Source organism: Brachyistius frenatus, unplaced genomic scaffold (assembly GCF_029030835.1).
Source record: "Brachyistius frenatus isolate BFR_SWC_R1_liver_20210118 unplaced genomic scaffold, ASM2903083v1 Contig_69, whole genome shotgun sequence".
Lineage (NCBI taxonomy): Eukaryota > Metazoa > Chordata > Actinopteri > Embiotocidae > Brachyistius > Brachyistius frenatus.
Genome location: NW_027210668.1, coordinates 815,515 through 959,693, shown reverse-complemented (window position 1 = coordinate 959,693; position 144,179 = coordinate 815,515). Strand labels below are relative to the sequence as shown.

At 39.8% G+C, this 144,179-nt stretch overlaps 1 protein-coding gene across 1 annotated transcript; it reads left to right on the top strand.

Moving 5' to 3' along the window:
* Positions 1–47,562: 47,562 nt before the first annotated feature.
* On the top strand, positions 47,563–102,501 carry LOC138626072 (urotensin-2 receptor). Its single transcript, XM_069707494.1, has 4 exons — positions 47,563–48,072; positions 49,401–50,116; positions 53,479–53,857; positions 101,139–102,501. The coding sequence occupies exons 2-3, from the start codon at positions 49,403–49,405 to the stop codon at positions 53,854–53,856; spliced, it is 1,092 nt and encodes a 363-aa protein (XP_069563595.1). The 5' UTR covers positions 47,563–48,072; positions 49,401–49,402; the 3' UTR covers position 53,857; positions 101,139–102,501.
* The last annotated feature ends 41,678 nt before the right edge of the window (positions 102,502–144,179 follow it).

The window sequence follows — 144,179 nt, the reverse complement described above, 5'->3', positions numbered from 1 at the left end:
CAAATCATGTGAGCAGCTTTAAGGAGCAGTAATGACAAATATCTTTTAAAGGAGCTCCTGCTGCTAAATACCTTTAAAGATAATCCATCTAAGATGTAAGACTTGTAAGCAGCTGGTTACTAAATTAAGATGCTGCTATATTTGTTTTAACTGATAAAGGCAGATGAAAGAAACATGAACACTATGAGTCCTGGTTGAAACTCAGCAAATCAAAAGGCTGCCATCAGACATAAGAAGTATCTGGAATTATTTTGTCTTCTTTTATTACCTTTGTATACAGTAGGCCTATGTTTTGTCTATGTTGTTACATGTACTCATCAGGTTTGTGTTTTACCATTAAATTTGAGTCACGCCTCTGATTACCTGAATAATAGCTGAATAACCAATACAAAATCTTAATAACCAGTTTTATTAGTATATTAAATGTACTAAGGTTCCAATACAATAGTTTATATATATGTTTACAAAATTACACATTCTTATTTTGTGTGTCTTTCACAAAAGGAGCAAGGACTGATGTCACTTCTCACCTGGAGCGTCATAAATTACTAAAAGAATGCAATATGAAGTAACGATAGTTGAGTTAAATTACAGTTTTTCCTGGTTCAATGCTCTTATTTTGATGAGCTTTAAGATAATTCTTTAAAGTATGTACCGGCAGCCATGTATATATACAGTACGTTTTTGTATCAAAGTCCAAATTTAGTCTGGGGTCCCACAAGAACCAATCCATGGGCCCCTACTTTTTAATCTAATTAATTTGCAGACTATTTACTTCTCTTTTCCTCGATGGCTTTAGCCCAACTGGCAACCTGATAATCTCTATGTGAAATCCAGATGTTTTTTGAGTTTTTCAATGATACCCTTCATTGGGTTCCAGTTCAACACAGAATTCACTTTAACATTATTCTTTTAGTTTTTTGGGAACTACATGGCCTCTCAGTGGGTTTCAGGTTTACACACAGAACAAAAAAGCAGTAAAGGCGCGGGAACGGGAGGACACCATGCCCCGCCCACCTATAGCAGAAACCTGTCAATCAAACAGACACGCACCCAAATATACCGCTTTTGAGGCCTAATGTCTAATTAATAAAATTATTATTTTAAGACGGACCACCAGAAAAATAATAAAAACGGATTTTTATTGCATTTGTATTTGATGAAAGAAATTGAATGGGAGTCTACGGAGCGAGAGGCTTTTTGGAGCCAACCCCGAGTGGCCTTCGGTGGTATTGTAGTTTAAGGCACTTCCGCTTTGGCCTCACGTTTCAGACCCTGAAGCTGCGTTCACTTTTATACACAGTCTATGGACCAAACCTGGCGATAACTTTACCCACGATGCAACTCTAAAGTTTCTAAAATATATATATGTCTTCGAGTCACTTGTACAAAATCTGCTAAGATCTTAGAAAGTATCCACCTGTTTGTGTACGAGCTGAAATGACATAATAAGGGCTGACACATCTTCCCAGGTATCTACATTCAAACTAGTCTTTAAAATGCATAGAAACGTGAAATAACTTTTTCTTTGCATATGAATGAGCAGCAGCAAACACTCAGATGCCAGCTGATGCTGTACACTGACAGCTCAGACTGTGAAGAGGTTTGTCTGGGAAATATCATGAGACAATTTGCCGTGGTTTTTTTTTTTTTTTTTTCAAGCTGGCTTTGAAAGTGAGAAAGCAAGAGGAGTTTTTAGATAGAAAACAACGTTTTCCTTTGCAATTACTGATGCTTTTTAAATGACCTCTCCAGGTGAAAAAATAAGGCATAACAAGTTATAGCTATATTCTCTCCAATCATTTTTGGGTGAATGCCAGTGTTGCTTCATATGAGTTTAAAGAGGTTGGATTTAAACACATTTTAAAGTTGTTTATTTTGCAGAAGTTTGAAATCCACTGTTGGGGAAAAACTTTACATGTAACAGTCATGCAATTTAATTACAAAATGAATGATTGAGAAGAAATTGGCAATTAAATCAGAAGGGTTACATTGGAATATGATGTTTTCTGTAAAAAAAAAAAAATTGTATGTAGAATATAATATTTATTCTGTTGCTTTGCATCTTTTTGTCTCCTGTCTACATTTAGACACGAGACAGGCTCCATTCATTGGACAGTATGCACTCAAATATTAAGCACCGTCTTTGATTGTCTCACTTGTTTGAATTTGCCACGCCTCCTGTCTGCCAATCAAGCAGCCAAGGAGGTTGACCATGTGATCGGATAAGATGAAGAGATATTTAAAAAGACTCATTCAGGAACCTGAAAGCTGTCGGTCTGACAGTAACCGGTGTTGAGTTCTGTTGGGAGGTTTACAAGTTTACATCATTTTTTTTTGGACATTTTCAGATTTAATCACCAGTGCAAATCATTTGTTTAAAGGTAATTAAAATGATTCAAATATAAGTTACATTACTTTAATGACATAATTAAAATAATAAAAGAGGGTAACTAGCAATCTGTAACTTAATACATTTTAATAGTAACTTTCAACACTGCAGAAATCTGTATATGTGTAAACAATCCCAGTCAACATCAGCATTACTGAAAATATTAAATAATGGTGGAGACAATCCCTGAAGAAATCTTTTGTGTACTTTGACACAATGATTCTCCAACATGCCCCGACTTCACCACTTCTTCCACTCTGTTTTTTTTTTTTTTTTTGTATCGCCCAGTAAACCAAATGAAGAAGGCTTGGTGTCCTCTAAATAACAACCCTTGTCCGGATGGCTGGAAATTAGTGATGCAGTAGAACAACACATGGAAAAACAAAACTCTGAAGGGAATTAACAGAAAGCCTTGTTTACCAGCGCTAGTCTGTGTTTGGTGGAGGTCTTCTGGGACATCAGCTACAACAACAGAGGAGAAAGATCTGAGGCTGTGTTACTGTGTCTCAAGGCAAACTGAATTTATAGAAACTCCTTCCCACACAAGAATGATGCCTGAAGCCCTGCTCGTATATATGTGCGTATGAGATTCTAAAATATCTCAGTTTAATATGAATGTCAAATATGGGTTGATTGACTTCCTCAGTGAAGGTTTGTGCAAAGAGTTAATATGTCACTTCCTCCTCTGCTGTCTGTAGTTTGAAGGAAAGAACTGACCGTGCAGAAGGAAACACCTTTAAAACTATTTGCATTTATCATTTTGCATGAGAGCTGCAATTTCAGGTGGAGCACTGCAAGGAGTTGAAGCGTTAGTTAATATAGCCACAATAGTCATCTAAGGGAATTGATGTGTCTGTTGAGATGTTAGAGCTGAAAGCAGCTGTAGAATAATTACTGAAACGTGCGTGATATGTCATCTTACGCTTTTAGAGGACGTTTTGTAGTTGGTTCCGATTGAAAGAAAGCGGTTCCACTGTCGGCTGAAGTACGTGAAATTAAAGCAGCTGAAGTGTTGGTTACCATTCAAGCCAGGAAAGGAATTGTGTCAACTGATGTTTAAGCGCTGAAAGCATTTGAATCGGCAGTTGAAGTGTGATGAGATGAGAGCAGTTGTATCCAGTCTGTTGATGAGCACGAGACGGAAGCTGAAACAGCATAATTTAAATTATAAAAGATGAAATCAACGGTAATTACTGTTGAAGTGCAATTGAAGTTGAATGGCTCTATTTTCATCTATTGGGGCACAGACACTCACCCCAGCGGAGGACGGAGCAGCATCAACAGGCTCAGCTGTGAGCGTCGAGGGCGTTTGAGGGCGTCAAGGTCATATCATTGGAAATGTGGATAATCTAGCTCAAAACTTGATTTGGTATTTCATTGATTAAACATCAAATTGAACAAGGAACACTCATCCAATATACTGAAATCAGGTGCAGAAGTGAATAACGCACACTTAAAAGCTCTCTATGCAATTAAATTATTAACAAAACTGATGAGGAGCAACATGCTCCTAACGTCACTGGTGTTGGTTTGAGTTTTGAATAATTTACTTTCCAATGTATAATGATATGGCCAAAATTGCTGTGCGTAACTTGTAAGCTTTTGTGCTTAAATGAGCAGTGTCACAGTCTGCAGCCTTACACGGCTGGCTAGATTTAATTGTCATCTCTTTATGTGTAATGTAATTGCATGTTATTTGTAGTCAACCTGAGTTGCCTCTTTTATTATATGGCTGAGATTGATATGACGAGCGCCAACTGCCTGATTCACGTACAATTCAATAGACAAGAATCAACTTCGTAATTAACTGAATCAGAATGTTGCATTTAAAAAAATCTCGTTTTAAGTGGGATGAAATATGTAGTGCCCGAAGTGTGAAAGCAGATAAAATAGGTTCAGGTGTAATTGCCGAAAGCTCGTAAAGGTTCAGCTTAATGAAGTTGACTGGGAAGTTTTTATGTTCTGTGAAGAATAGGAGCTGAAAGCAATTCAAGTGTTAGTTGAAGAATAAGATAGTAAAAGACACTGACTGTAAACAATGAAAGAAGCTGATGTTTTTGATGAACTGCTGATGAAAGGTGACGTGTCGCTCTGCAAGTATTGGACTTTTCAGGAGTTGAAGTGTCACTTCATGTGTGCACACTGAAAGGAGATATCAAAGAGTAAACAATGTAAACACATCAACCAAAGTACAATGATACTGTACTATATGAATGAAAATACCTTTTAAATCCACAGTATAGTTGCAATATAGCCTCAGGCCACCAGTGGCAGCACTAAGCACAATCTTGCCTTTTGAGTTCTGATTCAAGATTTAGTTGAAGAGTTGCAGTGGTTCCCAATTTGTGCTTGTAACTCACTGGAGAGCATCGTTGCAAGTCTGTAACATTCGAAAGAGAAGATATTTTCTCACTGCTGGGAGAGAAGAGTTGCCTGACTGTCAGCTCATTGCTCGACTGCCAGTCTCTTGATGAAAAACTTCAGTTGTCACTTTGATCACAGTCTGGGTTTTGTGCTGGTTTAACCTGACCCAAATTCACTGCATGGAAATATGGAACTTTCTGTACTTCATTGGAGGTTTGTTTCTAGTCAACGCATCCGAATGTGTGCAGACCTGCGGTTCATTTTTGAACTAGTCTTCAGCCAGTCGTCATCGACCACCATATACCGTATGTCGTGTGCCAAAACACTACGACCACCACCACCATCGTTGGAACAACCACCTTATCGCACGAGGCCACGCCCACTGGTCACTGATTGGTCCGCCCTTCAGAGTGGCGAAGCAAACCTCGATGCAAACGGGGTTTCCAGACTAAAACTGTGAGCAATAGTTGGGCCAAGCCAGGGTAGTCTGGAAACCCTTCAGCTTAGCCACTATGAAGAGTGGAACAATCAATGACCAGCTAGGTGCGATGAAGTTGAGGTCAATTGTTTGCATCAAAATGTAGTTTCAACAATGGCAGCGGGGGTAGAATTAGATAACAATACGCATAAATTAGGTTTTGCAGTGCAAGCCAATATCGAGGAATTGAAGCTGAAGAACAAACAATTCCCTTTTTTTTTTTTTTTTTTTTTTTAACTGCAATGGCCATTTACCAACATGGCGTTGAACTTGACTGACACTGCGGAGGGTCTCCGTTATTTTCAGCTGGGTGAGTTTTGGTGCACATGGTGGTCAATGCAAACTAGTTTTAAAGCTGAACTAGAGTCTACGCCCATAACAGGGTGCAACTACTGGAAACAACCACCACACAGTGAATGTGGGTTGGGTAATACCAAGCCCCAAAAAAGCACATGACGACAAGTTCTTAAAGCCCTCCAAGAAATGAAAGAGCACACTTGTGAAATACTTTGGAATGAGGTTCAAAGTTGGTTTAATGCTCAAATATCTGGCTGTCAAAATGACTGCGATGCCGAAAAGCACAACACAGAACTGTTTTTCTTCTTTCATTGATCCGATGTCACCTTCTGAAGCTCACTGCTGTGATATACTTTTCTAACTTTCTTTCCTTTAGCATTCGATCTGCCGGTCTCACTATTTTCTCTATCTGTTCTGAAACAGCGGAAGCCAGATCCATTAAAAGTTATAAATCCATGTGGCAGCTGTTGCAATCTTTCATCTAAAACCAGCCACTGTTTATAATTGGTGTGAGCCTCTGTGGAGTCTCGGGGCAGAGGTAAATTGGATGCGTAAACCCGAGTCTTATTTGATTCCACACCGGAAACAGGGAAGTATACGAGAACAAGCGCGACTGTATGCTCTGTGGGGATGTCGGCTCTGAACTAGTCACACTGATTTGTGATTGTACGGTACAGTCGCACTGTGAAAGTAAATGACTCACAGACTGATAATGTAACATACGCAATGTTTACCACTCCAGGAAGTAGCCGCCCCTTAGCAACGACCTTAGCAACACAGATGAGATCTAGTCCGTTTTATTGCTTTCTAGAGATCGATTCTCAAACAGCACATAGAAACACTAAACTGGTCAGCTCGCGCAATCTTCTTGGAATGAAGATATCCGCTGAAGAAAAGATATCAATGGACTCATGTGTTTTTAAGATCTTAGCACCGTGTCATGTATTAAAACCAAACCGGTCAAGTTAGCCACCGCTATCATTTTAAGTGCCCGACTATTTGTGTTGTTACGGTACGGGTGCTTGGAGCGACAAATAAAGCCTCAAGTTCGACAATTCGTCCGCCGCCATCTTGCTATTTTCGAGCTGGGAACGAGCCGGCGGTGAAACTGACGTCATCCGTTTGGGAACCAGAGGACACTACGCCCGCCCGCCTATAATGGAAACCTGACTGCACCACAGGCCTGTCAATCAAGCAGACACACCAAAAAAAAACATAATTTTTGAGGCCTAATATCAGATAAATGATGGAATTATTTACAGATAGACCGCCAGAATACTTAATGAGTGAGTCTAGAGAATGATACCATAACGACTGTCATCTTCAGGATGGAGTCTCAGTCAGACTTATTTCAACCTTTTAATATTAAACAATAAATACTTTTAAAATATCAATCATGCAAAGCATTTCTTTTGCTCACATGTTTGAGCGAACCACAGACATGGTCTCCTGCTTGTGTCACTGTCTTCACACAACAGAAGCCCCCAGTGTCTGTGACAGTCTCTACTTTCTCTCTCCAGAGGTTCCCCATGCTGTTTCTCTCCGGTTCCCCGTGTCACTCATTCTAACCACCAGACTCAATCCTAATCTCCACACTGAGGCCCAAGACTAAACCCTCACAGACTTCACTGACGTCACCTGTGTACGCCGCTGCGGTGGTCCGGCGTTTGAGCTGAAGAAGGCTCGAAATGATGTAAAACAACTAAAATGTGACACACCATTGGAAAAAGAGAAAGAAGGCCACACCTCCAGAATTTATCTGACAACTGCCAATGTAAGAGATGGTGGCCCAAATCCCAATCTCCACCCCCCACAGACTCACAGATTTTGAGGCGCGTTGTGTGTCTGCTAAGTTGTTTGCGTTTCAAGTCAAACGTCTACATTGGATTTACTCGTGTTAATGGCTTTACTGAGTTTTGGTAATTTGTTAAAATGTATAAACATATATGCAAGAAGCATGTGATGTCAAAACAGAGTGTCCCATTTTGACTTTTATTCCATTTCAGCCCTCATGAACTCAAACAGTCAAGTCAGTGAGGGGTTCAGGGTTCAGGGTGGACATTGGGATTGGGCCAATAAGTATAAGTAAATCCAATATTAACAACTTTTTACGCAATAAATAACGGCAACAGTGAGTAGCCAGGTTCTCCTTGACACCATCCACGCTTGGTTTGCCTACAGTTTGTTTCCTTTCGGAAATAAGGCCGGATTATCAAGTCAGAACTCTGAGTCGATTTCCTCGTGTGAGTCTTTTTAGGACTAATCTGGTTTCCCCTCGACTCTTCACCCCCCCTTCCCCCCCATCCCCCCCTATGGATTCTCACAAATTGCCTGGACTTTGTTTTCATGGACTAATCATTTTGTCAGTAAAGTTCAAGAATTAGAACCCACAAGCACAACACAAAAATACAAAATTAAAGATGATCTCGAACAATAATAAGTTGTTTGGAACAGTCGCCCTGTCAAAGCCTTCACCTCTCGCTGTCACTGTCCCTGGATTGACATTATTGAAAGGAAGAAGCCACAGTGGGAAAGACGAATCAGCTGCAGACCCTTCAGCTGCAGACAGTTTCACAAATTGGCCCTCACTGGAATAAATGAAACGTGAGATTAAGGCCTTCAGCAGCGTTACAGCATAACAAGCAAAGAAAGATGAACAGTTTCAAGAGAATCAGCAGTTCAGGCGTTAACACTTAAAGAAGCTCCAGATACTACAGCGTGGATGCTCCACACACATCAAAGAAGAACCTAAGAAGATGGTATTTCCCACATATTGAAGCACACATGAGACGATTCATATTTTCCATTAGCCCCATGACAGTAAATTTCCATTCCAAATTTATCTTTTAATAATTTTATCTTAAATATTTTTTTCTATTAGCACAAACACAGTAGTCCCCTGGATGATATAAACGTGCTGGAAGATAATGCAACAGCCATTCATTTGAATTATTTAGAGGATGGCAAACTGCTCTTAATACTACGACTCAGCTTTATTTATATAGCACCTTTTATACTAACATACAGCCCAAAGGGCTTCACATTAAAACAGCACACAAAAATATAAGCCACATAAATGCAGGACAAAAAAATGACGACAATAATAAAAGTCAATAAAATAGAATAAATACCACCAGGGATATGAAATAATGATAAAAACGAAGGCAAAAAACTTCAAATACTTCAAATTAAAAGCCAGATTAAAGAAATGGGTTAGAGCGAGCTTCCCATTTTAATATCCAAAGGCAATTCTAATGTCTTGAATTCAGGTTGCTTCAAATTCAAAATGCAACTATGAACACAAAAAGTGCCCCAAGATTAGAGCGTGAAGGGATTTGAACTGCTGAATGCAAAGTTTTAGCTTCTGTTTGCTGTTAGCACACGCAACGTTTTTCTTCCTGTTAAGAGGGAGTTTTTTTTTCCTTCATGCTGTAGGATGTTTTTGTTTCTGTTAAAAGGGAGGTTGTTTTTTTTCCCTTCATGCTGGAAGAGGTTTTTCTTCCTGTTGTTATTTGACGCTACATAAAGACAAGTTGTGACATCCACATGGTCCACCACCTCCGGGGGATCCTGTCCCGTCTCTCACATCCATCTGGGCCATCGCTGCATGAAGCGACCGGAAGTTCACTCCTTACGTTTTGATGTACCTCTTGACTTTTTAACAAATAATTATTTCTTAGTGACGGCGCATCTCGTGTCCTTGGAAGCGCTCCAGCCTGCAGGTGTTGTTTGCGGAAAATTGATTTCTGGACACCAAACCCCCTCATTTGTAAATGGTGTGCTACAAATGTAAACTGTTACCGGAGCGAGTAAACTGTTACCGGAGTGGAAAAAGAACAACTCAAGCTCTCCGCGTGAACTGGTTCACAGGCAAGTTTATTGATTCAAATACGCAGAAGACAACAATGTGCTGAAAGTTATGGACTTAACGTCCAATACGTGATGGTTTGATCGGTATAGTTTTGTGTATTTTGTGTTAGATGTTTAGTTAACAGCATGAGACCTCAGAGGAAAAGGAGAAGTGTGCAGGATAAAAAAGTACACGTGATCACGAGCGACGAAGGTTCGTCGCTGCATTTATAGATATGATGGATAAATCATGAAGCCTTGTGAGAAATTGGTATTTCCTGATCATTTCCGTGAAATTAAAGTAATTCCAGGATTCCAGGATTTTATGTGGGAAATCTTCACACACAAATGAAGATCAACCTTTGATTGATGATTGATGTTTTAAACCTGAACGTTAAGCAAGTTTAACTGCATGATGCATAACTTCACGACATGTTTATCCCCAGTTTAATTAAAGTAGCTGAAAGCCTCCTGAATTCCTGAGTCGAATAGGAAAACTTCAATCATTCATGGAAAAACAACATCTGTGGAGCAATGCATTTATGAGACTTCTTCAACTAGACTGTGAAACGGTCCTGATCTAGCAGCGAACCAAAGATCAAAGGACTTACAATTCAAGATCTCGTCATAAGAATGAGTGGGTACACAAGTGTGTGTGTGTCAGTGTGTGTGTCAGTGTGTGTGTTTGGCCTCGCTCAGTGGCTAAACCGAGCTGGAGGAGAATAGCAGAGATGAAATATTCTCCATCTGTCACCTCAGGTGACACCTTTCCCAGACTAATGAATCTTGAACTTAGAGGAGATTATTTTCAGCTGCAGATGAATCCTCATTTGGTGGTCTTGGAGAGTTTTTCTGCCAGCATGGCTCTGTGTGTGTGTGTGTGTGTGTGTGTGTGTGTGTGTGTGTGTGTGTGTGTGTGTGTGTGTGTGTGTGTGTGTGTGTGTGTGTGTGTGTGTGTGTGTGTGTGTGTGTGTGTGTGTGTGATTGGTTCAAAATAAACAACAGAGTGTTTTTGTTATTCAAAACTGGTGTATTTCCCGTTAACGGGGCTCCGTCGGTCACGTTGCACCTCTGTTGTAGAGCTTTGTGAAAACCAGAAGTTGGTTGAAAAGCAAGAACATCTGAACAGCTAGTTGTGCGCTCCTTTCAGTTTTTCCAAAAGCAAGATTTTATCATGAATTACTTTGTTTTCAGACTCAAAGTGAATTTTTTATTTGCCAGCTGCTTCAGGGATTTGCGACTGTCCTCATGACGGTCCAGTCTGCCGTTACATTTAGGTTAGACTCCATTTTGAGTTTCCAGAAAGTCAGCCTCACACATGTAATCATTACTGGGTCAGCTGGAAAGTACCCCTGGATGGAGATCTCTGAGGGCCCGTTGTGTGGCTCCTGAGTGTTGTAGTGAGTTATACTTCTGCTCTTTTGCCGCTACGTAATGTTTCACCCCCCTCCCCCCCCCCACCCCCGCATTACACAAGTAAGAGTACTGATACGCAAGAGCACTATTTGTTAGTTTACTAAGGGAAGTGCTTCATCTGGAACACGGCACCGCTCTTATGCCGCTCTGCTCAAACTCTCTCTTTTCTTTAACAGAACCCGTCTTTGTTTGTTTTTTTCCTGTGCATGCAGCGCACTTATCAAGAAATCACTGTTAAATTATTCAGCTTTGTGCAAGTAAAACTGCAGCCGAATGACAGGTTCATAAATAATAAGCCGGGGTCGTCGTGTGCTGTGATATCCAGGCTTTAAAGGTGTGTATTCACCGATTAGGTAATTTCACACGAGCAGAAAAAGCTGCCAAACTTGGGATTTTTCTCAGGTGTCGTTTTATTTTTGCAGAATTGTTGATATTCTTCGGACGTTGGGTGAAAAAGCAACGGAGCACCTTCCTGCGACACAGAGCACAGGTCATCCGTCTGTCACTGGCCACTTTATGTCCCACTCAAAATCCTACAGGTTTGAAGAGACACACAGGACGAAAGAAGACTTGCTTTTGTTTCCAAAGCCCAATTAAGCTGCCAGTTTTAAAAAAAAACAGTGATGAGTACTCGCCTGAGAAAAAAAAAAAACCCCACTAATTGTACCCATGTTACCGTCATCATTTACTGTGATTACACAGTTAGTCACAGCTCAGCAGAAGCAGCTTTTGGAGCCGTCAGAGTTTCTATTTCCAGCTCCAACAACAAGGTCGGGCTGTGAAACTTTTTTATCTCAAACAGGTAAAACTCGGTTTGAGTGAATAGATAGAAAATGTTTTGACGAGCTCAGGAACAGGAAGAAGCGTGAGGAATGAGAATCTCTGGCGATTAAGACTCCATCGTCATGTCAACAGAAGAAGCGGGAAAGAGTGAACTGAGGAAGAATCAAATGTAAAGATGGTCTTCCAGATTGGCGCTTAAAGCTCCATTTGTGTTCACTTTTTAACACAAGAGGATGTAGAACAGGAGCCACCAACAAACTGAGTCATTTTTACCAAAACAGAGAAATTAAAGCTGCATTTGTATTTTTCTATTAGGAGCTGTTTAGCATCTTTAAGCCCGTTGTTTTGGTTTAATAACCTACAACTCCACTGTTTATTGTACGTGTAACCCTTGCTGTTGTAGCACGTAATCTTTTACTAAATGATAATCTATGATGCTAACCCTGGCCCTACTTTCCATGTAATATCAGTATCTGAAGTTCTTTAACAGTTCAGGCCAAGATTTTTTTCAGGTTACCTTGGTTACAGTTCACTTCATTTCAATTACTGGGTTCGGTAAGGAGATTGGTGGCAGCAACTCTATACAAGAGCAATGAGGCCCACAAAGCACACACAACCAATGACTCAATGATGAGGGAACATATTTACAGAATTATTTAAACCATCTCACTTGAAAAATACCTTTAAATCTCACATTAACTCAACTTCAGCTCTTAACAAAAACATGAATTTCACTTAACTGAAATGACCATGTAACAAAATTGAATATACAACCATGGATTTGCATATTATAAAAAAAAATGTCACTCAAATCCGGTATAAACCTCTGAACTCTGTTAAACCCAAAATAATTCAGTTGTTAGATCTTAATAGTCTGTTTTAGTCCTTTACAACTGTCAGTCAAAGTAGGTCTCGTATTTATATCTTTGGAAGTTCCTTAACGTTCAACAGTTCACCGTTAGTCTCTTCCAATGGATTTCAGGTTGTTTGTTCAAATCCCCCCAAAAACTCAGATATCTCAGAAACAAAGTGCAAATAAAATTAGATCCTTTTAAGTTTCTGTGATTTTGTTCCTCCCGCCTCTTGACACGGTCCAGCATCCAGCAGCGTTGAAGATCCAGACGGGATAGCAGACGAAGCAGCTCGTCCTCACTTCATGAATCCCTAAAAAAAACCAAAAAAAAAACAGCGTGCGCATGTCGTGATTGGTCCTGCCAGGACTTCCTTCCATCTTTTAGCTCCTCTTCATCTATTGTAAACCCAACACTGAAAAATGGGACAGAATTTGAGAAAGTCCATGAAATATCTGTGGGAGATAGTGAGATGAGCAACATGGATGAAGTATTGCTCTGGGAAATACAAACAGCAGTCCTGCATTGTTCATGAGGAAAACCAACTTCTTGGTCACACAAATCAGGTCAAATGACTGTTTTCTCATTTTAGATTTCTGACTTAAACAAAAAAGTATAAAAAAAAAAAAACATTTGATTTGGGAAAAAAAAAAAAAATTAAAAAAAAAAAAATTCCCCTCGGGGATTAATAAAGTAAATACCATACCATACCATACCATCCTTCATTGAATATAAATAGAATAAATGATACACATATTTCTGAACTTCTGTTTGTTGTCTGTGCTCTTTTTACTGGTTTGAATGAAAAAAAAATTCAGACTAAAAAAGTCTCATTTGATTCAAAATCAGCATCTCAAATTTCCCTCAAAGAGCCTTTCAGACATTTTAAAGAGTTCACAGTTCCTTCAGGAATGACTCAGTTTACCACTTGTACATGCAATGCATAGTTATGAACAGTTAATTAGCAAACCAGATTTTTATTTCAAGTTGTTTCAAAGAGATGCAGTGATAAACATACACCGACTTCACGCCTCAAAGTACCGATGTCACCAGCAATTAATGAACTTAAATGTTACCCACATGAAAAATAAAACTGACAAACTCTTTGTTTCCTGTTTATCAATGCTGAAAGTTGCATTAAGAACAGTGCTGTGAAAGAAGGGGCAAGTAAAAACACAAAGTACACAGTTTAAAAGATAATTGTTTTGACTGACACAAAAAAAGTTATCACAAGTAACTAAATCATCGATGTGAGAAAGTAATCGCTTCCCTGAACTACTGAGTTGTGCCACCTGGAGCAGCAACAACCAAATACTTCTACTATCCAGAGATCAGTCTCTGACAACACTGATGTGGAATTATGATGCTGCTGTTTGTTTGTGAGCATAAACTGATAATTTCAGGTCCCATCACAACATTTTAATCAGGTTCAGGTCTGGAGTTTGAGGAGGCCACCCAAGGACATTCACTTTATTATTTTTGAGCCATTCAGAGGTGGACTTCCTCTGTTTAAGATCTTTGTCTTGTTGCTCTTAAGCTTCAACTCACAGACTGATGACCTGAGAAATAACGCTTGTGTTTATATTTCTGTTCAGTATAGATAATGTCTCTCACTATCCCAGAGCCTTAAAAATAGCTTCATAATCCTTCCCAGGCTGATGTATTTCAGTAACCTTCCTTATCTTTTGTAGAGTTTCTTTTGATTTTGACATTTTGTGCTATTGGGAAGACCTTTCAGCAAACTTCCGGGCTTCTGAAAACTGTCTGTTTAAGTGATGATTTGACCGGACAGGGCTGGTACTAACCAGGCCTGGGTTTGTCTTGTCCAGCTGCCACCAGTTATCACTGAATTCTTTGGTAGTTTTTTTGGATTAAGTAACTGGGTTTCCTTTTACACATAGGCCCAGTTGGTATTAGATAACATTTTTGCACTGGTGAAGCTGTAGCTGTAGAGCCTCTCTGCCACAACTTTGAGAATCCCACCGGTTGATTTGCCGCTTGACAGGGAATTCATCTGGACTGTAATAAAGGAGATTATTCAGACCACGGGTGCTGACGGATCTGAGTAAAGATTTTCAGAACAGGAGAAATAGAAAGCGCATCAAACCCAAGGGAGCGAGGAAGAGACTGTTCTAATTCCCGACGAGAGCTCTCATCGATGACGAAGGAGCTGAGAGCTGACCGAGCAGCCACTCTGACAGAGTCCCTGCAGACGACTCCTCTCTTTACAAGGAGCACAGCGAAAGCTCCTTTCTTCTTTGAACTTCTCTCAGATGAACCACACACTGAGCACTACATTGATGATGAAAGTACGAGGTGACCTGGTTAGGAGGGTGACATCGAGGAGGAGGATGGACATTGTTAAAATGCCAGCAAGCAATCACTCTCGTCAATTCTCCACTGGCAGAGCCTTTGAAGCCTTCAGCTGATACCCTCTGACATGGCTAATCCAATTCACCTCATTCCACTGTGTACTTTTAGAGCAGGTCCCGTGTGCTGCTGCGGAGATCGAGTCCGGACTGTTCCGGTACACTGACCGTCTCCGGTCCGCCACCGAGCACTCTAGTGGAATACCAAAAAAATCCTACGCCCTTTGATGAGGCGCAGTCAAACACGTCCCAGAGAAATAAACAGACAGACACACACACACACACAGATACACAAATACATCGTGTGTGTGTGTGTGTGTGTGTGTGTGTGTGTGTGTGTGTGTGTGTGTGTGTGTGTGTGTGTGTGTGTGTGTGTGTGTGTGTGTGTGTGTGTGTGTGTGTGTGTGTGATAGAGGATTATCGAGGGTGTTGCCGATGAAGGACTGCTGCCTGTTGGGGAAAAGGATTATGGTTCCACTGGACGGTGATGAGTAAAATGTGAAGAGCAAATACGTTAATTAAATTCGCACATTTGAGCTGTTTGCCAAAGTGTGTCCCACTGGACAAACAAATAATATGTTACATTATGTCAAAGATCATTTTAAGGTCATGATGGTCAATAATTAGTAAGAACCATGCAAGTTTTCAACTGCTGTTAAAACGTACTGTATACAGAACATTGTGACACCTAAAAATGTAACTATGTACAATATCATTTTCATCAGTGCTGTTTTAGTTTCTGTAAATCCATTACTAATTGGATTACCATTGGATATACAAACACCTGCCAATTAATGACTTTGCTACTCATGAAATCTTAAAGCCTGATGATGGTCAGGGATTCCATTTCCTACCCCATTAGTATATTTTACATTAGCTCGTAATATTGATATCTTTTCTCATCGAGATCTTTTATAATCATGCTGTCATGGTAATAGTAATTTATTTTTTAAATACTTTTAAAAGTAATCGTTTCAATTTTCAATGTGTAACATGCAAGTTAAAATTTAAAAAACATTTTGTTCATAGCACAAGTCAATGGATTGGTACCAAGTCAATGCCGAAAGTCTGAAATGTACTTGTATTTCAAAGAGTTGATGCTGTATTTGCTGGAGATACCGGACAATATAATATTCATAACCCCCTCAGGGGGAACAACAACTTGTTGGGCATGTTGTGTACAAGCAATCTAGGCAACTGCTTCCACAAAGTGCCCGCACGTCCTTAGGTCTTACTGCCAAATGGTTAGAATAAAACAAATTGTGATTGTGAAGAAACAACAAAATCATCGAAAGTCTGAGTTTGGAACACTTGGTTAAAAAGGTACAATGTTCAGTTTTTAGTTAAAATCATTCAAAAGTTAACTAACATAATCCACAGAATATACATAAACAGCAGTGTGGACATTGTGTCAAAGCATTCAAGCTGGCTGCCCCGTCCTGTCTTGTAACACCACCCTGCACTTCAACAGGCGATAGTGAGTCACTGTACACAGTCTGCCCTCAGTCCAACATGTGAGAAAGAAGACGTTGTGTATTTGAACCTTATGTTGGATTTAATGGAACAGTGAACACAATGATGCCTAAAACCTTTACACACAATAGAAGCAAAACAAGAGTTCACATTTGCTTTCCACCACTGGAGACAGTTCTTGGCAATCAAGGAATAAACTCTGAAGCTGAACTTCCAAAATGTATTGTAGATGGATGAGTAAACAAATGTTAATGCTAATGTTAACTATGTAGCAAGAGCTTAAAGGTTGATCATTGTATACTATCAGTAGGGCACTGGCCTTAGGAAACACCGGGATTGCTGTGTGCCTGTTATTCAGGGTGCACGAGTGTGCTGCAAGTGTGCAAAGACCACGGTTGAATTTCTTTACATAGTACACCTCTGTATAACTTTGATACGTAGTTTAGACCAGTTAGAATAGCTGAACTTGACAACTCAATTAGCTTGTCATCTACCACTCTGCCAAACGGAGGCAACTGTATGTCGCAAACAAACCAGGTGGACTGACCTTATTCGCACAATCTGAAATGGATCTTTGCATGTGTCAAATGTGTGCAAACAATGACGAACTTCGAGTGACTCTAAAATGGATGTGAGGCATTAGTTTGAAGATTTTATTCTTCTATTACGGTGACTCTCTGCTGAGCCCATTTTAACTTTTCCATGTTTGCTTCAGTGGTTGAATTTAAGCTGGGAAATGCACCCACAGTAAAATGCTATACTCACTGGGATTTGGTGGAGGTTTTTTTTAGAAATCCTTCTCACTGGATTTAATTCTGAGAAATCCAAAGTCTGTCTCTGGGGACCAGCAGTCTTAAGCACTTAACTGTTGCAAGAAGTGGAAACTTGCTGAAATTCAGCCACCTGCCTTCATCATTTTTTTCAACATAAATTATTTTCTGTGATATTTTCACATGTTTTTTAAAAATTGAGAACACCTTTAACTGCAGATGATAGATTTACTGGCCTTGAAATGAACTGAGCGATCAGCAGGATGCCAGCATCAGAGCTTGGGGCAAGTCTTCATGGTGAGAGTTTTTTTGGTGTCTGCGTTCAGCAATGAGTATCTCTGAAACTCTGTTACCACCAGAAAGGTTTGCTGCTGTGCATTCAAAATCTACATTTCTCTTCCTTATACTGTAGCTGCAACCCACTCCCACCACATATCCAACACACATTGCCATGAAGGGGCAACTTTGTCCTGAGCCCTGCAAGTCTGTTGTACTTGTTGAAAATATACACCAAGATCAAGTCAACCAATACTTTTTTGTGTCCGTCTGTGATGCTCAGTTGGACAAAACCTGAGCATAGCATAAAGTGACTCCCTTCCTTCCCTGCTTCCAAGGATGACCACAGCACATGCAGTCCAAATAGATTGATTTATTCATCACATGGTGGTCAAATAGGCATCTGGGAAAACAATAAGCAAAACAATCGATAATATGAATCCACAAACTTACCAACTGCAAAAAAAAGGAAAGAAAATGCAGCCAACTTATCTGCATCCCTAATTTAAAAGATAGAAAACAGATGTCAACAAAAACAGCTTCTCAACCCGACAGCTACCAAATTTATTTATTTTTTAATAAAAATACTTGACACAATCCTACTCTTATAACTACAGGTACATCATTACACGACATCTAACACGCATGCACTTTATGGGCTCCTGACTGGCTCTATATGTGTATATATATATATATATGTATATACAGTACCAGTCAAAAGTTTGGACACACCTTCTCATTCAATGTTTTTTCTTTTTTTCTACATTGTAGATTAATATTGAAGACATCCAAACTATGAAGGAACACATATGGAATTATGTGGTAAACAAAAAAATGCTCAACAAATCAGAATATGTTTTATGTTTTAGATTCTTCAAAGTAGTCACCTTTTGCTTTGATGACAGCTTTGCACACTCTTGGCATTCTTTCAATCAGCTTCATGAGGTCATCACCTGGAATGGTTTTCCAACAGTCTTGAAGGAGTTCCCAGAGGTGCTGAGCACTTGTTGGCTGCTTTGCCTTCACTCTCCGGTCCAACTCATCTCAGACCATCTGAATTGGGTTTAGGTCGGTGATTGTGGAGGCCAGGTCATCTGACGCGGCACTCCATCACTCTCCTTCTTGGTCAAACAGCCCTTACATAGCCTGGAGGTGTGTTTGGGGTCGTTGTCCTGTTGAAATACAAATGCTGGTCCCACTAAGCGCAAACCAGATAAGATGGTATGTCGCTGCAGAATGCTGTGGGAGCCATGCTGGTTAAGTATGCCTTGAATTTTGACTAAATCACCAACAGTGTCACCAGCAAAGCACCCCCACACCATCACACCTCCTCCTCCATGCTTCACGGTGGGAACCACACATGTAGAAACCATCCGCTCACCTTTTCTGCGTCTTACAAAGACATGACGGGTGGAACCAAAAATCTCAAATTTGGAATCATCAGACCAAAGTACAGATTTCTACTGGTTTAATGTCCATTCTTTGTGTTTCTTGGCCCAAGCAAGTCTCTTCTTCTTGTTGTTATTCCTCAGTAGTGGCTTCTTTGCAGCAATTCAACCATGAAGGCCTGATTCACGCAGTCTCCTCTGAACAGTTGATGTTGAGATGTGTCTGCTACTTGAACTCTGCGAAGCATTTATGTGGGATCTAATCTGAGGTACTGTTTCTGAGGCTGGTAACTCTAGCAGCAGAGGTAACTCTTGGTCTTCCTGTCTTGGGGCGGTCCTCATGAGAGACAGTTTCATCATAGCGCTTTATGGTTTTCGCGACTGCACTTGAGGATACATTCAAAGTTCTTGAAATTTTCCGGATTGACTGACCTTTCTGTCTTAAAGTAATGATGGACTGTCATTTCTCTTTACTTAATTGAGTGGTTCTTGCCATAATATGGATTAGAACTGTAGTCAAATAGAGCTATTCACTGTATAGAACTGTGCACCAACCCTGCCTCTGCACAACACAACTGATGCTCTCAAACACATTAAGAAGGCAAGAAATTCCACAAATTAACTCTTGACAAGGCTCACCTGTTAACTGAAAACCATTCCATCATGAAGCTGATTGAAAGAATGCCAAGAGTGTGCAAAGCTGTCATTAAAGCAAAAGGTGGCTACTTTGAAGAATCTTAAATATAAAACAAATGTTTAAACACATTTATAATAAATAATACAAATAAATGACAAGCACAATAAAGGCAGGCGGCATCCTGTCAAACACTAAATATAAAATACTTCACAAATGTCTCATTTGCACATTCCGCAGAAATGTTTGAACATTATTAAAAAACACCAGGTTCAGGCTTATCTTAAGTGTGTTCACAGGTTTTATTCCTTTACTAAGACGTGTAATCTAATATCAATCTTAAATTGACAGGATACAAACACAGAGGACAGACACATGTTGGCGGTGAGGTTTGTTACTGCGTGCCTATCACTGGCTTTTTTCCCCACGCGGGATAGCAATCATGAGCAATCTCAGACTACAGGAGGAGACTTGGTATTTTCCACCAAAACATGAGCCAAAAAATACCATCGGTCTCCCTCTGTTGCTGAGTTTCTTCAACCGTTATTCTTTCTGGGACAACTCAAGTCTTCTGCTGACTCAGCTGTGCGCGCACAAAACCTCAGCACACATAGCAGCTTTGCAATAATGTAGAGGACAGCAGATATTACACCCAGGCAGTATAACCAAGCTGTCATAGAACTCATATTGTTCTGAGTTATTGCCCATTGATCTTCTCTGTACAACTTTAAAGGGTTCCCTCCAGAACAAGTCTATATGCTTGACTGGTTATTGTATGGCAGACTGTGGAGCTGCTGTAAAGAAAAGGTCAGAGTAAGGTGAAATTCTTAAAGCAGAACAATAAACAATAAAGACAGTAATACTGCAAAGTAATTTTTATGGTTTCCAATTAACAGGATATATTTATTTTCAGGGTAAAATTCAAAAGTGAATGTCGCGAAGACATTTTTTTCAGTGTGTAAAATGACTACTGTGTAACCATGAAACAATACAGGAAGTAGCATCCAATTATACACATTTACTACCAAAATCTCATCAGCTAAGATAAAGCAGAGATTAGCTCCAGATAATTACACAGATGTCCAAGACAAAAGTATCCACTGGCGGATGTAGGAAATGCAGCATAATTAAAAATCAGGATGTAAACACGTCGTTGTTGTTGCTATGAAAATCTTCCATGCGCATCTTCCTGCCAAGAACATTTTCTTCACACTGTCCCTCGGTTAAGTTTCCTGTGAATGAGTAATTATTCGAAATTAACAGTGAGACTGCTCACAGCCATGTGAGAGGCGGCGGCTGCTAAATTTACATAACACCTGTAGCTAATTCAGAACAGAAAACAAGTCAGGTAATTAGAAGAGGATGAGGTCTCGCTGGCAGGCGTTCGCATCATCAGGCCTTTAAAAAAAAAACACGGATTTTAAACTTTACTAAGTGCTTTTCTTTTTTTTTCTTTTTTTTTTATGGACAACAAAGTACAGAGTTACATATTGTACTTTAACATTAATTATAAACTAAAATACACTCAAGTGCTTGGTGTCGTGTTTTTCAGACATGAGTTTAAATTACAGAGAACATTTTATCCAGTTGTCTACAGTGTGCACCACACACCTACAAACCTGACCCCAAGTATATTTTTACCTATTTTCCTGCTCTGTACTCAGTGATTGTGTATTGGGTTTTTAGCGCTCCCTAAATGTAGATGTACAGCTCAATAATATGCCTGAATGGATTCTCTGGTTCCACCAAACCAGCCGAATAAGCTGGATCTACTGATTGGAGACCTCTGATAGTCCAGCATGTGTTAGCTTGTTGCAGAGACAAAGAACACCATCTTTGTGGTCAGTCCAAAGTTGTGTTATTTGCCAATTTGTGTCTTGTTGGCTGTTTTTTTTTTTAACATTGTTCACTGGTAAGTCTACTCTTGGACTCTCTGCCTTTTTTTTTTTTTTTTTTTTTTTTTTTTTTTTTTTACAGCTGACACTTTAGCAGTAGGGAAAGCACATATTACCATTAATTTAAAATGAATAAGGTTAATGAAATCATGAAAAAAAAGTTTTAACTTGTTAATGTTTTTTTTACTGTGGCATTTAAAATTCCATTATGTTAAAAAGGTCTATCAGCCCGTGTTGTTTAGAATTGGAAGATGTGTGAAACCTGCGACTTCCCTCCAACAACAGGACTTCTGGACTGCTGCATGCATTTCATGATGTGTTACAGACAAGTGGATAACAGATGACAATATGACGCATTATTTATTCGAATGAAAGCTGCTCAGTGATGCATATAATTAACTCTTCCTGATGTTCCTCATGCTTCCGCAAATTTTGTGTCCATTGTGAATTAGCATACCGAGTGGAACTGGTAGACAGCAGTCTCTCTCTGTTGCTGACTGACTTCCTGTTTGCTCCCTCCACTTGAGAAGAAGGTCAAATAAAATAATGATATGGCTTTTCCAGACTTTCCAAATGTTATTAGACTGAATGATTCAAATTATATTTATATAAAATGTTGTTATTTTCCATGTCCCACCTGCTGCTCTCCAATTAAAAGTAAAAACTGATGTGCATCATGTAATGAATGTAGTAACAGGGTTAGGGCACTGTACCAAAATCTGCAATGCAGCTGAGTGCCTTCCCCCGAGGGCCTCAAGAATTCATTAAGCGAGTTGAATCTAACCACCAAAATGTTGTGACATGCTCGCAATGTAAAGTCCGTGAGCAGGGCCAGCGAGGGAAACGCTAATAGGCATGTGCAGTAGACCACACAACGTAAAACTTTTTTTTTTTCATTCAGTAGTAAAAAAAAGTTGCCAACATCTTTGAGCCTGGTATCCAGTTCTCATCTATACATCTGTGTTTGGCATGTATTCACCACGGCTGAGCTAACATTAGCTGTCGAGGTGTGTAAATACAACTAAACTAAAAACTGGCTGGTTTATTGCCAGGCGTTAATATTCAACATAAATAGACAGATGGATAAATAGAACTATTCTTTACCACCCACAACGTGTAGAACTTATAGAGTAGTTGAAAGGCATGTTTGACACAGCCGAAAATTTAGGTAATATGATGAGTAATGTAATTAGTAAAATTTGCTTTTGACTTATCATAAATGTAATCTAATTATCTAAAAAGTCATTTATAACAAGTTTCATGAAACTTACCCAGCATTGGTTACGTCATTGGTTCTCTGCACAGACTCAGTGTACTTTAACACTTTTGTAAACATTTTAATTCCAGAAAGCATAAAGTTTTAAGTTGTTGATGGTACTTTAAGCTCTGCTCTAAAACAACAGCCATGTTTCTTTGACAAATAGCAAATGAGCTGAATTGCTTGGGTCTAGTATTTCCTGACATTTCTTTTGAATTATTTTCACTCTCGTTTCTCAGACTCCCTCAGCTTCAGGGCAGCTTTCAACATGCTATTATTAGCACCTTTGGGTGTGCAATAGTCAAACTTCATTCTTACCTGAGCAGCAGCTTCATAATTAAAAGCTGCCATGAACACTTCCAGTGAAAAATTATATTTAATGGAATGCAGCATTGACAGAGGCGTGGTGCTGCCTACCTAAAGGTTTGCTTTAAAAAAAAAAGTTCCAATATTCACAAAAAAACCTAATATTTTTCTGTAGATAAAGGACTGCTGCCTGTTGGGGAAAAGGATTATGGTTCCACTAGATGGTGATGAGTAAAATGTGAAGAGCAAATACGTTAATTAAATTCGCACATTTGGGCTGTTTGCCAAAGTGTGTCCCACTGGACAAACAAATAATATGTTACATTATGTCAAAGATCATTTTAAGGTCATGATGGTCAATAATTAGTAAGAACCATGCAAGTTTTCAACTGCTGTTAAAACGTACTGTATACAGAACAATGTGACACCTAAAAATGTAACTATGTACAATATCATTTTCATCAGTGCTGTTTTAGTTTCTGTAAATCCATTACTAATTGGATTACCATTGGATATACAAACACCTGCCAATTAATGACTTTGCTACTCATGAAATCTTAAAGCCTGATGATGGTTGCCGCCTACCTAAAGGTTTGCTTTAAAAAAAAGTTCCAATATTCACAAAAAACCTAACATTTTTCTGCAACATTGTGGTTGGCATGTAATTCTACTGTGTCACACAGTATTGTTTGTGTAGGTTAATATAATGTCCATAAACCTGCTGGTATTTATATTTCAACATAAATGTAATCTTGGACGGCTAATTAGCTGGTGCAAGGCACACAGAGAAAGAGATTGAAGAATTGTGTCTCGCATCAGTAGAAGATGTGACTTTAATAACCTGTCAAAATAACAGTCTTGATTCATGAGTACCAACCTTCATTCAGTGTTTTGACCCTGAATTACGACACTCTCCAGTTGGTGGGTCGGCAGTGGTGGCCAAATCACTGCCCATCTGCTCCGGGCTTCCAGCTTCCCTCCTCTCTCTTGCTCCACATCCAGCAGGAGGCTCGTTCAGACTCCTCAACCATCCTACGAGCAGCATGCTTCTTGCTGTTCTCTTCCAGGCCCAGAGCAGACATCAGCTGCCATGTTGATTTGGCTGGGAACCCCATGTCCGACCTCCACAGGGAACAGCCATAGCTGCCATCCTTAGTCTCTGCATTCCTGGATCAGAGGCTGATATTTAACATGTTTCACCACACACCTCAAAGGTCTTGAGCAGCATAAACCTCACACTGTATAATTGGTACCTAGAAACCACTTGTTATGCATAACCTCGGTTCACTGAGTCTTGTGTTATTACTATCATCCTAAAGATTTTTGAGTGGAAAGTAAAGGCCGGTACCGGCTGTTTAAAACAGCAATTTACTGCCCAAAAAGCCCATCGTTGATTCACTCTCACATATGGCCTTATTGAGTGTGTAGTTTGAGATTAAGACTGTGATTTGTGTTAATGTAATTCATGTCTGATTTTGCAGGACCAGTGTGCAGGTTCCACTTGGCCGCAAACTAACCAACAAATCACATCCGTTGTAGCCAAGATGAGGATTTTTAATTACTTTATAAATTAGAGCTGCCGTGTCATTTGCTGACATTGATTTAATGTGAAGTCACTAGTATTAAGCTTCTATAATGATTGTGGCTTCTCATATTTTTACAGTAATGAAATAACTTGCCTCTGATCACAATTATGATGAACCAGCTGTTTTAATAAGAGTCAGGTTAAGGCACTCTATGGAATTACAGAACAAGCTGTAGCAGGGCTTCGTTTATTTGAATTTCCATTCATTAATAGACATGTATGGGGGGGAAGAAAAAAGTACCACGGAAATTGCTGACTTGTTCAACATATCTATACAAGAAAATATTTGTTGAAAAAGTGCCTGTTAATAAAGGTGACAAATAACGCATAAAATGGACATTTTCATACTTTTAATAGTTATTAAAAAATCGGTTACATAGGTAGCACGCTGGTATAGTGGTTAGCAATCTCACCCCAGCCAAGATTCTACGATAAATAGCATTTCTAAATTGGTCATGGGTATGAATGTGAGTGTGTGTAGTTTTCTTTCTTCCCGTGGTTGTGGTTGCCCTGTGTAGTGCTGGCGACCTGTCCAGTGTGTAAAGTGTTGCCCAAAGTCAACTGGGATAGACTCCAACTATTGGGTTATCCTACATGACCCTGTAGGATAAAGCAGGGATAAATAATGGATGGATGGCAGTCAGTCATGTGGAATAAGTAAGTTCAAGCCTACATCTACACCTTTAAGTCCAGCAAATTACAACCAGGGATTCCAGATCCAAATCTGTCTTATTAAAACCTTTGGTGTCATGTTAAGATCTAAAGAACTCTCAAAGGCCTTCAGAAAAAAGATTGTGGATGCCAAAGAGTCTGGCAAGAGATTTAAAAAGTTCTCCAAATTGTTTGCAGTCAATCATTTAACTGGCAGGAAAATCTTCTACAAGTGGTGTGTCTTTCACCAATTCTTTCATGAGTGGTCGCCCCAGAAACTTCAGCCCAACAGAAGACTGTTTGGTGCAAAGAAAAGTTGCCAAACCCCAAACTTTCATCACAGGATCTGTAAGTAACTCTTGCAACTGTTGATGTGAAAGTGCATGTGTCTACTATCAGAAAGTGATTGCACCAGGGCATGCCTGGAAAGAAGCCTTTGCTGTCCACAAAGTACATTGCAGCCAAACTACAGTTTGCCAATGAACACACAGGCAAATAGCAGACATTTTACAATAATGCGCTCTGGACAGACAAATCATGGAGCTGTTTGGCCACAGTAACAGTAGACATGTTTTCCACAGAACAAACACAGCTTTTTAGTAAAAGAACCTCAAACCAACAGTGAAGCATGGTGGTGGAAGTATTATGGTTTGGGGTTGCCTCGCTCCCTTAACTTCTACTTAGAGGTTTTAACGTACTTAAATGTTTAACAACATATTAGTTCTTTTTTTATGGTTGATTGAATCTGGAGAGTTGTGTGCTGTTGCAGACTGTTGGACTGCTTCAAATGTGACACACAACAAAATCTATGAATGAATTGTTGGGATTCTTACTTCTGAGACCTGGACCGCCAAAATAACTTCTGCCACGTTGCAACTCTTTACAGATAAACAGTGCAGTATAAAGTACCTGAAAGTCACACTTGAGTCAAAGTCGTAAAGTATTTGATATATGCTGTACTCAAGTATTAAAGGTAATGTTTTGATACTGAAAATAAAAGTAACTGCTGTTATTAAAAATGCAAATGGTCAGAATAATAATGTTAATAATTTATCATGATATAGCTACTGTATCTAGCTGCCTGGACTTCAGAGGACACAAAGACTTAATCAGGGGTTTGAAAGCACTTGTTTGCGTTGTGAGCAGTTGGTAGCACAGGCTAACAAATACGTAGGCTCTAACTATATCATGCTATGCTATCATCATATCATCACTATATCATAGTGACACTTCACCCCCCAAGATATGTGTGCAGTCTGACTAAACTGGGCTTATTGTTGTTTCCTCTCTTTTTAATTCACATGTTTACTTCTATCCAAAGTGTTTATCATCCTGTGTTATCAGGCTAGATCACAAATGAGCAATCACTGTGGGAGAATATAGGGAAACTGTTTTCGATCAATCCTTGTTCTTGCGTGTCTTCTTTCCATATTTCACCGTCTGTCTCAACTCCTTTCTTCCTCTCTCACAGAGGTCGTGACTCGCAGTGTCTGGCCGTTTCATCTGTCTGGACCTTTTTTTGTGTGAAGGGCAAGCGTTTCCAGTTTCCACAGCATTTCCTTCTTAGCTCCCACAAACCCGACTTCTGTGTCAGAGACGAGGCTGCAGGCCAAAGACAGATGCTGCAGGACTGGAAAAGAGACATTTCATCCACTATTATCAGTGACAACACTTGGTTAATATTTACATGTCATATTTTAGACCATAAAAGTACCACAGGTCCAAGAATCCTCACAGAATGACTGTTTAACAAAAGAAAGCACCTGTGAGACACACTCAGACAGAAATGACCCCATGCTGACTCACTCTGATCAGAAAAACAACAACATTTTAACGTTCTTTGAGGCTAATGTTATAAGTAATAAGTAACAGAAGTTACACCATCGGTTGGCCAAATGCTGTGACTTCCTGCATGTTTTTCACATGAAAAGCCCATTTCATCTTATCTTCTTAACCGCTAACTCCACTCAGGGTCGCAGTGGCAGTAAATAATCTCAGATGTCCTTGTTCCAGCAACTTCCTCCAGCTCATCCTGCGGAGTCTCGGGCAGCTCCCAGGCCAACGGGGAGATATAATCTGCCCAACAGGTCCTGGGCTGACCTCAGGGTTTCGTCCTACCTAGATGTGCCTGGTGAACCTGAAAGACACTAATCCGAATCACCTTAGATGGTTTCCCTCAATGTGGAGTACAGAGCAGGCACCAGATGCCCGACTTTGAGTTCCTTCCTTTTTCTGAAGTCCAAACCCAGCCATGAACAGTCAGGCCACCCGAGGAAGAAAACCAATTTCAACCACATGTCTTATTCCTCCCGTCATTACCTGGAGTTCACAACCATAGCTGACGGTATAGGAACGGAGAAAATAGAAATACAAAGCTTTTCTTTATGGCTCAGCTCCCGCTTCACCACTACAGTCCGGTATGGTTCTCCCAGCCTAATCTAATGAAAAATGGCTTCAAATGAAAAACCCTCCCTTTAAATAAAAAGTCCTGAAGCGTTTCATATACGGTTCAGCCATATATGAGGTTTTGACCTGATGTTGGAGGCTTTTTTTTGTTGTTGCTCTTTCTACCTTGTTATAAGTCAGTGTATTCAATAATTCAATGACATCTTTGGACTGAAACTCTCATTTTCCTCTGTGGAATCCTACAATACTTCTTGAATATGCAGGTGCAATTATCTTCAAGCTGTTGGTTGAAAGTTATCCTTTTTTCCATTGATGCTTGCATTTATTACAAAACCTCCTGTGGTACCACTCGCTGTCACTTTCACTGTAGCACGACTGGAAGGAAGAAGGGGTACTTTTTAAAAGGTATCTTGACTTTTTGTTTTATGCTAATACATGATAATATGATAAAAAAAAAAAAAATGATGTGGATGTGGATTGTTAGCCGTTAATGTTTACCAGGCTAGCTTTGCATGTTAGCATGCCAAAAATAACTAATTACCATGACACAAACTGTTGATGCAAATGTCATAAAGCATATTTGACAAAAAAATTCAACCTGACGATTGCGCTAGATGAAAAGTCCGGGGACCACTGATGTTATTCTGAAATTTCATGGCAGTTCATCCAATAGTTTTAAGACATTTTTCCTAAAACCAAAGATGCCGACTTCATGGTGTCGCTAAAGGAAAAGCCAGCAGGACACAAAAGTCCTTCAGATCCATCATCTGGGATGGATGGATGAATATTATATATTAATATTCTACAATTGTTGTTGAGGTGTTTCAGTCTGACGTGATGCACCGACTAAACCAGGTGCGCCTGAAGCTGCACAGCTACGGTGCCAAGCAGGATCAAAGCCAAGATAACTTTGATGACATTGTTGTGAATTATTTAGTCCGACTTGATGAAGCTCTTCCAGATTCACAGAAGTTGCTACACAACAGTTTTCACAGCCTGTCTAATCCTCCTCATCACTTGTTTGCTACACTTCATGAGTACATTTGCTGCAGTGCCCCTTTAAAAGTGGTCGAGCTCCTTCAAAATAAAACCCAAAGGGTGATTAATGATGCAAAGCTGGCAGACAATGTGCTCCTACATGATTGTCATGTACGATCTGGTAGCTGTATGTTCCTTTTTTGTTTTAATGGCTTATGACGATATTTACACCATCAAATGTCTCAGAGGTTAGACTCATTACTTTGATGTTTTCATTGTTCTGAGAGTGCAGTTTTTTAATGTGATTGTGAAAGTTTATGAGCCCAGGTTTTCCACCGATAAAAGCATACTGATGCATATGCCAAGAAATGGACTGAATCACAGAACAAAACTAAAAGGCAAATTTAATGTGACAGTAAATCATATTAGTGCATTCTTCAAAATAATCATCATTATTGTTATTGTAAGCTCCACATCCCAGTTCATCTTGTTATTGGTTGGCTTCCAATAAAAACAGCCTAAAATGATTTAGGATGACTTTATCTCACATTCTTGACAAATGTCTTCACAGCTGCACTTTTTTTTGGATGAATTTTTTTAATTGGTCTTTGGCTGAACTGTGAGTTCTAAGTCAGATGATTTATTACAAACTGGAAATACAGGGAAAGACCAATCAATTACTATTAATTAAATAGTCCCCTATAAAGTTGCATGTATTCATAGAGAGGTTAGAACCAGATCCTTTGCTGGACTGTGTTTCAGTGAAATTTAAAGCTGCTATTAATAACTTTGCATTGTCTTTGCAATGAACTCAGTGAATTATCACCCAATTCAGCAGTTTCCCTCAGTGGTGCAGGCTGCTTTAGCTCCTTATTTTGGTTTTAAAACCTCCAAATTTACTCTTTGTGTCATTGTTCTTATTTCATTTCTGTCATGTAGTATTGATTTCAGTTTGGGTTCTGTGTTTTCCTTTTTTACTTTATACTCACTCACCCCGCATGTCTTAGTGTACTTCACTTCCTGCCCCTCTGTGATTTTCTTGCCCAACCTAATTAGTTTTATCTTTCCCTCGCTGCCCTCCTCCCCACTGTGTATTTAGTGTGTGCTCTCCTTCCCTCTTTTTCAGTTGGTCGCTTCAGTTTGCTTGTCCGTTCCTGTGCATGAGTCCTGTGTTGTATGTCAGTTTCCTGTTGCCATTTAGTACCTTAATGTCTAATCTTAGTTTATACTCCTAATGATTTAGCTTGTCTTTCACTTTTGCCTCTTTAGTTGTTTTTTTGTGGACTCAGCCACTGCTGACTCTCAGTTTTTGGGATATCTTACAGTGTTTGGAATTTGTATTTAGGATATCCAGCTCCTGCCTTTGGTTATTAAAGTTTCTTTGTTTGACTAAAACCTCCTGTTTCCGTTGTGCCTTTGGGTCCTTCCTGCCTTTGAAACATAAGAGTTTTGGTCATAGAGGGTCTGAGTTTCTTTTCAGATGTAGAAGTGGGCACATGCAGTCAAAATGGAAAAAGAAAAAGGACTCTATCTGGATGTGTTTCATAATCATATAAATAAAACAAATAACCATGGAAATGGTTATCAGGAGTAACAACTTAAAACTAGTCTTCTAAAAAAAACTAAGAGAGAGAGAAACAAAAATGCGGCATAATTAAAACACTTCTGTCACTTAATTGTTTTCCTTAACAAAGACGTGACACTTTATTTTAAATAAACACTGTATTTGCTTCTTTATCACACACTGCACTGTTGTTTACTGCCTCATGTCCTAACAGGACCTTCAGAATACAGGCTAATAAAAAAAAAACACACACTAATTTGTTTATTTTCACAGGAAGTGCCTGCAGTAGAGTTGTCAGATTCTTTCCTGCCTGCAGGTCACCTTTAATATGTATGATTCCAGGGAGTTGGAGTAGTAACCGTCATCGAGCCTGATAATTAAAACCTGGGGCAAAAAATACCTAAATATCACCCACTGATCCTTGTCAAGACAGCACAGCAATATTTTAAAGCAATGGACATGAGCTTTTTTTTTTTTTTTTTTTTTTTTTTTTACCAAAAGCATTTGCTAGTGTTAATTTTTGTATCTGTTCAGCATGATTATGTATGAAACTATTGATTGGGAGCCTTGAGAGCATGGAAAAGTTATAATAGATCATTATCATTTTCACTTGTCACAAGAAAAGTATGTTTTTATAAATATATATATATATATATATATATTATCTTATTCATTCTGTCAATGCACCACACAGCACCTAAAACTCAGTTAAACGACTTTATCTTCACAGATTCTGGCAGATTTTCAGTGTCTGCAGATTGAAGACAGCTCTGTCAGAGATGGTTCAATCCGCCAGAGGAAACTTCAGAGTTTGGTTTCAGAACTGGTTGCCTGTTTGTTTGGTTTGTTTTCACCACCAAGAACCTGTTTCCTCCATCTCTGACGCTCAGGATGTCCTTGTGATTGAATTGTGTCTGTGTGTGCGCAAATGTGAGAAACACTGCACTTCAGAAATAGACAGAGAAAAAGCAAATGAAAAGCTAAAGAAAAAAATATCAGGCACAGCGTATCACTATGTCACTGTTTTGACCGAGAGGCTTTTACACACAGTTTCAATACACACAGTCACACAGGGAGGCTTGTCTTACACCGCTGTTTGTGTATTATTCCAATGAAATCATGGTCATCATGAAATCTGTGGTCACATCTGTCCACACACACACACACACACACACACACACACACACACACACACACACACACACACACACACACACACACACACACACACACACACACACACACACACACACACACACACATCCAGCCACCCTGTGGGCCAGTTTAACTCGTCCAGTGGATTCATCGCTACGGCGGTGTCCATTAGTGGTGAAACTCAGCTGGTCCTAGAATAATGACTCCCTGCCAAACCTCCCCTGCTGCTTCATCTCTTTGCCCTCACTGCGTTATCTCGAAGCACTCACGCTCCAACTCTCAAGAGTAACATCTTCTCAGTGGGTCTCCGTACTCTGCCGCTGAGCTATTGCAGGGGTTGGTCTCACTAGAAATGATTATACTGTGGCAAAATGTGCATCTGCCAACATCCTCTAGAGTTACTATTATTGTAAGTATTTTTTTTTTTGTCTATGTTGCACTGATAAACTATAAAACAGAGTTTAAAATTATGAAAAACAAAATTATAAAAAATCCCAGCCAAATACACAGTTTTTTAGAGGTCTTTCAACAGACTCATGAAAAATGACCGGAATGTGCGTTCATGAACAGACCAGATAATAATCAAACCTGATTCAAAACACAGAGCCGAGACCTGCAGAAGCAAAACAACACCCTACATGACCTGATCAAAGTGAGTGGAATTTGGATCAAATCTGATTCCTCAGCACCAACTGGACCCCTGAAGACCTTTTAATCTTTCAACATCGATCGTTGTACAAAAGAACTTTTGTCTGACTCTTACTGTCTACTGCAGGTTTTGACCTGAGTGTGTGTCCTGCTGCGACCCGGGTTGAGGACTCAGGTTCTGCCTCAGAGGATGGTTTCCTCTCATCTGTAAATAAATCATAAAGAAGAACTCATTAGAGCCTTCTGCAAAAGCAAAGGTTTAAATGTTGATTAAACACTAAGCCCTTATTAAACACATGGACATGTAAGCGCTGTCTCATGAATAATGTCACTCGTCCGTCTCCGATAACTCCAGGTCCCCGTCCCTCTTCCAGCGGCCTGTATATCTCTTCTGTACTTTCCAGTTTACTTTTTTGGGCTCAGATTCTAAATCAAATCATTTTTTTCATAATCAGTTCTTCTCCTGGTACAACATGTACTGACCAAGCACTCACATTCCATGCATCTCTTTTTAAAATTTTACATCCAAGACTCTGCTGACGCTACAAAATATAACATCTCTTCTGCTGCTCACTTCCTGCTGCAGTGTATCCACTTCAGAACAACACAAGTTTTGATTCAGTCCAGTGCTTCACTGTCTTTGGATTCTTGTTTTTGCATTATTTACGTTTCTCTAAAGTCTCAAGCCCTGTCATGGGTATTACAGGGCATTTACTTATGCTAATTACACACAGTAAGCACAAGTCTTAAATTTACGAGGACAATGGGATTCATCATTCTGAGAACACAAGCGTGAACAAATATGCGGTTTAAGAACACCTCAGGAGTCTGACAGACTTGTCTGAGGACTTTTTTTAAAAAGAGGATATTAGCAAATGAGACCAAAAGCTTCTTGTATCCTTAAATTTTACTTTACAAAGTCTGCAGTGTTGATTTACCAACCATGGCGATGGACTCTGCCCATATTTGGGAAGGGTCTTTGTAGTCTGTACGGCAAGCAGCAACCAACCATGACCCATCGTTTAGTGAACTCTCTTTTTGAAGGCTCGAGTTCGCCCTTTTCGCCATCGCCATCTTGTTTTTTTGGAGCCAGAGGTGACTATATTTGGACGAACTGAGGAGGACTAAGTGGTGGATCTGACTGAGAGAACTAAGGATACTACACCTGTGTACCTAAAGCCTGTCAATTAAACAGACACGGCCCTAAATATACCACTTTTTGAGGCTTAATATCCTTTTATGATGGAACTATTTTCAGATGGACCACTGATCAGAGGGGGTGAATTGACCAAATGACACCATAATAACTGTGTCATGACTTTGTAGAGAGCCATTTTAGAGTCAGCCCCTAGCGGCAATCTGTGGTATTGCAGTTTAAGGCAATTTTATTATAGCCTCACTTTTACACTATTACAGCTACATCCAGTTTGATATTCAGTTAATGACTGGCACACAACATCATGTCAATGCCAACTAAATTTTGTTAAATGAGGAGGAGTGTCCGATGTTTTGAATTGAGAAACTTTTGGAAAGTCTTTCCTTAAAATGCATTTGTGGTGTTGCTGTTACAAATGAAAAGTGGCATTACAGGAATTTTGGTGAAAAGGAGTTTTTCAGAGAAATACAAACACTGACATCTGTCTCACCTTTGGGGCTTCACGTCGTGCTCCAGTGAAAGTGGCCTATATTACCTGAAATAATGAGCTCCTCCATGCAATTATTTATTCATGGTAAAAAAATAAATAATAAAAAAAAAATCTTACACACACACACACACACCAAGATTCTGCTTAAAAAACAGAAAACATTAACATGGCTGTCTTAAGCCAACCTTTCTGCATTCCTACACAATTAGTGATTAGGTTGTGTGTGTGTGTTGGTTTGTGGGGCTCATTCCTCTCCCATTAGTTCACTACATTCCCCAATCACATTTCTGCCTTTAGCCATCCACAACATTCTGATGCTGAAAGAGATGTCAGACCAATGTCCAGCGTTTCTCTCATTCATGTTTGTCCTGATGAGAACAGATTCAGACGGATGTCACTGGTCCAGACAACAGTTGTTATGTATGTTAAAAAATGTTTTAGGGTAATTATGACTCAATATTTTTAAATAAAAGTTGCAGCATAAAATGCTCTCAGACATTTGGACTCCACTGTATATCTGTCACTGTGTACATACACAAACAGGTCACAAATCAGATGTCTTAAAGCCCCAAAATGCACCTTACTTCCACGTTTTACTGCATTCACAAGACAAAAAAAGCTATCATCACCATACAACGTATCAAGAAAATCCATCTTTATCTCACCCATGTGGCCTTTGTTCTTTGTCAGTACAAATATATACTTATAAAACACATAGATTAGATTATCAAATACTGATTGTTGCTTTAAAAATGCTATGCTGTGAAACCTCATCACTTTATCTCTGCTCTATCTCCTGTTGCGGCCTTTATTTTTTTAACCATGTCTCATTTCTGATCTCTAAATGTGTCCAGATTGGATGCAGGCTGCACGGATTATTCAAAGCTGGTAACAATATCTTCGACATGTAATCTTTTTTTTTTTTTGCCCCGAGATCCATCTCTGGATTGCCTCCGGCATTATCTAACGATACAAGCTGGTTAACTGATAAACCTGGCAGCACCTGCATTATGACTTAACATTTCAGTGGAGCCTCCTGCTGGTCTACTTTCTACGGACGGGTCATGAATTGCATGATGATGGGCTGCAAATGTGTATTCAAACCCACCAGAGAACAAAACAATCTGTTCTGTTCCACTGTAATCCCTTTCCAAACTTCAGGAATGATTCATACATGCACGTAAGGCTTACAGCAGTGCTTTTAGATGTGTGTGTCTGTTTTGACAGGTCTTTTTTGAGGCCGCTCCGTCCAGGAGGATTGACTGTGATTGTTTGTCAGTGTAATGAATGAACTGTGATGCTTTTCTGTACAGGCAAAATAACCTTTACGTAACTCCAGTTCTCACTATTTCTCTCTGGTGTTCTCTTTGTGGTTTTCTCCTCTTTTTGTGCTGGAAGCAGCTTTGATGTGGCCAATAAGTCAAAAGCAGTAATGAAGCAGTTGGCTGGATTCTCTTTTGAAAGAAAGCCTCATTTAGCGACCCAACTGCAAAGCCGAGCGGTCCGGCCGTAAGTGGAGTTGAGCTTTAACACCCTATAGTATGTCATGAAGTTCACGCTTTGCATATACTGTAGTATAAAAAGACAGCTCAAGTCTCATAGTCAGAGGTGAAGCTTGTACTACTACTAATGAGAATAATAATGAAGGAGAGAGCCTGTGGTTTGACCAAAGACTTTACACAAAAGTAAAAGAAAGCTTCATGGTCTGAAAAGTGAGGCCAATGCAGAAGTGTCTTAAACTGCAATACCACCAAGGGTCAATAGAGGTTGGCTTCGAATAGGCTATGGCTTCATAGACGCCCATTCAACTTCTCTCGTGAAATACAAAGTCAATATTGGTGTCATTCCCTAAAGTCACTCCTACTTATTACTTTTCTGGTCGTCTATCTAAAAAAATAATCCTATCATTGATTAGATATTAGGTCAAACAGCAGAATGTTTGGGAGGTGCGTGTGTTTGATTGACAGGTCTGTGGTGCAGTCAGGTTTCAGCTATAGATTCACTTCACCAAAGTACGATGTTCCAATTTGTTTATTCCACACAAACGATCACATTTAACTCTGGTGCATTCGAACACATGCCACACAACCTGTCCCCAGCCAGCCAACCAGCCTTCCTTTCTGTGTCCCTAGGAGTGCGAGACCTGGTGTCCTGCTGCTTGGGTTTTTAAGGGAAGACAGGGACAATCAGTCATTGATTTCAGCCGGGGCTAATTAAGCCCCTTCCAGGCACCTTTCCCTGAACCACTCCCCCAATCAGTCCCTCCTGCAGCTGAGCCAAACCATGCCACGTCACCACATCCACCAAAGCGTTTTTTTCCTGAGCACAGTGTATGTTGAAAGTTTTTCGTAAATGAACACCAGCAGCGTGACGAGGTGCTGAGCGTTTATGTGCTGAACGTTCAGCGGTTTTTTACGGTCACCGAAAGTTGCGCTCATCACCGTCCAATCACAGTGAAGGAGGGGCGGGACAAACGCCGTAAACCACCGACACTGGTCGCTGGCTGGTCCGCCCTTCAGAGTGGCTGTGCAAATGCTAATGCGGGCCGAGTTATCAGACTGTATTTACAGTGAAGAAAACTGAAGCTGTGAGCCACAGTCGGCGCAGCCAGGCTAGGTTGAGCTTACTCAGAAATTGGAGTCAGATTCACTTCTCGCCAAATATGTTCACTTCTGGCTCCGAAATAGCAAGACGGTAACGGCTCAAACGCAAGCTTGAGGCTGACTCTTAGCTGCCGTTCCAGTTTGAATTGTAGACGTTTTGGGGAATTAATGTGAAATTGCAAAACTAAATGAGTTCTTTCCAGTAATGTGATTCCTTCCAGGATTGAGTATAAATAATGTAAATAATAAAGGTAATAAACAGTCATCAGCACATTAAGGTAAAGAACTGATGGCTACTGGTTAATACTGCTAATCTGACACTGATCAGCTCCCATTTGTATCCTGTCTTCAACTAAACTTTCTTGCTACATGATTTTAAGATGAATTTCTTCATCTTTTTGTTTTTGTTTTTGCGTCTTGCACTGGGTGTCAGAGTAGTTCAAAATGAATAAAACATCTAACATTTTATGTGGTGCAAGATATGCAAGACTTCATTGCTCTTTATGTGCTCCAGAGCATGAAGAAATTATGACATTAATTGTAACCTCATGCTATGAATAACAACAGGCAGAGGAAGAGAAAAAGAAGCTTTTATTGTGATGTACCAACCTGACACAGTGTATAGTTTAACATCATCAATCATAGGAATCCTTCATTTGAAGAATTCACAGTGCACACCCAGAAGCTTGGAAATGCCACTCAAAACACTTCTCCAGGCTCATTGCTTCATCGCCGCAGGCTTTCAGAAGAAAGGACTCCGTTGCTGATTTCCTGAGTTGAATTACAGTCATTAATGCTTTTCAAACTATTATGAACTGGTGATGCTCATCAAGTTTCAACAATTTAAATCAAACCGTATGAAATATGAAAAAAAAACTGATTTATCTTGAATTAAGAAAGTTGATCGACTTTTCTTGAATTAAAAGGAGACTTCTCTAATCCTGTTTAGAAATGCTGGAATGAAAGTAAACTACTGATGTGATATTAGTTTTGGTTGTCACTCTCATGACAAGGCTGGAAGCAAAAAGCTACTGCACAGACACTCAAAATGAGAGTTTTACTTCCCCTCCCCTCCCCCCTCCCTCATCTGTTTTTTTAAAAGCATGCAACCGCGACCTACAAAAAATGGCCCCACGACCCACTTTTGGGTCGTAACCCACCAGTTGAGGACCACTGCTCTTGCACGCTAACTGTCCGCCTTTGATTTGAACAACACATCTCACACACGTCTCCTTTTCGTGCACATGACTAAACTTTGGCGGGCGTCTCCACCTGAGGATAGTTACTGTCTGACCGGATCATCCTGCACATTCGTCCTTCTCCCAAATTTCTACAACACAGTTGGAGAGTGCAAACATAGTCTGACCCATAGAGTTACAAAAACCACCTTAGTGGTAAATACATAAGGATGAAATAAGTTGGAATTGTCCTCAAAGTCAATAATCAGATCCCGCCTCTCCTCACTCTGCTCTCCATGTTCTTGTTGTCCTTGCTTTCATTTTTGGGGGGAACGTACAGTATGTTGTACCACGGGCTGTGTTAAAAAAAAAAAAAAAAAAAAAAGTGTCCTTGATGTGCTTTCATTTTGAACTCAGCCTTATTGGTATTCCTCCCCTTTGCTCCTCTCTGTCTGCTGTATTGACAAACTTCATCCTTTCACGCAGAACAAATGACGAGCAGACGGCAGTCACCTCGACGATGCTGCTGCTCACAACGACGATGCATTATGCATGTTATGCGCCCATACAACATCAAATGGCCATGAACGCACCTGTCATCACACGCACGCACAGACACACACACACACACACACACACACACACACACACACACACACACACACACACACACACACAGCTTCTCGCTGTCATGAATCTTAGCGAGTGCACTTTGAAGATACATTTATGCATTCAGTCAAATTGCTATTTACCACAGGCTTTAGGCTGATGCGGTAAATTGTGTGATTTTCCGAGCAGCTGAATGGTGCAGCTGCCCCCGAGCAACTGCCCTGGCATTTAGTATGCTGACAGAGGATAAACACGCTAATACATGCAGATACATACACACACATACATGCAACTGATCTGCAAGTTCATAGGGATAATAATCCGCTTTCTTACACTCTCTCTGTTCCCTCTCTGTTTGCCTTTGTCATTTCCTGTGTGTAAGTGCCAGGTGGGCGTCATCCTGCAAAGCATTTTATGCCTGTAGAAATCAGCAACAGGCAATCGCACAGTATTATTTATTGTGTAATCAGCCCCCGATATGCCGTCCTGATCTCGCTGTAATTGCCGCTCATCAGCGCTCCTCATAGATAGCCTCTAATTTTACGATGGTGACCTCGAAACACATCGTACAGAAGCAGCGTGACGTCTTGATGATAAGTTCCAGCAGACAACTCCGGCTTGTATACCATGTAAACTCTCTGACGCACACACACACACACACACACACACACACACACACACACACACACACACACACACACACACTGAACAGGGCGTTACGTAACAGCTGATCATTTATTTCCAATCGTTTGCAGCGAGGAGGCGGCTTTGCTTTCCGACTGACATTTTTACATCCCGTTACACCTGCTCGACTCTGATAGGAATTATTTGACATTTAATCTGGTCATAAAAGCAAATGCATGCCTGCCAGAGAGATTTGCATCTCTCGTGCATGCCAAGTGTCTATTTTCCACCGACAATGAATCATCTCACCTCTGCCATCGATATGCATTTGTTGTGGTTTCGTAAATACTACGGCTGCTGTCTGGAAACATTTGATCTGCTTGTTGGGAGGCAGAATGGAGCGACCCGCAGCAAAGAGAGGGCTCCGCTGTTATAAATCTAGACTTGCCAGGTTAAAAGGTTCTAGCTATAAACACGGGAGCATGAAGGGACATTTCTGCAAAACATCAGTCTGCCTGAAGGCCAGTGGTCATCAGATAAGTGACAAATGATAAACAGGAAACAGGAGGAGGGGGGGGGGGGGGTTGGAGGTTCCCATCAAACAAGAATTGACAATAATTGTGAGCTGCCCACTGTGAAAGACTGTTCACATTACCATCCATTACCATCCTACTGTTATTGAGTAATCAGGGTCTGTGTGGAGTTAGATGTCCTCCCACTTAGCATGAGCACCTCTTAAATAGGCATCAAATTGAGCAGCTGATTGAACAGCAGTCCAAGAAGACAACAACAAAACTGACTTCTTTACACGAAGGTACAAAGTAGACCTCAAAACTGAGATTTACCACTGCAACAAACAAATGATAGTTAAGCTTGAAAAGTGTTTGGGTGTCACCTAAAATGGGAAAATCAAAGAAAAGCAGCCCATTAGAAACCAGAGTTCATGTTAGACTCCTGATATGCTAACACAACACAACAAAGCCAGTTTAAACAAGGGCACACAATGGACCACAGTTCAACAGTTTAGAAAATAAAAAAACTAACACCGTGTTATTTTTAGATGCAAGATTCCTTTATTTGGTCGTGTGTGTATTAACACACTTTCAAAATGAGTCAAGGTCCTACTGAATGGCTTCAATCAATGGTAACAAAGAAGTATCCAGCTTGAACACCTTTATATAAAGGATTTAAAAGATTCTGACTTTCCAATAAAAAAAAATTAAAAAAGAGGGAACACAACACTCAGTCAACAATCAGGAGAGATTATTTTTCTAATAGTACCAAATCACTCATCAAAAGCACTTAACAAGTGAACGTATAAAGTTATAGAGAGAAACCCAACAATTCAGTGACACATGAGCGAGAGCTGGAAGGAAAAAAACAACAACTCCCTTGAAGCAATAAGGAACCTCCGAGAGAACAAGGCTCAGACGATGGCACACATCTGCCTGGACAAGTTGGGGTGAGGAGAGGGAAGAGAACAACACACGGAGACGCAACGATCAAAATTGGGCAGGTTGGTGGTGCCCGTGACGACAGATCTGGATGAAGTGAGAAGTGGATTCTGATGTACTCGACCACTGGGTGTGAGGACTGGAGGTGAATGGGCTGCAGGAGGTTTAGCAGCACAACGTCCTGACCTGACAGGAGGAGAGGAGAACAGAGTTAAAGCTGACTGAGGTGGTGGTCAAATTTGTTGGTTTACCCAAAATGACCCCGAGTCAGGTGATTAGAAGACGAGAGAACGAATTAAGCAGGAATAACACATAAAGATAGTCTTCCTGAGTGAACTTGAGCTTAATTGTATTACAAATATTTTTAGTCTAATCATTTATTCACTAAGAGATTCGATCACCGTTCAAATGCACTTCAGTGTGTCATGGTTTTGGTCTGTCTGCTTCACCTTTGTTGGTTTGTCCTAGGTATCTCTTTCTCTACCTACCTGTGGTCTCGTGTGTGTGTGTGTGTGTGTGTGTGTGTGTGTGTGTGTGTGTGTGTGTGTGTGTGTGTGTGTGTGTGTGTGTGTGTGTGTGTGTGTGTGTGTGTGTGTGTGTGTGTGAGAGAGAGTTTCTTCCTCTCTCCTCGTCAGTCCCTGCGTCCCTCCTTGCGCCCACCAGAGGTCCTCAGTCTGCCTCTCTCTCCATAGGTTGGTCTCCTTCCTGCCACACCCACCTCACCTGCTCTCAGCCCCACCTGTAGCCACTTGCCAATCACCCAAGTCATTACATATAGATATAAACTCCTTGCCTGAAATCACTGATTACCAGATTGTAAAATCAATACTGTGCCTTTTTGCTTTGGACCTTGCGTTTCCCTTGTTTTCTCCCAATTGCCAGGACGTTTTGTTTTGTTAAACCAATCATTGTAAATTAACGTCTTTTGTGTTGCCTCATTCAAACGAGTCCGCGTCGGGCATGGTGATCCTAAGTGAGCTGTGACACGGTGAGCTTATCAGTAAGAGACCACATCACTGTTTATAACATTTAATGTTGTTTCTGACTGTATTAATTTCAGTAGTGAGGTCAGTATGTTGCTTGTTTGAGCTGTAGCACTCAATAAAAAAAACGTGGGCCGTGTTCGAACTGTTCAGAGGGTTAATAGAACAGAAGCTAATTACAAACGAGCCAGTTATCACGCAGTATCATCTTTCATGGTCTTTTAATAACCGGGCAGTAACATCACAGCTAAGCTGATGGAGCCTTCGGTCACGAGGAAAATCCGCTGCTAACAGCTACTGATTTGTGTCAATGCACTTATTAAGTCATGTCAAACATTGTTTTAGCATGAAGTTAAAAAGCAGGATCTTTGTATGGCAACAGCTACTGGTTGTGACACAAAGAGCATTTTATGAAGTGTTCCATTTTAAATTGATCAACTGTGAGAAAACAATAAAAGAGGAGCTACTTGTGTGTGTGTGGTCACACTGTGTGGTGTCTTCTGTATATATCTCTGTGGTTGTACTATTCAACTACATGCCATATATAATACATCGTTATGCCTCATGGATGTATTAAGGAGAACTTAACATAGATTTTATATTAAAAAAAATTATATCCGTTCTGACCTATGAAAGTTGCATATTGAGTGCCTAGAGAATATGTACGAGGTGCAATCAAAAAGTTCAGAGATCGTTCCTGCTGCTTGAGAATGGAGCGCAGCACAATAAAGCAAATACAGCAGGAAGACGCAATAAACCCTCGTCAGTAAGTACGTCAAGTTTACTTGTCACTTAAACAACATCAGCACCTGAGTAACACATCTTTTTGTGAGGAGTGGTACGTACACATTTGTGATCCCAGCATGGATTTGAGCAGAGACGCATCCAATTTTATGTCAAACTCTGGAAATTTGGCAACAGAGACCTTAAAATTCTTCAGGAAATCTACGGCAATGAACCAATGAGCTGAGTGATGCGTTCTGAGTGGTATTCACATTTCAAAAGGGGCAGAACATTACTGTCCAAGACCGAAGAAGGTGTGTCAGGACAGAAGCGCAACCAGGTGGGGGTTTTTTTTTTTAACGTTTGTAGGGTTGTGCACCATGAATTCATGTCCCAGGCTCAGGCTCTCAATGGCGACTTCCACTGTCACGTTCTGAGGGAAAACGTTTGGCGACTAGGACATTGGCGTGGTGGCAATTGGGTTCTCCAACATGACTACGCGTCTGCTCACAGCACAATAACCCACTCCCGCTTTAGTGCAGTTGGTTTGGAATCACATTTAACGTACCGGACTCTCCACGCAAACGAAATGAGAGCGGAAGGGTGCAATTGGGCCTTCATGAAAAGGTAAACGGGAGCTAAACTCACTTTTAGACCACTGAGGTGATAAAGCGCTATACAAATGCAGACCATTTGCCATTTATGCATCTCGACCGAAATAACACAATCTTCGCTCCCCGCCTTTACTACTCGCCAGATTCGCTTAAAGTTTGAAAGGTCCATGGTGAAACGTGGTGCTGATGTTAAACAAAGTGACATAACTTGTAATAAATTGTCACGAAGCTTCTTGCTCTCCTTTGCTTCGCTCACATTCCTGTGCCGCGCTCCGTTCGTCAGTCTTGGAACTTTTTGCTCGTAAAATAATTCTCCAGTCTGATTTAAATCCTGTTGGCTTCCCGCACACATGAATGGGATATAATAATTGAATCACACTGCTCTTCTGGACTTAATAAATGTTGGACTATATTGAATCATTTTGTATGTTCACAGAGAAAAAAAAGATGAGTATGCCCAAAAGGGCTTTTGGGCCAGTGTAACCGTCCTGAGAGTTGATGTGCATGATATGAGCTGCGTTGCGAATAGCAGACTTTTGCTTTTTACTTTCAAGTACATTCGGCAGCTACCCTTAAAAAATATGTACTGTTGCGAAGAGTATGCATACAATAGGGACACAATACTCCATCATAAATGTGTGCCTTTAACTTTGACTCTCTTCGTCACATCCACAATTTGTAGCACGACATTTTAAGTAAAGGGAAAACAATGCAATTGGAATGAGTACGCTTAGTTTTAATGCCTCTTCTTCTTTTTCTTTCTTTTGTAAATTGTGGAGCACTAGCCCCCCAAAACTCTCCCAGCTGAGTCGATGTGATGTATTTTTCTGCAGCGTGGAAAATTGTGGATCAGAACTGCCAGAAAAGCATGCTGGCCTGCATACTGCAAAATACAACTGGATGTAGTAGGACATCCTGGTACTTTTGGCATACTTCATTTCACATACTAAATCTTTTTCTGGCATAGTAAACAGTATGGTAGTATTGGGACACACAGCTTGAATCCAGCTAACAGCTAATGAATATAAATATATTTAATGTCGTCACTACACACCATACCAGTGGTGTTTAGTGTCAGAAATTGGGTTTGATATGATAAAACAAGGATTTAAAAATACAACTTTTAGTTAAAAACCAATTTACCTCAGTTTGTAATGTTCACCATCTATTCACATCCATGCACTGACTTTGTAACTTTGTGACTTTGCAAGATGGCGCTGCGCTAGCGGCAGCCTGTTGCAGCAGCTCCCCTCCCCTTGTTATTAGTATTATTAGTATTTTTTAAGCCTTTCTCCTCTCTTCAGAGTTTTTTTTTTTTTTTTTTCTCGTGTGTTCAGTAAACGGTACGTAATGGACCGTAATTTTTCCACGTTTCTGGATGGGGGCACTGTTATTGTTTACTCGCGTGATCAGCTGATCGCGCTGAGTAGACCTCTACTGCTGCTGCCCGGAGCGAGGCCTGAGATCCCCGTTGAACTTCGGAGAAGACGGCGGGGTTGCAGAGCTGGAGCCAAGCTGAAGGCGGAAAGGAGGAAATACAAACCAGCGGTACCGGCGATCTTAATGGGGAACGTGAGGTCGTTGGCCAACAAGACGGACGAGCTCGGCGCGCTGGTAAAGACCCAGAGAGAATACCGGGAGTGTAGCATCATGTGTTTCACCGAGACATGGCTGCACTCACATTTCCCGGACCACAGCGCGGCCGTCCCCGGCTTCAGGACTGTTCGGGTGGACAGAGACGTTGTTCGGAGCGGCAAGAAGAAAGGTGGAGGGATTGCAGTCTATGTGAACGAGAGGTGGTGCAATCCTGACCACGTGTGTGTGAAGGAACGTTTCTGTAGCCCGGACATTGAACTTCTAGCCGCGGGGATGCGCCCTTATTATTTGCAGAGGGAGTTCACGTCCGCCATTGTTATCGCTGTGTACGTTCCTCCATCAGCTGATTCAGAGGCAGCAGTGGACACCAAACTGCAGACTAAGCATCCCGGTGCATTTTTGGCAGTTACTGGAGACTTTAACCAGTCTGGATAAAGTCCTGCCAACTTTGCACCAGTATGTGAACTGCCCCACACGGAACAATAAAACTCTGGACTTACTGTATGCTAATGCCATGGATGCATACAATACTACTGCCCTTCCCCCCCTTGGTAGATCAGACCACAACCTGGTCCTGCTGACTCCCAGGTATGTTCCTCTGGTGCAGAGGCAGCCTGTGACCACCAGGACTGTGAGGAGGTGGACACAGGAGGCTAAAGATGCCCTGCAGGACTGCTTTGAGTCCACGGACTGGAATGTACTGTTTGGACCACATGGGGAGGACATCAACAGCATGACGGACTGTATCACAGAATACATCAAATTCTGTGAACACACCACCGTACCATCCCGGACTGTACACTGCTTCCCCAACAATAACCAGCGACCTGAAGGTGCTTCTTAATAAGAAGAAAGCAGCTTTCAGGTCTGGGGACAGGGAGGAGCTCAGGAGAGTGCAGCGCCACCTGAAGGAGAAGCTCAAGGAGTGCAAGGACTCCTACAGGAGGAAGCTGGAGGCCAAACTCCAGCAGAACAACGTGAGGGAGGTGATGACCGGTATGAAGGAGATTACTGGGTTCAAAGGGAGAGAGAGACAACCAGGGGGCTCCCTGGAGAGGTCCAATGAACCAGGTTTAGTTCACCACCCTCATCTGTCTCCTCCACACCTCACACCTCCCAAACACCTCTGCTGCACCCCCCCTCCCTCTGCGCCCCCTGGTGAACTGCATAGAGCCCTCAATCTCAAAGGGCTCTTCCTCCATCAACACCTGGACCCCCCCCCCCCCACACACACACACACACACCTCCACCACCCCCCTCTCTGTGACGACTGGCCAGGTTAGGAGACAGCTGGAGAGAATCCACCAGCGCAAGGCTGCAGGACCTGACGGCATCAGCCCCGTGGTCCTGAAGACCTGCGCCGTCCAGCTGGCTGAGGTCCTACAACACCTCTTCAACCTGAGCCTGAAGCAGGAGGAGGTCCCGGTGCTGTGGAAGACGTCCTGCCTGGTTCCTGTCCCCAAGAAGACGACTCCATCTGGCCTCAACGACTACCGACCGGTTGCCCTCACATCTCATGTGATGAAGGTGCTGGAGAGGCTGGTCTTGGCCCACCTCAGGCCGCTGGTGAAATCTTCTCTGGACCCTCTGCAATTTGCGTACCAGCCTCGTGTGGGAGTGGACGACGCCATCATCTACCTGCTGCAACGAGCTCAGTCTCACCTGGATGGAACCGGTGAATCTGTGAGAATCACTTTCTTTGATTCCTCCAGTGCATTCAACACCATCCAACCACTGCTGCTGAGTGAGAAGCTGCGGGCGGTGGGGGTGGACGCGTCCACCGTCTCCTGGATCAATGACTACCTGACAGGCAGACCACAGTTTGTCCGTCTGGGCAGTGTGCTGTCTGATACGGTGGTCAGTGGTACTGAAGCTCCTCAGGGAACTGTTCTGTCCCCCTTTCTGTTCACCTTGTACACAACTGACTTCCAGTACAACTCAGAGTCCTGCCATCTGCAGAAGTTCTCTGATGACTCTGCAGTGGTCGGGTGTATAAGGGATGGACGGGAGGATGAGTACAGGGCAGTAGTGGAGGACTTTGTGGAGTGGGCGGGAAGGAATCACCTGCTCCTGAACGTGGCCAAGACCAGAGAGATGGTGGTCGACTTCAGGAGGAAGACGACGGCTCCACAACCGCTGAGAGTTCTGGGAGAGGAGGTGGACATGGTTGAGGAGTACAAGTACCTGGATGTGTCCATCGACAACAGACTGAACTGGAAGACCAACATCAATGCTGTCTACAAGAAGGTGATGAGTCGACTCTTTTTCTTGAGGAAACTTCGATCCTTCAATGTGTGCAGCATGATGTTGGAGATGTTTTACCAGTCTGTTGTGGCCAGTGCTTTGTACTTCGCTGGGGTCTGCTGGGGGAGCAGCATTGGAGCCGGTGACACCAACAAACTCAACAAGCTGGTTAAGAAGGCCGGCTCCATCATCGGCTACAAACTGGACAGCCTGGAAAAGGTGGTGGAGAGGAGGACGCTGAACAAACTATTGTCCATATTGGATAATCCTGTCCACCCTCTCCACCACCTGCTGCAGGGACAGCGGAGCATTTTCTCTAAAAGATTCCTCCAGCTCCGCTGTCACAAGGACAGATACAGGAGATCATTCCTGCCCACTGCAATAAGACTGTACAATAACTCACCTCTGACAAAATCCATCACAGTACAATAACACTGTTGACTGTGTTTCTTGGTTTGTTTGTATAGTATATATATGTTGACTGTGTTTCTTGGTTTGTTGTATATAATATATATAGATATATAATGTACTGTATATACTGTGCATTTTATATTTATATTTTTTACTGCTATTTACTGCTATTTTATTTTATTGCTTTTCTATTATTATATTATTCTATTCTATTCTATTCTATTATTTTATTCTATTATTTATATTATTATCTTATTGCTTCTGTATGCTGCTGTAGTGAAAAAATTTCCCCTCGGGGATTAATAAAGTAAATACCTACCTACCTACCTACCTACCTACTTTGTGCAATTGTTGTGCCTGAACCCAATTCAAAAACCAAAACACACGCATTCCAAATAATTGGCTTTCATTATGCAAAAGCATTTTTCAACACAAGTGTCTCATTTATGCCGACTCTCCCAGGTCAGAAAGGTAGAGTACCTGTCATTTTGCATGCAATTCTATCAATGAATTACCTCTTTGGAGGCTGTAGCAGCAACAGAAGGCCATAGATATGGTTTGGCTTTGATCAGCCCCCCTTCTTGCAGCGCATGATGTTTGATGACTGTGCTTAAGAGCATTGCCGCAGTGTTAGGTGACATTGACCCCAGCACGATTCATTTAAAATAATGGACACTGGGTATCAACCATCAGAACAAATGGGGACTGTTGGCTGCCTTTTTAGCTATTGATTTATTTCCCGCACATGTGTGTGTTTGTGCAGGGTCGCATATCAGTTTGTGGCAACTTGCCCCTGTCACATGGAAATAGGTGGCACAGAGGTTACAGAGGGAGAGAGGGAGAGAGAGAGAGAGAGAGAGAGAGAGAGAGAGAGCAGAACACATTTCCTGCATACCTCCCTGTTCTCTCTGTCCTCTCCCTCCCACTTTGGGCTTTTGAGCTACAGAGTGCCTCAGTAGCAGTGCTCATCTCTCTCTCTCTCTCTCTCTCTCTCTCTCTCTCTCTCTCTCTCTCTCTCTCTTTCTCGCTCTCCCCACTCTACCCTGGCACTTTTCCTCTCTTTATTACTCTCTCAGTCAAAGAGGGGATTCTCCGTAACCAGCTGTAGCTCAATGTAAACCTCTCATCAGCATTTCATTGATGTTCTCTTTTTTTTCTTTTTCTTCTCTTCTAAATTGATTTTTTTTTTCAGCTGCTGATGTCACAGCTGACATCCAGTGTTTAGATGCTACCAAGGTGCACAAACGGCAGAGGGAAATGGTGGGGAACTTTTAAGGCTGCAAGCAGTGCACCCCTCCCTTGAATCTAGACACTTTGGATTGGTTTATCTGCTGTTGAGAAACCAGTCAACAATGTTTTTTTTGTTGTTGTAGTGGATGACTCATTTAGGTTATTGTCTCCCCTCAAGACTGCTGGATTTATTTTTTTCCATTTGTTCTACCTGCAGATTTCATCAGACACTTAGTAGAATCTGTGGGGACTTTTATGGAGTGTGAAATTTGTGCAGTTAGTGTGAAGTTTGGAGGAAAAGACTGAGACAAAGCATGGTGAATGGAAACGCAGCTGAGTGCTGAAGCCTTCTGTCCAGGACAGCAGTCCAGGTAAGACTGAGTATCATCAAATTGACTTCAATTCTCAGATAGATATTGAATTGCCCTCACAGGTGCATTTACATGCATGCACTGAGGGCTGTTGTGCTTCTCAGAGCACAACAGACAGGTCTATTTGTGAGGGCTGAAACCTAATATCAACCCGGTCTGACTTCATCTTTGCCCCCATTTTTTAGAACTGCGAGTCGAAAAGGAAAAATGTTTTCTCTGATTTCTGTCTGAGTCTCTTTGTTTTTCAAAGTTCCTTCAACACTTGCATTGTGTCATTTGGCTTGTGTGAAATGGACAAGTTACATCTTGAAAAGCAGTGTATTGATATGGTTGTGTTCATGTGAGTCTTGGGCTGAAGTTGTGAGGTAGTCAGGGGAATCAGCTGAGTCAATATTGATGTGCCATTGTGTTTAGGAAGGCCCAAGACAGGATGTACACATAACACATGACTAACGGCTGAATGGATGACAGATTGAAGCAATCTATGACTGATGTCATTAACTGACATTCACTTAGGGGTGAGGTACACTATCCAAGGTGACAGAAGACCTTTAGGGAACAACCAACAAGGGTACTTCTCTGCATGTTGCATTGAAATGGATCAACTGGTCTTAAAACCTTCAAAAAAAAAAAAAAGCAACTCTCAAATATACAAAGAGAGCACACACCTCGGGTTCATGCATCTAAAACTAATCAGAGGATGCATTTTGTTATCAGCGCTCAGAAATTCTGCTGATGTAGATAGCACTTGGATAATATTTGGATGCTCTCATTTCCGTCAAAAAGTCTTTCACTGGAAGATTTGCCCTTTTTTCAGCATTAAGCAGTCAAAAATAGCAGATTCAGAACCTTTTCTCTCTGCTGTCATTACAATAAGACTGTGTTACTGCTGCTCATATTCAGTCTAGACAGTTGCAAAACTTCAACGTCTCATTTCATGACCAATTTGGCAAAATTTGCGTAACCTTACGAAGAGCATATGTCATTGTTGCTTTATATTGCTCAAAATAAAAGTTAATTCAATTGGCTCGAACTATTTTCAAAGCTTCACTCAAGGTTCACTTCATGCAAGAAGTCAGAGGTACTTCGAATGAGAGTTGCAGATTTAGACAATGGCTAGTGGAGATGGAGCCAGAAAAGAAGCTTTTCAGTAAAAGTGAGCTTGTTAAGTTTAATGACAGAAAACAAGCCAATATTGTGTCTCTGTCTATAAAAGTCCCAATTTATGAGTTCCTTTTCAATGAAATAATTGTGACTGCACCGGTTTAAGACAAGAGTATTGTATATTATTTCTGTAACCCCACATATCTATGTTCCCACCCATCCAGACATGACAACGGTGTCCATGGAGCCCGTAGGAATCCTGGTGGAGGGGGGCGCCAATGCCACCGACCCCCCTCTGAACTCACATGAGGACATGGCTGCCACCTTCACCATCGGCACCATCCTCTCCATCATGTGCTTCGTCGGAGTCTCGGGGAACATCTACACCCTGGTGGTCATGTGCCACTCCATGCGGACCGCGGCCTCCATGTACATCTACATCATCAACTTAGCTCTGGCCGACCTGTTGTACCTTCTCACCATCCCCTTCGTGGTCTGCACACACTTCCTCAAGGCATGGTACTTCGGGGATGCGGGGTGTCGGATTCTGATCAGCATGGACTTCCTGACCATGCACGCCAGCATCTTCACGCTGACTATCATGAGCACGGAGCGCTACTTTGCGGTGCTCAAGCCGCTTGACACGGTCAAGCGGTCGAAAAGTTACCGGAAGGCAATCGCTCTGCTGGTCTGGGTGGCTTCTTTGATTCTCACCCTACCGATGATCGTGAGCATTCAGCTCATGACGGTGGGCACCAAGGTCATGTGTCAGCCCACCTTGTCACCACTCTCCTACAAGGTTTACATCTCCTTCCTGTTTTGCACTAGCATCGTCGCTCCTGGACTGATCATTGGCTATCTATACATCCAGCTGGCACGGACTTATTGGATTTCACAGACGGAGACCTTCAAACAGACCAAGAAACTACCTAATCAAAAGGTCAGTCAGTGAGAAGATATTGCATTTCATGGGATGTGAGTGTATTTCACACAGCCTTGATTTCGAATGGTGCTTTTAGTGTTTTACCACTCATTAGCAAAGATTTATGCATTGAATATTTGCATGTGTGTGCTCAGCGGTTTATGACATCCCTATTAGAAATCCCCTTAGTTTGGATGTCGTAGGGATAACATCAATGCCTTCAAACACCTTTGGAAAATTTGGCATTAAGATGATATAAAGTGGGAAAGATAAACTACTTAATTAATATTGAGGTGGGATTTTGGTCATTGCCAAGAAAACATTGATTGTTGGCAGGAATTCGACCTTTGTTGACCCATCCAACCACCCCAACGTCCTCCCTTTGTGGACATTGTGGCTCTATAACATCATCTGAAAATGGTGGAAGATGTATTCAAAGGCTTTACTCGAGTATAAAATAATAGTATTACACTGTAAAAATGCTCGGTTTTTAAAGTTGCTTTTAAATAAAATTATGTAAATATAATGAGGAAATTGTACTTAAAATATTCATGGCAGAATATGGCCCTTGTGACTGTTAGAATTTTATCTTATTATTATTACCCATGTATTAATGTAAAAGTACAATTTTACAGTTGCGGTTGACGGAAATAGATTATTATATATTATATATCAGGCCATAATAGATTGTTTTTGCTATGGACTAATCTGCAGATTCTTTTGTTGATTAATCTACTGATTTCTTTAAAAAATATATATATATATATTCTTGAAAATGATAAGAAATGTTGCTCATAATTACTCAGAGCTTAAAATGACATAATCCCAATGGTTATGTTGTCCAAACCTCTCAATTATCAAAACTATTAAGGGGAAAACTGCAAATCTGAACAATTTAAAAACTGTTATTATAAAATGATGACTTTTTTTTTATGAAGCATTACTCAAAATTATGTAATCTATATCAAAGCTTTACAGAATATTTTACAAGCTCTTTGTACGTTTTCATACAGTCTTTCCAAATTGATCCGGAGCCCACTTCTTGGTTCTCCTTTTCCTCCGGGCTGCTTCACACTACACCGAGTCTCACTTCTTACCCAGGCTGCCGCTCAGCTGTAGATGGACCCAGACACATCCATCAGGTCCCATCTGATGAATTGGCAGGAAGTTAGACACAACGATGGTGTCCAAACCTCCACAGACATTCCACTGAACAATACTGCTGATCAAGCCATACTTCTTATGGAATGTTTCTGAACTCCTGAGGGAAGTTTGTAGTGTTCTTTCTCACAACTACTGTATCAGGTGTTCTGGCTGATAAAGAGTAGCTATTTAAGACCATATGAAGTGTAGCAGCATTACTTAAAGCCTTCTGTTATCACTCCTCTCTGTGTTGCTGCAGGTTTTCTATTTTTCATTTCCCTCCTGCTTACTGCTCATGCTGAGACAGAGCCCAATTTGCTTCTTAGCAGGACTTAAGACTGCTTCGTTTTGTCTTATCAGTATGATGAACAATGGGCCGAAATGCTGCATTTCAGTTGCATTAAAGGGTGTTCAATATAATTTGGAGCAAGATCTTCGAATAAGAGAGAATGTAGACTGTCCAACTTTCAAAAGTGCTGCTACGGGAATAATGATCTTTCTCTTCCCCTGCCAGTTCTGCGGATCCTTTGCAGTTATCACACTGGGGCAACAAAAGCAGGGTTTAAGAGGTCGTCCTCGGCTGTCGTAGAACTCATCCTTCCAGAAGAATCACTTCAGGGCAGTTTTTAAAAATCTGAACAGGGTCAACCAGATTAATCAGTAATAAAATAAGTATGCATTGTTTTACAGAGTGAGAGTGATCAAAGGTCTACTTTTAGAGACCTATGTCTATGATATGACCCGTGAGCCTGTTTTTTGTTTTTTTACTACTGACCTCATTCGAGCCACTCTTCTTGTTTTGTTCCTTTTCCTTATATATTACTTTTTTCTTTTATCTTCCAGTAGCTTTTCCTGGCTATGATTAATACAAGTTAAGAAGTCTTAGATGTCATCAACTCACACAGTCTGCCATATATTTCTAAAAGTTTGGAACACTTGACAATATATGTACGAGTGATATGCACAGTGATGTACGAGTATATGCACAGGCGCACACACTGTTGGGGCTCGTTTTTAAAGTTGTGTAACCATGGAAACTGGTTTAGTCAACAACGTAGCCGATACAACAATATAATCATTCTATTTCAGTGGTTATTCCAGATTGACTCTAGATGAGTGATAATCACATTTCAGATATCATTTCAGTGACAACAGGTTCCTTCAAATGTTTCACATTAAAACCCTTGTCAAAAAATAAAGGGTTTCTGTCTGCTGAAACACTTGACGGCTTTTAATTTGAAATGAAGCAGGAAGTGTTGAATTTGTATGAACACGTAATTGCAGAAACTTTAACAGGGCAAATGGTAGCGGATCAAAACGAGGCTTGATAACTGATAACTTTTACCTTTCCACATGTTTTTATTGGTTCTCTTGCATGACATACACTTTAGAGAGGATTGGATCTTCACGAAATAAATACATTTCAATCACACCAAGAGAACTGTGAACATTTTATTTCCTCAATTGGAGAAAGAAATGTGGTGGAGTGTCACTTCAAACCTAATAAGAGACAGAAAGACCTGAACCGTGACAGTTATGTCATAAAAATGGTTAGATATTTGTGAAAAGCAACCAGACACCCACTCCTACAATGTACATACTTCCTATTTCCGGTGTAGATAACACAATCTAATGGAATCAGAGCATTTCCTGGTTGCTGAAATACATAAGGTTGATACATCAGAGGTAAATATTAAAATCTGATCTTATGTTTCAGAGATTGGTGAAAGAGACACATTTTCTATGCTGTGTTTATGTGAATTTTTGGGGATCTACATGAATACAAATGCCTAACATTGAGCGACGCATTTGACAACAAAGTTGCAATGTCAGGTGTCCCACTAATTGAAATCTGAGTCTCCTGCTGCGTTAAAATGGGGTCATATTTACTGAGAACAGTCCAGAGGTCAAAACTTGTCTCCTGTTTTCTGATATTTACAGAAATGGCAGAGGCCATGGAAATACTTTTTTTGTTGAGTGTTAAGCTTTTATTTTGTAATTTTAGTCATGTAGTTTTTCTTCATAACTTAGACAATAACCTGCGATGAGGAATATGTTTATTCTCTAAACAGCCTCATCTCTTCCCTCTGTGTCTTTGCATTTCCTGTTAGCTTGCTAAATTGTTAGCCTCTGTGGCTTCTAGACGCCCTCCGTGTTGCTGTTGCCTAACGGTGTTTCCACGACTTCTCATGTTGAAACCACGGAGCGTCATTAACTGTGGTCTTGTGCGCTTCAAGGTGCTGTACCTGATCTTCACCATCGTGCTCCTCTTCTGGGCGTGCTTCCTGCCCTTCTGGATTTGGCAGCTGCTGGGTCAGTTCCACCCCTCGTTGTCTCTCTCCACCAAAGCCAAGCGCAACATCAACTATCTGACCACATGCCTGACGTACTCCAACAGCTGCATCAACCCGTTCCTCTACACGCTGCTCACCAAGAACTACAAGGAGTACCTGAGGAAGCACAAGTGCTCGTGGACAGCCGGCAACTACTTCAACCGACGGAGTCGTTTCCAGCGTTCGCCGCGCAGGTCGCCGTCCGCCAGCAGTCAGCAGTGCACCGAGAGCTTCATGCTCACGCATACAGCCTCGCTGCGAGCTCACAACAGCAGTTTGTGAGGTAAGAGCGGATTTTTCTGACTAGCATTTGTGATTTGTTGGCTGATGAGAAACCAAAAAGTAAGACTTTCCCAATCCCAATTCTTCCTACAAACAACTGTGTGTCAGTGAGAGCCAGGGGTTGCTTTAGACTCGGCCGCGATGTTGGAGGTTTCTATCAGAGGAAAACCCGGTTCTGATGGGATATGTGATTGCAGACGGAATTTGTTTTTGACCTTTTGGAAACAGGAGACTGTTTAGGACTCAAACTTCCTGGTATGCGGAGTAAACATGCCCATTCGGGATGTTTATGTGAGAAAGTGGGTGAGCTGGTGAAACACGTTCAGCAAAAATAAATATAGGATTACATGAGAAATCCAGCACAGGAACTTGATTAGCCAACGGGTTTCCGACAGCGATGTATATGGAGAAAAACAACACATTCATTTAACTTCAAGCCAGTTCATTTATCAAATTTCCATCTTCTACTTTGGTCATTTCAGATTTTAAATTTGTGATGGAACATCACTTTATTCATGTGTAAAGGTTCACTTATTTAGAACTTTTTTTGAATATGGTAGTTACAATTTGAAGAATTGGTGTGATTTGGACACAACACCGGAAATGAGATGGTGGCTCTCGTCTGATTATGGGATTTGCATTTATATCCTACAAAAGATTATTTAATGGAAGAAGACACATAATTGTGTATGTTTTATTGTTTGAAAAATAAGGGATGTCCATAAGCGTATTTCTTCTGTTCATAAAAGACTAAATGAATGTCAGGTCCTTTTCTACATAAATGATTGAGGTAATTACCTTGTCAATTATTAAAAGAAAAGCGGACAGTTATCGTGGTACTTTTCAAATGTAAACTGATAGCTAACAGACACCATTGTTTGAAAAGGGAAGTTACGTATTTAAATGCATTTATGATTTTAAACATTTCATGTGAAGCTGTATCTCTTCAGGGTGGTGAGCTATTAAAAGATTGCATCACCTATCCTGCATGAAGGATGGATGGATGGATTACAGTCTATTAGTCACATACACAAATATACAGCACAATTGTACAGTAGCACAGCGTGCAATAACATGTTTGGGTATCTGTCACAGGCTAGGTACATAGAGATACATGTAAATGAAAGTATTTGTGTATAAGTATTAAGAATAAAGATTAAATCTGGGGTCCTGTGATGGGCCATGACATAAAAAATGGAAACAGAAAAATATAGAAATATGTAGAGAGATAATCAAGGCAGTAGAGATGAGAGTGTTGTGCATGGCAGTAAGTTGTGTTACATTAAAACACATTCAACTGTGAAAACTGACTTGGTAGTGAGAAGAGTTTTGGAGTGGCAGTATTTATGACAGTAACTTGGTGAATGTGTGTGATGTGTGGCCTGAGTCTCAGATCTGCTTCAGGAGACGGACAGCCTCCTTCTAATCCTCTCTGTGACGGCCCTCAGGCTGCGATAGCGTCTTCCTGATATGCTCCTTGACGATCTTCCTGGCACCTCCATGTGTAAATGTGCTGCAGGTTTTGGGAGTTTTTCTGTTTGTGGTGCACGCAGCCGAGCATGCGCCCTTCTTGAGGGCCAGGGAGTCCATTTTTGTGCTGTTACCAAACTGGTTGTCAAGATCCAGGTGTAAAAGTTCTTCAGCACCTTAGCCTAAAGTCTCTCAAATGTCTGTGGTAGTAGAGATGCTTTCTTCACCAAGATGTCAATGTGGCAGGACCATGATAGCTTTCATGTGATGTGGACACGCAGGTATTTCATGTTGTCCTCTCGGTGCTCCATTGACCCCAGGATTCTGGTGGTTAATTACCTCCCTTCTGCTCGTTGTCGGTGATCAGGCCCAGCAGTCTTCAGCCAACGTCACCATGATGTTTAAGGTGGTTCTAGATTGAACAAGCAGCCATCAAACGTTCTAACACTTTGTTCAGATTACAGGGTTGCCAACTCTCCCGCTTTTGGCACGAGACCCCTGCTTTTAGTCTGTCGCACATCTCACGCTGCCAAAACTAATCTCACCAAATAAGAGGAAGTCTCGAACCCCCCCTCCCCCCACCCCCCTTCATGGAAAAACAGTTCTATATGTTAAACAGGCTGTTTTCTACACACAGGACAAAGTCTGAACATTGGGATTTATCCACGTTTCAGCGCAAACACAGATCCACAGACCTTTTTTTAAAATCAGAAAACATCTTTCATGTATGTTGAGTTTGAACTTTTTCACTTTGCTCTACGATTTCACATCTATCATGAACTGAAATGACCTTAAAAATACAACTTTATTGTAATGAAGACAGAGTCTGCAACAGGTTTTATTGATGAGACTCAACAGTACTTCATGTAATCCAGGTTTTGACAAAACATTTACAGGAGCTGAAGTTATGTTTGTTGCTTCCAGCTGCTTGTAGGAGTCTTTACTCAGATATGATCAAATACCTTCAGCTTCATACGGCAGCAGGAGCCAAAGGAGCGTCTCCGAAGTGAGAACGTTGAGTGCATTCGGGTGGGACAACAGCAATAACTTAATTAATTATTCATAATTATCCCAGACATGGAGACAGGCAAATGATTGTGTGTCCTGTCAGACAGGACAGGTGAGCTGTCACACACAACCTCAGTTTATGAGCTCATTTCTGACATGGTGATCGACCTCAATTTGAGCCCTGAGCTCCATCACAGCTGACGGGATTTTTTTTTTTTTTTTTTTTACTTTCATAAAAAGTCTGATTGTTTACTAAAGTCAAAACTATTTTTCAGTCATGTCAAATGTTTTTATTTTTCGTTTTCATGACTTCATGGTGCACATGGATAACTGCATATAGAACATAATCATTAAACTTACTATCAAAATATAGCAACAGGTAATGTAGCCTAGTAACAATGACAACATTTTTCATTGTACTAAAGTGTCTGCAGTGAGATAAATGATCATTTAAGAGGGACAGAATTGTCAGTGTTTATTTGTCAGAAACACAGATGGCAGATTTGATCTGATTATTATTCATTATTAATTATTTATTTGGGGTATTAGATTTGTCCCATCACCAGAAATAGCACCTCTTCTCCTGGCTTATTTACAGGGCTGGTTGCACATTGAATAAAAGTATTATTTGAAAAATTGAATACGTATTAACAACCTATTTAATATCAATAATCTATATTCATATTGCACCCCAACTGGAAGATTGGCAACCCTGTTAATAGAGGTTTTCCAAACAATTAGCTTGCTTGTATGACATAATTATGTAAATCAAGTGTTCTACACATTTACCAACACCACAATCCTTCATTATTTTCCCTCTCATATGACGTGAACACGGCATAAAGTCATTTAGTATTGCCATAACCACAAATTATATGACTGTTGTTGACACACTAATTTTAAATGTTAAAGTTGTCTTGTTCTCTACAGAAGTTTACGCAGGTTGTTGTTGGAAATATCAGCTTAGGTGGACCTCATCAGCAAACAACGGCATTATTTATTTTATTCCATTTTGTGCACATGCTTGGTTTTCTTTTATAGCTGAATAGTATGTGGAGCAGAAAAACAGACCTCTTGTGTAACTTTATATTTTTTGTTACTGATACTTTCCCATATATATCAATTAAAATGAATTTCCATTCTCTCATCTTAAACTGCATTCCTGTTGAATGTGTTTCTGCGGTAATCCCATTCTGGATAATACCATATAATTCTATTTTATAAAAAAGAAGGGGGAAAAAAAGTGATATTCCTGCAGCACGTCACTCCACATGCACCGTGTCAAAATTTACATTGATGTGGACTTTCCAGCTCAACTTTACCTAATTATTATCCATGAAATTTCTATTACCTCAAGAAACCTGTAACTCTGACTGAAATATTATGTTATATTGCTTCAAGGATGCTTCTTGTCAAGGTTTCCTCTCCTATTCATTTCACGGTATGATTTTTCCTTCAGATTTCACTTTCTTTCTTTTTTTTTACCTTAACAGTGTCACTGTAACGACTGCATGACAGCTCTTTAGAATCTGGTTGGTTTGGAATCTGTAAATATTTTGATAATTTTTCACTTTTCTGTCAACACCACGTGCCCCATTTCTTGCAATTACATTTAGTGTGTATTTATTTATGTGCCTGCCGGGCTGCATGACTGCTCATACGCTAAATGGGTTTTAGATGGCGATTGCAAACGTTCTTTGGAGAGGAAGCAGGTTAACTGAATGACAGTTCAGCAGACTGGAACGGAGGGGTAAGAGCATGGCAAGGGGAAAAGGACGGGGTAGGGTTGTCAGGACACACACACACACACACACACACACACACTTGCAATTTACAGATTTTTGGTCGATTAGCTAAATCTGGCGGAATCCGGAAGTTTTTTTTTTATTCTTTTGCAGATGGTATCTGCGATGTAAATAATAAATACTCTTATAAAGTGCATCTTAACTTTTTCTAGATTGACAAAGCAGGATATTACAGCTGATTACAGCACTTCTATTATCCACTTTAAGCTCGCTGAAGAAACAAAACTATTTTATGTTTTACAAAATTACTTTTTCTGTGTCTTTCCACAAGAGGAAAAGAAAAAAAGGGAAGGAAAAATCCAATATTTACAACAGGCTAATATATTGGTAGAGCTTTACCCTTGATTACCGGGTGCTGTGGATCCAGGCTAGCCGCAGTGACTCATATATTACTTCTCTGTCTTGGAATACAATGAGCTGAGTGACACCAGCCATAATTCACAAGGGCAGAGAATATAGCTCCATATGTGTCCCAACACACACACACACACACACACACACACACACACACACACACACACACACACACACACACACACACACACACACACACACACACACACACACACACACACACACACACACACACACACACACACACACACACACACGCACAGTATCTGTTTCTATTACCCTCACCACCACCACAGAGCTAAGCCAAATAATCAATATCTATTATGTGATTTAATGAAACCTTTATTTTCAGTTGTGTTCTCTGTTGAACTTTAGCAAGCCAGCTCGAATCATACATCATGCTGATCCAAGCCGGACGGTTCTCTGATAAAAAGTAGAAGGTGCAATACATTAAATCTTTAGGTGACAAGTTCACCACGATCTCCCATGGTGCATTTTGGTCACATGAGCCAGTAACGGTGGTTCCCAGCTAACAATTCTTGTTGAGGCTGCTAAAAATACAAACTACATCTTGAATCAGTTCACTTTAGAATTTGTGTCAGGTTTGGTAGAAGTGAGCAGCTCCGTGTTTGGTCAACGGCAGCGATTTACCACTTTGAATTCCTTGTGACCTGCTTCTTTTTCAACGCAATGCCAAAGGGTTTTGCTACTGTATACTTTAGGCACATCAACCATGCTAAAATCAAAGACAAAAGTCAATTCAATTCAACTCATTGACAAAACACGATTTTCAGTGAACAAGCTGAAACAATTACGACAAAAGCCCATAGTGCCATCAAATGATTCAGGAGAGTCCTGTGGTTTTGTATTCTGTAACTTAAAAGATATCGTTGCTTAAAGTGCTTAAAGTGTCCATAGGTAGCCTAATGGCCGTGGGATGGCACTGGGAAATGCAGCAAGCCTTCACAGAAAGAATAAGCACGACGTAACTCTTGTTAATTGCTTGGTCCCGTGTCTTAGCTGGCTGGCTAATGTTCTCTTCTCTTAGCCTATATCCACGAAGCAGCTGGATTTTGTTCAGATACGTAGGACTTTTGGAAAGCTGGTTGATGTGACTTGCTAACTCTTGTTTTTTTTACACAGTTTTTCTACACATGTTTGACATATAAAATGCTTGTGTGTACAATTATGCAGCATAACTGCCGTGTAGCCTGGAGCTCGTGTCCTCTGAAGGTTGTTGCCCAGCCCAGCATCTTTAATAAGCAATCAGCTTCACCTGAAGCACTTTGAGTTGAACAAACAAGTGTGGAAACATTAAATCGGTTAAAAATATAAAAATGAGTTTTTGATTATGATGACATTTGAAAAGTTTATGTGCCTGGGAGAAACACAGCGTGGGTTTTTACAGCTATTGCAGTTGGAAAACCCGCACCTGGAAAATCCTTTCATTTTCCTTCATGGTGAGAGACATGGGAGGCAAAACCAGGCAGAGTGGATTGATTTTATATCATCCTGCTGATGACTGGAATTACACACACTGTTGTTACATGACCTGGGGAGACCGTCGCAAAGATATCACTGGATTCTTTGAGCAAAAAACTACGGTATGGTTTGCTCTTTCCCTTCAAAGAAAAATGATATTGTCTCCACGGCAGATATATTTTCAGCTTACTGATACAAATGTATAAAACCAGGCAAAATTGTATCTGTTCCACACTGATATTTTATTTATTATTAATGTTTTGATTAGTGGATAGCTTCACCTCTGGTCGTCCAAAGGCTGCTTCTCACTTCTTGGCAATTTAGTGACTGTTAAAAAAAATGCACCATACAAAGGCAGCTTCAGAGAGACTTAGATTTTAAACACAGCACTTTTGGAATACATTTGCTCTTGGAAAATATATATCATTGGGTCTCTTAAAAGTATTTTAAAACTTTTTATTTCCTTTTATAGGTTTCCACACAAATCTATGTGCACTGTGTGAATTTTTACAAAAGAGTCCCTTGACATTTCATAAGTGCTGCCTAACATGTTTTTTGTGCTAAATTCAGCAGTGATGCATAACTGTTTCCTCAATAAATAGTTATACCTGGTGACAGCTGCTTGGCAGGGCATGTGGAAGTGCCCTAACTCCAAACGCAGGCTGATAGCAGTGCATGTTTATTGTAGCACAGGCCTCACACAGGGGAAAAGAAATGGTAGGAACCAAGGATTTTTAGTAGTTAATGTGGGAAACACATACTGTATAGGCTTGTTAAATGGGGCTGGGGTTTAACATTCACCACAGAGGCAAGTATATTGAATCTCCTCTTCAACAAGCTTAATTATTCCATACATACAAAGGATGACTATTCCCAACACAGTCAGGTCTGAGATTGCCCTGAAATATGGTGCTAAAGTGTTCCAGGAAATTAACAGGGATAAAAAGGGTTGAGGACATTGCTTCAATTGCTTTCATATTTTCTGTTCATCTATGGACACTTTGCGCTTCAATGTCAAATATCTGTAAAATATAAGGCTCACAAGAACAGTGTGTGGATTTTAAAGGAAAACCTTAGAGTGGGGTATTATACATGATAAAACAGACAATGAGGACTGTGACTACTATGAAGAACTCCTTTATGTAACATGTTCTAAAAAAGCAGCAATTCATCTCCCATTTTCATTGTTGTGATGGCAGGTTGAAATGCTTGCCCTTTTCCTTCCAAATAAAGAGAGGAAATTAGTCAGAAAATGATGTCGGATATTTTTCATAGAAGAACAAATTATTATTTCCCTTTGCCAGTTTTTCCTTGATAGAAAAAAAGTTAATAATGTATTCAAGAAAGAAAAACTAACTATGATGGTCCATTTGTACATACCCCTATACATTATTCATTATCTTTAAAATAGTGTCTTTCAGGGATTTTATGGGAATGAATGTTGATTTTGCTCCAAGGAAAAATCCTCTAGTGCCTTTGGGCTGTTAAGTTTTAAAAACAGAAGGAAAAAAATAGAAATTGAAGGGAAAAGAAAAACTTACAACTTTAACTGTTTCATTTAAAGTATATTTAGGCACCCTGCTCTGTGAATGGCAATGTCAGTTTGTTTTTTGTTCACAGCATCATACTTCATCTGGGTAGTGCTTTGGGCTGTTTCCAGTTTCCAGCAGATCAATTAGCTGAGTGATTTTTGAAACCAATTACAGAAAAACAAGACTTACTATTTGGACTCTATATATATCTTTTTTGGAATCTCTCCCAGCTCTTAACATTTATGGACAACTTCTTGTGTATGCTTCTTCTTAGCTTATTTCAAAGTTGGTCAACAGTTGACATAAACACATGCATTCATCAAAAGCTTACCAGTTTAGCATTGTACTGCCACAACTGTTAGAGTTACGATGGACACTTTAAAACAAAAAAAAGATTTAATTCGGTGTGGTGGTACCGTAAATATAATCCTTTCTATTCAACCCTTTCTTCTCCATTGTCAAAACCTGACAGATGCATTAATCTAAATGCAATTTGACAGTTTGGTCAGAGGTGAGTAGTTTTGGCTAATGTAGCCTTCAGCTACTGGCATCAAGCAGATGTAAAGAGCAGGAGCAGGTGTGAAAATTGAATTTCTTTTGAACTCCACATCTCCAGATTTTTGTTTTCATTGTTAAACTTGTCTTCAAACTCAGCTGAGTCACGGCATTGAGACTTTGTATAGCTTCCTGTGGAGCCACAAATGGCTTTAAAAACCTTTTTCACAAATGTCAGTTGTACTACCCATTGAGAGCATAAAATGGAAGTAATATCCATGCGCGGAAAATTAGGCCAATGCAGAAGTACCTTATTATGCAATACCACTGAGGGCCACTAGGGTCTGGCTTCAAAAAAAGCTCTCGACTCCCTTTCAAAAAGTCATTATGTTTTCATTAGCTAAACTGACTCCCTCTGAACAGTCTCCAGGTGGCCCTTCTGAAAATAATTGCATATTTCATTAGTTATTAGGCTTCAAAGAGGGGTATGTTTGGGGGTGTGCATGGTTTGACTACCAGGCCTGAGGTATTTTTAGGTTACTGGCATAGGTAGGTGGGTTCAGTGTCCTCAGGTTCTCAGTCAGATTGAGTCAGGTTTACCCCTCGTTCCTTCTCAGTTTGTCCAAATATGGTCACATCGGGCTCCAAAAATAACCCCAGATGGCAAAAGCCAAAATGCCCGAGGCTTCAAAACGGCACTTCAAAACCCAGTAGGTGACGCTATGTTTGGTTGCCACTTGGCGCTAGACAACAATCATAAACAGACTGATGCAAATCTTTGGCATTCCCCTTTAACACAATTTCCTGTGGTTATGAATCAGTGTTCATTGTGTAAAGTGCAAATATCAGCATGCCAAAGGTTGAACATCGTGAACATGAATCTGCTAATTATCAACATGATGATTTCATACTGACATAACAAAAATTCTAGGAGCCTTTTTGCCAAAGTACAGCCAGTAAACTAAATTCATAACAAATGCCAGAGTTAAATAAGTGTCCAAGGATGTGTATGGTTGGTGCACTTAGCTGTTGACATAAATCTTCAGGGCGATGGAATCATTCTTTTCTTAATAAATTCATGGCATCTACGTGCAGCTATTGACAAATGTTAGCCCATAAAAGCCCCAGAGATCAAACGAGAGAATCCTTGACCGCTATTAGAGCCGGTCATGACATAATCATTCCCTCACAGACCAGACACTCTCCAACTTTAATTATGATTGCTTTAATCCCATGTCTTGAGCTGCGTACATCAGCCTTACTTAAAAGCCATCGTCGTCTGTAGCAGCCTGTGCCAGAGCATGTTATAGAAACACTGATAGACGACTCATTAACTTCGTTATCATCTTGTAACCTTTTTTTTCCCATAGTGCTTCTGTCTCAGCTGCCAAATGGAATAGCACTTGAACTGAGGGGTCGTCGCTTGGCAGAATCGAGCAGAGGTCACCTCTGGAAATGTCATCCAGAAATCCACACTAATTCTTTCCCTTTCACTCATGACACTGAAAGGACTATTGATCTCCATGGTTACATTGACTTTGCTCATTTTGGGAAGTGGAAATGGGAATTGCTGTTCTTCTCTTGTCACAGGTGAGAGGAAGCTTTGCCAGTAATAGCTATGGGCTGTATTGTCTGGGAAAGTCCTCGCTGTGATCAATAAGCACCTTGACTCACCCTCTTCTGCTGTTCAACTAGATTATATGGGGAGCAGGACTGATCAAGTGCCTCTTTTTTCTTAGGAAGGTTGGTGTTTCTGTTCCAACCCTCATTTAGAAAGATCTTAAGATGATGAAACATGGTCTCTACTGATGATTTAATGCACATAAATGTATTACATGTACTCCCCCCCCCCTTTTGTGTCAAACTTTATCTTCATTAGATTAGAATTATAAATCTCAGCACTTGACTCAAAGGAACTCATGCATCATGTTTTGTTTTTTTTCCAGATTCCATTCAGACACCTCATGAATTGGAACATGAGTGACAGTTTGTGCACAGTTTAGCAAAGTAAGCATGCAGGAAAGAAGGATAAGAAAACCCAGCAGGGTACAGCGAGTGGCAGTTTTTAATTTCCAGAGTTTCCGTTTAGTGCTTTAAGGGCTTTAACCTTGAACTGTTTTCAAAAGAGCTTTTCTCATTTGAATGTTAGATGAGTTGACGAGTTTCCTGCAGCTCTACACATTAGTGAGGCCGAGACCTCACTAATATCAAGCACCCCGAGATGACTTTTGGTGATTTGGTGCTGTGTAAATAAAATTTAATTTAATTCTCATATACATGTTCATGTTCATATACAGTCCGCTTCCACAGGCAGTTTGTAACCCCGCTCAGACGCAGTACCCTCAGAGTAAACTGATTTACCCTTGAAGGGACACATGGAGAAAGAAATATTGAAAAAATATTAGATTTTTTCTTTAAAACAAGACAGTTAATCTCTGTCATCAACACAGGACCACATAAGGACCTAATTGTATTGGACTTAACTTTAACTAAATTACATAAAACGTATTTATGCTATTTCCTGGTTGGTAATTCAGTTTTTACAAGATGGTATCAATCGGTAAGATAAGGTTGCTGTAGAAACCTATCTCACTGTACCGAGACCATACTGAGCCGTAGTGCAGTGCGACAGCATCGCTACAGAAAAACAGTGGGAAAACATTAAACCCGCAAAACCCTGCTTGCATTGTGTGTACATTACAATTGCAGAACGTCTTGCTTTTCATCTCGGTGCCCATATTATCAGGTCAGAGCAGCCCAACAGCCTGAGATGCACACGAGTGGCACGCCTCGCTGCTGCGGCGCGACATCTAGAGTTTTGGTCTCGCGCCTACTTTTCATCTGTGATGCCTGCTGTTCCCAACAAAAGTAGACAGTAAAAAAGATATGTGATCACATGTAATATATAGTCATAGCAGAAACCCATCGGAGGCTCTATTTATATTATTTCGAGAATTAACAAGTTGCAATCTCCCTTTCTGTGTGTGTGTGTGTGTGTGTGTGTGTGTGTGTGTGTGTGTGTGTGTGTGTGTGTGTGTGTGTGTGTGTGTTGTGTGTATCACATGACTGCTTTTTCGTTAAAACTCATCACTTGTCCAACTTAAAACATTTGATTCATAATGGCCATTATTAAAGGGAAACTCTGTGTCGACAGATCGGGCTGGCAGTGGCAGCGCTGCAGCAGACACGCTGCAGCAGACACGCTGCAGCAGACACGCTTGCAGCGTGGACACACCATCGTGCGGGCAGTGTGTCCTCAGGCGTTACACTTCGGATCTGAAGTGTTAAAGACATGGTGGCTAAGGTCATACCTAACCTTTTTTTTTTTTAAACACTTAAAGCCCAGATTATCCCCTTGGATGCAATAAACCTTCAAGCACTCCAGGGAAGTGTTTCCAGCTGCTGCTGGGAGGATTTCCAACTTCTGGAGTCAAAATGAAGGCAAAGACTGATAACAATGAGGAGTGGGAAGACAGAGAGGCTGAGATTACGGTATACATTTTACCAGAAAGATGAGGACAGGTGAGTGCTCTTCATTTTTTAATGTGTTCCGCTGTTCTTGTGTCATGAAAAAGTGATGTAAAAGGAATGAAGGAGGCACAAAATAGATTCGACGAGAAGACGAGAGAATAGATGGAATTTCTGGGTCAGTGAGGAATAGATGTGTGTGTTTATAGTCCTCGGGTCCTCTGCCGCACACATGCTTGTAAATACTTATCCTCTGACCCTAGATTTAGGTGTCTGGCACCTGCACACAATTTAACATCACAGACTAGAGGGCAATAAAACCCACTTGCTCCTTTTAATCCACGTCTACTGTATTGAACGACCCCAACACCTCTTGCTGTTTCCCTTTGTGTGCCTGTCCTCCTCTAAAAAATATAATGATTTGTGTATTTGTGTATAAAAACAGAATGACACAGCTCAGTGGAAGGTTCAGCAGTTTTTACTTTTTTTTTAACTTTCTCTCATCTCTTAACAGAATTTGCGAGTTGAACCGTGAAACGTCTCGCCGCAGCGATGTCAATCAATGTGAATTATTATTGTGCCTCATAACAGCAGTAAATGGAACTGCAGAGCTATCAGTTTTTCACCTCACGGGCTGCCACCCTGGGACGGTTGCTGACCTTGTAAAATGAGTGATGTACCTTTTAAAACAACTGAGATTGATTGATTGTGTAGAATAGTGTCCACTGGCAGTAAACATTTGAAACATCCTCTCTTTTATCAACACGCTGCCAAAACAGAAGGCTGCTGCTGAATGATTCTGCAAAAACCCTGACAATGTCTTCTGTTTAATGTATATACATATATACATATATACATATATACATGTACCTGCCATGTCATGAAATATTGATACTAAATGGTTTACTGCAAATATGTTTTAATTGTTTTTTGTGCTATATTTTTCAGTACACGTAACAACTTTAAGTATGGTTAAATAAATATCTCCACATTTTGGGAATTATTTGCTGTCTAGCTAAGATTTAAATAAGAAGACTGATACTGTTCTGTACACGATGTGAAGCTTCAGCCAGTGGCTGCTTAGCTTAGCGTAAAGACTAGAAGCAGGGCGACACAACGAGCCTGACTCTTGTCAAAAAGTAAATACGCTTGAAAAAACCTTTAGAGCTCACAAATTAACGTAGTATGTTTAGTTTAGTTAATTTACAGTCAGTAAGTTCCTGTGTGGTGGCCTCACTGTCATGACAATACTTCAGGAAGTCCTTTTTTTGGTCAATTTCTCTTAATCTTTTTTTTTGTTACTATTTCCTACGCTAATTTTAATTGATATTTAGCATTCAGATATGAGAGTGGTTGGCCCAAATCTGCCAGACCATTGCTTGCAGCTTTAGTTTTCTGGGCTGTGATTATTATCTGGAAACCCTGTTTGCATTGAGGATTGCAGAGCTACTTCGAATGGCAGACCAATCAGCGACCATTGTGACTGACTAATCTTGTATGTTCGGTCCAAACGGTGGTCAATGGCTGGGTCTAGGGAGTGGAATAGATTTATCTTAAAAGCAGATACGGGAACTTCTGTAAACCATTCCTTTTTATGATCAAGTTTTGCAGGCACTGGACTTGATATGGGTAATGGGTGCCTTAAATATGAGTCAGGATGTAATAACTTTCCTTAACATTAATGAAGACAAAAAGGAGTCCTGTACTTGTACACCCAACAACCACCAATTAGTAGTATGTATGTGACGAGCTGGTCACAGATTACAGCTGCTGATGCTATGAGGTAGAATAATCAACATGCTTGCTTAATAAATAGGGTTATGGTTAGCTGTGTTCTGATCATTTATCATGATGCAGCATTAATTTCCATGGTGTCCATTTTCCAAAATGTGAGTATAATTGTATGCCTTTGGCATTATGTTTTTGGGTTGTCCATCCCTCCCATTATTGTGAAAGTGATATCTCTAAAACAAAAATCCTTGAATATTATCAATCGAAGGTCAAGGTCACGTCCTTCCTATCAGTCAGTCTCATTCTCTTTAAAGCCTTCTCTCAGGAACGAGTTCAGGGAATTTCTTTGAATTTTAAACAAACATTCACTTCCACTGAGAAACTGATTAGATATTAGTGGTCAAAGGTCACTGTGACCTCTCAAAACATGCCATAACTCAAGACTAATTTCATGTTGATGATGTGTGTGAAGCACATGTTTTAGAACTTGTAGCTTTGAGGAAACGTCTATATTTGAAGCATTGTCCACTGTCAATCAGCTTTAATTGCCAAGCAAGTGAACACATTTACGAACAGTATATTATATGAACAGATTGACTGTTGGAGCAGGGAAGGAACCTCGAGGCTGTAATTCTAGTCTGACAGTAAAAAAAAGAACAGAACGTTCCATCAACAAGTTTCTTCTGCCCAGAAAAACTGGCAGTCCACTGTCTATCCAAATATAGATATTTGCTGTGTTGAAGCCTCATAAATATAGTAGCATATTGTATACCTGTTCTAATTCAAAGACTAATGCACTGTATACAACACGTATGCCAAGTCGGGATATTTCCGAGAAGCCTATTCTAAAACTATATGACACTTCCAGATATGAAAAGAAAAGGCACACATGCACAACTTTCACCACACAAACTTGTACTAACACTATTGATATTGACAGAGTAGACTTTATAGATTATGTCTTATATTAAAAAATAACCACAGTTGAGCAATAATATAGGCCTCAGTATATATTTTCTGCTTAACAGCTGATAATAACAACAATTGTAATAGCTTGATTTGTCAAACAGTTTTTTGAACATAAAGAATATCATTGGATTAAAATAGAAGACAGGGAGACGGCAAGGAAAAGTTAGAATATACAATGAGGATGAAGAAGTAAAATTAAAACAGTGAAGAAAATCTAAAATTTTGATGATTTTCAGGCAAGTTCAGGATGTTCTTTTTGTTTTTTTGTGCAAACCTGTTTCCAAATAAGTTGGGACACTGTGTAAAATGTAAATAAAAACTAAATACAATGATTTCAATGGCAGCAACATGTCTCTAAAAAGTTGGGACAGGGGCAATAAAACACTGGAAAAGTTGTATAATGCTAAAAAAAAAAACACCTGCAATTAATTAGGTTAAGTGGCAACAGATTAGTAACATTATTGGTTGTAAAAAGAGCATTTCAGAGAGGCAGAGTCTCAGCAGTGAAGATGGGGAGAGTTGAATGATTTCCAAGCAGATTTATAGACATTTATTTAGAATTGACATCACTGATAATAATATCTTGATAAAATGTAAGCGACACTGGATCTAAAAATATGTTTAACATGTCTCTGTGTTCAGATTTGTCTGAGTTGTGACTTTGAGAGGGAATTGGCTCCATTAATTGTGTGTTAAGAAACAGGTCAAACTTCAGACACAGATCAGCTTCATGGTCAACATACTGACCTGTCATTGTAGAAAAAGCAAGTTGGTAACTAATAACCTTGTATATTTGTCCATGAGATGACATGGTTGAGTCCTGACCAAGATTTTCAAGTTTCCCTGAGATCATGGCAGAACGGTTGCATTATTTATAAAAGTATTCATCTGAATCTGGTGCGTTCAGCGGTATAAAAGCCTCCCGAAGGCCAGGCGGGGTTAAGATCTGATACCTTCATACATCTTTCCCTGGCTGTGGGAGAACATTTTGATCATGTATCTGAGACCAGGCCGACTCTAAATGACGAGGATGCATTATTTAAACCATCCTGAAATAAAGTGCTCCCTGTTTCCTTCTCCAGACTGCACTGGATTCCTTTCACACTGCTGCACCTGCTGTGAATCCCTTTTTTCCCCAATCATCTCTCTCTCTGTTCCAGCTGCCCATCTTGCATGTCTCCGTCTCCCCATCCAAACACAGGAAATAGACCGTTGATTGACAGGTGTTCAACAGAGAAACCAAGAAGAATTGACCGGGTATCCTTGGGAACGGAAAGATCTTCCATTACAGTAAACTGAGAACTATTTGTTTGTGCGTGGCCTGTTTTGGAGGGATCCACACTCTGCGGGGGCTAATCTGGTGCCATAAATCACAGTCACGTAACGGCCATAAAAAGCTGATACGATCAACAGGATGTCTGGATGTGTGCTCACAGAACAGCCTACAAGCGTAATCTAACTCTGCAACTTTCTCTCTCTCTGTCTCAGCCACTTATACTTTATGGACAAACATATGTCGACAAAGTGCAGCGTCAAAATCCTAATTGATATTGAGGAAGTAGAAATGTGGTCGAACAGACAACCAAACTTTTCTCCTATTTTAACAAAAATAATTGAAAGACTTTCAAAATTGACTTAATTAATCAACCTTCAACTATTTTTCTTCATCATAAACTACTGTGTAATTACATGTTTATCAGTTTCAAGTCATGTTGGAGGATATCTCGCTCAGATCATAGAAAATCAGTAAAACAAAAACTTTTTTGTAAATAAAAAAATGTATTTAAAGTTAAAACTATGGTAGCCAAATATAGCTGTCAAATCCAAACAACAACAAAACATAAACAGCAATACTGGCTGCATGGTTTCCTGTTGATCTTTACTAATTAGCAAGTGGCAACTTCTGGGCTGAAACATGAAGCCAACATAGTAGTGCCAAAAACTGCAGTACTTCTAGTGGCCATTTGGGCCTGGCTCCAAAAGCAAGTCAACCCCCAGACACCCTCATGTTAAAATGACCAACTTTAAAGCAGAAATACACATGTATAAAAAACTGTTTTAGTCTCTATAGCTAATTTCCCTGTTCATGACAGCTCTACAGGGTGTGAATCTTTATGTAACTCACCCAACTAAATTGCATGACTGCTTAAAGTGTGGAGATTCTTTAAGGTATTGATGGATACCATTACAGTTGGCGAGCAGCCGACAGGTTTCAACCACAGACTGTCAGCCAGAGCCATAAAGACAGAGATGCTGTATGGTGCTGGTTTCAGCAACCAGGCTCCATTTGTCCCACCTCAGCTCCACCCACTCACCACCTCTTTACCTATTTTTTAAATAGACGGATATAAGGCAGTCAGGCACTGCAAAGTTGACAATGACCTGAGCTTGAACGGAAATCTATGGGTGACAACACGGAGGCTCCATCCATCCATCCATCCATCCATCCATCCATCCATCCATCCATCCATCCATCCATCCATCCATCCATCCATCGTTTTGTTCTTTTGTTCACTTTTCATTTATCGATTTATTCTATAATTAATCTGCTAATATAGTGTATGGTTTACCTACAGCAAAAAACAAAACAAAAAAACCCAAACCTTCTACTTTGTGACACCCTCCCTCCCAAATAATTGTCATACAGTCCCTTACCAGAATGACCAGTTGCCCTGTCTCCTCTTCTTTTCTTTTATTTATTTTTTTGCTCCCATGCTCGATCTGTCCTTTTTCACCTCTTTTTTCACCCTCCTTCATGCTGCTGTCTAAAAGAGTTGACTGTGCTGTAATCCCCCTGTTTAGTGAAGTGTTAATGCCTCGGAGACAGAATACAAATTTAGCGTTGCCCTTGCTGTGTCACCTCAAGTCAGCAAATAATGGAATCAAAAGTTATCCATCAAATAGAAACATCCAATATGTTGCTAGTAAAGAATTAAATGGAAAGAGTGTTTCGTCTGGGATTAGAAATGTCCCAGCTTAATGAGAAGCTGATGGCCGTATTAAAAACATTCCAGCCAATGTGTGTATCTCTATAGTTTCCTTTTACCCTAATCGTTTGTGGTTCTGAGCCAAATCCAACAACAGGTTGACCTTATCAGCATCATGTGGGGCAGATTTTTACAACAACCTGGAAACCTTGAGGCGTGCAGGTGTTGGAAGTGTAGCACAGAGACCTTGAGCCATGCTGACTCGAGTATCAAACCGTATTTTGCTGACTACACATCCCCACATCGAAGAAGCCATTGTTGGTATCTAATCTAGCCACAAAACTGAAATTTCAGTTGTGTTCCTGAGCCGCACTGTGCACAACATCCCGCCAGAAGTCCCCATTTGAATATCAGGGCCAGGAACGATCTCACTGACAGCAATTTCTTGTCATAATCAGTTCTTGACTATATCAAACACAACAAGTTAAATTAAAGTTGATATTAAAGCAGATAGTACAAAAAGACTAATAATGAAATGGCAGTTAATATGTAGAAGGAAATTAACCACTTTAAATAGAAAATCAAAACTGCTGAATTGACAATTGTAATACGTAAAAAAAAAAAAAAAAAAAAATGAAAGCTGAAAATTAACTGAAATATAAAAAGGCCCTTTTTTATTCTTTTGTGAGAAGTGGATTGATTTGAAGGCTGTGAGCTGCCCATTGTGAAATCCAGGTTATCACCACCATCGCCAGGCCTTTGTACAAGAAAGCAATCATGACTCTACCATTAATTCACTCTTTATATTGGCTGCATTTAAAGTGGATTTCCATCAGTCTGATTTTGTGAATGTGTGTTAACTGGAAAATAACTTCTGTGGGAGTCAAAATTTCATCATAAATAATAATAATGACAGAGAATTGCAAAGTAGGATCATAAGATTCAGCTTCAACTTTATTATCATTGCACAGAGTACAAGTACTAGGACATAAATGTATAGCCCAGTCGATCACGAATTTGCTTTAATCTGTACAGCATTTACACACATGGACAGACATGTGAATAATATCATGTGTACAGAAAATAGAAATATAGAACATTTCTCGATATCAAGATGACAAAAGGACTTCCTGATTGAATATTATTGAATATAAATCACTTACAGGGTCAGAGTCAATTTGACCAAATTTGTTCAATTTTGATGAACTGTCATCCATAAATTTGACGACCAGCATGCATAGACTGTACATACAAAAATATGTAGCTCCCTGCTTCAAAAGTGAAGCCAATGCATAACTGCCTTAAGATATCACAGAGGGCCGCTAGGGGCTGTGTCCAAAATCAGTTCTCTGGCGGTCCATCTGAAAATATTTACAATAATAATCAGACTTTAGGGTCTCAGAGAGGAATATTTGGGTGTGTATCTGGTTTGGTTAAAATGGCGTATGGGTGCAGTCAGGCTCCCCGTATTGGTGGTGTGCTGGCATCTTTGGGTTCTCAGTCAGAACCACCCCATTCCCTTCTGATCCCCACCACTCTACTAAAGTTAGATGAAACATTTGAGATAAAAGTGTGCATCGGTGTTGGTTCTCAAGTCTCTTCAGAGGAAAGTGGAAGAAGACCAGGAGGGTTGTGAATTGAACAAATTCTCCCATCCTCTTAGCACTGTTATCAGCAAAGCCTGCAGCCCAGGGACATTTGTTTTTCTGACTCCTTCTCAGAAACTCCTTCTCTTTTCTTCCTCTCATCATTTTTTAAGCAGATTTGCAGTTGAAACAACCAGTGAATTCCATCCAGCCAAAATCCCATATCAATTTGTGGATTCCATCTTTGCCAAAATCAATGGTCTTGTAGTGTATATCCAGCTTTATTACTGCACCTCTTAACCCTGCCTGCATTTTCCATGCTCATGCCTTATTTATCTGAGTCAAAGGCATTTGAGCTGTTTGAATTAATCAGTAGATGTGCCTAATTAACAGATCCAAAGTGTGTGGTACAGTGTTATCTGTACACTCTTGTACAGTACAACACACTGCCTAACATTTTCTAATTAGAACAACGTCATATTATTATCATTATTAGTGTTACTATTGTTCATAGGCCAACAATTTTAAAGTTGTGTTAACTTGTTTCTTTTAAGTGTTTTGGGAACAGTAGAACAAACACAGTACTGGTATTTCATCACTTTACAAGTTTATATGATTAACATTTTAGTCTATTTATGTCATGCTTCCTGTATTATATTGTAGCTCTCAACCCCTGCATCTTGATTTGCTTCATTTTCTGTCCTTTTTATGATTGTCCCCTGATTAGTTTCAGCTGTCCCTCATTTTCCTGCTCTCCACAGTGTATTTATTCTGTGTGTTTCCCTCTCTGAGTGTCAGTTCGTCCATTTCCGTCTCAATGTTTTTTTGGATCTTAGTCTCATCTTCATGTCTGTTCCTTGTCTATGTGTTGGACTGTGCTTTTGAACTCAACCCCAGCCAGCTCTGTGTTGAGTAAAACTTTTGTTTGCTTGATCCTTCGCCCTCTGTCTTGTTTTTGTGTCCTTTCCATCATTGAACATTTATAAAAAATATACACATCCAGTGAACTCAGGAAAACATTAACAGGCTTTTTGGAGTCGGGACACAATGTATTGAATGAAATCTAATATTCACTCTACTTTTTGCTCAGTTTTGGTCTCCACTTAAACTTAAGGAAACTATTTGGCTGTTAAATGCGCCACTGTGTTCACAAGCTTGTTGCTGACTGCCTGCTGTTTGGTGCTGAGCAAAAGGGGTCTATTGGAAGATTTTCTGCAAAACTGAGAAGATCTGAAAAGTTAGTTTCTATTTCTCTCTGGATTTATGAATTTAAGTGAGCCTTTACACATTACCAAACAGTGTTCATATTACCGAGGGTTAATATCAAATTTTATTAGTGCAGCTTTAAACCTGATGATGGCACTAAATGAAAAGTTAGGTGACCCCCAAGGTCAATACAGTTTAGTGTTGAATGGGGAACATATTTCATGGCTATCCATCCATTGTTGAAACTGTCAAACTCATGGTGGCAAAAGTCACCGCCACTCACCAAAGTCATTAGAACGCTGTACAGTACATTATGAAGGAAACTTAAAAAAAAAAAATCAATATTCTTCTGGTCCCTTCAGTTGAGTTTCAATCTTTACACGCTGAAATAAAAGCTTGAAGTTATGAACTGGAGGCCATGAATGTTTGAAGAAAGGTTTATAGAAAATAAATCTTTGTGATCGCTGTGATATTTCAGTCTGGGCCTAAGGCGTAAAATGATCTGCCAGTCCCAAACTGCTGTATCCAGAAAAGTTACAAAGAAGTCCAAACTTCTGTCAAGGTGAATATGAGTCCGCTAAGGCCCATATAAGCAGTGGGAGGTGGGGAAACAAGGTTAAGCTTTAGAGGGCATAGAAGTGAACTCAAGACCGTCCGGGAAAGATCAGCGGTTTGCCGTAATGCTTTTCTCCACTGGCGGTTGAACCAATCCTGGATATACTGGAGCAATGCAGAAAGTGCGTGTGAACAAACACACACTCAAACAGATGCTTTCTTGCCCTCAGATGCTTTTGACATTACGGGGCTCCAGAAAGGAAGCAGTGATAGATGGGGCTCTGCCCAATCGGGTAGAAGACAAACGATGTCTGAGCTGACCGCAGCCCGTTGCACAGACCTTTTCACCTCATAAAACACTCTCACACACAAACTAGCAGGCGAAGTGGGGAGTGAAAGACGAATGGAAAAAGCAGCCAGAGTAGAAGGGGAATAATGAAGACTTTTGAAGTGGATAGACACAATCTGGAAGGGAATTTAAAACCTGCAACTTGAGAAATACATGTCTAAAACAACCAGTGGGAGCCAAGAAGGAGCAGCCACAGGGTTAGATCCTGATGATTAATAGGGCTGAATATTTTAATGCTCAGCATCCATCAGGGCCTGAGATTAAATGTCTCTTACCGATGGTTCTCAGACTAATTTTGCTGTGAGACTGCTGCTCTGAGAAGGCCGCGGTTGCAATTAGTGTGTCATGTCTACAAATAAAAATGGAGGGCTTTCCACGGGGTAAGGACACACACATACGCCCACACACATATAATTCAGAAATCCCCAAAGCACTCACTAATCTTGAGTCTCACTGAGTATCTCATTTGAATAATACAGAAACAAGGAATAATAATTTAGATGAATGTCCTGGAGGGAAGGAAACCATTCACCTCAACAAGCCTTTTTTTTTAAATTATTCAATTAGTCTAAAATGTTACACACATCACACTGATATATTATATGTTCATATTGTAGAAACATATTATGATGCAAAAAAAAAAAAAGTTGTGAAAAGGCTGAAAACTTATTGAATTGAAAATGTGAATACATTCGATTGAGCCACAGTCACCAAAGTAGAAATAAAAACATCTCAATTTGTAATAATGGTACCTCAGTTTACTGAAATTAGTCTAGATTCTGACACCAAAAACTACTCAAATACCAACACCAGTAATCTGCAGGACATTCACACGATTAAAGCTGCAAGTCTTACTTTGCAGCTCCATCTATGACTTTGTGTTTGAACAGAAAAGTATGCATTTACAAAATAGATCTACCCCATGCAAAACTATGATTACATGAACCTTTGTGGGGCTGATCCACCAATTTTGTAGAAGCTTCTTTTAAAAGAAAAAAATATTTAATAACAAAAACAACAAAACAGTCAAAATTGAAGCTGCAGTGAGTCAATAAAAAAGTTCTAAAACTGTTCCTGTTTTACACAAACTGATTGCAGTACCATGACATGTATGGACCATGGGGGAAGTACGTATTCCAGGTTACGTCACTTGATCAGAATCGGCACCTGAGTTACAGATGTGTTTGTGTGTATGTGTACATTTGTGATTTCACCATGGACTGGAGCAGGGAACAAATTTTGTGTCAAACTCGGGAAATCGACAATGAAGATCCTTGAAATGCAGAAAGCCTATGACAAATCAGCAATGAGCCGAGTTAGGTGTTTTGAGTGGCATACATGTTTCAAGAGGGGCAGGACGTCACTGTCCACGACCGAGGAAGGTGTGTCGGGTCAGGAAGGCTGGTTTTCTTTGACATTCGCAGGACTGTGCACCATGAATTTGTCCCCCAGAGTCAGACTGTCAACACCGAGTTTTACTGTGATGTTCGGAGGTGTCTGTGGGAAAATATTTGGCTAAAACCGACCCGATTTTATGTCCTGTTTCTGCTCAAGCTTCCGATCCAACCAAATTACAAATGCGCATGTACGTACCAGTGATCACAAAAATGTGTGTAACTCAGGTGCTGATGTTGATCAAGCAACGTAACTTGGAATACTTCATGAAGGTTATAGCTTACAAATGCTTCGTGCACGTCATGGTGCTGGACTCTGTTCACATGAAACTGGAACAGTCTTGATTGCCCTTCATATATCCTGACTTTTAGTCCCTGGTGTGAGTTAGCTATTGTTGGTAGGTCAAACCAACAAACAATCTTTCCATGAACCACATCATTGCACGACCTGACACAGATGAACATTACAATGAACATGCACACTGCTTTTTTTGACTCCATTTATCATGTAGTCACAAAATCTGCAGCTGAAAATAGTCCCATACAATTGCACCACTTTATCCTTTTTGAGTAAAATTGACTATAATTACTATAATTTACTATATATTACTGACCAGCTGTTTTGGGGAGACTTTTTGCATTTTAAAAAAGTAATTACATCATTGTGGGGCGCCTTGAAAGATTTATGTTTTCAGGGTTTGGGGCTACAGACAGACTACAAAAGTTCCAACATATTGAGAGACAGACTGGCACATTACTGGGCAGTATGTGCGGTATTCTATTGTCATCTGAAGTCTGGAGCTTCATGGACTTACCATAGGTAAGTGGGGGTACTGCTTTCTGGATTTTCTATTTAAGGTGGCTTAGTTTACTTTCTGAAAGCTGACTGACTTGCGTTTGGTAAGCCCATCATATTCTTCTCGGTTTTGTCCTGAACTCCAAAGACTGTCTATCATTTGGTCCAAAGCTCTGACGTTTGTTTGCCCTTGGAACAGTCTAAACTGTTTTAACTCACATGAAATGTGCTCTGAAGGTTGGTTTTATTGAAGAAGCAATTCATCTCTCAGCCAGCAGCTTCCTTCTCCTCTCATAGTCTTTAGTTAAGAAGGGTCCCCACATCGAGATGAAAGTCTGTTTTTGAAGAGAGCCACGGCCAAATTGAAAATGTTTGACAGTCGTTATAAATAAACAACAAAAAAAGAGAAACAGCCCACTGTGAAATAGAAAAGTTCAGAAAGAGCAGCCTAAACCCTCATGGGTAATCATGGTAAACACACACTTAAATTAGAGGCTTTGCAATCAGAGATTTAGAATCGGTGTGGTAAAATTGAATTACTTATTACAAGCATATTTTGTGTTTATGCTTTCCGGTACTTTAGCAATAAGCAGTAGCTGAAAGGACATTTCAAGTACATCGTGCACTCTTTTCGCCTGCTGAAGCAGCAGGGCTATTTAAAGTTCAAGCTCTTTCAGAGATTAAAAGTCTTCGTGGGACCCTATTAGAGCAGTAACTCCTTGATGCCGTGGATGACTGTGAATCATTGCACGTTCTTGAGAATCTTTGCATAAACACACTCTGAAATCTGTTGACACGCAGCGTGATGCTCCTCAATTATGGACTTGCAGATGTTATATTACGGCAGAACATTGTTGTCGTCAACCCAGGCGGGAGGAAATCTCATAAACATCCAGCAAGTCTTCATCCTCACCCAGATAAATAGATTACCCATCGGAATGAAATTGCGAATTCGAGGCTGTTAGGCATAATGGCAACATATGCGAGAGGTGGACTGAGCCTATTGAAAGATGAGCACACAGCAGGCGAGCGGTGGAGGAGACGGAAGATGACTGGAGGGGGGGGGAGGCTGATGGTAGACAGATGCTGAGCTTATTACTGTCGGATCACACCGGGCGAAGGTTGGGCGGACATCGCAGTTTGCTTAATGGGAACTGTTCCCAGCTCCCCACAGAGAAACACGGAAAGAAAATATGTTGCAAAACAAACAAGAACACGCTGCAGATGACTGCCGCACATCCCGGTACACACACATACATCTAGGTTATCAGCAAGACATTAGGGTTATGAGATTCTGAAAATGTGACCGAAAGATTCAAAGGGTCAGAAATAGCTTTGTGCTTTGGGTTCATTTGGGGTTGAACTGCTTTTAACTCTTTCTTATAAAGATTTTAAAATAGTAATCATCATTCATTCTATGTATTGCATCTTTAATACAAAAAGAATGTAGCACAAGATTCTCTTACATTTACAACAAAAGAAATCAGAAGCAGAATGACAACCTGTAAAAGATGCAAATATCCCATTTTATAAATCTTGTAGCAACATTATTCATTTTCATATTATTTTCCCCTATTTGTTTAATACTTTAGAATATTCTGTTTGAATTATTTATTATTATTTTTCTTCCTTTGGTGCCACCGTCCACACCCTCTTTGCAATAGTGTTCATCTTTTTTATTTTTATTTTTTAACCGTTGATTTAACCGTTTTACTTTTGATAGTTTTGTTGTTGTTGCTGTCGTTCCTGTGTCAATTTGTTCAAATCTAGCTGGACATCTTGTGTTCTACTGTGTCATGTGTCTGCATGTTGATCACTTGTGTTGCATAACAAATTTTTTTTTTTTTAATTTTTTTTTTAAAGATGCAAATATGAAACATGCTGTGTAATTCAGTTTATTACACTCAAGGACAGTCAAGGCAGCTAAAAGATATGAGGTGTTCGTTAAGATGCTCACTGAGCTCGCCTCTCAAATGTAGTACTGGTTTTGTTTGAGGAATGTTGTTTCACATTTTAGGAGATGGGATAATGACATATTAATTGAAACCGAGTGGATGGATACATCATCAGAGGTTATTGAGAAAATGTTCATTTTAAATAACTCCAGATCGTGAAGTCCTACAAAACAATAACACATGTATTACTGCAGTTAACTTGGCTGTGATATACGTCTGCCACGGTGAGGCTTTGTCTTGTTTGAATTTAACCAGTTGCCAGCCCACAAAATGTAACAATTTGTATTTGGACAGCCGTTTAATAGGAGGATTAAAGTGAAATTAGGTCATATTTAAAAAAAAATGTATTCCAAAAAAATTCCCCCGTATTGAAGGAAAGTTGAATTCATAAGCACGTAAGCCCTGAAGCTCTTGGCTATTATTGAAATTTCCACCTGAAAAGACAACCCTGTAATTAATCAGTAACAGCTCTGTAACTGCGAGGCAAAACTGAGCAACGCTGGACTCTATGAATGACGGACACTTAGGAGAATTTTGAAACACAAACCTTCTAGTGCCCATCAACAGGCCAGAGGGACATTTTAAAAACCAGCCCCATAATGAGGAGTTAGTAAGAACTGAAATGGAAACTGTTCGAAAAAATTCGGAACTATACCAAACTGATGAAGTACAATATAGTTGTAGTTATAACGGTATTTGTTATTGAATGTGTGACACTCAGAAACCTTCTTCCTTCCAGTTGTTCCTGAGCTTTCAATCATAGATGATCAAACTTCCCACCGTTATCTTTCGGACTTCTTTTGCATGTTTAAAAGTTTAAATTAAGTCTTCATTCGTAGCCTTTATAACAGCAACTGACAAAACAATATTTGCTGACATTCTAAATATCTGATTTCTTCAGAGACTCGAACTGAGATAAGGTAAAGAATGAGTTAAAAAAGAGATTAATGAGTGAAAATAATGAAGGAATGAAGAGAGTGAATCAAATTAGCCGTTGAGTTGGTTGATCAACTGCTGGTTCCAAGGCCAAGAATGAACATGTCAAACTCTACAAATTACATCAGCTTGCTTTAATTTCTCTCCCATCTCTATGTATAGATTTGGTCCTAACCTTCAGGACCCTGGTAATTAAATTCATCGTATATCTATAGCAATTAAATCTGCAACTTAGAATTGAGGAATTTCCAATTTCCTATTCATTTTAATGAAGTATTTTCTCAAAACCTTTTCAAAATGCCAATCAGTTTGCTTATTTTTTGTACCCTGAGTTTCAACAAGATCCTTGCTTACACAGTCTGCAACAACTGGCTGAAGGAAAAGCATCTTCAGAAAATTGTAGTCGTCAGTTATCTGATGAACATGAAGGCTGATTTAATCCTGTCAACTGATGTAGAAAACGTTCTTTACAAATTTGATTGTTGCAAGAATAAAGGAGGTTTGGGCACACTTTGAACCATGAACTGTCGCAGGCGTTTTCTTCCTGGCGTTATTAATGAGGTCATCTGCAGTGCCTTATTGATCTGGTGGTAAAATGAAGCTGCTTCCTGTCAGGACAGCTTCTCTTTTCTCTGTCACTTGTTGTAACGCTCCATGAGACATTGAATACCAGAGAAATCACAGAGGTGAGAATGTAAGGAGAAAACATATTCAGGGATTCTCCTCCTCCATTTTGTATGAGGAAATGTAAACTATAATGACACCTCAGCTACAGTATTGTACACAGTTTTCCAATTTTCACTTGCAGTCGAAGCCATTTCTTCCATTGCAATACTCAGCATTTTGAAGGACCCAATGTGATGTTAAAGTGTAACCTCACACTGAATCTAATTTCTTTTCATTTAAAATTAACATATACTGGCACTGCCAATGCTCGCAGTTTTTGTCTGGTTAAATAAATAAAAAAACATGCTTCGGTATTTACAATTCTATGAATTCATAATGACTATTAGATGTTACATTTAGTTATTAAAATGTATGATGTTGAGTTGCTTTTTAAGTTTGTAAAGGCGCCACTTCAAAAGCCGATGCTAGCAAGCAAGGCTAACTGGATTTTACTTGCAAAGTGTTGTTTGTATAGCTTGCAAACATAATTACAGAATTTGGCTGTAACCTCAGAAGTCTAGCTGTTTCCCTTTGCTTTCAACCAAAATACAGACTGTTCGTGTTACTGGATTAGCTCATAAATACAGTGTTGAAATTATATGTAATTATAATTTCAACACTGCATATATATACACTGTATATAATATAAAAATTATATGTAATTTCCATGTTTAATATTGTACATGGAGCATTTTGAGTCCCATTACCAGCACTCATTATCAGTCAGAACCAAAATTCCCTGCACTATGTGGAAATTGCCCATAAACGTCCATAAAAGTGGACGTATAGCTTTTAGGTCTGAAAAATGAGGCCGATGCAGAAGTGCCTTAAACTGCGATACCACTGAGTGCCACTAGAGGTCGGCTCCAAAAAGCCTCCGGCGCCAAGGACTCCCATTCAACTTCTCATAAAATACTAAGTCAGTACATTTTTTCCACAAGTTATTTGGTGTCGTTAGCTGAAGTCACTCCTTATTAGTTTTCTCTCAGTCCATCTGAAAATAATCCCGTCATTTATTCGAAAATAAGCTTCAAAAAGCTGTGTTTTTTTTGGGGGGGAGGGGGGGGTCTGTTTGATTGACAGGTGCAGCCAGGTTATGGCTATCGGTGAGCGGGACGTGATGTCGTCGGGTTACAGTCAGATCCACCGCTCACTCCCTCCCAGCTCGTCCAAATATAGTCACTACCGGCTGCAAACCGCAACAAAACTAGAAAGTTGGTGGTGGCCGAAATCCAAACTCAAGGCTTCATAACGGCTGTTTGAAAACCAATGGGTGATGTCACTGTTGGTTGCCACTTGGGAATACTTTGAGAGCATCACAGTTGATCAATATATATGAAAATGTATTGGTTTCTTTGCACAATTTTGTCTTAAATAGCTTAATTTTAAAGGAAAAGCGAGAGAGAACTGAGGCCATCGGAGTTCTGCTGCTACTCTGACCCATTGTTCTTCCTGTCTTCACTAATGTTTTGTCCATTGTTCAGAAGCTTCCTCTCAGTAACGATCACCTTCTGTGATAGTCTGGAAGCTTTTTGACGGGTAGTATTAAATTCATCACGACAGCACAAAGGTATTATATAGAAACATAGTATCGTGTGCCAAGTCAGAGAGCAGCAAGGTCATCTATGGAAAGAGCTTAATTAGGGATACGGTTCTGCAAGCACACTAGGACATGTAAGCTGCACACCACACGTACCTTAATACCAACATAATTAATTGGAAATGCCATCAGTTCTTGTGGAAAAATGTCATTAATTCATATGCACGCAGCTTGCAGAGGCGGCATGGATTCATTTTGTCATGAAAAGCATACCTCTGCAGTGGAATAATGGTTAACATCCGTAGCTTTTCTTGTTTTGCAACTAATACATTTCCTTTTTTCTATACATTAAGATGTGCTAAAAGAAAAAGAAAAAATTAACGTAGTAAACAAACATACGAGCAAAGAGGGAACACTGCAGCACAGTTAAGTAAGGGTCGGAGAATCTGTACAAACATACTGTATATTTTCTTCCCTCTACGATAAAGCTGCAGACAGCGTTAATGAAAGGAGTCACATAATAACAAGACATTATTCCAAAGTGAATGCTCGAGGGCTATTGTGAGAAGAGCCTTGACATTATACAATGATTACAACCTGTTGTAAACTGATGAAGGAAGTGGTAAACAAGTGGATGCAGTCACTTGTGAGCTTTTACAGCTACATGTGTAACTGGTATTGATCACAGGCTTTGTTGTGTAGTTAAAGCGAGGAATGGGATGCACACGATGATCTCTGTAATTATTCACTAGGGGTTGATGGTGAAGCTAAACCCTCAGGAATGAGGAACATTAACTTTTTTTTACCTTTCATTACCGAATCAAATGGTGGCTCTGTTCCCTCCACTGAAGCCCGTGGAGAGTCAGAGCTGAATCCTCTGCAGTGTGAACACAAAGTGTAGAACAAATGTGTTAGTTCAATACCCTGTAAAATGTAAAATACATTTTCTGTTTCTCATAAAAACAGAAAATGTATTTTACATTATGAGATTATGAGAAAAGGTTTAAAAAAAAAAAAAAAAAAAGTGATCAAGCTGCAACCGAGCATGAACTGCTTTTTCGAAGGTTCGAGTTCAGCATTTCAGACGTTCCCATTGTATTGTTGGAGCCAGAGGTGACCATATTCGGATTAATTGTTGAAGAGCCAGGGTGGATGTGACTCGATCTGACTGAGAACCTGAGGACACTGTGCCCACACACCTATACTGGAAAACTGACTGCATCCAATAAGTGTCAATCAAATCAAATACTCTCTCTGAGGCCTAATAAGTAATTGATTACATAGTTCGTTTTAGATGGACCACCAGAGCACCAGAGTGGATTTAGCAAATGATGGCGTAATGACTTGTGAAAAATATGTGTTGACTTCATGAGAGAATTTGAATAGGAGTCTATGAAGCCACAGGCTTTTTGAAGTCAGTCCCTAGTGGCTATCGGTGGTATTGTATTTTATGGCACTTCTGTATTGACCTTACCTTTCAGCTACGTCTATTTTTATTAACAGTCTATGGCTATTATCAATCATCGTTCTCATCATTGCGCTTTGTTTTTTAACACTTTTACAAGAAACAGGAAGTGAAGTGTTTTCGTGGATACAGACTTGCACTTCGGTGCTGAAACACGACACCTGTTTACAGTTTTTATTTTGGAAAATTAAGTTTGAAAATGATAAAGCGTTTCTTAAAGTGATGTACCACTAAATGTACAGACAACTATCACTGAATTAGTATCCTGCTGCAGTACATGTGTGGACAGAGTTTCGTTGTGGGCTGCAAACTGAGCCATATGTTTTTTTTCCTATACTTGTTTACATTTCAGAAACTGTATTATGCCAAATTAGTTATTACCAGTTAACGGGGGAAATTGTGAGGAATTGGAAACCTTTTGCTACAGCTACTTGCTTCACCAGCTATAGTCACTAAAGTATACAGTTGTTTTATCCGAGCAAATAGCTAGAAACAAGGTTTATAAGCGCAGTGAACCTGAACCAAAACAGTAGGCTAAAAGATGCTAAAACACTCTGTTATATAAACAACCACTATTGAAGGACAAATGTTCAATCCAAGTATGAAGTTTAAAAATTTGAAAAAGAGAGAGAATATTACCACAAACAGCAGCATGATGTGCCAAAAATTATCAACACGAGGACAGGAGATGTTCTTTCTCTCTGTCTCGCCTCCAAAACCTATTTAGCCCCACGATGATTATAACATATCAAGTGTGGCTGGATTCACATTGGTATTAAACATTCAGTCCAACTAAACCTAACAGGAACCCAAATAGACAGGAAGTAATTTTAATGTAGACTGAGTCAGACTTTCCGAGTCTAGCAATAACAGGTCGAGTTATTTGCAGCAAAAGTTTTCCTCCACAGTCTGTCGCAGGGAAGTGAGCATCGGGACGCCACCAGTTTCTCAGAAAGACTGCCTTCATTTGTGTTCTCCTGTTTAAATAAACACGACTGACCATTAAACTTCAATGACTTTTGCTTATTGTCTTCATAACCTTCTGAGTTTCCAGAAAGTCAACCTCACATTTGCAAGCAAAAGGTTGTGTTTTTGGCTGTTTTGTGCGATTCCTTGTTTCCCTGAATTTCTGTAACAGATAGAGATTCAGAGTGCAAAGTAAAAACGACATGAAATAGCCAAATTAATAAGGAATACGCCAGGTTGAAATAAATCAGAATTATTATTTTAGTCATACTTTGAATTTAAAACTAAAGAGCAATTTTTGCCTGTTTCAAGGAGAAAAAAAAGCAATTTGGCGTTAATCTTTTAAAAGCACTGTGACGGAAATTCCTCGAATGCTGTCCAGGCAACATTGTTCCACTAGAGGCAGGCCTACATCACACGCACCAACACTACCGACACAAAAACAAAAAATAATGAAAGCCTGTCTGTCATTGTGCATAATGAAAGCCTGACCTTGCGCACTCATAATGACGTCTGACTGGCTGCTAAAAAGCTGAATTGCCCACATATCATCAAAAGTATATACATACTACACAGTATGTATGCGTGAGATGTGAGAGCACAACCTTGAGTGGCACAATGGAGGCACTTCATACAAACAGAAAGTCATTTCACTGAACAATATTTGCTAACACTGTTCAAAGATGGTTTGTCAAGGTCCCTTCACTTGGCCATATGAAGGCAATCCAAATAACAAAAAATACCAGTCAAATGTAAGCCGTAAAATTGAAATAAATATGATTCCACGACAGGATGGTACTATTGCTGAATTACATAAAATTTGAATAGGATTTTACCAACAATGACTGAACGGTTTCACAGTAATCTTAATCACTAGCGATGGAGCAAACAATCATACATTCCCAATCACTCTGTTTATCGCCCGCATCCAATCCGTCTGCTTTCCAGTGTAAAATTCTCCTTTGAAGTAACTGCTACACCTGCAGAGTTTTGATTATTAAAAGACACTAAGAAAGCGCGGCTCAATCAGCGTCCATTAATCCGCAGCTTGTGGGGATCAATCAGTACAAAGGAGTTAATAGAATAAAACAACTCTGAGAAAAAAAAATGAAGGAAAGACTGTTGCCATTGAGCTGGCTGTTTCATGAGAAAATAAAGAGGAGATGATTCCCGGAAATTGAGCCCGAAAGATCAAGGTGTCTGAAGTGCTCGGCATGCAAGTCTCAGCCTTATTTCCTTTTGGTCGAGTGAAATGTAACACGTGGATATAAAGATATCCGGGCTATATTCTTCCACCTTGACACGAATAGCCAAGGGGAAAGTCATGAAATGAAATGAACACACACACAGGGAAGTTGGGAGAGCGAAGAGGGAGAGAGGATAAAAGGGAACTAATAAACCCAACCTGTGATCTTCCCAGAGTGAAATCAGAAAGTTAAAAAACAGTTGTTGAACAAGGTGTGGAGAAAGATTAAAAGACTAATGGAGAAAAAAAAAACCCAGCTAATAAAGCCCTTTTAGGTTTTCCACCATTTCTTCACCACTTGGTTGTCCACTCTCATCACGGTTAGTGATTTTGGTTTGTTTTGTGAACTTTATGTATAAGAATCTAGGGAGTTTAAGCCTACAGAAGATAGTTTGCTCATCAGTCAGCCACTCAGACTTTGGTAGACCCACGGAGACAGAGCTACAATGAATAGACACTTCCCTTTCATACAAGGTTGTCAAGAGGTCGAGAGCTTCAGTGTGATATCCTACCCAAGACTTAAAGAGGAAGGGATAATCTCAGTTTTAGCCCTTCAATGGCTACTGCGTGACTTTTCCAAAATCCTGGGTGGATGGGTTACAGTGTGGGGCCCATGTAAGGCCGGTGCTAATGGAAGTGAAGGGTAGATGGGGTGGCATACAATACAAAGTGCCATGATGTCACGACTATGCTTCTTGAGAGGCTAACAAAAATAGTCTAAGGTGTGTCTGTGGACTGAACGATTAACTAACTTACTACCTGACAACACCAGAAATACCTTAGCATTAATCGCCCACACTCATTTACACAACAGTAAGAAATGTAAACAAAAACTTAAAAGCAATCACCAAAAATATATTTAAATTCTATGGCTAGTTCGATGGATCTTTTTAGCATCTTTTAGCTCATTGTTTTGATTTTGTGGCCCCCAATGTTACTGTTTTGGTCCCCACTCACAACTCTAGTCAGACAATAAAGCTCAAAAACCATAAACTGCCTTCCAAGTATTAAACTGAAGACAAAGTTGTGACTCAGTGGAGCATTGAACAACAGAGATAAAAGAGCGTTACTGCTAGACTTACGTTTAACAAAATTTGACTCCAAAAATGTCTTTTATTTTCATAAAATTTAATTCAGGTACCAGAATCTTTGGTCCTAAGGTCATTCAAATTAAAAGTATGCTTAGCATACACATTTTCATGTTGCTTGATGTAGAAAAATGCAACTTTCATGGGTTATTTTCCATTTCAACTCATAAGTGATAATATAAAATGTTTGTGTTTGCATATACGTGCAGGATTGTGCTACTACAAGTTTGGCCTTCTTGCGGCGGTAGCTATCTGTCGCTAATGTTAGTTAACTTTAAGTAGGCTAGATATTGTTTTTTGAATGACATTTTTGAGTAATGTTTCTCACTTTATTTTTTATGTGCTTCTTTGACATGTATTCTTTACATATCACATCTTAGCATTTGTTTTTATTAAAATATCAAAGACACTGACAACAACATGTTTGGGTTCAGAATTTCAATTTCAATTTTAGTTTTTTTTTTGTTTTATTGTACTTGTGGTCACATTGGCCGCAGTTCAGAAAGACAAACATGGCTTCACTTAAATAGTGAATAAAACCGAGGCTTTTATTAAAACAGAAAATAATAGTGCCTCATCAGCAGCAGAGCAGCAAATTAAACTTGCAGGTCTTTTCAGGGACACATAGAGCAGTACACTAAAGGCACCTAAACAAAGTTTGGGAAACTTTACATTCAGACGTGTGTTGAGATTTCCTGTTAATGTGGCGGAGTTTGATGAGGTGACTTTTATATATGCGACGGGATCAAAGGGTTGCCCTTGTTGCGACTTCAGGGTTTCTCTTGGACACGTCCCTGGAGTGAAACGGTGCTCAGCTCTGTCCCGTCTTTCTGTGGTGCAGCCATCATTACGATTTTCCTCCTACACTACTTTGAAGAAATCTTTTCCTTTTCCTTACCTCCCCTTGTTCTCCACTAGAACAAAACCTCATGCACGCTGTGACACCCTGTAAAAGCCTCTGGGGAGATGTAGACATGAGAAAATGCATCTTCTGATCTTCAGAGATGAGTGAAATATAATCAGCCTTTAGTTGGAGTGATAATGGGGCTGCAGTCTTATGAGAGGACTTTAGCTCATATATCTCCACCAAAACATAATCTCTCCATAGCATGCTCAAACACAATACAAACAACCTAATTTATCATATGAAATGAAATGATATTAGATCCAGAGTAAGTTCTCCTAAATACCTATTAGGGATAATTATGAAATGTTCATCAATGTGACACTGACTTGTGAACTAAGGTAGGTTTTTTTGTGCAAGGACATGGATCATCCAGACACACACTACAAAATACAGCGATATGGACATTATTTTGGAGCTAACACACATTATATCATAGGTTTGGTGACATGTAATATACTCATAAACAATAGGATAATTACTTGTAATTTTGACATCACAAAAAAAGCCATTTACAGGAACAAAAGACAAAGCAGACCACTGATTACTTTCCATCTCGCTGTAATTTGTCATTTTCATGACCTATCTGTCTCATCCGGCTACCAGCAGGCGATAAATTCCCATAATCCATTGGTTCTTTCAAAAGATTTAATCTACAGAGGCGTCACAGAGGCACACTGTGTTTATCTGCGCGCGCTGCAACTGGTCATGAAATTTCATAAACTGGGATGGAAATTATATTAATACGTTTTTCAAAATTGTCCGTTTTGATTTTGTGATAAACATACTGAGACAGCTGAAATCATAAGCATTTTTTTGAACACAAGAAAAAAGTAATCTCATTCTTTGTATACTTTAATTAGAAGATTAGTCCCAGTTTAATGACTGTAAATTGCAACCCATCGTCACCTAAAGTCAGCACATTATTAATCATTAGTTTGATGCTTTTTGGGCTTTTTCACTACAAGTTCTTGCATAGAAATCCACACTTGCCAATTTAACAGTGACTTAAGGTGAAATGCTTCATTTATATTTCATGCCTGCATCTGTTGACAAAGACCACCAACCAACTGTGACATCCTGTTATAACTATTAATGCTGGTTGATTGTGCAACACCTGAAGTTTAAAACCACAGTAAACACTAATTTAACAGCTACTTTGTTACAGAGAAGCAACTAGTGTATGTGTTTGCAGTATGGCCAAGCAAACTCGTGCTGTTTTAACCACCACTGTAACCGTGAGCAACCATTACCTGACTTTATACAGTGCGTGGCACACAATGGCTGGCCCCGGGGAAAGTTAGATTTCTGATTAACAGTCACTATCAGTACCTGCTCAAACTATCTGGAACAGTTATTCAGTTGCCTGAATAATTGACTAAGTGGTTAATTGACTTATAATTGCAGATCTCAAACATTTCTTTCCTACAGTATGCACATGTACAATAGCAGGTTCCTTTGTGTGTCTCAGAACGGACAGTAGGCATACTTTCATAATTAGTAGTAACTACTGTAACTAGTACTAAAGGTTCATCAGTACATGTACTGTATGGAAGTGTAGGTATTTGCTCTGTTCCAAATTGCGTAATAACACTCACTAATTTGAGTGAACAAGTGCGTTCACACTGTCAAGTGACAGTGCACATTCAGTACAGAAACATTCGGTGCACTACAAGTAGCAGGATGATGCACTCAAAACGGTCCAAAAAAGAAGTGTGAAATGCTGGACACTTTCCACCCTAAACGCCACCAAAAGGAAGACGCGGAACTACCAATGTAAAGAATCTTCAAATTAAGGCATCTGAGGAACCTGCAGCTGTTGCAGAATACTGCACAAAAGTTTTTTTCATTACTGAGTACCACAATGCTGCTGTTGGACAACAGAGCACATGAAAACACTTTCATTTCTGGGTAAAACAATTAAAGCTGCAGATGTGTTATGTTGGCAGGTGATGTATTCATGTGCTGAGGTTACTCCCTGTAAGTGCAAGACGTCAGCAGTGGTTTGAGACAACACTACTATTTGTTAGTGTACAAAGGGAAGTATGTCATTTGGAACAACGCAATTGTTTCATTATGTACATATTTTTTAAATAAAATATTTTAGGTATATATGTATAAATGTAGAGATTGTATTTAGGTAGCTGTATTTATGCTTCTATATTTGAATTGTTGTATATACTAATTCATTCGAACAAATTGCACGTCATTCGATACTCATTTGAATGTAACTTTTGGAAAAAAGTGACAGGCCAACTATATATTGTAAATATGGTATATATACGTCAGTTTTCTTTGTTATTGTGACTGATATGAAACAATAAAATATCATTTTACGATAAACAATAGAAAAACCCCAGTTGTTAGGGCTTTCCAGTGACTGCTTCACAATAAAAGCCACCGTGTGTTTCGCCAGTTCAATGAATGTAAAGCAGAGTGAACAGTAGAGTGACGATATCAATGACAGAGTTCCAAACAGTCCCAATACATGGTTTCCTCTGAGGCCCTATAAGGGTCACTTTAAAATCCGAGTGGCCTGGCTACACCTGACTAATGCTCACAGCCTTTGGTGTGATTGCAGTCTGAAAACCCTGTTTGCATTAAGTTTCATAAGCCACTCTGAAGGGCGGACCAATCAATGACCAGTGATCAGTGCGATGATGCTGAAGTAGTTTTAACACTGGCATTGGTGGTAAGGTTTCTGTGCACAAAATACAGGTTATGGTTGTCAATGCTGATTGGTTAAAGGCTGTCCCAATAGTTTCCAAATTAACCTCGGGTCTACAACGATGAGGATGCAATGACAATGCAGTGAATTTGGGTCATTTGGAAATTTACAACTTTAAACTTCTGCACTCGAGAAAGGAACCCGTCTACCCTGAGAGCAGCCGGCAAACTGAAATAAATTAGAAAACATTTAATTTAGATAAATACTGTATATCAGCAAATGTCTGGGAAAATTTTACATTTCTAATCCATCATGTTAAATTTGAAATTACACATATTCGCTATGAATATAGATACCATAAAATTCATGGAGCAAATCATTTGATTGTGGATTGACAAATGTAAATAAAATGTAAATTTTCCCGATTGACAGAACATATGTGTAAACAGAGGCCCACACACACACACACACACACACACACACACACACACACACACACACACACACACACACACACACACACACAGATATCGACATACAGACATTATTAGTGGTCTGTGTGCATCGGTGGTATTCCATGTGTGGATGAGGCCTGTGGTGCTGCAAGCCTCAGATAAGAAGCAGCCAGTGTGTGTGCAGTGTGTTAAGCTAGGCGGGATAAGCCAGGTCCGTTGTGTCCTGCCAGTGGGGGAGGCAGAAACAGAAGCTGTAACCAGAAACACTTTCTCATGGTGCTTTTAACCCCGACATTCAGCCAATATCACACCAGGGACTAAACACATGGAACACTCTGCGGCCCTTTTTCATCCAGAACTGGAGGGATCTGTTCCAAATGTGAATCAGCTGCCATCCAGAGTTGAGTATGGTCCAGAGTGTGACACACATCACAGTAACAACTCTGATAAGTACAGTAATTACCCTGCACAGATTTCTCCCGTCTCTGCTGTGCAGGAGATTTAAACCCTTCCACTGCTACTATGCATCACTTTGCAGTCAATTTTGGTTGCTAAAGACGCCTTCCAACACTTTAAATACACCGTAAAAATACAATCTTAAAAGATGCTGCAAGTACGCAAGCTGAAGTGTGATTTTTTTTTTAAACATTTTTTTTACCTATTTGAATAATTTACACGTGTGGAGTTACAAGAAATAGCAGAGGAAACCACTCAGTCCATGAGCCCGTACTCCCTCAGCATATTAGGATCCACCTATGGTGTCTGATGAGCTCTTGATGATGAGGCCTTGGCAAAGAAGGAGGGCAAGCATGCACCTCTTTGCCTGACGGCTGCTGCCAAGTGTCCTGCGAGGTGATTTGGCTGCTGCCACTGAGGGAAGCGGGGTTATGTCTGCTGGAACACAACGGCGGCAAAAACGGAAAGACGAGGGGGAGGCCGTGGGGTAAAGAAAGAGAGACATCAGTGAAAGGGCACGGAGCCAAAATGCATAACAATCTCAAGTCAACAGGTGCCCAATGAACAGCTGGACTGAAGGGTGAGGGGGTAGAGTCATCCAGGTTTCTATTTTCTGCCTGCTGCTATTCAAACAGCAACAGAACACGACTCCATCGCAGCGAGCCTCCGGGGCCGAGGAAGAGAGTCAGCAGCTTTAAGCCCCTCCAACTTATAAGTATAGATCCTCTGGAGGAGGATAACACACATGAATATACTGTTATGTGCCCGTCTAAGCCCGCTATCACCAAATATCCCCAACATTTATGCCTGAGCTGCTGTTGATAAAGAAAGTGAAGATTCATCTTCTTTACTTTTTTGCCCAGTGGCATCTGACCTGATATGCTGTAAAAGGAAGAGGGAAAGATGTTGGTTTTAAGTTTTGAAGCTGAGAGCTAGAAAAACAGTCCAAGCTTCACACAACAAGGCACAAATATACATAGCAATTTTGCTAAAGCAGTTGTTGTCCAAACAACTTAGGAACCAGATCCAGAGAACAGGTCTATTAAGTTTTGGATTTATTCACACGTTGACACAGTGTGCATTAGCTGTAGTGTTATACACTTTAATGCTAACATGTCTGAAGTAATATTAACGTTACTTCCAAGCCCAAGGAGCATTTTATGTTTTGAAGGATTGCGTCGACACTCCAGGATTGCATCATTAAGTGCCAGCGTCATCAGTTGGACCAAATTCTGAAGTTTGTTTCTTTTGTAACATTACAAGTTTGACAAGATCAAAATTCTCTCTTTTATTTTCCATGACTTCTACATTAATCATCAGCTAATGAGAATGCAAATGTTTTTGCCTGGGACCTTTTTGCTTTTTAAAATATGTATGAATGGCAATCAAAACACTCAGGGACAGCTGCTGATGTACCTGAATGGAACACAGCATCGTGACATCAAGGAGCAGTGGGACGCTATAACCTTTGAGAGTACGTATCTGAAGTTACGTCGCTTGATCAACATCAGCACCTGAGTTTCGCAGGTTTTTTTTACCACGGTTACGCGCGCAATTACGATTTCATAATGGACTTAAAACGTGAACACTGAAGCACAGCAATTTTGTTTCAAATTTTTGGGGAAGAAAGAAAAGTTACAAGGAGCAAAATCAAGCGAGTAGGGCTGGTGGGCAGCTACGATTGTGTTGTTGCGGGCACATGATCATGATGGAGAACCAAAGTGCCATCGCGCCACCGTTCAGTTTGTTTGCACCGAATGTTTTCTCTCGGACACCTCAGTAGAACTCCGTGCTGGCAATCTGACCCTCGGGAACAAATTCATGGTGCACGACCCTGCAAATATCAAAGGAAACTCATTTCGTTACAGTCCTGACCTGAAGCGCCTTCTTCAGTCTTGGACAGTGATGTTCTGCCCCTCTGGAACCACAAATGTCACGCAATACACCTCAGCCAGCTCATTACTTCATCACTGTAGGCTTTCTGAAGCATTTCAAGTCTCAGTTGCCAATTTCCTGACTTGATGTGCACAGTGGACAGTAAGTCCAATATGAAAGCAACAATTGTCAGCGAAATGAAAAAATGTTGCTAGCCTTAAGGAGCCATTGCTTTAAGAATTAAGACTACCCTTTCTTGCAGAACAACCACTGGTGGGTGACGGGCAAGGCATCACTAACTGTGCACCACTGTGATTTTTCCCAAGAACGCCACCAGTTTGTAATTGAACAAATGCGAGGCCTTTCATCAGTGAGCCACAGCCTTTCTCAGTCGCTTAACAGACATTTATTACTTTTAAACTTGAATTTTTTTATTTACATAGTTAGTAACAAACCGAGTACAAACTTGTATTGAAAGTTTTATAGATTAAACACAAAATGTGATTGCTGCAAGTAAAGGCATGACCTTTTCACATCTGAGCCCCGCCGACTTCAACATAAAAGCACAGACAAAAAGCAGAAATGTCTCAAAATAAACAAAACTTTTGTAATTCTGGCAGCACATTCTGTATTCACTCAGGGTGTCATAGCTTGTAGAGAAAATACAAAAGTTTTCAGGGCCTTCAAACAGAAGTAGAGATAACAAATTGTTTTGACAACCTAACCTAACCAGATATCCTAATTGGGTTTTTTTTGTCTTCCCCAAATTAAATCAGGCTGGAAAACAATAAGTTTAAAATAATGAGAGTGGAAGAAAAATGATAAGCATTGTGCAAAATGGTCCAAAACCAATAGTGTACAACCAACATTTCTGTCTGGCAATGGCGTTGAGCTATCCAGGCTTATCATCACTGAATATTTTATGAATATTTTGTTAACTTTTATGTCCAAGTCTACTTGATTTGAATTGTGTTTACCACAAAAGTATCAGTATGCATCAGCACTGATGTGCTCTCACAAAAATGAATGCCTCCCCTCTCTGTCTCTTTCTCTCTCCAAATCTGTGTCTGTGTGTGCACTTGTATTACTCATATTGAGGACATACATCGGCAAGTACTTATAATGTGTATCATTGAATTTTAGTATGAAGATTTAGTTAAAGGTTGGTGGAAGCAGTGGTTTTGGTTTGGGCAATTGTCGAGGACATGAATGTAAGTTACTATCCTAATAAAGTGAAGTGATGGGAACACTTGGGACTTATTGTGGGTGGCATTGTTCAGGTGGCATCTGTTGTCAAAACAAAACTTAATGATAATTTATGAAATGTATTTAATTCCAATAAATGTCTGAAATTTGACACGATCTTCCCACTATTCCCTGATTCAACTGAAGGGAAGATGAAAAAGGTTTTTAGAAAAATTTCCACCAAGATGTTGACAGACCACAAAAATCCTCCACTTTCTGAAGTAGATTGTCGGACTTGGCTGCATATAGCTTAAGGGCGCTACCACACAAGGTACAATTAATCTGTATTTTGCACAATTATGATTTCCCCACTTCACCACTGACCAGCGTTCACATCACAACAATGTTCCGTACCCAAGTATACTTACATCATTATCTACGCAGCAGTTGCATAAACAGTAAAAATGCAATCCAATTAATACAGTTCTTAAAACGTACTTTACAATAGAGAAATACCTCATGTTATTGCTGCTTTTGTTTTCGGTCCACTGACAAGGAGAACACTCAAAACACTTACATGTCTTCAAATGTTATCTCTCATGCAAATAATCAAATGGGGGCCGAGACATGTCTACATCCACAGATGTCTGAGGAGACAAACAGGGAGACAGAGGAGGCAGAGAACTGCTTGTTTATGGTTGAAAACGTGACAGACAGTAGAGTAATGTTTGACCTTAAGCCTGAACAGAGGTTCACTCCCTGATTTTGGTACAGCCAGCTTTAAAACTTGACCCAAGTCCCACCTCTACCAGAAGAAATATAAAGAAATATAAGAATAAATAAAATATGCTGAATGGGTACAATAGGAGTGAATGAGCTAGACATTTTAAAGTATGCTGATTGTGTCCCTATAATACAGAATGTTCTCTCAAGGGTTAGAGAAGCTTGTCCATCCACTGTAACAAACATGAAAGAGAAAAAGGTGAATTTAACAAGCAGAAAGCTAAAATAAATTATAAAAAATAGGTCAATCTGATATTTGGCATAAACTAAACTAATATTAGATTGAGCCATTTAAAAGTAATTAAGGAGTCCAAGCATGAACAGCATCTCTGACAGTAGCAGTGTGTTAGATAAACACATAGACAGAAATTAGAAAAAGGAAGAGGAGAGAAAGATGTCAGGTGAAAAACTGTGGATTCTTTGTGGAAAGGCTGTCCAGTACTATCAGCAAAATATTACAGCAAAATCAGGACTCAAGGCGACTTCTGTTTGCAGTTTTTGTTTGTTTCTTAAATCAAGGGCTCCTTGCATTTTTGATATTTGTTTCATGATATACAATGGCAAAATTATGTCCATATAAATAGCAGTGTTTAACTGTATTTGTTACAAATTTACAGTCTTCAGTAGATGGTCATGTCCACCACCCCTACTATTGTATCGATCACTATTAAATTTGGACATTCATCGTCCTAAGAGTATAAATTCTTGTGGCGAGTGCTATCAAATCAAATACCTAAGAAACTGTAATTACTTTGTTTTTAATGCTGAATCCTTTCTCATTGACTTAACAAAAGTGTTTGAAAGAGATGATGAAAAAATTACCTTTTGGAAAGACAGCAGTGTTTAAGTTTTTACCTGGAACATATGGCGTCCCACAAAGCTCTTTACTTGGACCAATTCTTCTTAGAATTTATGAAAAATGTTGTCTCCTCTATAAAGACTTGTAATGTCCATCTTTATGCCGATAACACTGTTTTATAGTGATACTTTTATACCATACAACATCAAACATACATTAGTATTAACCAAATCCTAGTCATTTGATAATTAGTTTTAGTAAGCAAAAACAAGAAACAGTTACATCACATTTTTGTATTTTTCTAATTGTGCAATCTTGTAAACATTTTGAAGCGACAGCTGTGGCCATCTTTGTGTATGTTACTATGATTACACGTGCTGTTCTCTTCTATCACAGATTTAATTGAAAAGGCTCAGTGTCCATGTCCCCAATACTCTGCAGTAATACAACAGATGGACTCTCCTCAGTAAACAGTTTAAATGATCATTTCCAATCTCTCAACATCCCTCTCTCTGTCTGTTCCTTTCACCTAGCATTAGCAGTAGGGGGCTTTAAGTGAATACTTTTCGTCATAAATTTTGTTAATAAAATTGAGTCGTGCTGAGGACTGGCAAATTATATTTGGCTTTTTATATTGACACAAAATGGGGGTATAACATCAAAATGCAGGCAACACAACTCTTAAAGGTATTTCACCATCCTGTGAGTTCGAGGTTCATCATTAATTATAGGTTTGGTTCATTCTCTATAAGACAGGAGCAACAAATTCAGTTACAAATCCCTCCATCATGAACTAACTGCCTACATTTCATCTCTGCCAGTTTTAAACACAAAAACCCACTCCAACACTAAGTCACACTGTGTTTCCTGGGTCAATTTTGAACTGGGTAGTACTTTTGTTTTTCTCTGCTCCTGCCTTCTGGAAAAATTCCCATTCACTTCCATGACCAAATCCACAACATGGTAACACTGGGGCATTTTAGCGAGCTAAGTTTCATTCTTTTCAGTGTAGTTGTTTTAACTGAATTTTTATATATTTGACTATTTATTAACAATTATATTTTAAGTTATTTTTTGCATAATGTTCTTTTATTCCATGATATATTGTTTTCTGAGGGTTGTCTATTATGTTACATGTATTTAATGGGATAAATTGCATTCAGATTAGGATCTCACTGTCTCAAGGGAGACTTAAGTACAAGTTAGTATGTGTATTAGCAAATGCAAACCAATAAACTAAAATGTTAGCATGCTCACATTTGCATATGTACTGATCTGTCTGACTCACAAAGATGCTAGATTAGCTGTCGGCTCAGTCAATAATTTAAAATAAAATAATATGTCTTTGTGTTGATCTGTTGTTGTCTGAGTTTGTGTGAATACATACACACAACTCAGTTCTCACTCCAAACACACTCACTCACTGGGGAAAGTAAAAAGACAAATCGGTCACAGCATGTCAGTGTGATTTGATGTGTGGGGAGTGAAAAACAACAATGCCATAAATGCTTGAGTGGGAGTAAAGAGAAGCAGACAAAGACCAAGAGTTGGGAAAAATGTAGCCAGTGATGACTCAAAGTTCAGAAATGCCGATTATTTTGAATTTTGACAAATTAGGTTGATGTAATTACTTTTCAGTTAATCATAAATCATGAAAAATGTTTAGTATTTTCTCCAGGTCGGACTGGCAACTAAAATCTGAAAAAAAAAAGAATTGCCCCAGTTTCATGCACCAGATTTAAACTGACACATTGAATCCTGAATCCAAAAAACACACATGTACAATCTGTTAATTTGTATTGTTTGTGTTTACGCAAGTATGTAAAACAATTAAACAAATATTGTTAAGTTTTCCTTCCAATATTTGTATGTACAGAAAGCAAAAATTCTAAATTGGATTAATGTAAAGTAATGATCACTCCTCCCTTAATTTGACTTGGTAACCTGCAGGCAAAAGTGTTTTCCACCTGTCTCCATAGAGGTCCTTGTCTGGGTTTTCTGTTTCTATTCATGTTTGTCAAGTGCTACATATTTTTAAACAGTAGGGATACATTAAATAGTGATGGAAACTACGTCATGCCATGGTGCAATGCACCAGTCGTGTTGCTGCTACTAAGATGACTTATTGAATATCTTTATCTGGACTTTATAATGCCAGGTTTGGGGGAAAAAAGACTGCTCATCACAAGACCAGCCAAGAAGGAAAATTCCCAAACTTCCTGCGGGATAATCCGAACCAGATTGTCACTGAAGGTAGAAAAATAGTGCCATTTTGAGGAATATATTTATCTGCTTTCTAGCGAAGAGTTCAACCATATACCAATTTAATGACCCAGCACAGTGATCTGTCTCTTGACAGCGAAGAGAAACCGTGTGGATCCTCCGCTGGTTGTTTGGCCTGAGGTCTCCACTCACGAATATTCTAATATATAACTCATAGCAAACATAAAGAACAAACTATCATCTTTACAATTAAGCCTTTGTGTAGATTTAATGGGCTATATAACATATTAAGTAGATAACTATTAAAAGGTGCCAATAACATGGATTTTGCTGCCTTTCGACAGTTTAGCGAGCTATTTCCCCATTTTTAGGCTTAGTGCTAAACTAAGCTAACCAGCTGCTGTCTCCAGCTACATATCGAGATTATGGACATGAGAGCGGTATCAATCTTCCTTCTTAAAAAGAAAGCAAATAAGGGTATACATGCCAAAATGTTAATTATTTGAAGGATTCAGTGTGGCTCATGTCAGAGAATGCTTCGTCTGTGCAGAAAGCTGAATCATAGATGCTACTCAGGAAAGACCTGACGTGAACCGTTCTGAAAGAAGTGGAGCCAGAAATTAGACGGGATCTAAATATAGCTACTGAACAACAGCACCATGCTGATATTGAAATACAGATATTGAGCTTGATATTTGGGATTTATTGTTTCATTAATAATACAGATAACCAAGCATCCTCTGTATTGTTTTTTGCACTCAGTGTGAATGAAATGGTGAAATTAACTAAGCAAAATTAGCATTTTATTTACATCAAAGATACAGCTATTATTATTCAAATGACATTATTGTGACCAGTCTTTTCTTTGGTTCTTCTGTTTTTTTTTTTTCTGAGGCAGGAACAGATAATAGTCCTGTGCTTTTGTACATAAAAAAAAAAAAAACATCCCTTTTGATTAATGAATTATTTCATCAAGGTGCAACAATCAGCGAAGGTCTCCTTTGTTGCATTCAGATTTCACTTATCGCCAAGTCCTTGTGAAGGAGGTTGAGGACAATAAAATGTAATATTTCCTTAGTTTAAAATTAAAATGAAGTCGAGAGCAGACAAAAAATAAGAGATGGTAAAATGCTAGATCAGCTGTCAATCATGCGTACCTTTATTCATCCCAGGATAGGTCTGATTTGATTGATGTCATGTATCCACTGCATGCATTGGATGTAATTTATTCAGAGACGGGTGTATATAACATCGAGTGAATGCTGTTTACTCTTTGTGTACAGTGGAGATAAAGTTGAGAAAAGATGAATGGTGGAGGAATAAATGAATTTGCATCTGACCCATTTCCATTTCATTTGAATAAACAGTAGAGGAGTTACAACATGCAGATACAGTTGTGAGTGTAAGCTGTGAAGAAATTAAAAGTTGTGAATCGAGGTGGACATAAATGTCTATGTCATGTTGAATGTCTGAGGCTAAAGGTGAGTGCTGACACCTGAAGCTGCCGTGGAAGGTATATATTATCATATATCATATATTACGAACATTATGATCCTTTAAGTGGTGTTAATGCATAAGCACTTGGGAGCACTGACTCTACCTGTAGCACTGCTATTAGCCTAACTGCACTTAGAAGGTCGGCACTTCCGAGTCTGAGGCCATGGTGATGTGTTGGAAAACGGAGAGCTCGCCCCAAGCGAAGGAGTTTAAGTATCGGGGTTTTGTTCACGAGTGAGGGTAAGACAGGAGATTGACAGGCAGATTGGGGTGGCAGCAGCAGTAAAAAGGGCGCTGCACCGGACCGGTGAAGAGGGAGCTGAATCGTAAGGCGAAGCCTTCAATTTACCAGTCGGTCTACGTTCCGACCCTCACCTATGGTCACGAGCTCTGGGCAGTGACCGGAAGAATGAGATTGTGGTCACAAGTGTCTGTCGTGAGTTTCCCTGCAGGGTGGCTGGGTCAGGTCAGCCTTAGAGATGTGGTAAGGAGCGGCGACATCCGGAGGGAGGTATGAATACTTCACGTCGAAAGGAGTCAGCTGATATTGCTCAGGCATCTTATCAGGATGCCTTCTCGGCGCCTTCCACTGGAGGTTTTCGAGGCAATTGGGAGGAGACCCAGGGTTATACCCAGAACACGCTGGAGAGATTATATATCTCATCTTGCATAGGAATACCTCGGGATCCCCCAGGATGAGCAAAACAAATTTGCCGGGGAGAGGGAAGTCTGGGAAAACTTGCTCGACCTGCTGCCACCACAACCCAACTCCGAATAAGCGGAAGATAATGGATGGATGGATGTTAGTTAAAATTTTGTAGAAATTACAAGAACACATACATTTCCTCTGTTTAACCCAAACATATAGCCAGTTCAGATTTTGATGTAAAAAAATTAAATAAAAAGCTGTATGTGTGGCTCTACAAAATCTCCATCCTGAAGAGACTTGGTTCATCCAAAGTGATTATACATAATGTATGAGGATAAACTATGGTTTGGTATAAAAAAAAAAATGCCTGAGGGATAATAGCAGAGACACCGTAGGCACCGTTCACCACTAATCTGATCATACCAGGCAATCCTGTTAACTATGCTCTCTAAAGCATTCTATAATGATTTATTTGAGCTTGAATTCTGTGTGTGTGTGTGTGTGTGTGTGTGTGTGTGTGTGTGTGTGTGTGTGTGTGTGTGTGTGTGTGTGTGTGTGTGTGTGTGTGTGTGTGTGTGTGTGTGTGTGTGTGTGTGTGTGTGTGTGTGTGTGTGTGTTTAAAAAAAGATGTGCCTACACTACCTCTCTCAATGCACACAGGAACTGATAACTGCATCTGTGCTATTTTTACTGACGTTTCCAAAGAGACCATGCTCTGCAAACACTAGGGAGTATGTGTTTATGTGTGTGAGTGTTCAGAGGATTTACAGCCATGCTCTGTCTTATGTCTCCCTGATAGGTATGACTGAGCTGAAGAGGTGGAATAAAGGACAGGAAGAACCTGTTGGAGACCCAGTATCGGTACCGGACTCTGAACTCTTCATCCCCTCAATTGCAGACGAAGAAGACAGTTATATTTTGTATTTGTTTTTGTAAATGAAGGAGGACAATGAAGTTGAGTGAGCGCCAGCATGGACTAATTAAGATGCTGGCTGCTAATGTTTTAGACTGTGTACAAAACAGACACCCTCACATCTGTATCCATCACTTCCTGTGATGTGGAGAAAGAAGTTAGCGTCTTACATAACAAAACAAAGGCCTCCCAACGTTTAGGGTTTTCTTGTACGTTTACTCTCTTGTCTATTACATTGGGAAGTCCTGCACGCGAAAGTGTCTTTGAAACCATAATTTCTTGGTGACTAAAAAGGGATGTGCACACAGCAGGGGAGTCATGCTGCTGACGCACAAGTGAAGTAAACACAACATTATCGAGGCATCAGTGGTTTGATTTAATTAAAGACAAAAGAGAGAAACAATATTACAGTCAAGCTGCAGTGAAAAGAATGCATGATGGCTTCAGCTGCAGCATCCTCAATGTTCCTGTTTTGGAAAATTTGGTTGACATTTTGGGGAATATGGTTATTTGCTTTGTTGTTTAAGAATTGAATGAGAAGACAGATACTACTCTTATATATGCACCTTAAATGCAAAACTACCTTTAGCAGCTGGTTGCAGCAATGTGTAAAAGGGGAAAACTGCAGACCTGACTTTGTCCAACAAAATCCACCTCAAAGCCCCCAAAAGAACCTTCATTTGACCTAAATTAATGAAAGCATCATATTCAACCCAGTATCTCGGCAAAGCGTGAAATAGACACGCCTGTCCACTACAAAACATGAGATAGCTATGGTTGATGATGTCTAGCCGTGACAGTTACACGTTTTGCTGTAGTGGCCTGTAGCTCTTTGTAGGAAAATTAAACCTACTGCATAGTTTTTACCATGTGACTTACGGGAAAAGTAAACCATTAGCAAAAATACATGGTTGGTGTTTGGGGAAAAAACAAGCAACTAAATTTGTCACCTACTGGATTTAAACTCCATCATCTCGCATGGCAGTCTGTGATTAATGCCTCCAATCCAACCCTACTGCCTCCTGATATGGCAACTTGGTCTCAAGTTCTCTGTTGACGCACCATGGTCACTTGACCCTTCATCACGTGAGATTTACGTGCTTGTAAGTTTTCACGCCCACAAAGCGTGTTTTAGACACGCTGGTCGACTACAGTAAAATATGTAACTGTCACATCTCGACATCGCCAAGCGTAGCTACGTCATATTTTGCTGTCGAATACTGGCGTGTCTATTTCACACTTTGCCTTGATATTGGTGCTGTCCTCTGTCTAAACACCCAGACATGCTGGCAGTATTCTTTATCATTCTTTCTTTCAACAAAGTCCATGAAAAGACAAAACCAACAGTAAATTAATTCCAAATATTATGTGTGTACCCAAAGCCAAAGCCTCATAATCTTATTCTTCTTTACAATAAAGGTCCATTCTAAAAAATATATATCAATAAGTCAAATCAGCTGACATATAAATGGTCTGCACTGGTATGGCACCTTTTCTTTTTCTTTTTTTCCTCAAACCGCTTTAACAGCAAAGTTAAAGTTGCCTCCATTGGGGGCAACTTGGGGTTCAATGTCTTGCCCAAAGATACTTCTGTATGTGGCAAGGAGGACCTGGTGATTAGTGGGCAACCCGCTCTACCATCTGAGCCACAGCCACCCACATGTCCATTCATCACCATCAAAACACACCAGTTAGTTTATATTGACACCCCCTCCACTACACTGCCCTGCTGGGGATTAACACACAAATGAAATAGTCCCCCCAACAAATGCATTATTTCTTCCTGTATAATAAGTTACAGTATCAAGCTGTTTTGTAAAATTATTTAGGCTTTAAAAAAAAATATATATATATATATATACAGCATGAGGCTGAAGGTCACAGACATAACAGAGACTTTGTAAAGTATTAGGGGATGGACTGATACATTGGTGGTTTTGGTCTTTCTGGGAATATATAGAATAACACCAGCCTTAGAACATTACAAACCTGCTTTGAACATTTTTCAAACTGTAAAAAAACTGAACAAAATAAATGGTTGAGAAAAAAAAAATCAATTTCCCATGTTGATATTGTTGCCAATGTAATTCTTCTGTTTACAGATATTTGAATTCCTCCGCATGTCAATACTGCTTTTTTTAACGCTGCTGTGCGATGCTATCAATTTGTTCAACATCCTAGCAAAATACAGAAAAAAGCAAAAGCATTTTGTGTGTGTGTGTGTGTGTGTGTGCGTGTGCATGTGCGTGCGTGTGTTTTGTATCGGGTCTGTGAGGCTCCTCTGAAGCCTCTATTGTCATCCCGGGGCCAGTTTGATCATCATCATTGTGGCTTCAATTCAGATAAAAGAAAGAATACAAAGCGCACCAACAGGAGTTGCCGGTAAGAACCAAGCTGTTGCATCTCTATTGATTTAACTCCCAGTGCAGCAGGAGACAGGCTGCAAAAATTGCACGGCTGATGCATATTTAACCAATCTATCGTCTGAAGAAATCTTGTTCTTGGATTTGGGAGGTTTTGAATGCAGGAGCTTGAAAAGTGGGAGAAAATCACACAGAAGAGAGCCTTTTATATATGTATCCTGCTGGCTTTTGCGCATATTTTTTTTTTTTTTTTAAATTAAAATTTTATTTCACTTTATTAATCCCCGAGGGGAAATTTCTATGTACACCGTATATAGACCGTATATAGACACCAGAGAAATGAACAATGGTTATGATCAAATGCAGTGGAGTAAAGCCAGGTTTCATACCCTGAGGTTCAGTCTGCTATTTCATACCGGTCGCAGATGGAGCTGCCCACAAGCCACGAGGCATGACGAGGCTTGCTGCTTTGCTTTGACAGTAGTAGTTTGGCAGTAGGTGACTTGGAATACAAGAAAAGGAAGTGATAATCCTCAGACTGTATAATTCTTCTGGGCTCCGTTCCAATGTATTTCAATAACTGAGCTTGAGCGAGTGTTAAAATGTGGTCTGCATTTTTGCTCTTGTCACATCTAGACAGCAAAACTGTAGTTTGTGCAGTGTGCAAGATTCACAGTGTAATTCATGGAAGAGCTTGGACACTGTGTTAATAAAGAGTAAATCTGATTTGCAATCCGAAACCAATCATCACGTCTGAATTGCCCCAGTCCTTAATTCAAAGTTTCATTCATGGAATGAGGAGTGGAGTTTAGTGGACTGTGGCAAAAACTCTGCAGAACTCAATACTATCAAAAGAAAAAAATTGTGTGTTTTTATCAATTTGATTTCTGTTATATCTCCGTCAATGTCTACGTAAATATATAACAAACCAGTTTTATACATTAAGATCAGTTGACTTGTTACGGATGAAGCTGCTCAGCCTGTAAAAAACTTTGTATTTGGTTTTCTTTTGAAGGGAAAGTCTTTCTGAAAGTCTGAAAAATAATTGTCAATAATTGACCAAAATTACTTATATAATTGTAAAATGTATCCAATCTGCTCAGGTATGTTCAAGTCAAACAATCACAGGTCCCTGATTCCGTCTGTAAAGTGATTGGTCACTGTACATAAGATACCACCAAACCCACAATTTTCAATATCTTACCAGCAGATAGAAAGAAATAGTCGTCGCATTGGTCCTGATGAATTATTGTCCAATATTCTCTTGATATATGGATTTAAAGGCAAATATGTTGTCTGTAGCTCCAAGATTCCAAGTTTCTTCATCAGAAACGTATTCTGTTCAACTCTGCTGCATGATGCTGAGCAGGTAACTTTCTCTGAGTGTCAGAGTGTGTTGGCTGGAAATGACACTGTTCTTTCAGCGTAAGGCGAGATTTAGCTGTGTTGCATTTGTGTACTCAGGTGTTGTGAGTCAAAAGAAAGACACAATTCGATGAAAATCCCCCCGGGGTTGAATGAACTGATGCAAAGGTGTATTAGAAATGTTTCAAACTGAACAACAACACAAACAAACAAAAAATCACTCAATTCACAGGTTTTTACTTGACAGATGTCTAGCATCTGGAGCATCTGTTTCTGTCTCGATAAAGTCTATCGGGAAATTGACTGTTTCAGGGCAAATAAACACAAATGGTCCAGTGGGGGAAATTTGACAGATGACAATTATTTTTTTTTATTTTTTTTTGCTTTCAGTCTGAACACGTTGCATAGAACAATAGAGTTGTCTGTTGATTGTCAGTGGGTTTAGCGCTATAAATCTAAACCCATTGCTGTTACAATGTTTATAATTCCTCATAAATGTGTTTCATTTGTGGTTAAACAAACTCCTGTTAATCTAATCTCACTCAAGCCTTAATTATTTGCTCTTAAAAGTCTTTCAGACAGGTTCCTTCACAGCAAGGACATTTCAACCCGCACGCTTAATATTTCTCTATCAAATCAAGCTCAGTATACAAGAATCACAGGGTTAAGAAGAGACTTTTCCACGCATGCTAATGAAGACACTCAGGATATTCATGTTATAAGTGCTTATACTTGTAAGTGACCATTCTTTAATACATTGTGTAAATCTCCACCTGCTTAATTAGGTTGTCGTATGATAAAATAATTGATCACTCAGTCCAGTCAGGGGTTTGTCTGCCCTTGGCTGATATTGTATTTGTATTCAATTACATTCCCCCTGTGGGTGACAAAAAACCTGGAGCTACACTACAGTGGAAAAGTGATGCTTTTATCCTTTGTCAACTGAAGACAATGAGTGATGTAAATTATGTGCTCTCTTATTAAATAAACTGTTTGACTTCTCTGTGTCTGTGTCCTTCATAGAACAGATACTAATCTCCATAATTAACTGGTTTAATCCAATTTCCTATTTCCCAATGTACTATAAGTCATCTGAAGGAACCTGTTCAACATCCCTAATGATGCAAGAAGAAAACTAGATAGTTTGTTTACAAACTTCAATGACAGCAGAATATTTGAAAGAAATCTTTTTGAAAATGTATAAATATAAAAACTGAGTTTGAGATGATTTCTGTGTTCCCTATTTAGTATGAAACAAGAAGCCAACATCAACATTTGTGTGTTTACCACAAAGCTTGCTAGCATGCGCTGTGGGGGTGCTAGCTAGAAATATGCCATATTAATACAAATATTCATGTTAAAGTGTTTGGACTGAATTAATTTAGTTAATTCCCCCTGTTTATGACATTCATGAATTCCCAGTAAAAAGTCCACATCTCCACAGGTTCATTTTATTGATGGCAATTTGAATGCACAAAGATATCGTCATGAGACCGATCGTCGTGCCATTCATCGGCCACCATCGTCATTTAGCAGCATCATATTGCACGGACACATGTTGCAAGGATTTGCACAGAATTCCCGGAGGCTAAAAATATCCCTGTTCTTTCACGGCCGGCATATTCACCAGACATGTTACCCAGTGAGCACGTTCGGGATGATCTTGATCAGCGTGTAGGACAGTGTGCTTCAATTTCTGCCAATATCCAGCAACTTTGCAAAGTCAATGAAGAGGAGTGTTTTTCTGCTCATCCACCCACAGGAAAAATGCATATCTTTAGCCATATGTGTCTATTCTTTTAGAATTTCAAAATATTAGAATTCAAACATAAAACAAAGTCTGACCAAATTAAGTGAGTGGGAGCTGTTGAACTATTTTTTCTGAGCTGGTAGTGTAGCTTTCTACTTTCAACAAAACTATTGTGTTGCTGTGACTTAAATACCTCCAAAGATAGGTTACTTCTTGTTTCATAATCTAACCATTTCAAAGCAGATTCTCCAACACTAGCTGAGTAAATGAAAAGTGACGAGGCTCTCCTCAGTTCAACAGCTCTGGTGGACATTCCTGCTGTCAGCATTTCAATAGCACACTCTCTCAAAGGTTGTGACATCTGTTGCATTGTGTTGCACAATTAAACTGCACATTTCAGAGAGGCCTTTTATTGTGACCAGTCCAAGGCAAAGCTGTGCAATAATCAGGCTGTTTAATCAGGATCCTGATGTGCGGCTGCTGTCAGGGGAATGAATTATCTTGGCAAAGGTGAAGAGCTCACTGACACAGATTTTAGAAAATACGACATTTCAGAAAAATGCAAGCAAAAACAAAAGTGTTGAATTCATATTCTTGTTAAGTGTGTAAATGTTTTGAACACTTTGTGTTCCTCAGTTGTTGATAATAGGCACAAGCTAAAAAGATTTAAGAACAGTTCATTCACTGCTGCTGCTCCATTCCTGTTGCCTGAAGACACATGTGCACAATCCTCTAAATTTATTAAGAACTGGGTCACTGAGGTCTTTGACATCATGCAAGGATAAATGGAGTAGACTGGGCTGACACGGAAATATAGACTCTGTGGAAGACAGTAATGAGTTACTGTACATCAAATTTAAAGCAGTAGCTATGCTTTTAGCCCAGATTTGACTGCCCTCATGAGATTAAGTTATCATCATCATGAATGCCAAGTCGCATAAAAGTCACTCACAAGTCACACAAGATATCTGCCAGTCATGTCATGAATTTCCTCAAATTAGGTGAAAAACTACTGGATGCCAAGAGAAAAAAAATAAATATAGAAAGCCACATTACAGCTACACTGTCTGACTTTTTGTCATCCAGGCATTAGCAAATAAAACCGCAAGTATAAATTTACATCATGCAAAATGTACTCAACTCTTATTTCACAAAGTGCTGAGGGCTCTTTCTCTCTCTTTGCTGAGTGCAGTCTCTTAACTGGCATCCCAAGAGAGCCATTGCTGATCAGCAGTTCAGTACTATGCACACTCTTCAGGCCACTTTACAGGCCCGAAGCAGAAATTAGCACAAAAATAGCAAAACACATGATGAATGCATTTTGGATTCATGGTACAAACGTTCTGCTAGTTGTTTGGCTGGGTCGACACCTTCATATCCGCTGAGGTTAGTGTTTTCACTGTAAATCTGTAAGTTAAGAGCCGCAGTTAAAATGGTGTACAGCTCTATATTTTCTTCATTAAGTAATACTGACTGGTAATCAGTAATAGAGATGTGAAAACATCCAACAACAGTCCTAATGAGCTGTTTTAAATCCCTGTCCACATAATAAGTATGTCTCCACTTTCCTGGCCAGGACGCATGCACCCAATAATCTATTCCTTCGCTACTACACTGAAGTCCACATCAGACAAACAAGGTAAACCTGCAGGTTTATAAGATCCAAACAACATGACCATGGGGTTTGTGGTCAGACGTTGGAGTAAAGATAGATGTTGTGGAGGAAATAAATGTCTTACCTCTACTTTCAAAAACTGCTATCAAGATAGATTTGATCAAGGCTTGTAACCCTGACGTGTTTGGGTAAGTTGCTTGGCAGCCAAAAGCTAGAATATGGCTAAGAAGTGCCATACTACACGCCAAGATTCACAACTAGTATGTAGTAAAACGATTCCTGTGTTTCAAATGACATACTTCCCTTAGTACACTAACAAATAGTGTGCTTTCATGTTGGGACTCTTCCTAGTGTGGTGCAGGAATTTAAACATGGTAGTGTTTCAAATCACACACTGTCGTTCTGCACCGACCGGAAATAACCTCATCATGTGAACACATCACCCGCCAAACTCTCTGCAGCTTTAATTATTTTACCCAGAAATTAACGTGTTTTTGTGCCCTCTGTTTAACACACAATAAACACTACGGTTTCTGTTTAGCAGCATTATGGTGGTACTTAGTGAAAAGGAAATACTTTTGTGTGGCGTTCAGGAACAGCTGCAGCTTCCTCAGACACCAACATTTTTTACATCGCCCCCTTCCTCTACAGAGCCAAGATGGCGGCCGTTTAGGGTGGAAAGTGTCCAGAGTTTCACACTTCTTTATTTGGAGCGTTTTGAGTGCATCATCCTGGTACTTATAGTTCACTGCAGGTTTTTGTACTTGACAGTGTGAACAAAGTGATGCACTCAAAAAAACATCTGGAACGCACCATCTATTTAGTAAACATCAGCACGTAAGCATTGCGAGTGTTTTATGAATCTATTACAGAGAGATGGAAATGACTCGGCCAGTCGGTCCGTCATGGTATTATAATGAAAAATTCCCCAACCCAAACAGCATTTTTCCACCCAAGTCTACCCTTAAAAATGAGACGTAGATTTTCAACCCAAGAGTTTTTATGCTTTTAAAATGGTCCCAGACCTTAAAACAGTCTTTTATAAACAAACCCCTCTGTAAAAACCTTCAAAATACAGGTGGTAATAAAACTGTAAAGTTTGGTGTAAGTGTTGCTTAAGTGGAGATTTCTGATTCAGAGCTTGAGAAAATCATTTTCAGAAAATGGCCTTCGTTTTAAAATTGCATGCATTTTCATTATAAGCCATTATTTACAGGCACAATATCTGATCAGATCCAGAGAAAAAACAATTTAAAAGTTAATACACATTTAAATGCATCATAAGTTAGATTGCTAACTTTTGGTGAATTTGGGAGAAATATACAGATGCAAAAAAGACTAATAGTAAAATGCATATGTATTCATTTTTTTTATTATTTAGTTTCTACTAGTCTGAAATAAGAAATGTATTTAAATAAATAGCCCAACATTTTATTACATTACCAAATGTTGGAATGTTCAGGTGAGTGATGTCACAACTGAGCAGCCAAACTTCTAAACAAGAATTCGGTGTGTTTACGCCGGTCAGACGCTTAGATACACTTCAACTACATACAATATCTATATCCTCTCGTCTTTGCAGGTTTAAACTAATTCTAATTCACAGGATTAATTCTCCCACCACAAAAAATAAAAGGTAAGTTACCAGCAGGACAGGAGAGCTGACACTATATGTACGAGGTTGCTGCAAACTTCTTGTTTAGCACCTCAGTCAACTGACATGTAATGTGATTTTGTGCCCTGTAGTTGTGTGTTGTCTTGGCATTGTATTTCTTATTTCTATAAATGTTACTGAATTTGTAAGTCAAGGGACCCAATAAACACGCATGCTGCCAGTTAGTTGCCATAAATCTGTTGTTTTAAAGAAACTGCATGAAACCATGTTTGGTAAAAAGCATGTAACTGCTTCAACATGTGACCAAATGATTTGACTCTCTCTATTTCTCTCATTTTCCAGTCCTGATGGAAAGAAGGTCTTTCCGGAAAGTAGAAGAATATTCTTCCGATGAGGAAATTAGCCCAAAGAGGGAAACCAGGTACGCTGCTGCAACGGTTGTCTACACTTGCTGCCACACTTCAAATCCGCCAGCCTTTTTTTAACTTCTGTTTTGTTTTGTTGTATTTCAGGAAAAGACATATAGTCTATCGGATATTGGATCATAAGAAGACGTGCACGTTACCATCCCCTTTGAACTGGACCCCTAAAACAGCAACTACTCAGGCCAGAAAAAACGAGGGTAAGGACTCCTGTAACCAGTGGAAAGTACCACTGAACGTTCATGCATATTTACTCAAGTACTCTAATCAAGTACACTTTTGATGCTTTCTACTCCGACTCAACATTTCGGAAGGAAATATTGTACTTTTCTTAACTTTCCGGATCAAGATTTGACACATATCAAACTTTTAAATGAAACAAATTGTGTTTATATGTATTAAACAATGACTGATATAATATATCTGTCAGAGGGACTGAACCATATAGACTTTTACTTTAATATTGTAATTACATTTTACTGCCAAAACTTACTTTTACGTTAGAAGGATTTTTCATGCTGAACTATTCCTTGCAATACAGTATTTTATTTCACACTGCTGTAGAGGTACTTCTCGCTTTTTAAGTGTCCTAACATGAGTAAAGGATCTAAATACGTCTTCCAGCACTGCCTGTAATGACAGCATTTTATCAAAGAAAGATGTTTTTATTTTGTTATGAAGCTCTAAACTTTTGGTTTCTCTATCTCCGTAGCTCCAAAAAAGTCTAACGCGTTGAACGCCTTCACTTTCTTCATCTTCTTCTACCTGTTTTTCGGTAAGTGACCTACTACTACTAACAATCATTTATACTGATGCATGAGTAAAACATTGGGCAGCAGGTTTCACATAGTTCTCCGGCATTTAAGGAAAAAATAACATATTTCTAACTTGTTTCTTTTTCTTTTTTTTTGCTTCAGCAATTGCAGCCTTGCATATTGAGCCCGGAGATGTCGAGCAGCAATTGCAGCTGGTCAGAGAGGCGGAAGAAATAGCAATCATTGCTGCAGAGACACATGTGCTCCAACAACCCTTTGACCGTTATTGGGAAAAGATATTATACTTAAGGCATTCAGTAAAAGTAGGAAGACTGATCCAGGTAGAGATTACACAGCCATGCTCTTAAAGCCAATTGTAATGACACTGACTTAAAACAACATGCAAAAGAACTCATTTGATTATGAACGGTGAAGACTACAATACTGAATCCTCTCCCCTCAGGCAACTTCAACACTACGTAATGGTGCCTGTTGGTGCTTTACTGGGGAGGAGGGACATGTATTCATGTCCCTGTCCCACCCGATCTCCATCACTCATGTGACGCTTGGACACATAATCAAAAACCAGGCCTCCTTTGAATACAAGGAAAATGCACCGAGGGAGTTTTCTGTCTATGTAAGTCACATTTTTCATTCTTCCTCCTGAAGATTACCTGAAGATCTTGTCTTTATGTCTCCACAGTGCACAATGACCTGTTCAGCTGATCCCCTTTTACCTCTTAACGTTTAGGGAATGACAACATTGGATGATGAAGGCACCTATTTGGGAACACTGGGATATCAAAAGGGCGGTAAAGAATTTCAGACCTTCAAGTTGCCTGTATGTATGACGTGACTCCTATTTCAATTTTTAAATTGGGCACATTCAAAAATATTGCAAAATGGGAGTTTGGCTGTAACTGTTTGCTTCTAAGTACATCAATATAAAGACAAACAAACTACTTTAATTGAAGTGTACCTTAAAGGCGGAGCTGCTATTTATGATACAAACCATGCTGACACCACATGTTCCACATACTGTAGATGGCGGGCGCATCAACATGTCAGCTGTATCTCTGATGTTTCTCATTCTTCGTATTTCTGTCTCCGTCCAGAAACCAGACTCCAGAAGTTTGTTCTCCTATGTGAAGCTACAGATTGAGAGTCACTGGGGAGTCTCGGCCCAAACCTGCCTCTACGGCTTTAGGGCTCACCACATTTAGAAGAAAGGTCTACTCAAAGGGGACTTCATGGGTTTTCTCCAGGTGCTCTGATTTCCCCCCACTCTCGATTTTATTTGCCTCAGCCCTGTAATGTTTTAATAATACCATCTAATGCAATTTGTAACCTAGTTTTGAAAAGTACTGTATCAATAAAGTTTTTTAAGGATTATAATAATTTGAACCATTTCCCGTGTTTTTCTTCCAAATAAATATTTCCATGCATGTTGTAAAAGCCCACAGGCCACACGTCTTTTGACAAATCCAACAACTACTGCTCCAGATCAAAGTTATTTGAAAGTATTGTCACTTTATGTTCGTCATTAAATATGTCTCCTTATTAAGAACACAAGGTTTTGTTAAAAAAAAAACAAATAGCCCATTTTGAGTTTCTTGTACTTTCCTTTGAAATAGTCCCTCTGCTTCAAAGGAATCATACGTTTTACCCCAGAAACTGCACATGGAGGTATTTTAATTTCTTCATATGTACTCTAAAAAAAGAGTTTATAATCTTTTCACTCCCCCCAAAAAAACAGCATTGCGCCGGGAACCAAAATAGGGCCATAAGTCCTCAAGTCTCCTCTTCGGCTGTGTGAGAATGGAAGGGAAGCGGCAGATGTTCACTGGGGTTTAAGTCTGGGCTTTGACTGCGACTGGACAGTCAGGAGCCGGTCCGGACTTGTCCAGGCTGTTTGCGTTACGTCATTGCAGTGCTGAAAGGGGAACTGTTGCCCCAGTGTCAGGTAACTTCTCTCTGGAGCAGGTTTTTCTTCAACCTCCAAACTCTCTGTATTTGGCTGTATTCATCCTTCCCTCAGTTCTGACCAGTTCCCGTCTCCCTGTTGCTGAGGAGCACCTCAATAGCACCATGCTACCACCACCATGCTTTAATATAAGGATGTATTTATGCCAAATGTCTCCCCTGGTTCCCCCGTCTTTGCAGAAGTTCTGTTTCGAGTGAACGTTCACTGGTCGCTTCGTTGATCAAGACCCTTCCTGCTGTTTGGCCAGACAGCCAATTCTTTTTCCATTACACAGTTTTTGAGGCCACTGTGCTGCTGGAAACACTCAAAGCTTTAGAGACGGTTTATGCCCTCACTTTGATCTAAATCTTGGAACAATTTAATCACAGAGTCTACAAAGAGTTTCTGGCTCTTCCTGATGTTGTTTTTTGTATCTGACATGCACTGTAAATTGTGGAGCTTTAAATGAGCAGGTGTGTGCTGTTTTACACTGTTATTATTTTGTTTTAATAATATATTTAGAATTTTCTATCGATATGCTTTTATTTTCACTCATTATGGGTTATTGAATGCAGATTGATGGCCATAAATTGCAATTATATCTATTTGGAATTACATTTAAATGCTTGGTTGCACAGACTATGAATAATACTATTATTATTTCAGAAAAAGTAAGCAATTAGTGTCAAATAAAGTGCCTACAAAGAAAACAAATCTCGTGGAATGGCAAACTAGACACGTGTACATGGAATTTAAAACACCCAATCTACTCACTAATTTAGCCAGTGAATAAATAGTCATTTAGCTACTTAATTAACTTAAATTTACACAGAATAATTATTCTTGTGTTTATCTGTTTCTGTTGAAAAAAGGTAAGCTGAGCAATTATGTAATATTGTTCTCTATGGGCATCTTGTGCAAAACGTAATTTTTTTGGGCAGAGTTTAGAGGCCCAGTCGGTGCTGAAGAGTTTAATCCCTTTGTGTCGCAGTGACAATTAGACAACCACATGTGAAGCTTTTTGCACCTCTTGTGTGCTCTTTTAATTTATCATGGAGGACAAATCTCATGTCAAGCTAATGAAATCAGGTGTGGCTCCATCCCAGTGAAACAGTAGGAACAGGAGCAGGCACCTGGATGCAGCCATTGTAAATGTCAAACGATTACACTTGTTCTTTAAGTGTATGACAAGACCAAATGAATGGGGAAATTAAAGTATATTTAAATACAGTCAAGTTAAATCAGTATATTGAAATAATTTTTTGGTATCATCCCTCTTATCAAAACTGGCCGTACAGATATCCCATTCAAACTGTGAAGGAATAGTTAAGTGATCAAACTGGTTCAAACAGCAGGATTCAACAATCTGAGACAGTAACATCAAGATGCTATTCCCCAATCTTCTATTCTTTTTAGTAAAAAGTTCCCTTTTTGTGTTAGTATCCTGTTACTCCAGCTCAGCTAGGATCCAGGGAAACAGAAAGAATGAAATCCCTGCAACTTAATACGACCTCCATTTAATTTGTCAAATTCCAACTGATAAAGCCCCATATTTAATATGTATTTTTGCATAGCATGTGGTCAGTGGATTTGGGTTCTGTTAAAGTAGACTGTGACATATCTACATGGAGCTGAGATTTGTAGTTACAGTATGTGCAGCTTCCTCCGTTTCAGACAAAAAACAGGCGCTGCAGATGGAGTCTGGGTTGGTAGGAAAAAGGTGGAGAAACCAGAACCAAGATGTTGTCTTGTTTCACAGTGTAAAAAAAAAGAGTCAAAATATGTAGATTTTATTTGAATGCCTTACAGTATACACAGCCTTAAAAAGCAAAAAAGATGTCACTGAGCACAGCACAAGTGTCTGATGTATCTGTTTCCTGTCTCAGTTTTAGATCTGATGGATTCATAAACTCTGTAGAGGTTTCATACAGAAGTGAAGAGGTGGCAGATAGTTGTTCTCTGCAGCCCTGTTCCCAGCTACATACACACACTGGTACAGTATAATGCCTAAAGCTACACTTACTTACACACACACACACACACACACACACACACACACACACACACACACACACACACACACACACACACACACACACACACACACACACACACACACACACACACACACACACACACACACACACACACACACACACACACACACACACACACACACACACACACACACACACACACACACACACACACACACACACACACACACACACACACACAAACACTGCAGCAGCATAAATCAGCACCACTTCATAAACCATTAAAACAGTTATCAACACATTTATTTGTACTGAACTCCCACACCCGCTGCAACATGTATGAGCTCAGATTAACGATCGGTTTATAGTGTTTACACTCCATACAAAAATAAATAAAACATCACAAGAGATATTTGTTACCCAGAAGCCATTACACAGAAGAACAAGTGTAGAGAAGCAAGTCTCAGCTTGACTGTTCAGTACAATTGTTACTTGTGAATGAAGCCACGGAGGCCTGAACTGTAACAGCAAATCGACACAGAAGAAAAAGCAGGTCAGGTCATCAGTGTCAGAAATCAGAGGTCGAGCAGTTAACAGCTCCTGGAGCTAAAAGGACTCAAACGGTTTGAGGTGATGATGTACACGTTTCTGAAAATAGCACGTATTTGCCAGGTGAAGGATTTTGATGGCCTGCTGGATTTTCTCTGTTGTAACATAATAAACTGCGACTCTTTTACCGTTTGGTCTGTTGATTGGGTCAACGGTCAGGAGTTGGAGCTGCAGCAAAGGCGGTGACACTCAACTCAGGAGGATTAACTTCAAACACTCAACACACTTAACACACAACCAAATGGCTGCAACGTCTCAATTCCTCACAACTCATATTTCTTTCTCTCTCTGATTATTCATTGCTGACAGTCTGAACATAATAAAGTTGCCGGGGAAAGTCAAAGAGGTTTGGCTTTTTGGCCTGAACACTTTCTCTTCACACTCTCACTATCTGCACACCAAGCTCCACAGGATCTTCTGTGATTGGTGATGCCATCTTCCAACTGATTGGTCAGTCAGCAGTGCTTTTTACACTTTGATCTGTCATCTCAAACTTAACCTCCTTCTGATATGGTTAAGTTACCATGGCGATATATCCTGATAAGGAGTAAACCACCTTTGTGGCCCAGCAGGCCCAGCGTTAAACCAAAGTCAGGTCACTAACCGCAAATCCTGCTTCATACCATACAGACCTTTGTAGTTTCAAAGATTAAAGCGTGATAAATAAAAGTCAGACAAAGTCTAATAATCTGTATCATGTATATAAATATCAAAACATATATATACATTTGTTCTTGTCTGGACATAAAAATGGGAAAAAGATGAAAATACCCTCAAGAGACAGTGACACAGTTAGAATTCATTCAGAATTTCAACGATGCATTTGATTAATAAGTAGAGACACATACACATTATATTATTCATGAGCCCTGTCCAATTACACGATAATCTGGTGCACCTGCAGCCGCACCAGAGTAAACTACTGTAAAGGTTATTATAGTGTGTGTGTGTGTGTGTGTGTGTGTGTGTGTGTGTGTGTGTGTGTGTGTGTGTGTGTGTGTGTGTGTGTGTGTGTGTGTGTGTGTGTGTGTGTGTGTGTGTGTGTAGCCTGTAAACTTTGCTTTGTCATGTCTGCTTACGGCTCCAAAGCCTGTTGAGGCAGCCGTGTTTCTGTGGGATCCTGTAAATCTGACCCTCCTAAATCGGGCCGGTATCGTCCGTCCCATCCAGCCGACCAGCTGAATGATATACTGCCCCGACGCAGCAGCAGGTAAACGTGTCCTCACGGGGTCTTTCAAAGCAAAGCACAGCGCAGGCAGACTGATGGGAGGAACAGAAGGCTTCTGTCATCTGCAGTCGTATTTCATCATGTTGTCATAAACACTGAAGAGTGATTTATTCATCTCTGTTTATGGATTATGCTCATACATATATTTATATGAAAATATGAATTTTGTTCCAAGTGAAATCATCTAAATTAAACTCTTAAAAAAAAAATATATATATATATATATATATAAACAAGTGCTTTCTATTGTTTGCCAATGACTCTCTCTGTATTAAGACTTTTACTGGATATATTTATACTTTGATGACATCAACAGACAATTTTGAGTCATCAAATAACCAAGCATGCATGTGTTTGGACTGTGCAACTCATGCAGGTGTAGGGAGGACATGCAAACTCCCCACAGAAAGGTCTCAGATGACCAGCAGGTTCAAATCATTTCCGGTTCGGAAAAATGAAGCTGATGTGGAAGTCCCTTGAACTGCACTTCCGGCTCCAAACTGCTCCGAACTAGCTAGATGGTGCCAGCCAAAATACAAACTTGAGGCCTCATAACGGCCGTTCAAATGCAGAGCCCTCTTGCTCTGAGGCGACAGAACTAATTAAATCACTGGTCTTTTTCTTTCTAGAAAAAAGCAGAATTTTTCAAAAGAGGTGCAATTGTAAAAACAACATAAGAATTCATTAATTTTAAGAGAAAACTGCAGCGAGACAAAAGCCATGAAATGACATGAATGAGCAACACTCATGTCATGGAAGACTGCTGTGCTGCGAGCAGCGCTGTGAATGTTTTAGCGCCTGTGCCTTTCTGAATTCCTCGGGGGGTCATTTATGTTTGAATGTTTTCTTTCAGCATCAGCAGGAAACCTAATCACTCGCTGCAGAAGGTACAAAACCAAAAGCATAAACCACACTTTCACACATGCAAACATGTACCATAAGAGATACTTTTCAGGTACGCATATTTGTTTTAAGTGTAACCTTATCTTTGTCCTTCACCTAAAAAGGCTTCCGGGCTTTTTCAGCCTGAGCAAGACAGCTCTGTATGTCTGACAAATTTGCCAGCAGCGCAGATCACACCGCCTCGGAAGCACATTCCCCTCACTGGCCCTGAGCTGAATGACACCTGGGAATTTTGAAGTCCCTAATGAAACTGCAGAGGCAGTTTCTTCACTGCACATGCTCCATTGAACCGAGTGTTCTCCCTGAGGGCTTTAATCATGTGGAGACGACTTGCTTCCCTGACAGGACCCAGCCGTTAATTTATTTTTCTTTTTTCTTTTTTTTTGCATAAACGTGAGGACAGAGTTTAAGGCAGAAATTCCCCTCACTTCTGATCTAATTTAAGTTAGCTGATTAACAAAGGCAGAGTCACAAAAATGTATTGATACATGAAGTGTCAAAGGCAGCAAAAAGTAGAAATTACAAAGTTTCTCTAACGCGTCGGGTTATTGATCCACCATCTTAGAGGAGAACTATTTCCCATCATGTCTTTAAATGTGACCAGTGAAAAGCAACTGCAGCAATCAAAGTGATGGCTGCTATTGTGTGCAGGCCTGCATGGCTCATGTTCAATGAGTTGATTGTCAAATCTTGCTCATCTTCGTTTTGACCACAACAGCAGGTCAGATTAGGGATGCGGTGGCAACAGGAAAAATCAGAGAAACCCAGAAGTCCCAACTTCGTCCAGCTCATCCCTGAGGACCATGAGCCACTCAGGGATCTTATTCCATACGTCATCATCCAAAGTTCATGACTACACGTGAAAGTAGGAATGTAGACCATAAAGCAGTGTCTCAAATGGATGTAGGAGTTGGGACAGAAAAATCTGAAGCCTCGACGCTGAAGGTGGTGGAAAGGAGATATTTTCAGATTTCAATTTATGTAGCACCAAATGACAACGCAAGACATCTTGGGGCACTTAATACAGGAACTCAATAATTCAATAATTGCCACGAGTGACAGCTGGGTCTGAAAAACTCCCTTTTAACAGGAAGAAACCTCCGACAGAACCAGACTCGGAGGGGAGCGGCCATTTGCCTCGATCGGGTTGGGTGACGAGAATGGAGATGATTCATGGAAACTGCAGTTGAGGCTTCCAGAAAGATGAGGTGGTGAGGCAGGAGGAGGGGGTGCGTATCTGGAGATAACCTACTATAAAAAATATTTTAGGAAGTTCACAGTAAATTTTTAAATGAAAGATTGTTCATGCTGCTAAACAGATGAAGTAATTTATGCTTTTGAAATGTATAGCTCAAGTGTCTTCTTCTGTTTAAGCTCTTAATCGTGGTTCTATGATGTTGACATGCAGCCCAGTTTCACGACAAAGCGTGCACACACTCATCCACGAGAGGGAAGCTTTTCTTTGACACACCTGGAATCGTGTAGCTGTATGAAAAACACGTATGTAAACTAAGGCAGGTCACGTAAGAGAGGTCATGTGACAAACATCGCTTGACGACAAAAGACAAAGTACAAAGGTCACTAAAGTCTAAGTAGAGAGGTTGGAAGGGTTGCTTGGTGACAAAAGTCATGGACAGGGTTTCAGTCCAGGAGGAGATGACGTGTTTTTCTGAGTTTTTTTTTTTTCTAACCCCTAATCATGTGATTGTTTCCACATGGTTTTGTTCCACATGGTTTTCCTCAAGCATATAACACTGATACGTCTCGTAAGGCAAAGACGTGACACTGACACGGTTCCCTATAGTGCGCGTGTTTTACATGCTTTGCCGTGATGAAAAGTTATTAAGCATTTAATAGAAGAGTATAAAATCAGGCAGAAATGGGGTTATAAATGTGGTGCAGACGTTCATTCCAAACATTAATCTACAGTTTATTACAGACAATATAGACACTATATATGCCATTTTCTATTGAGGATATAAACATGTGAGAGCTGGAGAATCCCAGGTGTAAATAATAGGGCGGCACGGTGGTGCAGTGGTTAGCACTGTCACCTCACAGCAAAAAAAAAAAAAAAAAAAAAAGGTTCAGGGTTCGAATCCGGTCCTGGGCCTTTCTGTGCGGAGTTTGCATGTTCTCCCTGTGCTTGCGTGGGTTCTCTCCGGGTTCTCCGGCTTCCTCCCATCATCCAAAAACATGCACCTCATGTCAGTTTACCTGGTGCCGCGCTAGTGGCAGCCTGCTGCAGCAGCTCCCCCCTGAGAGCCCCCCTGCTGTAGTGAAGAAATTTCCCCTCGGGGATTAATAAAGTGTATAAAATAAATTTAAAAAAAATAAAAAAAAAAAAAATGAATGATATCCTAATTCCACTAAACTGCTTCAGAATCATACTCTTGATATTGTGCACTCTGACCCACTGTCATGGTTTACTGGGACACTTGAGTGGAGCTGAGCCATCATTGATGTTATTAGTTATTGGCTTCTCCAAGGATTTACCCAACCCTCTTAGGCAACCACATCAACCCTGAACATAAGGATGCACGTGTCAGTCTCCAAAGAGATTAACAGCTCTAATTCTCCAACATGATCAGGTTTTAATGTTTACTGATCACTGACAGGCTACCGAGGGATCCTGACGATGGATTCCTAATGGGAGCTTCCCTGCCTGGAAACCGCCAGATTAACTGGCAAAGTATTGACAGGTGGGCCAATCTCCTGACCCCAGAGGTAGCCATTGGACAGGCTATTACTGAAAATGTGGCTCCTTTCAAATTATAGATGGTGCGAAGGATTAGCTTGGACAGCATGTGCGAGTCGCATTAAGTTTGATTAGCAAGAATCAAATTAAGTCAAAGTAATGAAATGCTCAACAGTGTTTGGATGGAATAAGGTGGCAACAAATGTAAGCCCTGATTTTGTTCTAATCCACTAAACATGGCCTAAAGAGTAAAACACTTTCATAAACATTGACACTGGCTCCAAAAAAGCAGGTTAAAACTACAAATCCAACCACTATGCCACTCAAAATTGGTTCAGACATAAAATAGCAAACCCACACTTCCTTTAAAGAATGTTGTTTGCCCCCTTTTTACATTTGGATTCTGTGGCATGTGGGGCAGAATGGCTTTTGCTTCTTTAAAACTGACTACAACCGAATGAGTATCTGCAAACTGGGACTGTTGGAAAAATGATCAATGTTCGCAACCAAGGGCTTGGTCATCTGTATCCACTTAGATGGCTTTTGTCATTGAGGGCTATGCATCAGTTGATAGATTCAGAGGGGAATCCTTGTAGATCACTAAAAAAAAAAAGTGCATTAACTAAACTTCATTGCTCAGTTTTCCACAATTTGTCTTAGTTGCAACGTTTTAAAAGCAAAGTGAAGCATACTTGAGAAAAAAAAGTATAATAAACTTAAAACATTAAGTTCAAACAACAACTGATTTGCAACAATAACAATCACTGATTTTTTTTTTTTCCATTTTCATTTTCACAGCTCAAAGTGTCAGTACAAACAAGTAACATTTGAATTTGCGTCTGTAACCTAACTTTAAGTGCACTGGTGTAGGGACCAAATTCAACAGGACCTTTCAACATGAAAGCCTTTTTTTTTTCTTTTGAACTTGAAAAGAAATAACCGCGACATAATTTTATATGCATTATAGTCAAATACCAAGTTTTATTCATGTATGCTTTCTTCAAACTAAAAAGAAGAGGTCCGGCTGGGAAAGTCTGCAAATATGCAATTCAGTTTAATTGAATGACTTCAGTGAACTCTCAGTATTTTAATTTAACTCATTATTCCAAAAGACCTTAAGCTGAAATAACTTTATTTTGTCAGCACATACGTATTTACAGTAGGGGATTTAAATAGCTCCTGTAATAACACGTTTAATGTGTGGCAGTTTTGAAAAATGTCTAATTTTGACAGCACACTGCGATGTGAGGCTGTTACACTCATTGCTTTCCAACTGTTAGACTCTTCAAGGCTCAACTGTGCTGTCAAAATTAGGGTTGTGTGGATATGGACATGAGGGCTTTCTTGCAGTCTGTGGTGTGCTGCTGTGATGTATTGTTTATACTATGACCTCCATCCCCCTGGTTTTGGTATATACTGTTAAAAAGACCAACAGCTCTGTGGAGGCTGCTGCAGTGTTTCGAGTTATAGCCTAACATCACACAATGAAGATACCAATGTTAACCATCTAAGTTTAGCATGCCAGCATGTTAACATTTCAAGCTGATGGGAATGGCATTAGTTTGGCCGGTACTTGATCATAAACCAAAAATATTGGAGAAATCAAAACCTTTAACCTGATAACGACTCCTGAAAAGAGCAATAAGATAGGATAAGAGAAAGTATTACTTCATCTCAAGGGTAAACATCCATCCAGCAGTTGGGGAGATGTCATTGAAAAGAAATTGAGGGAATCTTCTATATGGACAGCACACTGTCCAAATTTCATGCTGATCCCCCCAGTAGTTGTTGAGCAACAACAAAATTCTCAGAAAAGCAATTCATACTGGAGGGATTCAATCAATAGTTTGAAGGACATCAGCCTGGGTGATGTCCACAGTAGGAGATAACAGAGGAAGAGAGATCAAATCTCAAACAGAGACAGAGAATTCAGTTTTAGAAGTAATCAATTACTGTAGAAGAAGGTACTTGTTTGGTGTTTTGGTGCATTTATGTGGTAAAATATTCACAGATCAGGAATCCTGCAAGCCATCATAATTAACAAGACATGAATACACAACTCAGTGTACGTGAAAGTATGTTTATGTTCTGGGTACACAGACAGAAGTTTCAATTCATTCCAATTTAATTACATACAACTCATGGGGGCATTCATAGATGAAAAACATAATGAAGTAGAAAAAAATAAATAACATTTCATCATGTTTGGCTCTTTATATTTTGTAATTGGTCTCCCAGTTACAGCCAACTGTTTGATATTTCATGAGCTGCATTTCAATGTTGTTCTTCTCTTTCAAAATAGAGACAAAATCAAGGTGAAAATCAATGCAAGATAAGATGTAACTGCATATATCACCCCATTCATCTGTGGCCTTGTCTATAAATCCATACGAGGATGAACCCATTATTGTGTAGAACTGCTGAAGTACCAAAGAGAGGCACATTGGGCTTGACGTTTTGTCCACGAGTATAGATTCATGTTGACTAACAGTCAACCTGGATATTCCAAAGAAACAGGATTCTAATGCAAATGTAAAGCCACTCAGTACCTCCTCCGACAGTAAACTGCTGCTTACACACTATAATTTTGTTTTATTTTAGTTGGGTCAGGGTTAGGTAGGACATGGTTGGTCAATGATACAATAACTAGTTAGTTAATTGAGTAGTTTCCAAAGGAGGAGTTGGTCCTCCTCCACCGAGTTGTGAGATAAATCTGAGAAGTTGATGAAACTTCAACATTCCCATAGACATCTGAAACAACAATAAGACCCATTGGCTTTTTTGCCAGGGATAAAGGGGTAAAAAGGTGGGAACCATTGATTTTATGAGTAAAATGCAGGATATTCTCTCTGAAATGTAGTAGAGTTGAAGTAAGACGTAGCAGAGAATAGAAATACTCAAGAAAAATATAAGCAGCGCAAAACTGTACTTATGTGAAGAACTCAAGTTCATGGACTTTCTATGACTGATAATAAAACTGTAAGTCTAAAGTATCCCTGATAACATTGACTGGAGCTCTTAGAATAAAAATGCCTGGTATTACCAGACCTAAATCGACTGCATGAATATATGGGTCTGGCCAGCCTCCATTGAGGATTGTTTCCAGTCGTTGCATCGTAATGTGAGCCTTGGGAGAATTTTGATACTATTGGTGCAGCCTTTAACCAATCGGCACTGACCACTGAAACTCTATGACTGCCGCCATTTTTGGAACTACTTCATTGTCATTGTGCTTGGACACCCTCGCTGGTCGCTCATTGATCTGCCCTTCCGAGTGGTTGAACAAACCTTAATGTGAGCAAGGTTTCCAGACTATAATTACAGCAAATATTGAAGCTGAAGTGTGTCCCAGATTATTACTCACTTGCCTTGGATATAACATTTGGTTACACGCTAACACCTTTACATTAGAGCATCAACACAAAGTTTCTTACAACTTTGCATTTGACCTTTTGGTTTTGAAAAAAGACACCAGCCTACAAACTACAATCAATCATATATATGTACCCCTTTAACAGTTGGGGAAAAATCAAAGATTGGCGGGTCTTCAGGATGTTCCACTTGTTAAGTTAAACATGGTTGTTGATGTTTAGTGGACAATTGATAATGGATTTTATGATATATATACATTTAGTGCAGACTTGGTGGGATATGGTTCTTTGAAGGGATATGTAGCAAATACATTACTGGAGGATGTCTGTATGGTTTTGTGTGTGTAGAAAACTTTTACAATTTATTTTAGAGATGTATCTGATTCCCATGTATGCTGTTGTCCAAGGGGGGGTAATTAAAAAGGAAAGTAGTTGTCAGGTGTAAACTCAGGGAGGACGATGCTTCATCCTGTTTCATGTTTGTCTTTGTCTCCCTTATGATCTGTATTGTTTTGAAGCAGCAGGCACTGTCCAGTGGAGCACTGCATCTCATTAATAATATAGCAGGACTCGAATTTCTCATTCTCAAGCTCACCACCTTCAATAAAACGTATTGTTTTCTTTCTTTGGATCTCATTTCTTTGGCAGATTCTTACAGAGGATGGCATCAGATGAGACCCCTGCTATTCCTCATTGGCAATCAGTGAAGAAAGGCAGGCAAGCTTTGAAAACATGTCATGGCCTGCCTGTACCCATGCCTGAATCATCAGTAATTTTATTGGACAGACCCTTTCCTACGTAACCTTGCACTAGATCTTATGACCAAATAACTGAAGCTGGTATCATCACAGTCACCCAGAAACAATGCCAGGCTGCTTTTTTTTTTTAATCTAATCTATTCCAACATTCACTTACAAGCCAGGACTCGGGTCTGATAGAATTCAATTAGAAGAAAATTGACCAAAACATCTTGGTGCTGTAACAGATTGTAATGTATTCCATTAGAAGAGCACTCATGTTTGTTCTGAAAGGCATTTATTTAGGCTTAGCTGGAACTGATAGATTCAGTTTTATGGAGTAAACCATTGTGTTTTAATCAGAACTCAACGCATATCTCAGGTCCAGCAACACTCAAAGGTTTAAAATGTGCCATTACCACTCACCTCTACTTAGTATGTGAATGTCAGCCCTCTTTTTATGAGTTGTAATAAAACATATTGGCGAGGATGAGTATAAACTTTTACAATCAAGGCCCACACATAGAAGTCTGGGGAATAAGAACTGCCCACTGACATGATTGGTCCAATAAAAAAGATGAGATGGAAAGTATCAGAGTGCATAACTGTTTTCACTTTAAATGCCTGACATCAGCTGGAATTACGCAACTTTTACTCTCTCATGATTACATCAATAACAAACTTTAAAAACCAAAAATGAACATTCACAAGATTGTTAAGCATCAGATTGTCATACTGTGATCTTTGGGTTTGTTATTCTTGTATTTTCCAATTAACAGTCTGAAATTGTTGTGCATAGCTTAAGTATCAAGTCATCAGTTTTTAAAGTTGCGATTATAGGCATATGGTTTCAGACAGATAGAGACAAATGTCTCACTTCTCGTAACCTTCAAGTTTGTCACTGAAATGAGAACTTGTTAGCTGATTTTAACAGCTGTAGTTAGCTAATTAGGCTAACATTAGCTCCACGAGTTGGTTGAAATTGTTGTCATCAACTGAATTGTAAAAAGAAAATACACTTGAGGAATACATAAGATATCATGCTGAATAAAAAAAAAAAAAACTAGGTTAAGATGTGAATGGCAAAAAGTTGGCATTCAGCAGTTAATGAGGAAACAAAGAAACAGCATGGCTGTTGTCTTGCAGGGAAAGCAATGTTTTCAGTATGATACGGAAAATGTAAGATCAGACTATTATAGAGGGGCAGAAAGCGGCTGGTGCTTAGACCGGAAGTGGGTGGGAACTAACCAGAAGTTGTTCATTTGAGCCTGATTGATATGGGTTGATCAGAAATTGCTAAATTTGCTATTCATTTGAAAACTTTTTACAGAACAGCCCCAGAATTGAGTTTCAGAGCAATGTTTTTGGTCACAAGAGTAGGAGAACTATTTACAGAACAAGTTTTTTTCAACAGTAGACAGATGGCATTACTGTGCGGCAAAAAGATGCAAAGCAACATAATGATATTTCATACATATAAGCTTATTAACTTAACTAATATACTGAGATGTGACCCCTTGCCAACACCAAAATTTTAAATCGTGACAGTAATTGATTTAAAAACAATTTCTCAATAAATGTAATTGACTATGATTACTTTTTATTTTGGCATCTAATTACAGATCTGTATGTAACCAGTTACTCCCCTCCTCTGCTGACAATTACCTTGAAAGTGAAGCGTCACACAGATGCAGAAACCATGACTTAACTTTATGAACTGTGTTCTTTTGAATTGCAGGCAGCAGGCTCTTTCTGGCAGGGTGCAGCATCTCATTAACAACATAACAGGACTCTGCTAATTCCTTTTAGCTCGACCTTAAATAACACTTCCAGCTGGTCCGAGGGTTGGTGGTTGTACTTTTTTGGATCTCCTTTCTTTGGCGTCACTGAGGACGGCATCAGATGAGACCAATTCCTTTTAGTGTTAAGCTGTTGGTGGAGAAAAGCAGGCCGGCCTTGAAACCTCTCCATGGTCTGTACACATGCTTCAATAGTTCAGTTTACCATCAGTCATTTCATTGGCCAGACACTTTCACACCTAATCCCGTACAAGGTCTTGTAATCACATTACCAAAGCTGGTACCATTAGACCTCTTCCTCCTGCCAGAAAATCATTCCTCACCCAGAAACAATGCCAGGCTGCTTTCTTTTGAGCTAATCTATTCTAACATTCGCTTCTCAGCCAAATGACTCAAGTCTGATATATTTGATTCAGAGGAAAAACGCCCAACTCTTCGGTGCTGCGACAGATTGTAACGTATTCCCTTGGAAAATCAACCTAAAGTTTGTTGAGAGCGGCTCTGGGGTTAACCCGAGCGGTTAGAGGCAGTTTTATGGAGCAAAACATTGTGTTTGTCAGTTTTCATGAACTCAACACAAATCTCAGCTCCAGCAACACATAAAGGTTTAAATTTGTGTCATTACCCCTCACCTCTACCTACCTTTTTATATGTTTTTATAACACATATAAGGGTGGATAAACAATTAGAATCAAAGCCCATACAAAAGCCCCCTTTTCCACTTCTGGTACCGGCTCTATTCCTTTCGACTCTACTCATTTTTGATACCTAGTAATTTTCAGGACTTTTACGACAAATAACACCCCCTAATTGCGATCATCTTCAATGTGACACACACACTAGCTAAATCTTTTTGTCGACAACCAAACAGAAGAACTTCTGCACCTCCTCAATTGAACATGCCGTGATTTTGCAGGTTGCCATCAATTGAATTGTCCAGTGAATTAAAAAACATTGTGGCTGATAATAACGTGGCTAGTTAACAATCGCAGGTTTAAGCAGGATGTCTCGTGTTGTGCATGCAGCGATGCAGTGATTGTGACCATTCTGTCTGACCAGTCAAAGGTCTGCAGTGTTTTCAGGTCAACGTTTAGCATCAGCTTAGCTCAGCTCACCTGGAACTTTGTTTTTCTTGGAGTTTCAACTGACGTGGATACAATGACTACTACTTAGCCATGTGCGGTGTAAAAGGCAACCAAATGTGCCTGACATTTTAAAAGCAGAGCAGGTTTCCACCACTGAACAGTTAACTACAGAACTCCACAAAAGTTTTGCCACTTTAAATCGTTTATCTCCATCACACAATACCATCAGGGAAGACTCTGATAGGTCCCAAATTCATTGACAAAAAGCACAAGGTTTCCTGCAACAGATGGTCTGCCCCCCCCCCCCCACACACACACACACACACACACAGCCCTCAGCTCAACATCATGAAGTCAGTCTGGGACGACATGTAGAGAAAGAGCAGCTAAAACAGACTCATTAAATACAGGAACTGTGGGAGCCTACCTGCCAAGTACCTTAAAAAATGTGTGTGCTGGTGTGCCAAGGAGAAATGGTGCTGTGTTAAAGTGCCCTTTGTAGGAAATTAATTGATGAATAGAAACCATTCATGTCATTATTTTTAAAAGCGTTCTCACTTTACTTGTTGTGTCTAAAACTAATGGATGGGACTGTATTTGTACAATTTAGACACATGTAGACTGTAAGGAAAGGTACACACATAAATGAGGAGTTGGGTTTTATAGCGCTGAGAAAGATATTGGAGGTAGGCGTTAAGACTGACTAATGCTCCGCTGCATGTGTTTACAGTTTTTAAAGTAATAAAGGTTGCTGCACTGCATACAAATGCATTTTCTGAGTACTTGTAAAACCTGATTTCTATGAATAACCTTTTTGATAGAATACTGTCATTAGAAATTACAGTTTCCTTCAGGCAGAGCCTTACAGGAATTACCAGACTGCAATCATCTGTTTCATTAATACTTCAGAATCGTTCACAGATGCATGACTATCAGCTGGCCAAGGCCCAATTTTATCTACACAAATTCAGTGCTTCTTACTAGGATTTAAAACAGGAATTGATCTGTGCCAACGGTGTGCATAAAGTCCAACAGCATGCTGTAGTGACAGTGCTGACCTCTGAGGTCAAAATAGAGGAAGGCATCACAGCATATTCTCTTGGAGAGTTTCCTTTTTTTCTCTCCCATGACTTTATTCAACGAAATGGATTGACGTGAGGGACAAAATGCCAGGAGAAATTTAGCACAACACCAAATCTATAGCAATTAGCTATAACGTCTTGGTATTAGTCTGAAGTGTGACTCAATCAGAACAAGATTAGTCATGAGAAACAACTAATAGTAGACTCTATCAACGGCTGCTAATTAAGATCTACCTGTTCAAAAAAAGCCACATTTTCATTTGTCATTCAGACTCTGCTTTCAGCTGGGAAAGGCATGACCAGATTTTTCTTCAGCGACCAGAAATAGTCAAATTCATTTCTAGAATGCATGCTGAGTATTAAGGCAGTTTTCTTTTTAGCTGAATTAAAAGTTTTCCCAAAGCTGCTTCTCTCTTTCATTAATCAGTCATTGTAACTACTCGTGCTACAATATCTTTGTTCTTTGGCCCAATCCCCCTCTCCATCCTGAAGCCAAAGCATTGAATCTTCACAGACTTAACTGACATCATCAGCGTGCACAATTGTAGTGATCGGTTGTTTTAGTTCATGAGGGCTCAAAATGGTATAAAAAGACAAAATGGGAAACACCATTGTGACATCACACACTGCTTGGAAACAACACATCACCATCAGAAAAGAAAGAGCGCCACACAGTCACTGTTGGACCAGCTGGCAAGTGATGTCACTTACAGATAAACTTCTTAGTGGATGTCTCCACCATCCATGCTTGGATTGTCAATTTATTTATTTTTTGGGGAGGGGGGAGGGGGGGGGCAGGACAACCATATTTTGTACATCACTCATTTCACTATGAACTATGGAGAAGCCCTTCCAAAAGAGAATAATGTTGCTGCTGTTTAGGTTTTTATGAACCTAGAGATTTATGAAACGGGCCTACCACTGTTTCCTCCCCTTTTTACAGTGTTGTATGTTCTCCATGTGGGTTGATGAGTTCTGTTTCCAATTTGGCCTTCCTCAACCTGCCTGCCCCATCTCTCTCCTGCCTCCTCCTCCTATCTTAATTGCATCCCTCTTCACATTGCCCACAAATCAATGAGGTCTGCCATCATTGGAAACCTGTTTGTGTTTGGTTGACTGGTCTGCTCAGAGCAGTTGGGTTCCATAATATATTGGTCACTTTATTTTATATGGATCCATATATACTTCCTTAAAAGTCCCACAACCCCCTTTATCAATGTTATGTTTGGCTTTCAGCTTTTACCGAATGTTTTCCAACCAGCCAAAAATGATACTGATTATAGCCTTAATGCCAGCCAGACCAAATACAAAATCATGAGTGATCCTTACCAGCTCTGTAATGCACAGATGATGGCCTTTCCTTTCCTCTGGTGAGTCTCTGCACAGACATCTGAAGGTAGCAGGTGTTGTTCCATCTGCACTGATGTTACATTCTGTCAAAACACAATCATGCACAACAGAGCCAATGGTTAATTTTTGTGCATTAAGCAACAGACGTCCGTCCTCATGTACAAGTCAGATTTGTCATTTTGATTCATTATTCTACAATTTCTATTTGAATATAGATGCAGTTCACACAATCCAGTTGTAATTCAATTAAAATGTCCCTCACCGCTACTAATTGTCTCAGGACAGTCCGTTCCTGCTCGTCTTCCCGACGTCTCCAGCAGATCTACAGTTTTGACTTTTACTTAAATATCTGAGCAACTTTTGGATTTATTGTCATAAAATTTGGTGCAGATATTGGTCTCTGTGAAATACTGTATTTCAATACCTATTGGATGGATTGGCACCCAACTTGGTGCACTCATTCCTGGTTACCAGAGGATGGATTGATGTAACTCTGGTGAAACCTGGACTTTTAATCTCCCACAATCATCAAATTATTTAATGGTAAATTCTTTGCACTTATATAGTACCTTTTTACCTTAGAGGTGTTTACAGAACGCACACATACACATGCACATACACACACACACACACACACACACACACGCATACACATACACATACACACGCACATGCACATGCACACACACACACACACACACACACACACACACACACACACACACACACACACACACACACACACACACACACACACACACACACACACACACACACACACACACACACAAGCATGTGAACTAAAGGAGGCAGAGATTGAACTAACAACCCACTCAACCCTCTGAGCCAATAATTTGGTTTACAACCAAATATTTGCAAATCCAATGACATTTTCATCATCCACAGTTGTATTGTATCAGTTCTAATTGGCAAATGTTAACATGCTTACACATTAAACTAAGATGGTGAACACTGTGAACATTACACTTGCTTTACATCATATATCATTGTCTCTGTAAGCATGTTGGCATGTCAACCTTCGCTCAAAGCACCACTGGGCCAAAGTATAGCCTCACAGAGCCACTAGCATTGCTAATAATAGGATAGTATCAATATTTTTACAGATATTTTAATCAAATAAACCTTGTTTTGCCAGGTTTAAAATATAGGCAAAGAAATAAAAGCCTGCCAATGCCAACAACAATGTCAGCTGATCCATCTGCATCATGATACATTTATGTTGCTTCAGACACTCAGGATGGTATAATTTCAATATGTTTTACTTGAAACATTTTTCCTTACAAATTTAGTGGGTGGAAGTAAAACATGAGGTAGATGCATGTAAGGAATTTCAGATGTACCCTGGGTGAGTTACTGTCTGCAGGTAATTCCAACCCATGACTGAATAATATCCGAGTTCATATTTTGCAACTACTATCTGAAATCAACCCCATTTTTGACACGGTCTTGGATTCGACTACAGTCTCCTTGTATGAGTCCATTAAAGTGAAAGTGTCATCTGAAATCTTAAATTGCTTCTTCTGTGACTCAACACACAGCCAAGGACCGTACAGCAAACACTGAAATTGACTGAAGATGAAGGCCAGACAAACTGTTGCCTCCATCACATTAAGTGCTGCTCTCTGAGCACCCACACAGACATCAAGCTGAGCTGGGATCTTCAGGCAATCACACTTTAAAATTGAAAGCGGTTGAAGACATTGTCTGGTCTTTTCATGTACACCAGAGTCGTTATTTGACATTTCCTCTTGGAACTTGACTTAGAGACAAACAGTCGTAGCTGAGATGCTGCCATTGAAGGCACATTGGAGAAATCCTAAAGCCTGTATAACTGGAAAACCTGGACTACTAAAAAGGAGACAATCCCAAAGTAAATAGAAAAGGCAGATTCATACTTTGAGTGGACTGAGAATAATAATTAACGGCTGGAGGACAAGTGGCAGTCATTTTGCAAATATTGTGATATAATGGAACTATTCATTATTTATTTTTACCCTGGTCTGTGAACCTTTCCTCATTGCTGACATAGCTGTGAATGTGAGAGAATAATATGACTTTGAAACTTCTTTTTTGCACTTTCTACACGACTCCTCATTTTGTTTAATATACCGCACGCTCCTCCAGACTGAGGAAGCTGTCAGGATGCTCAACTCTCTCCCCCTTGCCTCATAAAGTCTTGACTTTTGCACTATGGACCCATATTTGCACAACATTGTACTTATATAAGTTGCAGTTAAGTGTCACTGTGGTTGTTGTCTGTTTTATTGTTTTTATTGTTACATATTTATACTTTTCTTGTTTTATCTTTTTATTTTGCGCACTGTGGGACTGTGAGAAACAATATTTTGATCTCTCTGTATGTATACATATGTATGTCTTGTACATATGATGGATTGACAATAAATTTGACTTTGAGTTTGACATTTCTGTTGTTTATTTTGGACAATGTAAAGGGATGTTCAGAGTACTCATTTTCACAAGAATAGCGTCATTACAAGTATAACTGGTATACTGGCCAATACTACATGGAAAAATAACAAAAACATGACTCAAATCGTTACCCCAAAAACTTGCCTCGTCAACAAAAATACTTCCTCATTTACAGTCACAAAGGCTCTTCAACCTCTTCTCTCAATATCAAAACAAACATCGGGCAAACAAATCCTGGCAAAATGGGAAGTGGCAGGATTTATGGGAAATGTGTTCTCATCCTGTAAATTAAGCTACCCACATACATGAGGTACCTATCTACATTCATTTTATTCACCTTTAAATTTGTAAGAGATTGCACTTTATTTTTTGTGCATGTCGTATGTGCTAAATCAATATTATTCAAAATGCTATGAAAGCACTTACATTTACTGAAGATACAATGTATATTTATTGTATATTGCAGTCACAGATTTTCAAATTTGTAGAACTACATCACTTTAGTGACTCAGGAATTATTTTTGTAACTTTGGGCCCCAGGGTTCTTTAAATTCAGGAAATAAAAAAAGACTGGAACTAAAATATTTTCTGTGATGTGCAGTATGCTTATTATCAGGGAATGATTGCACACGACTTTTTTCTTCATTGGGTAGTACTTACAAAAGAACATCACATTTTAACTCAACTTTTACGAAGTCCTGCAATTAAAACTCCACTAACTGCATCACAATTTTTGAGAAAGGCTGCTGCAAAGTCGGTGAAAGCCCAGAGGGACTGAAGAGAGTAAATGAGGACTGTGTCTATTAAAACCCTGCCTTATAGGCATTTTGTCCTCAAAGTGCTGCTAAAAGCGCTCTGAGGTGCTGAGGTAGAGAGTCTATGAGGCCTGTGAAGGTGCATTTTGCTATCTGGCATCAGCAGCAGATCCTTTTTAGGTCCTGGAAGTTGTGAGTTGGAGCTGCTACAGTCCCAACACATCATCCAAAATCCCTGTCTGCGGTTGATGGTTTGTCCCTCCTCGTACCACTGTTGGTAGGTGTAACAGTGATGATCTGGAGCACTCACTCAAGCTCTGGCATTGCTGATGCACTGACCTGCTCGTCTGGTTTTGACAATTTGGCCCGTGTTACAGTAATCCAGGTCTTTACGTCTGTCCATTTTTCCCACATCCAACATGTCAATTAGGAGAACTGACTGTTCATTCACCATCTTCCACTGTGGGTGCCTTTAATGTTTTGGCTCATCAGTGAATATGTTTCAGTGAGACGACTATGCTATGTGAGCCTTGTAGCAGACATTTACTGTATAAAATTGCACTGACACATGTTTGTACTTCTGATGTCACTGGGCTACACTAGCACACTAATAAATGTGATATGACCTAAGAGTTTGCATAAAAGCTCTTTCATGTGCAAGTCCTTCCCCCAAAATCATGAGTGAAAAATGTGCTAAATCTGGACAAACTCCCTCACTTGGTTCTTTGAAGTACAACTGATCTTAGACCAAGATGTTGGGAGCTCACCGCCAGACAGACAAATGTGAGTTGAAAGGAGAAACCCAGTGGCAGAATTGAACAGTCAAAGCCTGGTGCTTGTTCCATGACTCAAGGGACATTGTTCGGTAGATCTGGACAGAGGGACGTGAGCAATACAGAAATCCCGTCTTCTCACATTCACAATTCTCTTTATTTCCTTTCCATTTCCAGTAATTCATTGATGGTGGTAGGTAAATATGTGCTCCCACATTATGTGGGTGCTTGAGAACCTTGGCAACCTTGCCCGCTCTGCCTATGACTCAACTGTCAAACTGAGCTGTGAATAACATTCTTTGATGGAGGGTTAGTGGTAGAGTTGAATAAAATGGGGCTCAAATGGTTGCGGGGAGAAATGGAGGGAAAGAATGTCAAGAAATGCAATCAACCCAGCTTCTCGTGAAAAGGAAGTAAATGGTTCTTGGATTGCCAGAAAGCTATTAAGTCGAAGGATATCAGCACAGAACAGAAGAGAGTGAATCTGTTCAATCATGTTAATTACATATTTTTTCCGGAAGTAGAGGAAATATCTTCATATGTAGTGATTATAGCTATTTCTTATTAAATGGTGTGAATACAGCAGGCTTTGAACCTATAGAGACCCATAATCCCGTATCAAACACCATGGTGCTCTGTGGTCATAGCGTCATGTATTTCTAGTGGAGTTATTTTCCCTGCATAATGATGGCTGTCAGTTATTAATCCTTGTTTCACCCTTACAAAGCTCATCGGTGCAACGGTGCTGACCAGTGCCCCCCTACAAGCTATGTCATTTCAGAGATGCACTGCTGTAGTCCTCAGGTCCTAGAAATTTGGCCAGTTCAAAAGTGGCTCAGGTCTTTACACCTGACTATTATCTCCCACGCTCAGCACGTCAACTACAAGAACCAACTGCCTACTTAACCCAGACATTGACATGATCCTTTTTAATGAGGGTTATTTGCTTCATCTGTAATTGGCCATAAAGGTTTTAAAGTTTGGGCTCATTATGGTAAAACTGCTGGAGTTCAGGTAAAGTAACAAACGACCAATTGTACATAGCTAGATAGAAAAGATAGGCCGATGCAGTCATTGCACAGCAATGTAGTGTACCGCGGTCAATGCAGCAAGGAATGGTCAGATACATTGGGGAAACAAACAAAATAACAGCACAACACAGGACAGCCAATTCCTCAGGGCAAGACTCAGCAGTCTATCTACATCTTAAAGACAAGGTGACAACAGTGTACACGTTTCAGACATCAAGGAGTAAAAGAAGTCCTTTATGTCAAACTGGAACCACCATCTATAAACAGAGGAGCACTTAAATTGCAATCCTAAGATTCCTTGCCCAGAATCTCAACACCCATTTACACCAGGACCTTAACAACTAACAATCACACCAAGACTACCGTGACTCTAAACGACCCTAAATGACTCACAAGATGGCCGGTTGGGTCTTAGCTGTGACCACAACGACTATGAAGGTGTGAACGATCCCCGCAACAGGTTTAAGTCTGGGACTCCCCCTCAAGTCAGCTAAAATTAATGAAGCCTTTCGGATGAGAGGTGAAACGTCTGCGTCCAGTTGCCCTTGGATAACACTTAGATCTTGTTAACTGAAGGCTCGCTAGTCCTTAAGAAGGTCTTACCACTTTCTACCAGCAATTCTGCTGTTAAAGTTGACCTGCTACGCTCCTCCGGCCTTTCCACAAGGTACGAGTAAGCAGGATACTGAACCTTTCGCAATAATCTTACAGTCAGTTTAGTGCCTGCAGTGTATTTGTGATCATCCAATAGTGGGCCTAGTTAGGATCAAAATCAATCTCCTCCTCAGGTGTTTCTCCAGCTCAGGGCCTCCTCTCACTGATCAGAGTTTTGTGGCTTCAGGGGATGAAGTCCGTTGCCTGGAGTGAAATGGCTGGCTGAATCAATGTGCTGCGCTCTCTATTCGGCTATACGTTCTTCAGCTACCAGCTCTAACTATTTCTCTGTGTCAGCAGACCCACAATTCTAGAAATCGTAATGAATGCAGTGTTGATCCTTCAAATAACCCAGTCGTTTAATGATTTTGACTCCTGCTAGTCTTTAGATTATTCGGTTATGATATTATGGTGCACGGCTCAGCTTTCCAATTAAGTCCCACTCTCTCCACCATCATACTGAGATCCTGTTTAGAGGTCGTCGTGGTTGTTTGACATCTACATGGCTCATGTTTGACCCTCACAGCTGGACACAGACCTCTTAAAATACCTCTGCTAATTTGTATGCGTGTGGGTGTATTTACATCCTTCACCACCCTATCATCTTTCCTCTCACTTCTTGTCTCCACTCCTCTGAGCTTTCAATAACTTTTAGCTTATATGCAATAATAACACTGAACAATTAAGATTTTGTTCCATGCAAAAAATTCCTGTTTCTTAAGTACGTTTAACTGCTGACTCCAAATTTGCTTTCAGAATCTCTCTATCTAGTTGTGTCTTGTTCCATTATAGTCAGAAGGACGTGGAAAAGCAGTTGCGAGGAAAGAGTAGGCAGACTATAAAAGGACACAAAAGAGGGATGTTGGTGAGGCCAAGAAAAGGCGATTACTTCGCATATGTGCATGTAAAAGTAGATTTGTACATATCTTTAGTGTAAAAACACCATTATTTATGAATATGTAACGTACTCTGTCACTTAAAACCGATTGGAATTCAGCGCAAAAAGAACCATAATGTCCAACTATTTTAGTTTGTGGGACAAAACAGTAATCATTTTGTTGCCCAGGGTTCTCTCATTAAATCAATTATATAAGTTGCAAAATTAATATCATCTTCCTAATTTAGTGGCTCTTCATCTAGAATCCCAAAATTGTTATCCCACAAAAAACCCAACTTCATTGGTTGTTTGTGCACGCAGACTTTTACGACCCGTAGTTAGGCTGTATTGTAACAACACCATCTTGTGGTTGTAGCAATTAGCACAGGAACAAATGAGCCACAAAGTCTATGTAGGGCAGAGGTTGGGGTGGATGGATGGGTAAACAAAGCAATGGATTTTTAATTGGGATTGCCTGCTTATAATTGTAATCATGAAGAGGAAGTTCTTCCCTTTTCCTCGATGTAACCCAGTGCAGCCATTTCTGTGCCTCAATCTAACCAAGTTGTTTTTATATGGTTGTTCAGGTTGGAGGACTTGCAGACAATCACCGGCCATAAATTTGGCATTTATGTCCATTTAATAAACAGGATTTTTTTTTTCAAATGTAAGGCCCAATACACATGAAAAAACTACATGTATGTCACAAAAAAATACAAGAGTCTTAAAATAAATACAACTACTGGCAGGTTCCCCAGAACATCAATGTCATCGCAAGGACGCACATGAAGTGTCGTATTTCAGAGGAGAGCAAGCAGCCAAACATTTTTACTGACCAGAGGAAAGAGCTGGCAGGTCAAGAAGAGTGAGTGTCTCGTGCTGGCACACTAAATATATGTGACTCACTGTTATCGAAATGTGCACGTGCATGTGGTGGTACATAGAGGGCTTCAAGGACTTCAAGATTTGTAGTCTCTGGAAATGGGCCTGTTATACAATGAATCTGTAAAGTTGTGAGAGTTTTAATACATGCCAAAAGACATTGCGGCAGATCGTTTGTGTCTAATGCATACATTTGTTTCTTCTAAAACGTTCCAAGTTCTTGGTTCAATATTGCCTGAAATTACATGTACTTCCATCTCAGTGACAAATCTGAAAATGAGCTCTCCAATCTTTTGAAAAAAATTAAACACCGTAACAATGAGAAAAATCTTTATATATATATATATATATACATATATATATTCTGTTGAATGTAGGTTGTAAGTTGATTGATCATTTATTGACGGGCCAATCAGAGTCTTCAATGTAGAAATGTTTGGATGATGTCATGTTTTTCAAGATACGTGACTGATAAACTGCATCGTTAAAATACACATGAAGATGAACGCAATGCCAGATGTGCTCTCAGTTTCGTTCTGGAACTCAGAGGGGAGTGGGGGGAGATGGCCAATAAAGAAATATACAAGGCTGTTGAAAGAAAGAGGAGCTTTAAACTTTTATTAAAAGCAACAACACCCCTGGGTGGAAAACACAACTGTGGTATATTTGCTGTTTATTCCCTGCAAAGAGGGTACTCACAGTCATAAAATGTATAAAGACAGACTAAAGGAAAACACAGACAAGCCTACAATCAAAATCACTCAGTTAGACCTGCAGTAAATTACAAAACCATAATATTAGAATACCATATCTCTTTTCAAACTAATTAGTTAACCTATCTCAGTTGTACTGCAGTGGTGACAATGTGCTTCTCTGTGTTCACCCGCCTGCATGTTAGTCATTAGTAAACTGTTGCAACAGAAAGTAAACTGGGTTACACTCTCCCCCTCTAAACTACATGAGTCTCTGTATGAACATTGATCACACGCTGCACTCTGATCAACACAAGTAATAATGAACTAACAAACAAGAAATTGCCTGACGAAAAGAACGTCCCAAACAGCCAGTGAAAGTCACAGTGTTTAGGAAGGGCTGGCTGGACCACTAAACATAAATCAGGCAACATAGACAAGCTGGCAAACACCACACAGAACTGCTCTCTTTACATAGACACAGACACTAATTGGAAATGAAAGTGCAGCTGGGGAGGAGGGCAGAAGATCACAGCTGATTACAAGTGTGAAAGCACAAGAGAAAACAGTGACAGTGCAACATAAATTATGTTCAGACTGTCAGTCAAAGTCAGATTTTTTTGTATATCTGATCAGAGTCGATGTTCATGATTGACTGCTTGCATAATAAATCGTATTTTTCTGAATGAGTGGAAATCCTCATTTTCAGCCTATCCACATTGGTTGCTATAGTAATCACAAAGTACCCAGAAGTAGAATTAGTAGAGAAACCAAAAGGAGAGTAATGAAATGGGCTTGCTTATTTGCCACATGGCAATGCAGAGTTTTGGCTCAGGTCTTATAAAAATAATGAGGCAGCATCGGAGATGGGGGAGGTTTGCCGGCTCTGCTTTGTTACATGCAGCTGTCTGAAATGCTCATATACACAGACGGGCCTCATCAGACCCGCAAACCCGCTGACTGGCTCTTATTATCTTTAGTGCACTTGACTCCTGGAACAAAATGCAACATCTCCTTAAAATAATTTCACTTATTCCATTTACACATTTCCAAAGCATGATTTTAAATCTCCAAACCTGTACTTGTAATTGTTTTATATAACTGTATTTTACTCCGTTTTATGTACTCAAACTACCTAACTTATATTTGAATGCTTCTTAAATAACCTTCTTATTTTATATTTTTGTTGATTTTAATTCATCTTTCAGGTAAATCTTTCATCTGACAATTAAATGGTTAACTATAAGCTCAACTGTGGTGCAATCTCATCTCTGTCAGCTTGTCTCATTATTGTGATCACTGCCATTGTTTTTCATTTGCTCCTTGCTCTGTAGATGACTCGATGTCATTGTAAATGAGGGTCACCCTGATTTCTGGATTATAAATAAAGGTTGAATGAATGAATGTCCAACGAGAACTGCGGGTCAATCAGACCAGCTGAGATGGGCTCCCTCCCACCAAACTAGCATGTTTCCTGTACATGTGAGGTACATGTGAACATTAAGTGGCCTGGAAAGACACAGACATTGAAAAATGCAACTGCAAAAAAAATACTATTTGTACTGTACTTCCAACCACATATGCAACATGTTACAGCAGGAAAAGCACCGGTGGAATAAATAACACGAGTGATGACTATTTACTGTGCCATGACAGTCACCCAGCACACACAACTAACTGGAATGCAGCCATCATTGATAACCTGGTTTATCCTGGTATGACATGTTTATTTGTCTGTGGTAAAAACAATTATACTGTTAGCTGTCTTGTGGATATGTAAAGATGTATCCAAAATAGTTCTGTCCAAACAAGATGGCCACATGCTCAGATAACAGACCATGTTGAAAAGTTAACACATTTTCAGCACAATTTAGAATATGACAGGTATGTAGCTAATTATCCAACAGCCAGATCAATATGATCAATATGGGAATTAATCACAGACTGCATAGAAACGTGGATGTAGCTTCCAGGTTTAATGAGTGAGGCCAAATCACAGGTGCAAGTGCAATACCACCGAGGGCAGCTAGGGGCAGGCTCCAAAAGACTCTTGCTTCATTGACTTCCATTCAACTTCTCTTATGTAATCTAAAGTCACATTTTTTTTTTCCTCAAGTCATTATGGTTTCATTTGCTACATTCCCTTATTCTGATCAATGTTTTGGTGGTCTTTCTGAAAATAATTCAAAAATGTATAAGATAGAAAACGGTATATTTGGGGGTGTGTCTGTTTGATTGACATGCCTGGGGTGGAGTCAGGTTTCTGTTGTATCTTTGGGATCAGAGTCAGATAGAGCCAGATTCACTGCTTGCTACAGCTCATCTTGTCCAAATATGGTACTTCTGGCTTCAAAATAGCAAGATGGTGACGTCCAAAAGGCTAAACTCAAGGCTTGGAATTAATCATGCATTACGACTCGCCCTCAAACTGCATGTAAAACTACAACCAATACAAAATTAAAGCAGCAAAATCGGGCCACGTCCACACAGCATGTACATGTGCACTCTGCAAGTATTCATTTAGCTGGAGCAGGAACACCGACATCAGAGGAAGACAGAACTTTTTTCTTTTTTTTACCATTGAAGCAAATGTAACAAATTAACTGTGCAATGTACCAGTCAAATGTATCGACAGCTCACTTAGGGGTTTGTCTTTTTTATACCTTTTTTTTGTAGTGCATAAAAAATATAAACGAACATAAACCAAAATATGTTTTTAGATTTTTCTATTTTGCTGCCATAAAGATAATGGATGTGTTTACTGATAGTCTGCATGTGAGGCATTTAGGGAACCTCTGTCAATTGTAGCTACAGAGAATCACCTGATTTACACTGTCCCTCTGAAGTGCACGAGTCTATGTGCACATTGGTCTCTAGCTGCGCCATTCACCACCATAAGTACATTCTCAATCTGTAGGAAACACTGCAATAAGCCTGCAGCATGCTCATTTCAAGATCTAATAATACTGGTTGAATAGTGTTGCTCAATTTTATCAGGTATAATAATGTTATAAAATTGCTTTGAGTTTGTAAAATTGCAGAGAAGATCAATATAAAACTAAAGATTTGTGCTTTAGTATGTAATATACTTTTCTTTTCTTTTTTTTTTTGTTAAAATGGATTTTATGAAAATTGGTATTGAAAAGTGTATTGTTCAGGAATCAGTATTGAAATTAAGGTATGGATGCCGGTATTGAAAATATTTGAACCATAAGTCTTACTTCTCAAAATGACAGTTTCAAAAGAGAGTCAAACCACATGGTAGCCTAATGTGGAAAGCCAGAGTTCATGTCATCCAAACGTTACACAAAGCACTAACCGGCAAAAGCAGCGTTAATTTGAAACACTTGGGTTTTACGCTTTAACAAGCATGGGAGCAATAAAGAAGACGTCTGTGTAGGTCAGACCTGGGTGGGAGTGAAGTGACGAGGACAACAGAAGGTTAAAGTGACAGGGAAAAGAGCGGAGGTTGTTGGCCTCTGAGAACAAAGGCCACAAGAGGAGGACAAATTGAAGAAAAGGACTGTGAGGGATTCGAGATATCGAAAAGGGCGCTGAGGCCAGACACAGGAGGGCAGAAATGGATGGTGGGAGATCCGGAGCGAGGCTGAGAATTGAAGACCGACTAACAATGTTAAACAGTGTGCCATCTGAAGTGTTTGTCTGTACACTTTGATGCCTTACTGCCGCCAGGGTAAATCAAAACCAATGGGGGGAATTAAGCCATGTGACACATTTAAATAATGTATTGGTAAACACCCATAAATCTGGATTTACACTGTCCTCACCCCTTTTTATCATTTTATGCAAAAGAGGAAGCTGCCAGGCCACCGCTAAGTGAAAAAATATCCAAACACCTTTCTGTGGAGAGCTGAAAAGAGTTTTCATTACTGTGGAAAGTACTTCAAGGACAGTAAAATATTCACAAATGGACACAAATGTCATTCTTCAAACAGAGCAAAAAGGAGAGGCACTAAAAAAATGATGGACACGGCTTACACTCACTTCATGTTGCAATTCCTCATGGCTCGTGGAGTTACTAAAGTCGACAATCCATCAGTGGCATAGGATGAGTCGCAAACGATTGCAACAAGCGTGTCTCAGCCACGTCCATCGTTTTTTAGGTGCCGCTGGCTTTCTCTGTTTCGATGTGCTTTCTCATGTTGTGTTGTGCTCCAACGGCCACCGGACGTTTTACGTAGATTTTGAGTTGCCCATCTTTAAGATTTCTGTCTCTATTCAAACACATATTATAGGTGACTAGAATTTCCGCAAATGTCACTGAGCACAGTTTTAGGAAGGACTATTTTCTGCTGAGGAAACTGTCTCGAAGAGTTCCATTTAACTTCACTGAACAGATGGAGTTGGACCAATACAACAGCAGCAACCCCACCTGCATGGGCCTCGTTTACTTTCCCTCCCTGACAATCAGTGACCTAAATAATTGTAAAACCGTCAGGAGGCTGTGCACGTTTTCACAGAACTGGAGTTAGTGACAATTTCCAATGAGTTTTTGTTGCTGTTTGAAATGACACTATTTTCTATTTATCACTATGATAGAACATATGACCGCCCTCCCAAAGATCCTTTCAAAGGGCCAAAATGTGCTTTATCCCTCGGTGTCCGTGTTGCTGTTCATATGGGTTCAGACAAATGGGTTCTTTTCACGTTAAAGCGAACACATTTTTACCACGGCCCCTGTGGCAGGCGCAGAGGAACACCTTTAATTAAGGTTTTTGCTATCTTGGCTCCACAGACAGAACAGTCCAGCCACAGATTACTGAACTAGTCACCACCAGTGATGTGTACTCCCCAGGTAATTTTGCCCCAACATTTTTCTGAGCAATTGTGGTCTGAAGAGAATGTCCAGCAGACTTCCATTACTCACCAATCCTCTCGGTGATTGGGTTTCAGGTCACAGTCAACATTCTGACCCAAATTCCAGTCCGGCCGCTACACTTTGTGATGGAGTCCCACAAGCCGTGGAGGGTCTCTTAACTAAGGTGGGGGGTCTAAATACATCGTAAAGCTTTGGGACGGGCTCACCTTATTTTTATCGGAAACAGGAACTTCGTTAGGGTGGTTTCAAATTAACATCTTTTGGCTTCAGCGACTTGTGTTGAGTTAGGACCTTTCACCTGCTGGTGGATGCGAAGGCCAGATTGGCCAGAGGGCACGTGTGGTTAAGGCCCATTTTAGTGTTGACCAACGTGCCTATTCAGTCATTCTGCACTGTTATTCCACATTAATGTGGCACTGTGTGATCTTTAAAACCAGGGCTACACTGTTTTGCAATAACAAATAATTTAAGGTATTGTGTAGGTTCATATTTGTTTTATTTATACAACGTTCAACCTTGTTAACCTCTCTTTTTATTTTCTTTGTCTGCCGTGTTAAATAAGTGAAATGTCTCAGGCTGTGCAGCTATCATGGCAACAGCACAGCAGTACAAATGTTTCAAAAATGTTTCAGAAAGGATATTGATATTATCAAACTACCGAAAAGATAACTACATACACAACATTGGAGAAAGATACCCTTAATTGCATTGCATAGTATGAGGTTGTGAGGGGGAAAAATATGGCTGAATAGATTCAAAACTCACTCTCACACCTCTTTGGCAGTATTTATTTTGTTGTTGACATTTCTCACGTTTGCCATTATTGATCTGATTAGAACCTTGTTTATTCACGCCGGACTCAAAAGCAGTGCTTCTCAGGGAGTGTTGTTTGTAAGCCTCCATTGATGGAGACTCTGTGTTGGAGGGCGTTTTCAACTCTTCCCACTTCAGAGTGATTGGTTTGGAATGACACTTAATATGGCAGACCATCAACCCCGAACACACAAACAAAGTGAGACTGGGTGAAAGTAGGGTGTCAATGCCGGATTGGAATTGGGCTTTTGTCTGACATTCATGTTGCCAAGTCGGTTAGTAATTTTACCAGCATATTCTCTACCAAGAGCAGTAAAAAAAACACAGCAGAAGAAGCTCTGTTCTTTATTTGAAAGTCACACAGTATACAAACGTGAAAACTTTGCATTAAGTTGAAATTTGACCTCACTCTGTCACTCTGTTACTCTGTTTTGGGACTGCGTGGCCTGTTT

Coding starts and splice junctions, on each gene's coding strand:
- LOC138626072 (XM_069707494.1), top strand. CDS start 49,403: ATGACAACGGTGTCCATGGAGCCCGTAGGAATCCTGGTGGAGGGGGGC. Junction 50,117..53,478: donor AGAAACTACCTAATCAAAAG/GTCAGTCAGTGA, acceptor GTGCGCTTCAAG/GTGCTGTACCTGATCTTCAC.